The sequence below is a fragment of the Perognathus longimembris genome, chromosome 3 (genome assembly GCF_023159225.1).
Source record: "Perognathus longimembris pacificus isolate PPM17 chromosome 3, ASM2315922v1, whole genome shotgun sequence".
Taxonomy (NCBI): domain Eukaryota; kingdom Metazoa; phylum Chordata; class Mammalia; order Rodentia; family Heteromyidae; genus Perognathus; species Perognathus longimembris.
This window is the reverse complement of record NC_063163.1, coordinates 63,598,880-63,743,058: the sequence shown is the minus strand read 5'-3', so window position 1 is coordinate 63,743,058 and position 144,179 is coordinate 63,598,880. Positions and strand designations below refer to the sequence as shown.

Genomic DNA, 144,179 nt, shown 5'->3' with positions numbered 1-144,179 from the left:
TCCGATATTCATTATAGTACTTGCTAACACAAAACACACACACACACACACACACACACACACACACACACACACACACATATATATACTTTTAGATCTGACGGGATCATTCAACTTATTTTTTTTATTTGTATACTTAGCCACCAACTTTTAAGATGCACCACTTTATTTATTGTCCTGACGTCATCTTATTGAATCCTCACGACAGTCAGGCAAGATAAATACTCCTATTAGGACGTTATAAAGGGAGTAGGCACAAATCAAACCAGATGTAAAAGTAACACAAGCACTAGAGGTGCTGCTACACTGGGTTCTTATAGCAGGCCTGTGAGGTCACTTCTACTGTAATCTCCACTTTGCAGATGGACACTGAGACAGAAGTTAGGTCACCTGACAGAGAGCAAGTCTCTGGGGCTGTCCAGCTTCAGGTGTGGTTGTTTTCCTTCTCTCCTGAGGCACATGGCTCTTCTGGGTAAGTGTGAGCTTGTACACATCTACTGGACCTTGCCCCTGTCATACCATGCAGGTGCACATAAGCCCTTAATGGGAAAGTCAATCTCTCTCACTATTTTTTTATTTTATTTTTTTGCCAGTCCTGGGGCTTGAACTCAAGGCCTGGGCACTGTCCCTGTGCCTCTTTGTGCTCAAGGCTAGCACTCTACCCACTTGAGCCATAGCACCTCTTCTGGATTTTTCTGAGTAGTTTATTGGAGATAAAAGTCTCACAACCTTTTCTGCCTGGGCTGGCTTTAAAACTTCATCCTCAGATCTCAGCCTCCTGAGTAGCTAGGATTATAGGCATGAGCCACCAGCACCATTGTCAATTTCTAATTTAAATGAGTGTTAAATACAGCATATTTTCTGGGTACCATGACATGAACTTGTAGCCCTAATTACTTCAGGGACTTAGGCTGTTTAAGAACAGTGGATGGAGGGCTGGGATGTAGCTCAGTGGCAAAGTACTTGCTTAGCAAGTGCAATGTCCTGGGTTCGATCCCCAGTACCAAAAAAGAAAAGACCAAAAAAAAATACAGTTTAAAAAAAACAACCCAACCCCCCAAAAAAGAACAGGGCAGGGGGGTGGGGGGGGTGACAGGCCCTGGTGGCTCACACCTGTAATCCTAGCTACTCAGGAGGCTGAGAGCTAAGGATCATGGTTCAAAACCACCCAGGCAGGAAAGTCTGTGAGACTCTTATCTCCAAAAACTACTTTTTAAAAGCCGGAAGTAGCGCTGTGGCTCAAGTGGTAGAGTGATAGCCTTGAGCCCAAAGAGGCCCAGGGACAGTGCCCAGGCCCTGAGCTCAAGCCCCAGGACTGACAAAAAATGAAGAAGAAAGAAGGAGGGGGAGGAGGAGGGGGAGGGGGAGGGGGAGGGGGAGGGGAGGAGGAGGAGGAGGAGGAGGAGGAGGAGGAGGAGGAGGAGGAGGAGGAGGAGGAGGAGGAGGAGGAGGAGGAGGAGGAGGAGGAGGAGGAGGAGGAGGAGGAGGAGGAGGAGGAGGAGGAGGAGGAAGAGAAGAAGATTATTGTGGGGGCCAAGCATCAGTGGCTTATGCCTGTAATCTGAGCTATTCAGGAAGCTGATATCTAAAGATCATGGTTCAAAACCAGCCAGAGCAAAAATATCTCCCTGAGACTCTTATCTCCAATTCACCACCCCAAAACTGGAAGTGGTGCTGTGGCTCAAGTGGTAGAATCTTGAGCACAAAGCAGCTCAGGGACAACATGCAGGTCCTGAGTTCAAGCCTCACAACTGACAAAACAAAACAAAACAAAACCCGCAAAACATGTGGGCTACCATAGAGACACTCAGTCTTAAAACAAATAAACAATATATTTGACAAATTTCAGACTGTTGGTTCTATGATCAAGTCATAATCTTAATAATGAGCTCTCAAATCCAGGAAGTGATTGTGTGTGTGTGTGTGCATGTGTGCAAGCACGCCCACCAGTACTGGGCATGGTGCTGGCTCCTTAGCTTCTTTTTACTCAAGGCTGATGCTCTATGACTTGAGTCACAGTTTCACACTTGGGGATGGACTTCTTTTTGGCTGAGTCTTTGGAAATACATGGTTCGACATGGCGAGACTTGGGGAGCATAAGAGACCTGGCCAGGTGGCTCTTACAGCAGACCTCTTATGAGGAAAGCTCCAGAATTCTTTGTTAAGCCACTAATCACATGAATGGATTAGCCAATCAATGAGAGCAGAACCCTAATCACTTCTGAGGAACTCATGTGGTTACAATCTCAAATAGGGATTTATTTCTCTCATTCTGTGTGTGTGTGTGTGTGTGTGTGTGTGTACACAAGGCTGGTGGTGCTCTACCACTTGAGCTACACCTCCACTTCCAGTTTTTTGGTAGTTCATTGGAGATAGGGTCTCAAGGACTTTTCTGCCTGGTCTGGCTTCAAACTGAAATCCTCAGATTTCAGCTTCCTTAATAGCTAGGATTAAAGACCTGAGCCCTCAGCATCAGCCTGGGGTTAATCTTGAACATGAGTTTTAGGGTAGGAGAGAGAGGATGGGCTATATTTAAGCCCCGTACCAACTAAGCCTACAAGAAAGGAAGGAGAAGGAAGGAGGGAGGGAGGAAGGGAGGGAAGAAGGGAAGTTGGCATTCTATCACTTGAGCTCTACCCACACTTCCAGTGTTTTACTGATTCATTGGAGACTAAAGTCTTACAAACTTTTCTGCCCAACCTGGCTTCTGTCCATGGTCCTCCGAACTCAGTGGCTTGTAGCTAGGATTATAGGCACGAGCAACCAGCGTCTGGAGAACTTCAGCTTTCATGGCCACATGAACACCAATGTCAAAAGGTCCCTCCTAGGGGCTGGGAACGTGGCTTAGCGGTAGAGTGCTTGCCTAGCATGCTTGAAGCCCTGGGTTCAATTCCTCAGCACCACATAAACAGAAAAGGCTGGAAGTGGTGCTGTGGTTCAAGTGGCAGAGTGCTAGCCTTGAGCAAAAAGAAGCCAGGGACAGTGCTCAGGCCCTGAGTTCAAGCCCCAGGACTGGCAAAAAAAAATTTTTTTTAATTCCCTCCAAAGAAGCTAGTAAGCACCCAAAAGAAGATCACACCTCAAAAATGAAGCCTAAAAATTACAGGAAAAAGCTGAGTGCTGGTGGCTCATACCTGTAATCCTAGCTAGCTACTCAGGAGGCTGAGATTGAGGATCATGGTTCAAAGCCAGCCTGAGCAGGAAAATCCATGAGACTGTTACCTCCAATTGATCACCAACAAACCAGAAGAGGCATTGTGGCTCAAGTGGTAGAGGGCTAGCCTTGAGCTGAAGATCTCAGGGACAGCGCCCAGAATTCAAGCCCAAGACTGACCAAAAAAAAAAAAAAATTAGAGGGAAAAAATAGAAATCTCCTCTGAAGGGTACTTGGCCTGTGTTGATTCTTGGTCTGAGTGGGAAGAGACTTTACTGCCCAGACATATACTCTGTGCTTCCAGAGATATGCAGTCTAAATTCATGTCACCAGTTGAACAAAATCCTTCCCTGCTAATAGTTGAGTGTAAGATACTTGCACACCTGGGAGCCTGCAAACCTTCTGGGGGCGTGGGACTGAATTTTATGCTTCATATTGAAGACACCTACAAAGGATTGTCCAATGAACAGCCTTTGGGGAAGCTGTGCTCTCTCTCCTTCCCTCCCTCCCTCCCCCTACTTTCAATAGCAAGAAAATTTCATTTTTAAAAATTTACTCTGGCTCAGGTCACAGATAAAACTCATTACACATGTAAACAAATGAGACCCGCAGGTAAGGATAAACAGAAACAAAACAGAGTAGAAGCAGACTTACAAAAACTTCAGATTTGATATCAGAGTCAGAATGTAAAATGCTTCGGGGCTGGGAATATGGCCTAGTGGCAAGAGTGCTTGCCTCATATACATGAGGCCCTGGGTTCGATTCCTCAGCACCACATATACAGAAAATGGCCAGAAGTGGCGCTGTGGCTCAAGTGGCAGAGTGCTAGCCTTAAGCAAAAAGAAGCCAGGGACAGTGCTCAGGCCCTGAGTTCACGGCCTAGGACTGGCCCCCCCCCCAAAAAAAGAATGTAAAATGCTTCTAAACATGAGGTAAAGTACTTAAAGACAAGATGACAAATATGTACTGAGAACATGAGATTTTAAATGATGGTTGAGGAGAAATTCTCGAAATTAATTTGCTAGATGCTGGAGGCTCATGCCTGTAATCCAGCTACTCTGAGGATCTCAGGTTGAAGCCAATCTGGGCAGGAAAGTTTGTAAAAATCTTATTGTCGATTAGCTAGCAAAGAGCCAGAAGTAAAAGTGTGGCAGAGCACCAGCCCTGAGTGTAAAAGAACATCCAGGCCCTTGGTTCAAGCCCCAGTACTCGCATAAAGAAAATTAAATAATTTAATAATACTTGAAATTTAAAATTCAATGAATGGATTTGACACACAGCTAAAGAAAGAATTACTAAACTAAAAAATTAAAGCAGAGTAAATTATCCAGAATGAAGTATGACATAAAGGAGGCTGAGGGACATGAAGAATAAGTAACAGGACATCTCATTTCTATTTATCCTTATGGTGGAAAGGAGAAGATGGGGAGGTGACAGTTGAGATATGAGAAAGCATTACAACTGAGATTTTCCAGGATTAATGAATTATCCTATCTATAAATCCAAAACTCAACAATCACACATCAAAACCAACCAGCTGGATGCTGGTGGCTATGCCTACAATCCTAACTATTCAGGAGGCTGAGATCTGAGGATCATGGTTCAAAGCCATCCCAATCAGGAAAGTCAGGGAAACTCCTATTTCCAAATATCTACCAAAAACTCAGACGGGCAGGGGATATGACCTAGTGGCAAGAATGCTTGACTCCTATACATGAAGCCCTGGGTTCGATTCCCCAGCACCACATATGTAGAAAATGGCCAGAAGTGGCGCTGTGGCTCAAGTGCTACAGTGCTAGCCTTGAGCAAAAAGAAGCCAGGGACAGTGCTCAGGCCCTGAGTCCAAGCCCCAGGACTGGCAAAAAAAAAATAAAATTCAGAAGTAGAAGTGTGGCTAGAGTTGTAGACTTTCAGCCTTGAGAGAAAAAGCTAAGGGGAAATGCCTTGGCCCAGAGTTCAAGCCTCAATATTATTTCACGCACACACACACACACACACACACACACACACACACACACACACCTCACACACCAGCAACAAGAAAAATACCACATCAAGTCAGGTGCCAGTGTCTCAGGCCTGTAATCCTAACTACTCAGGAGGCTGAGATCTGAGGATCACAGTTCAAATCCAGCACAGGCAGGAAAGTTCATTAGGCTCTTATCTCTAATAAACTATTCAGAAAAAGCCAGCAGTGGCACTGTGGCTCACGTGGTAGAGACTAGCCTTGAGCAAAAGGACTTCAAGGTCAGTGCCCAGACAGAGAGTTCAAACCCCAGCACTGGCAAAAAAAAAAAAAAAAAAACAGGGCTGGGAATGTGGCTTAGTTGGTAGAGTCCTTGCCTGGCATGCATGAAGCCCTGGGTTTGATTCCTCAGTACCACATAAACAGAAAAATCCAGAAGTGGTGCTATGGCTCAAGTGGTAGAGTGCTAGTCTTATTTTTAAAAAGAAGCCAGGGACAGTGCTCAGGCCCTGAGTTCAAGCCCTAGGACTGGCAAAAACAAAAACAAAAACAAAAACAAAAAAAAAAAAAAAACAGGGGCTGGGGATATGGCCTAGTGGCAAGAGTGCCTGCCTCATATACATGAGGCCCTGGGTTTGATTCCCCAGCACCACATATACAGAAAATGGCCAGAAGTGGCGCTGTGGCTCAAGTGCTACAGTGCTAGCCTTGAGCAAAAAGAAGCCAGGGACAGTGCTCAGGCCCTGAGTCCAAGCCCCAGGACTGGCAAAAAATAAAATAAAATTCAGAAGTAGAAGTGTGGCTAGAGTTGTAGACTTTCAGCCTTGAGAGAAAAAGCTAAGGGGAAATGCCTTGGCCCAGAGTTCAAGCCTCAATATTATTTCACGCACACACACACACACACACACACACACACACACACACACCTCACACACCAGCAACAAGAAAAATACCACATCAAGTCAGGTGCCAGTGTCTCAGGTCTGTAATCCTAACTACTCAGGAGGCTGAGATCTGAGGATCACAGTTCAAATCCAGCACAGGCAGGAAAGTTCATTAGGCTCTTATCTCTAATAAACTATTCAGAAAAAGCCAGCAGTGGCACTGTGGCTCACGTGGTAGAGACTAGCCTTGAGCAAAAGGACTTCAAGGTCAGTGCCCAGACAGAGAGTTCAAACCCCAGCACTGGCAAAAAAAAAAAAAAACAGGGCTGGGAATGTGGCTTAGTTGGTAGAGTCCTTGCCTGGCATGCATGAAGCCCTGGGTTTGATTCCTCAGTACCACATAAACAGAAAAATCCAGAAGTGGTGCTATGGCTCAAGTGGTAGAGTGCTAGTCTTATTTTAAAAAAGAAGCCAGGGACAGTGCTCAGGCCCTGAGTTCAAGCCCTAGGACTGGCAAAAACAAAAACAAAAACAAAAACAAAACAAAAAAAAAAAAAACAGGGGCTGGGGATATGGCCTAGTGGCAAGAGTGCCTGCCTCATATACATGAGGCCCTGGGTTTGATTCCCCAGCACCACATATACAGAAAATGGCCAGAAGTGGCGCTGTGGCTCAAGTGGCAGAGTGCTAGCCTTGAGCAAAAAGAAGCCAGGGACAGTGCTCAGGCCCTGAGTCCAAGCCCCATGACTGGCAAAAAAAAAAAAAACCCCACAAGATATATTGCAAGATATATTGTAGTAAAACTACAAATAGCAAAGCATGAAGAAAACTGTAAAAAGGATTTCTCTTATTACCCTTAGATAATTTCTAAGTACATGTTCATACAAAAATACAATCATTCTATATATTTATCCTGCTATCTTTTCATTGAAATTTCCTATGCAAATAATTTTTTTCAAAGTCATAATTCTATAGGCTTTATAAAACTATCATGTGAGGGCTGGGGATATGGCCTAGTGGCAAGAGTGCTTGCCTCCTATATATGAGGCCCTGGGTTCAATTCCCCAGCACCACATATACAGAAAATGGCCGGAGGGGGCGCTGTGGCTCAAGTGGCAGAGTGCTAGCCTTGAGCAAAAATAAGCCAGGGACAGTGCTCAGGCCCTGAGTCCAAGCCCCAGGACTGGCCAAAAAAAAAAAAAAAAACTATCATGTGAGTATTTAAGTTCTTTCCAATTGTGTGCTACTTTTGAGACAGGGTAGGTCAGGGAAAATGAGGCATGGGAATTCAGAGAAAAACACTGATTAGAAGCACACAAGCATGTTAAGCTTTATATAAGCCTTACATAAATCCTCATATGTTGCAGTATTAATAAAAAGAAAAGAAGAGCAATTCTCTCCCTCTGACCCTGCCTGCTTGCCCCAAATACTGTAATAGTGTGTTCTGAAACCTGAACAAGGGTAACTTAAAGAAAGACATTCATCCTGGGAAAACAAGCCCTTGAGAAAATGACTCCTCTTGACACAAAATATGTCTAAAAGATTTATTTCAGAAATACACAAATGTTATGATGGGAGTATGTAGCAAAATCCATTCTTTCTTTGAAGGAATGCCCGGATATCAAGCACCAAAGTTTAAGTTTAAAGTCTTAAATTTTCTCATCCCAATTGACAAAAATGTAACAACAAGAGTGACTACATGTACCTGGTGCGAGAACAAAGAAAAATACTTAAGATTAATTGGAGCCAAATCTCAACTTCTTTTTCACCAGAAATACCAGCTATGTGAAGGCCCTCGGCATGTCTGTTATCAGAGGTGTCCACACCCATGTCTTCCCATCTTTTCTTCCTTTTGCTTTACTAATAAACTTTCTTGAGGTTGGAGGTGTGGTTCAGTTGGTAGAGCACTAGCCAATGAGAGAAAGCCTCCGGCACTGAGTTCAAATCCCAGCCTTGAACCTGGAAAAAAAAAAAAACCAACTTTCTTGGTCTCCACGTTGCGGTGTTGTTAAAATTCTTTGCTGCAACAACATCAAGAACTCAGTCCCCAAGGGCCAGGCAAAGTCTCCTTCCCTTTAGAGACCTCCTCCCTGGGGTATCACCAGTCACTAATCTGGTTAGAATTCCAGTAATGGTGGTTATACATAAAACACTGGTAATCCTTTGGCACAGATTCCTGGACATGGGATTGCTGGAGTAAACATGACAAAGGCTAAGGCTCTGGATTGTGTGTATGTGTGAGTGTACACAGGGGCACACCAGTTATGGTACTTTAATTCAGAGCCTAGACACTGTCCCTTGGCTTTTTCGCTCAAGGCTAGCACTACCATTTGAGCCACAGCTCCATTTTTGGCTTTTGGGTAGTTCACTGGAGATGAGTCTTATGGACTTCCCTGCCCAAGCTGGCTTTAAACCACCCTTAGGTCATCTCAGCCTCCCAGATAGCTAGGATTACAAGTGTGAACCATTGACACCCAGTGTTTCTAGAGACACACTACCAAACTGATTTCCAAAATAGTCTGTTAAGTCCCTTCTTAGCATCCCACGAATGCACTCTCCCAGGTGAGTTCCAACAGGTTGGTGAACTTTCTCCCTGAATACTGATTGACTTTCATTCACCTATTCCAAAACAAAAAACCTTAACACTTACTAGCTAACCAGAGAGCCCTGTGACACCTCACCAAAACCCAACAGTAACCCAAGTCCCTCCGCAACATTAATATATGAAAATGTAGAAATCCTCTCAACAGCTTGTAAAGTTTGCTTCCCCTACTTTCCAACATGGCTGTGTTTCATTTGCTTGAACAAAACATTTTAAAATGCAGTTGTCATCTATTCTATGGCTTGGGGAGTTGGACAGTTTGTTTTATGATAAATGGTGGCCTTAGTTCAGATCACGTGATGGGAGAGATTCTACACCCAGGGATGGCCTCTAATCACAGTTCATAATCTCATTTTCACATCTCTCTCTGGTTATCCTGCTTGACCCTGCTGACCCATGCACTTTGATTGTGCTGGTTAAAAGGGTAAGGGATTGAGCTGCAAAAAAAAGCGATGTCTGCGAATTGTTTTCATGCCCCATCCAGCTCTACATGAATAGAAACCATCTGGAGTCTAGCCAAAGCCACTTGATGGAAAACTCTGACTTCCAAAAAATATTCCTGGTGTTTTTTAAAAAATGCATCTTTTTGGGTGACTTAAAAAAGTAGAAAAAGGGGCTGGGGATATGGCCTAGTGGCAAGAGTGCTTGCCCATATGTATACATGAGGCCCTGGGTTCAATTCCCCAGCACCACATATATAGAAAAGGGCCAGAAGTGGCAGAGTGCTAGCCTTGAGCAAAAAGAAGCCAGGGACAGTGCTCAGGCCCTGAGTTCAAGCCCCAGGACTGGCCAAAAAAAAAAAGTAGAGAAATATTTCTTGATTTTTCTGGGTCCTGTGAATTAACTAAAAAGTTTGTATCTGTGCCCTTTGATCAGAACTATTCTCTGCTGCAGTCATTTTATAATCACCTTGGGCTCCAAGAAAGAAATGATTCACCAATGAGTGTCATGTGTGGAAGGCAAACAGCCCCTCAAATGGGCAATGCCTTCTTCTTGGTGTGCCAGTGTTGTTCAAATGCCATACAGCAAGAAAACTGAGACAACAATTTGAGAAGTAGAATTTGGAGGCTTTATTGCAGTGCCGATGGTCTGCAGATGCACTCCTGTCACGAAGATCTGCAGCCCAGCAAACACACTTGACACTGTTAGAAAACTGAGCCACCAGAGAGAAAAGCAAGAGCAGAAATACAATACCAATAAACCACATCAACTCCAATGGCGAGCTGAAGTGGGAGGCCATATTGACCTGAGGGGAGCCAGGAGACACAGAGATATGAACACCAAGACAGGAGGCATGGTATCCCGGTGCCTGAGCTGTTCTGTGTGTAAATAGGGTCAGGTAAGGAGGCAGAGTTAAAGAGAGCTTGAGAGCTCATGACCCAAGATTGGAAGAACCAGTAGCCCATTGTCCAAGTCCCCACCCCTGTCCATCACTGGGAGGTGGGACATCCTTGCCTCTACCATGAAGACAGAATGGCACCAAGTTACACTCAATTCTCTATCCACCATGTGGCCAAGATGGCACCAACTAGACCCAGCGAGAAGGCTGCATTGGGCCCTTAGAGCCATGAACTTAACCCAGTTACTTTAACCAAAGTTTACAAGGGATGATCTCCTGACCTAGACCTGTTTCATTAGCATCACAACATAACCAGCCTTTTTCCAGGTCAGGCTGGATAAGAGTTACAAATCTATGCACCACAGAAAGAATGTCATGTAAAAGTCTTAGTTTCAGACTGATTACCACCCCTTCTGCTAGGTCACCTGAAAGTTTTACACAGAGACTACAGAGACGTAAGGAACCATTATTAACCTAAAGTGGGATATTCTCCTCGTTGCTTTTTCTGAATATGTGGGCTGTCAGACTGGGGCCCCACAGGTTTTTAAGACAGCTTTTTACTACAGAATTCCCTTTGATGCCTGGGACAATATACCAGGCAACAAATTGTTAACCATTTTGTTTTTCCAATAAGACAATGATTTCCTGTGCAGACATAGAAGGCTTGAGCCTATAAACATCTCTGACAAGTGCAGTCTCCACATTTGTACAGTTGTTACCACTGTTTTCCATGACTTTGATCTTAAGGGGAACTGATGGGTGAAGATTCATCTTCTGTAACTTCTTCAAACTGACTCAGGGGTGTTGACCCTACCTTATTAGGGACATAAAACCTTTGTTTTTTACCCAGGGGGTTGCCAGGATTATACAACACTTAACTATTAACAACTGCACAGATTTGGGAGGGGGGTGTGCTACAGTGTAGCCTTTTTAGCACTTTGGCTTGCAAAAGCATTTTCCTAACTTCCTGGGGAACCTGATTTCTGGCGACCCTAACGATGCCTACGTTATCTGTGCAGGTGTTCAGACAACTATTAATCAGGACACGATCTCAGGTGCATGCTCTATTGGGTACAGACCTCTTTTCCTGAACAGATGAACTTATGTGGCGAGTGCCAGCCCAAAATTCACTGAGCAGCTACTGGGGGCTGGGATTTTAAACTATCTCCAAAAAAAAATTTGACAACCCTAGCTTTTTGCTACCCACAGATGATTGACAGGCAAAGGTATAAGTTCCTGCCCAGTTACAAAGCAGACAGACATGGGCATTAGATAGGCATGCTTATAAAGTATTTTTTATGTTCTCCCAGCTCTGATTAATTCTTTTTGCCAGTCATGTGGCTTGAACTCAGGGCCTGGACATTCTCCCTGAGCTTCTTTTTCCCAAGACTAGTGCTGTACCATGTAAACCACAATGCCACTTCCAGCCTTTTCTGTTTATGTGATACTAAGGAATTGAACCCAGGGCTTCATGCACGCTAGGCAAGCACTGTACCACTGAGCCACATCCCCAGCCTTCTGATTAATTTTGAAGGACCAAGCACAAGTAATTCCAGGATTTGACACTATCTCTGTCATTTGAGAAGTGTGTTTTAACTGTCTGTAGATGCCCATCACTGCTAAGACCAGCAGGTGGGTCTTTTCCATACTGAGATAATACCCCATCGGCATTCCCGTTGGTCTGTTGCTAGACTTGAACTCAGGGCCTGAGCACTATCCTTGTGCTCTCTTGCTCAGGCTAGCACTCTACTGCTTTGAACCACAGCACAACTCCACTTGGAGCATTCTGCTGATTAACCAGAGATAAGAGTCTCACAGGGACCCTTCTACCTGGGCTGGCTTCGAATATCAGTCCTCAGATCAATTGAGTCTGTACCAACAGCCCCTTTTCTCCAACTAAAGCAACAAGGAGATCAAATAGAGGTAATTTTTAAAGTATGATTTACCTGGAACTTACTAAGAGCTAATGTTACATCTGACAAACTTATAAGAGTCTTCTGTCCTTCTGTGGGCCTGCCTGTAATTGCTACAGAAGACCTGTAAAAGCAAGAACTTAAAAAGCAATTAAACAATTATTTGCTAAAGTTTTAACTGAATATAGCACTAATTGAAACCATTGTTACCAAGCCAAACCTTTCTGATTACAATGAAGAATGTGGGAAAAAGGCTCCGCATCCAACATAGCTCACATCGTTGGGAAACAAACATTCTATAGCAAGAATATTTTAACATAAACAAATACTAAAGTGAACTTTGGTAGTTCCAATTTTCCTTTTGTTCCCCGCTTTGAAACAGCGTTTAGGACAATTGTTTTGTTTTTTGCCAGTCCTGGGGACTGAACTCAGGGCCTGAGCACTGTCCCTGACTTCTTTTTGCTCAAGGCTAGTAGTGCTCCGCCACTTAGGCCACAGCACCACTTCTGGCTTTTTCTGTATATGTGGTGCTGAGGAATCGAACCCAAGGCTTCGTGTATACAAGGCGAGCACTTTACCACTAGGCCATATTCCCAGCGACTTTACGACAATTCTTGACTTCCCAAATTCTCTTCATCCAGGGGAAGCCATTTTTAATCCTCTTTTCAAAACCACTACCCACTAACTTTCCAAATTCTTTTTACACAGGGGACACCATTTTTAACCCTGTTTCTCTCCTAACTTCTACTTTTTGCTTTGCACTTAAAAGAATCCTTAGAAAACCTTTTAACTACACTTCCTCTTTTTGTTTTTTGTTTTTTGTGGGTTTTTTTTTTGGCCAGTCCTGGGCCTTGGACTCAGGGCCTGAGCACCATCACTGGCTTCTTCCTGCTCAAGGCTAGCACTCTGCCACCTGAGCCACAGCGCCCCTTCTGGCCGTTTTCCATATATGTGGTGCTGGGGAATCGAACCAAGAGCCTCACTCTTGCCACTAGGCCATATTCCCAGCCCCTACACTTCCTCTTTTTTATTTTTTATTTTTTGCCAGTCCTGGGGCTTGAACTCAGGGCCTAAGCAATGTCCCTGGCTTCTTTTTGCTCAAAGCTAGCACTTTACCACTTGAGCCACAGTGCCACTTCTGGCCTTTTCTATATATGTGGTGCTGAGGAATCAAACCCAGTGCTTCATGTATATGAGGCAAGCACTCTTGCCACTAGGCCATATTTCCAGCCCTACACTTCCTTTTTAAAACAATGTAATAATCCTGTGAGACATTTAGTGATACCCAAACCTGATGACCTTCTTTGGAGTTTAAGCTTAAACTTACCTGTTTACCTTCTTCTCACAGCATGCTGCCAGTTTTGAAGTTTGAGTTAACTCTTAGAAAACTTTTGAACACAAAATGACAGTTTTTTTTTTGTTTTGTTGTTGTTGTTGCTCATTTGTTTGGGTTTTTTTGCATGTAAGAAACACATACAAGTTGGCCCTTTACCAAGAATCCAGATTTAACAAACAAGGAATCTCAGGGGGCTGGGAATGTGCCTTAGTGGTAGAGTGCTTGCCTCAAATACGTGAAGCCCTGGGTTCAATTCCTCATCACCACATATATAGAAAAGGCCAGAGGGGGCACTGTGGCTCAAGTGGTAGAGCGCTAGCTTTGAGCAAAACAAGTTCATGGACAGTGCCCAAGCCCTGAATTCAAGCCTCAGGATTGACAAAGAAAGAGAAAGAAAAAAAGCATTGAAACCAATTATATCACAGATGAACCTTTTTTTCTTTTTCACCCTCCTTTTTAAAGCTTGCTCAAATTTGAAACATCTCAAGGGGCAGTTTTTAGGAATACTAGTTACATTACCCATTTTACCATTAGCTTTCCGGCGTCGATCTGCAAGGAAAAGAGAGAGCAAAGATGGCTGATCCTATAGAAAGGGCATATCCTCATCCAATGCCTTACGGTTGGATGAAGCACCTTTGGGCCAGCTGGCCACCCTCACCATGAGGGGCCCCTCACTGGAGCCTGTCCCACCACACATGAGCTGGTTGAGCTGCACCTTTGCCAGATCAACCCTCACCCCTGGAAGATAACCTCAAAGGCCCATCCTAAGTTTCTCCTTGTCCTTTTCTCTTGATTCCTGACTGAGAGAGAAACCAAAGCAGTTCCAAATAGAATAGACAATGTCTTTAACAATGATAAACAAATCTGTATAATCAAATTTATAGTACTTAGTCCCCAATTTTTAACAGTGGAGGGAAATAAATCCTAAGTCCTCAAAAGATTTATTCTTGCTAAGCCAGATAACTTGATTGCAGTGTAAAAGGCTTTATGCATCAAAACATCAGATTTTCTTGAACGTTTACACACACACATGCTGCACATGCACACACATACATTTGTACACAAATATCTTTTTTTTGTTTTTTTTTTTGGCCAGTCCTGGGGCTTGGACTCAGGGCCTGAGCACTGTCCCTGGCTTCTTTTTGCTCAAGGCTAGCACTCTGCCACTTGAGCCACAGCGCCACTTCTGGCCGTTTTCTGTATATGTGGTGCTGGGGAATCAAACCCAGGGCCTCATGTATACGAGGCAAGCACTCTTGCCACTAGGCCATATCTCCAGCCCCACAAATATCTTTAAGCACACAAAAATGAATATCAGCCATACACTTTCCAGAATTTTAGTGGCAAAAAAATATTTTTGCCAACAAAGAAGCAGAAGTTCTTACTCTTACAGATGACCAAGATTTAAGACAATTTTTTTTTTTTTTTTTTTTTTTTTTGCCAGTCCTGGGCCTTGGACTCAGGGCCTGAGCACTGTCCCTGGCTTCTTCCCGCTCAAGGCTAGCACTCTGCCACTTGAGCCACAGCGCCGCTTCTGGCCGTTTTCTGTATATGTGGTGCTGGGGAATCGAACCTAGGGCCTCGTGTATCCGAGGCAGGCACTCTTGCCACTAGGCTATATCCCCAGCCCTAAGACAAAAATTTTTAACAAAGCACTTTAGCTGGGCCTCATTTCTCCAGGGCCTACTAGTGTTAGCAAGGTACCTTAGCATGCCAATGGACCTTTGAATACCTTCAGATGGGGGACGGCTGGGGGGTGGGGGTTACCTGAAGCTAAACTGGCCTGTCTTTTATTCAATTTTACACAAGAGCATTTTACACTTTTCATACTGCCAAGATTAGTTAGCTGTCCCAACCAGGCCTGTGGCTACCTGACTGCCCCCTCTCCCCCTAACTGCCACTGCTCAGAGGGGACGCAGCCTGAGGCTTGTGACTATAGCCAGATGCTAGGACTTTGACTCCCATACCCACTAAAGATGTCTAAGGAATGGAGAACAACCACACAGAAACAAGAAGCCACATTATAAACTGCTACCAATTCTTACACAAGACCAAACAGAACAAGGAAGTCAAGACCAAGGCAAACACACAAATCACAGCCAATTGGGACCTCTCCCACCATGCATGGGCCCCTCAACACAACCATAAGCAAAACTCTGAGAGTTTGCAGAGTAGGCCTCCCACTCAGCTAACCAGAACTTTCTACTGTCCTGAGAACAACTCTTTACAGTATGAGTGGGCCTTTCCCACTTAGCAGACCAGAACTCCCTCCCTACATCAGTGTAGGGGAGAGACGGGCAGGTTTCAACATATCTGTTCCCCTTACTGCTTCTATTTCCACGTGGATTGATCCCCAGAACACAGAAAAATAGGTAGAAAACAGAGACAAACAAAAACTTACTCTGGTGTTCTCCTGGCTCCAAAAAGAATGACTCCAAAAATACTTAATGGCGTATCAGGCAACCACAAGCTGGCTGTCAAAGCAGTGGAAAGGCCACAGGGCCCTGGAACATCTCAGTGGGTAACTCCTCTGTGGGGGTGTCTGTACCTTGGCCAGGCTGCTGAGGCTGTTCGCCAGTGGCTTCAAGGAACCCAAGTGGCCCCCTTGTTACTGAGATCTCACTAAGGCCTCCAAATGTTGTACAGCAAGAAAACTGAGAAAACATTTTGAGAGGTGTAATCAGGAGCCTTTATGGGAGTGCTGGTAGTCTGCAGATGGATTCCTGTTACAAAGATCTGTAGCCCAGCAAATACATTTAACACTATTAGAAGACTGAGCCATGAGAGCCAGACAGGAAAGCAAGAGCAGAAATACAATACCAACAAATCAGATCAACTTCAATGGCGAACTGAAGGAGGAGGCCATATTGACCCGAGGGGAGCCAGGAGACACAGAGACATGAACAACAAGACAGGAGGCATGGCATCCTGGTGCCTGAGCTGTGCTGCGTGTGAATAGAGTCAGGTGAGGAGGCAGAGTCACAGGGAGCTTGAGAGTTCATGACTTAAGATTGGATGGTTCTGGGCTGGAGATATGGCCTAGTGGCAAGAGTGCTTCCCTCATATACATTAAGCCCTGGGTTCAATTCCTCAGCACCACATATATAGAAAAAGCCAGAAGTGGCACTGTGGCTCAAGTGGTAGAGTGCTATCCTTGAGCAAAAAGAAGCCAGGGACAGTGCTCAGGCCTTGAGTTCAAGCCCCAGGACTGGAAAAAATAAAAAAGGATTGGCAGGCCCAGTAACCTATTGTCCAAGTCTGTCCCTGCCTTTAGGAATTCAAGCACACCCATCACCTGGGAGGTAGGACTTCCTTGCTTCCACCATGAAGACAAGATGGCGCTGGCTAGATCCAGCATCCTACTTTACTAGTACTGGGGCTTAAAGTCAGGGACTATGTGCTATATCTTAGCTTTTTTTTTTTCCTCAAAGTTTGTGCTCTACCACTTGAGCCACAGCTCCACTTCCAGCCTTTTGGTGGTTAATTGAAGAGAAGAGTCTCATGGATTTTCCTGCCCAGGCTGGGTTTGATTGCTGAGTAGCTAGGATTAAAGGTGTGAGCCAGCAGCACCCAAATACTTTCTGAGCATTTTAAAGAAAACAACCAGGAAGTGGTGAGACCACCTGCCAATCCAGGGGTAAAGTGGTTAACAACAGAATTCAAGAGACCAAGACTGAGCTAATGGTCAGCCATGCCACACTGTGACCTAGGACTGGGGAAGAAGGTGGTCAGATCTGGCCAGCACCACCTTGGTGCGTATGAGTTGTAGGGTCTAGCGCCTTGTCTTCATGAGTGTGCTTGAATTCCTAGAGGAAGGGAAGTCCCACTCCTAGGTGATGGGTGTGCCTAAATTCCTGGAGACAGGGGTGAGTACTTGGCCTATAGGTTACTGAATCTGTCAGTCCAGTGCCTGGGACTGGGAGCTTCCTGTGTCCCTGCCCCCTGAACTGACCCTATTTAGGGCCAGACCAGCTCAGGCACCAGGACACCAAGCCACATGTCTCTCTGTTCTCAACCTGTGTCTCCTGGCTCGTCTCCCGTCACCATGGCATCCCACGTTAGCTCTCCATTGGAGCTGAATTGGTTTGTTGGTATTGTTTTTGTTCTTTCCCCTCTGGCCTGTTTCCTAACAGTGTTGTGTGTTTGCATGCTGCAGGCCTTTGTAACAACTGGCTGCCTGCAGACTGCTAATGCTCTAATAAAGACTCCAAGATTCAATCCTTCAAAATGTGGCTTCTCTGATAATTTACCTTACAACACTGGTTTAGCTATGCATACCTTTCTCATCTCTTTCCCCAATTCTTCCTATTTAACCTGAAGGCAATGCCCATTCTAAAGATGGCCGAAGATGTACGGAAGTGCTGTCTTCCCAGGGCTGCCATGTAATACATCCCTTCTCTCTGCTCTTTACTGTGTCTCTTTACTTGGTAATATAAGGACAAGTGGCCCCTTGGGACTACTGAACTTTGGGCCTGGGGTTTAAAAATACAGTTTCACTTTGATCTGTTATATGAAAACAAATCTTTGCTAAAACTTCAAATAAATAAACACAATTGGACCAGGTTGAAAGAGAAAGAGCTGACCATTCCTAATATGCATAGCTGGAGACACCACAAGGCTCCCAGGCTTCCATAGCCTTTCTTATGCAGGGCTGGATCTGAGGGTCACAATTTGAAGCTAGAATAGGCAAAAATAAATAAATAAATAAATAAATAAATAGTCTATGAGAGCTGGGCACCAGTGGCTCACACCTGTAATCCTAGCTACTCACAAGACTGAGGATTATAGTTCAAAGCCTGCCCAAGCATGAATGTCTGTGAGACTCTTCTCTCCAATAAACCACTTAGAAAACCAGAAGTAGCACTGTGGCTCAACTGGTAGAGCACTAGCTTTGAGCTGAAGACCTCAGGGACAGTGTCAAGGCCCAGAGTTCAAGCCCCACGACCAACCAAAAAAAAAGTCTATGAGACTTTCATCTCCATTAGGCAGCAAAATGCCAGAAGTGGAGCTATGTCCAAGTGGTAGAGCACCATCCTTGAGCAAAAATGCTCAGGGACAGCACCCAGGTCCTGAGTTCAAGTCCCAGGACTGGTACACACACACACACACACACACACACACACACACAAACACACACAACAAATTACTCCTAATAATAACAAAGATTAAAAACAGAAATGGTACCAATTTCCTTATGCTTAGAAAAGAATAAAGGAAGCCAGGTGCTAGTGGCTCACATCTGTAATCCTAGCTACTTAGGCAGCTGAGATCTGAGGACTATGATTTAAAGCCAGCCTGGGCAGGAAAGTCTGTAAGACTCTTATCTCTAAACTACCAAAATACCAGAAAGTTCTGCGGTGGCTCAAGTGGTAGAGTGCTAGCCTTGAGCAAAAAAACTCAAGCATAACACCAGGACTGTCATTTTTAAAAAGTCATAGAAATTGCAGAATATCTCATTAAAATTTCTCAGAGAAACTGTCAAAATACTGATATACAGATGAAAGGTAGAATACAAAAATGCCTGTATTAGCCATGCACTCCTGGCTCACAACTATAATCGAATTCAGCTACTCAGGATGACTATGATTCAAAACCAGCCTGGGCAGGAAAGTCCATGAGACTCCTATCTCCAATTAACCACCATAAAGCCAAACATGGAGCTGTGGCTCAAGTGATAGAATGTTTGTCTTAAGCAAAAAAGCTCAGGGACAGGGCTGTGAATACGGCTTAGTGGTACAGTGCTTGCCTTGCATGCATGAAGCTCTGAGTTCAATTCCTCAGCACTACATAAACCAAAAAAGCCAGAAGTGGTGCTGTGGCTCAAGTGGTGGGGTGCTAGCCTTGAGCAAAAAAGAAGCCAGGGACAGTGCTCAGGCCCTGAGTTCAAGTCCCAGGACTGGCAAAAATAAAAAATAAAAAAAGCTCAGGGACAACACTGAAGCTCTAGTTCAAGTACCACCACCATGCCTCTGTGGGTTGCTGGGGGGGGGGGGTATAATGTGCGCATATGCCCACGTGCACGGGTCCTGAGGCTTGAACTCAGGACCTAGGCATTGTCTCTGAGCTTCTTTGCTCAAGGCTAGTGCTCTACTACTTGCACCAAAGCTCCACTCCTAGCTTTTTGGTGTTTAATTGGGGATAAAGAGTCTCATAGACTTTCCTACCCTGGCTGATTTCCAACTGCAATCCTCAGATCTTAGCCTCCAGAGAAGCTAGAAGCATAGGTGTAAGCCACCAGCACTCACCAGACACATTTTTATATAAATAGTATTAAGATATGAAGATCAGATGGGGGAAGTGTTGGTGAAGGACACAATTTTTATTTAATTTTTATTATTATTAAAGTGATGTACAAAGGGGTTACAGTTACATGAGTCAGGTAAAGAGTACATTTCTTTTGGAAAATGTCACCCCTTCCCTCACTTTCTCCCAGTTTTGATGAGGGACAACATTTTAGATATATTTTCTGTATTAAAATGTATCTCCTCTATGGTTATAATTGTATCTTCTTTACTGCTTTAACAAAACAATGGCTCAAATAAAAATACAAAATCGAAAGCAGAATATTTTACTGATAAGAATGAGAATTGTCCAGAAAGCTATAAATGTTTGCTGTCTCCACACAGATCTTTTTTTGTGTCCCTTTTGCTCCCCTGTTATGACCTGCCCTCCACCAGAATGTCCCCATCAGCCTTTCCTGACACGGTGGCTGCATCGCTTTGTTCTGTTTGACTGAAAGCTTGAGCACATGACAGTCTCAGACATTCCATTCACTAGGACAGAGAAGCTTCTGGGTTGCATCATCAGACTCCAGGGAGAGGAGAAGCAAGAAGAATGAGGATTTCAACAGTTACATCTGATCTCAGAAGGTTTGATTCTCCATAGAAATATCAATGTGTAAAAATTCTTTCCAATTTTTAGGGCGACTAGAATGTGCCACAGAGCTGAGCTTTCAGTTGCTAAATAAAACACTCCTCTCTTGGTGAACACACCTCCCTGACACTAGCTGACATCACTCAAACAAAGAAATGCATTACACATGGCCAGAGAGAACTCGTTTCCTCCCTTCACTCTGGGAGGAATCATTGTAAACAGCCAGATGCCAGCGGCTCATGCCTGAAATTCTAGCTACTCAGGAGGCTGAGATCTGAGAATTGCTCTTTGAACTCAAAACCACCAGAAAGCCAGAAGTGGAGCTGTGGCTCAGGTGGTAGCACACCAGCCTCGAACAAAAAAGCAAAGGGACAATGTCCAGGCCTTCAGTTTAAGCCCAAGTACTGGCACGTGCATGTGCACACACACACACAGTTTTAAACAATGCCTAGGTGCACAACAACCATCCATGTGCATTCTGTAGAGCTTTCAGCGTGAGTGGCAAGTGGGAAGGGAAGAAATGCTCCTAAATGCCCTCAAGGAAGAAGAGAAGATGCCCAAGGCAAACTGTGTGGCTCCCTGAATGGGGTGTGTTAGAGCAGACTACCTTAGCACCACAAGGGAGGTCAGCCTTCCCTTCCTACACTCCTCTTCTACCAGGTCTAGATCAGCAGAAATAAAAATTGAGTAAATGTTCAAACATGTATTTTCATTTTGTTTTTTTATGTTTGTCACTACTGGGGCTTGAACTCAGGACCTGGGTGCTATCCCTTAGCTTTTTCACTCAGCGCTGGTGTGCTACTATTTGAGCCATACCTTCACTTCTGGTGTTTTGCTTGTTTAATTGAAGATCAAACATGTCTACTCAGTAAGTCACAGAATGCCAGGTTGAAAACTGTTCTTTAATGCATATGGGTTGTTGGGGTTTTTTTTTCTGGTATAAACAATGCTTGAAATAAAGAAAGCAAGGTAGTGGATATTTAATAGATAAGACAAAGTTAGAGAGGATAGATACCTTTGGCATGGCAAATAATAAATTTTCCAAAATATCTTTCTCAAACCAATGCTTAATTTATCCACAGGCATGAATTAATGTTCTTGCAATGAACTATGAGACCCTTATATTCTTTGTGCTAGTACAGGGGCTTGAGCTCAGGGTCTAGGCTGTGTCCTCTAGCTTTTTTGCACAAGGCTCTGGCACCTGTTAAGTTTACTAATTTTAAGTATACAGTTGAGTTAAATACAATCACATTGCTGTGCAACCATCACTATTATCCATCACTAGAACTTTTTTTTCAAATGGAACTGAAGCCAGGCACTGGTGGCTCACACCTGTAATCTGACCTATTCAGAGGCATGAGATCTAAGGACCAAGGTTTGAATCCAGCCTGGGCAGAAAAGTCTGTGACTCTTATCTCCAACTAACAAAGAGCTGGAAGTAGAATTGTGGCTCAAATGGTAGAACACAAGCTTTGAGCAAAAAAGCTAAGGGACAGGAGCCCAGGCAACAAATTCAAGCCCCGGTACACACACACACATACACACACACACACACACACACACACACACACACATGCACACACACACTGAACTTGAATATCTGTGCCCATTAAACACACTCCTGGCTCCCCTCTTCCAGTCTTGAAACTACTAATCTACTTTATGCCTCTGAATCTTCATTCCCTAGATGCTTCATGCAAGTGAAACTATGATATTTGTTCTTTCCTGTCTGGCCTTCCTTTATAAGGCTGAATAGGGTTCCATTATACAGATATGCCACATTTTGTGTCCATTTTTTATAGACATTAAGTTGTTTCCATCTTTTGACTACTATGAATAAATTCTTTAAAGTAATATATTTAGTGCCCAGCAATATATTTAGTCCCCATACACAAAAAAGTAATATATTTCCAGGTGCTGGTGGCTCACACCTGTAATCCTAGCTACTCAGGAGGCTGAGACCTGAGGACTGTGATTCACAGACAGCCCAGACAAGGAAGTCCATGAGGCTCTTATCTCTGATTAACCACCAGAAGACCAGAAATGGAGCTGTGGCTCAAAGTGGTAGAGCGCTGGCCTTAAGCAAGAGCTCAGGGACAGCACCCAGGCCCTGAGTTCAAGCCCCATGACTAACAGAAAAGAAGAAAAAAACAAGTAATATATTTAAACAATTCAAACATAAAGCAGTACTAAAAAGCACACAATAAAAACTAGCAGCCAGGGCTGGGAATATGGCCTAGAGGCAAGAGTGCTTGCCTTCTACACATGAAGCTCTTGGTTCGATTCCCCAGCACCACATATATGGAAAATGGCCAGAAGGGGCGCTGTGGCTCAGGTGGCAGAGTGCTAGCTTTGAGCAGGAAGAAGCCAGGGATGGTGCTCAGGCCCTGAGTCCAGGGCCCAGGACTGGCCAAAAACAAAACACAAAAACCTAGCAGCCAGACACTGGTGGCTTACACCTATTATGCTAGAGATTTTTTTTTTCTCAAGGCTAGTGCTCTACCACTTAAGTTCCATTTCTGGATTTGGGGTGATTAATAAGAGAAAAAGAGTCTCAGAGACTTTTCTGCCTCGGCTGGTTTCAAACCATGATCCTCAGATCTCAGCCTCCAGAGTAGCTAGGATTACAGTTGTGAGCCTCTGGTACCCAGCAAGGGTTTTTCATTTTGTTCTACAGTCTACTGGCTTCTTCCTACAGAAGACCTGACTGTCTACACAGTGCACATATCTACACACTGATCTCCCTCTGTCATGGTCCTGATGCAACTATGTCATGCACTGGGATACAATAATATTTCCATGCTTATAATATCTATCCATCAGGGCCCAGGCAAGAAACCAAAGCAACACACTGATGTATACAAAGAAAGATGAATATAAAGTCTTATTCACTAACAGAAAATTGTTCATTTGTTTGTTTGGTTATTGTTTTGTTTTCTTGGTGCCCAAACAGGGACTTGAAACTAACAGGAAATTGTGAAAAGGGAAAAGAACTCTAAAGAGGGCAGGTAGCAGGTATATACAGCTATGGCTACCTCTAGGGTTCCACGAAGACAGCAAGGCAGAGAGACTGTGGCTGTTACTCACAGACTGAGGCTGGAGTATGAGTGAAAGAGGCCACTGAGCTGCCAGTACAATTCACTGGGAAGCTGCCCCTTAGACTCCCTTTGGCAGCCTCATCATGAAAACAAAGCCTGAGGTCCACTCTAAACCCCTTCTTTTTTTTTTTTCTTTCTTTCTTCTTTAGATCCGAGATCAGGACTCAAACTCTATATCTGACACTGGCTCACTGGCTAGTGCTCTACCAACAGAGCCATACTTCCAACCCATTCTTTTTCTCACAAATGCTCTCTGCAGACAAAGTGTGACATTGTGATCTTCAGTGAAGATCCATATCACAGAGCAGGGCATAGGGGTGGATTTAGGGCAGAGAGATAATAAGATGATCAGAATGTGGTGATTCTAACACTCAGATCTCCTGGAACTTCCTTAACCACCTTCAAAGTCTCTTAGCTTTTATTTTCTGGATTCCTATCTCCTCATCTTCTCACTGGTGGAAAAGAGTTGCTTTATTTGTTTGTTTGTTTGTTTATTGATTGATTGATTTCTGTCTGTCTGTCATACAGCTTGAACGTAGGGCCTGGGTGTTGTCCTTGACCTTTTCTGCTCAAGACTACACTCTACCACTTTGAACCACAGCTCCACTTGTGGTTTTTTTCATGGTGAATTGGAGATAAGAGTCTGACTTTTCTGCCCTGGCTGGCTTCAAGCCACACTCTTCACATCTCAGGCTCCTGAGTAGCTAACAGGCAGGCATGAGCCACCAGCACCCTGTTTAGAGTAACTTTTTAATAAAAGTATTCAGGAGGTAACTTTCTTTCTTCCTTTTTTTTTTTTTTTTTTTTTTCCAGTCCTGGGCCTTTGACTCAGGGCCTGAGCACCACTGTCCCTGGCTTCTTTTTGCTCAAGGCTAGCACTCTACCACTTGAGCCACAGCGCCACTTGTGGCCGTTTTCTATATATGTGGTGCTGGGGAATTGAACCCAGGGCTTCATGTATACGAGGCAAGTGCTCTTGCCACTAGGCCATATCCCCAACCCCAGGAGGTAACTTTCTAAAAATGTGAATACTTGGTTGGTGCAGGTGGTTAATGCTTATAATCCTTGCTACTCGGGAGGCTGAGATCTGAAGATCAAGGTTCAATGCCTGTCCAGAAAGGAAAGTCTGATACTCTTATCTCCACTTAATCAGCAAAAACCCAGAAGTGGAAGTGTGCCTCAAGTGGCAGAGCACACAGCCTTGAGCAAAAAAGCTAAGGGAGAGTTTAAGGTCCTAAGTTCAAATCCTGGTATTGGCTCAAAAACAAGAAAAAAATCTCAATCACTACTCAGTTTCTAATCTTTTGGCATATGATTTGGGTTTTTGGATTTTTTTTCTTCTGTGGAACTCTTGTATCTTCATAGTCAGAATTTTATCAATCTAGGGCTTTAATTCAGAACCTTGTACTCTTGATTAGCTTTTTTGATTAAGATTGGCACTCTACCACTTGAGCCACACTTCCCCTTCCAGCGTTTTTGCTGGTTAGTTGAAGATAAGAGTTTCTCAGATGTGTTTGCCCTGGCTGGCTTTGAATCTTGATTCTCAGATGACTCTCCTGAGTCACTGGGATTACATACATGTGCTACTAACATCAGGCCTCACTTTAAACCTTTAAAAAGTGCCCTACCTGTGGGCTGTGAATGTGGCTTAGGGACAAAGTGCTTGCCTTGCATGCATGAAGCCCTGGATTCAATTCCTCAGTACCACATGAACAGAAAAAGCTGGAAGTGGTGCTGTGGCTCTAGTGGAAGAGCACTCGCCTTGAGCACAAAGAGGCTCAGGGACAGCACCCAGGCCCTGAGTTCAAGCCCCAGGACAGGCCAAAAAAGAGTGTTCCTACATGTGACTCTTCTGCTTTTCTCTTACTTTGTTTGGATCCTCATCTCTCATGCTAAAAACGTCCCCCAAATGTCTATTCTTACTCAAGTGTGAGAAAACCCCTGAAGGAGGCAAAGTAGACCTGAAGACCTCCTCTGCTGTCAGCAATTGGAGGTATCACTGTCTTTTTTTTTTTTTTTTTTTTGGCCAGTCCTGGGCCTTGGACTCAGGGCCTGAGCACTGTCCCTGGCTTCTTCCTGCTCAAGGCTAGCACTCTGCCACTTGAGCCACAGCGCCGCTTCTGGCCATTTTCTGTATATGTGGTGCTGGGGAATCGAACCTAGGGCCTCATGTATCCGAGGCAGGTACTCTTGCCACTAGGCTATATCCCCAGCCCGGTATCACTGTCTTTGTTTTAGGATGGCCTATGTTCCCTTACAGAAACTGTCTTACCTTCTGTGGGATGATCTGCCTGGGTTGCCTGGGTTGGGGGAGGGATCTTCACTTTTAGCTTTTGTCTCTGTATCTTGGGCCTCTGTTGTCCTCTCTCCAGGGACCAAATAAAACTTGATTTCTTTAGAGGAAGGGGAAAAAAAAATCTTCCTAGGCTGGGGAGGGAATCTTGGAAAGGGCTAAATGGCTTCTCTGTTAAGTATTTGTTTTGGCCAGTCCTGGGGCTTGAACTCAGGGCCTGGGCACTGTCCCTGAGCTTCTTTGACTCAAGGCTAGCACTCTACCACTTGAGCCACAGCACCACTTTTGCCTTTTTCTGTTTATATGGTACTGAGGAATTGAACCCAGGACTGCATGCATGCTAGGCAAGCACTCTAACACTAAGCCACATTCCCAGCCCTAACCTTTTATTTTTATGAGATGGGATTTCCTTAAAATGCCCAAGCTACACTGTGATTCTTGTCCCAGCAAACTCACCTGTGAGAGCACTGTGTATCAGTGAGACGACGACAATGCTAAAAGAACCCAGTGTCCATCAATGTTAGTAAGCTGCCATTGTAACATTTCTAACACATGGAAAGAAATGGTCTTGAGAATTAGAAACTTTAAAATGAAATCTCTCATCTGACAGACTTTCTTCCCCAAATGAAAAACTCAAAAAGAGCCTCTCACTGAAGCAAATAAAAGAGGTTTACCAATGAGTTTTTGGTTGCAAGAAAAAAAGTATTGAGAGAAAATAATCTTGTTTAAAGCACTAGCCTTTAAGAAGAGTTAAAGTCATTAAAAAAAAAAAAAACATAAAACAGCCAGGTGCCAGTGACTCATATCTGTAATCTCAGGAGGCTGAGGTTTGAGGATTGTAGTTTGAAGCCAATCCAAGCAGAAAAAAATACTCAGGACTCTATTTCCAATTAACCACCAAAAAGCCATTAGTGGAACTAGCCTTGAACACAAATCTCAGGGGCAGCACCCATGCCCTAGTCTAAGCCCCAGTATCAACACACACACACACACACACACACACACACACACACACACACGACTAAATGTGTTAGAGTACCAGCAAAGGCCAAAGGCCCTAAATTCAAGCTCTGACACCAGCACATAAAAGAAAAACAGAACAAAACAAAAACATGAGAAATGTTTTTCAAGTGATTTTTACCTTGTTTTTTCTTTTCTTTTTCTTTAGAGATAAGATGTCCTTATGTATACCAGATGAATGCCAATCTTGCCTCAGCCTCCTGAGTGCTAGAATTATAGGGATTCATCACTACGCCCACTGTTTCTTCACTCTATAAGTGATGCTTAGTTGTTTAAAGATACAGTGACAAGTTTGAAGTGACTGAATAATTAATTAGTTATACACACACACACACACACACACACACACACACACACACACACACTTTCTTGTAGTACTAGGGATTGAATCCAAGGTCTCAGACATGCTAAATGAACTCTCAATATCAGAGCTACCCAAGTTCAAAGAATGAGCTTCTATAAGTAGATCTCCAAGTTAGCTATAGCAAGAATATTTTAAAGTAAATAGGAAAAACACTAAGTCAATAAAATCTGAAAGTATAGAAAAAAAAAAGTCTCAGGGCTGGGAATATGGCCTAGTGGTAGAGTGCTTGCCTCATATACATGAAGCCCTAGGTTCAATTCCTCAGAACCATATATATAGAAAAAGCCAGAAGTGGTGCTGTGGCTCAAGTGGTAGAGTGCTAGCCTTGAGCAAAAAGAAGCCAGGGACAGTGCTCAGGCCCTGAGTTCAAGCCTCAGGACTGGCAAAAAAATAAAATAAAATAAAATAAAAAATAAATTTAAAAAGGTATCCAGTGAAATACCTGATCTATCACACTGCTGAGCCAGCAGTCAAGAGCATCAAGGATAATCTTCACTCTTCCCAGGAACTAAATCACCAATACTTCCATGAATTTTTAAAAATGATTTTACTTAATTTTTTTTTTACCAGTACTGGGATTTGAACTCAAGGCCTCACACTCTTGCTTGATTTTTTTCACTCAAGGCTGGCGTTTTACCACTTGACCAAACTTCTGGCTTTTTTATGATTAATTGGAGCTTAGTCTCATGATTTTCTGCCAAGGCTGGCTTCAAACTGTGATCCTCAGATCTCAGCCCTGTGGATAGCTAGAATTACAGGCGTGCCCAGATCAGCTCCATGAATTTTTGTCAGAAAAGGAAAGGCGAATAACACTACTGGCCCTTCCACGTGCAGCTTAGCAGTGCTAAAGATTTATTGTGACATTTTACACTTAGGGCTAAGCAGAAATTCTCCATGTGAGAAAACTCATATTCAACCACTATTATCGAACAATAAATAGCTTTAGAAGTTAGTTTTTGTGAATGGCTTGGTGATTATGTTGATGCAAACTTACTGAATTAAACCTAAAATGACAAGACAATCAGTACTTGGATGCAGAACTCACTACAAGCCAGTGCTAGCAGCTCACACCTGTCATCTCAGCTACTCAGGAGGCTGAGATCTCAGGATCACAATTCAAAGCCAGCCCGGACAGGAAAGTTCATGAGCCTCTTCTCTTCAATTAAACTGCAAAAAGAGCTGGAGATAGAGCTGTAGTTCAAGTAGCAGTGCCAGCCTTAAGTAAAAAAGCTATGGGAGTCAACTAGTGACCACCCCCCTCTCCCCAGAGGAGGGAGTCTTGGGTCTTGCTATAACCCAGGCCAGCCTTCCTATATGCCACCACCCAGGGAACACTCAGGCTTATTTCATACAAACAAATCACCATCTGACAAACTGCTAAAAGGAAAGAGGAAAAGGTGGATGGGACAATCCGAAACAGAGAGTACATAACCACACAACAACCAGCTTCAAGTCCCACTGCTCACTCTCCTGAGTGGCCTTCACTTTCTATGGACAACTGTGGAGGGAAAAAAAGTGAAGGGAAATGTCCTGACTCTGAGTTCAAGCCCCAGTACTGCTACACAAAAAAAAAAAAAAAGAAGGAAGGAAGGAAGGAAGGAAGGAAGGAAGGGAGGGAGGGAGGGAGGGAGGGAGGGAGGGAAATCAAGAAAGGAAGCAAGGAGAGAGAGAAAGGAAAGGAAAGAAGGAAGAAAGAAAGAGGAAAGCAAGCAAACAAGAAAGAGAGGAGGGGGAGAGAGAGGAGGAAGAGAGGAAGGAGGGGAGGCAGGCTGTAATAACTTCCAACGACTAGTGTTGAGTCAGTCACAATTAACATCAAGCTACTTAAATATTTTCTCAAACTGTTGAAAGTTAAAAAGCAGGGAGGGCAATACCATTTCTGTACATGCTGACCATGTATTTCCCAATCTCAAACTACATTTCCAACCGTCTGTGTATTTTTGAGCATAGTGAAGGTGTAAAAGATATTCCCATTTTTTCAAAACCCAAAAAGGTTCTATGCATCTTCCAACTGGAATCAAATGAATAATCTGCAATGTAGTGATAAGCCAGAGGGCCAACACCGTGCAAAGGGGAGAATCTAACTGAGTTCCAGAAATGCCTTTCAAGACATGGATGTGCTTGATAAAATAATTTGTTCATGGTTTACTATCAGTACTCAGCAGTTTGAAACATTTTCTTTCATTCTTGTGTGTGTGTGTGTGTGTGTGTGTGTGTGTGTGCGCGCGCGCATGCATGCTGGTACTGAAGACTGAACTAAGGGCCATAGTGCCATCCTCTAACTTGCACTCAAGGCTGCCACCTGAGCCACAGCTCCACTCCCAGCTCTTTCCTTGTTAATTGGAGATAAGAGTCTCATGAACTTTTCCTGTTCAGACCTGCTTCAAACCAAGATCCTCAGATCTCAGCCTTCTGAGATCTCAGCTAGGACTACAGGTATGAGCCACTGGCGCATGACTGAAATGACATTCTCGAAGACAAAATACATAAAACCTACACCTAACCTAGCAAAATATCTGCTAGCTTTGAACACTGGTGAAACAAAATGAATACATATATATGTATATATATATATATATGGGTATATAATGAATATATAAATATATATTAAATTGTTTCTATATTTTGGAATTTGTCTGTAAAAACATGTATTTCTTCTAAGTCTGTATACAATATCTTCACAATGTTGCCTCTTGGTCTCAAAACCTAAAAATCCTGATTCTGGCTCTCCAAAGTTTCCAGAGCCCTAAGCTAAGGGTAGCATTGGCTTTGTGAAGGAAGCAAAACACACTCAGGTCCCCTCAGTACTGGCAGCTGTGGAGGCATGAGGGGAGGGGCAGGCAGGGCAGGGGCTCCAGGTATCACTATTACTGGCGCTGCTAAGGCCATCCCACCTGTCCATCTGCTTTCAAGCTTCCAAGATTTCACTGTATGTTTAGCTACATTTTTTTAAACTAGGTACTTTTTGAATTTTAATTAATTTATTGTTTTGCCAGTCCTGGGCCTTGAACTCAGGGCCTGAGCACTGTCCCTGGCTTCCTTTTTGCTCAAGGCTAGCACTCTGACACTTGAGCCACAGCACCACTTCTGGCCATTTTCTATTTATGTGGTGCTGAGGAAGCAAACCTAGGACTTCATGTATACGAGGTAAGCACTCTTCCCACTCGGTCATATTCCCAGCCCCAGCTACATTTCTCTTAGCATAGACTTACTAAACATCTGTTCTATCTATGAGAAAATGGTCACTGGTGACTAGAGGAGCCTGGATTTCCAACTGCACTTCTGGCCCAATGGGAGTTAAAGAACACACCTAGGCTTTCAGACACAAAGACCTAAATGTATATCATACTCTTCCATTTACTACTTGCACTACTTGTGTGAGCTCCAGGTATTTACTAGATCACTAAATTTGAATAATATCAACAATACCTCATAGGCTGACATACAGATACCATTCGAAAACATATTGCTTTTATTCCCTAGCAGTGCTGGCTCTCTCACATGCCCACACTCATATCCTTCCCTGTCATCTCCTGAGCTTTTTCCACAGCTCCCGCTTCTGGCTTTTTGCTAGTTAATTCAACGTAAGAGTTTTACAGACTTATCTGCCCAGGCTGGCTTCTAACCTTAACCTTTATAGTGGCTAAGATTACAGACATAATGCCACCAGCATCTAGCTCCATATTAACCCTTGTAGTGGGGTGTGTATGTTTGTGTGTGCACATGCACACACATGTTTTATTTAGGGTAAATACTCAAATGAGTTTTTCTAGTATTGCACATTAATTTTGTTATAAGCATTTAATGATAATGGCACAGTAAGAAGCATGTATCTCTATGGTTCTTAAGTATCTGGAGCAAGATGTAGATTGAGGTATCTAAAAACAATACTGGAGGCATAAATCAACACCATATTTTTCCCTTGTAGTGTCTCTTAGAACGTTTCCTAGGGAAGGACCTTAAGAAAAGGGGGAGGGGGGGAGGGGGAAAGGAGGCTGGGAATGTGGCTTAGTGGTACAGTGCTTGCCTAGCACGTATGAAGCCCTGGGTTCAATTCCTCAGTACCACACAAACAGAAAATGTCAGAAGTGGCACTGTGGCTCAAGTGGTAAGAGTGCTAGCTAGCCTTGAGCCAAAGCAGCTCAGGGATAGTGCCCAGGCCTTGAGTTCAAGCCCCAAGACTGGCAAAAAAAAAAAAAGGAACTTAAAAAAAAAAACCTCAAAAATGTATTTGCCAATTAATGCACTTGAGCATAAAACAAGCCTCATTAAGAAAATATCTTTATAGGGGCTGGGGATATGGCCTAGTGGCAAGAGTGCTTGCCTCGTATACATGAGGCCCTGGGTTCAATTCCCCAGCACCACATATACAGAAAATGGCCAGAAGGGGCGCTGTGGCTCAAGTGGAAGAGTGCTAGCCTTGAGCAAGGAGAAGCCAGGGACAGTGCTCAGGCCCTGAGTCCAAGCCCAGGACTGGCAAAAAAAAAGAAAATATCTTTATAATACTTTAAGTCATGCTACTTTATTTTTTGTCAGTCCTGGGGCTTGAACTCAGGGCTTGAGCACTATCCCTGGCTTCTTTTTGCTCAAAGCTAGCACTCTATCTCTTGAGTCACAGGCTTTTCCTATTAATGTGGGTACTGAAGAATCGAACCCAGGGCTTCATGCATGGTAAACAAGCACTCTACCACTAAGCCACATTCTGAGCCCACTACTTTTTTTCCCTACAGTATTAGTGGTTTGATTGTTGGACTCTATAAGTGAGTTTTTAACCAATGTTGAAAATGCAACCCTCTGGGAGCCATCCAGATCTACTGATTCAATTTCTAAGAAGTAGATTCTTTTAAAAATATTTTACAGGCTGGGAATATGGCCTAGTGGCAAGAGTGCTTGCCTTATAAAAATCTTTTCTTTTTGCCAGTCCTGGGCCTTGAACTCAGGGCCTGAGCACTGTCCCTGGCTTCTTTTTGCTCAAGGCTAGCACTCTACCACTTGGGCCACAGTGCCACTTCTTGCCATTTTCTATTTATGTGGTGCTGAGGAATCGAACCTAGGGCTTCATGTATATGAGGCAAGCACTCTTACCACTAGGCCATATTCCCAGCTCCTTGTGAAAACTTAAAACAAATTTCACAAGTACTTGGTGTTTCAATCTTAAGTTGCTCCAAACTATCACAGCCTTACATATTATCACAAGCCCCCCGGTTTTTACATATTAGAATGAGGAACTCAAGTGGTACCAGTACACAGAACAAGTGCGTAAAACCAGCGTAAGTGCGAAAGCACCAAAAAAAAAAAAAAAAAAAAAAAAAAGGTAAGGGGGCCTTCTTCATGCACCACAGATCTTATTCCAAATGGCTCCTTTATTTTCAAAGTTCTTAAGCTAGAAGGTAATTTTAAAGCCAGGCATCGGTGGCTCTTATCTGTAATCCTAGCTTCTCAGGAGGAACTGAAAATCAGTGCAAAGCCAGCCCGAGCAAGAAACTCCATTGAGACTTTATCTCAAAAAACAAAACAAAAACTGATTTAAAAGTTTTTAGAATTTAGCTGGATTTTAAGGCATAGTTTATTCCAGTTTTATGTCTGGTTTATAGCTGAAGAAATAAAAATTGAGTATGAGGTGTGGCACTAGACTCCTGGACAGGTTTATATAATCAACAACATAGTTCACCTCCCAAAAGAATATTATAAATTTCAAAACTGCCAAGGATTTCAGCCAAGGATGCTTTTAGGATACACAGAATTCAAACTTTCTGAAGAGAACTACTGCCATCTGCTGACATGCATTCAGAACTACATATATATTCAATGCAGGAAGGTCTCATCTTGCATCCATGGTCTACTTACTTATAAAAGCAATTACCAAGTCTTTAGTAAAGTTTCAAAACATAGTGGTAACATTGGATTTTGTGTTCTACCAATTTTACATAATCCAAAAGTTGGATTATTTGTCTTGATTTGATGTAGTTGAATATCTTACAGTATTATTGCTAATGCATAGTTAGGGAATCTAGCAACACCTTTGATATTATCCAGAGATAAGCCAGCACACCAGTATCATTAAAATAATCAGAATCACTTCCGTTGACCACTTCTGGCAAACCAGGAGCCAGCAACAGCAGTTAGAACAATCTGAGTTTTACATACAGGTAGCAATGACCAATGTTTGCAATCCCTACTCTAGACAATGGTAGCCTTGTTTTGTTTTGGTGCCTGTCCTGGGGCTTGAATCCAGGACCTAGGCACTATAACTGAGCACCTCCATTTATGGCTTTTGGTGGTTATTCAGAGAGAAGTCTCACAGACTTTCCTGCCTGGGCTGGTTTCAAAGTTTGATCCTCAGATCTGTCTTCTAAGTACCTTGAATTATAGGTGTGAACCACCAATGCCTGTTCATAGGAGCCTTTTGAAGTACTGATGGGTGTTCACAATCTTCTATTGTAAATTCTAATGACTATATTTCCTCTGTTCCCTGAGAGTTAAATGTGTATTATTTGTCAACCCAACTCCCCACAAGATGTAAACTTTGAGTTCAGCACATGTAGCCCACACCTGTAATCCTAACTATTCAGGAGGCTGAGATCTGAGGGCTGTGGTTCAAACCCAGACTGGGCATAAAAGTTCTTCTTACCTCCAAAAAGCTGGAAATGGAGCTGTGATTCAAGTGGTAGAGTGCTAGCAGTCAGCAATAAAGTGAAGCAAGAAAGCCCAGGTCATGAGTTCAAGTTCCACTAACAGAAACTGCACTCGTGCATACACATACATAGAGTAAATTTGGGAACATTCTCTTAATCTTCTTTCTCTTCCCTCTCTAACTACCAGTAGAGCAGTTCTGCTACTAATATCAGTTCCCTGACACAAAGGAAAGAGATAGCAAATACTAAGCTATGTGTGGATGCATATGGTTTGTGGACTGAATTTAATTCTGAGTTACCTGAGAAGGGCTTAAAGAAAATTGGGTTAAAACATCTACTTCATAGAGTGCTCTGTAACCTTCCTTTATTCAGAATTCCTAGACCAAAGGAGCTTCAGATTTTGGAACATTTGCATAGACTTTACTGGTTGAGCATTCCTAGCACAAAAATTCAGTGTCCTGTTGGCACTTGGAGTGTTTTAGATGTTAGGGCATTTGTTTTTCAGATTTTCAAATTAGGCACATTCAACTCATATTTTAGTTGCCAGTTAAATGTTAGCTTCTCTTCTGTTTACTTTTTCAAAGGCCTAAATCCACGAACTTGTTTGAGCTCCGTTACTTAACAGACATCATCTGCCTGGGACAATGTACTCCTAGTTCATTACAAAATGGGGCTATCACCACTTAGTGCATGTACCTCATAATATCTAACTTCCAAGTTAAGGAGAGGGGGTACAAATTCAGATACCCCATAGGTGTTTTTCTATTTTCTGCCCCAGATTGATATAGCTAACCTGCCCTGGAGTTCTGGACATCAGCTTTTAAGTTGTTTAAGACCCTGTTGGAAAGATATACCCACACTACAACCCAAAAGCATCTGAATACTAGAAGACAGCCCTAAAGTTGGTCTAATCCTAAAAACAAAGAACATAGTAACAAATTCAGAATGCTCTTTAAATGTAAGTAACAGACTTATTAAGGGGGAAAATTCAAAAGTACTGTAATTTAGTTAAAGAAATTTATTCTTTTAAAATACTTTCATGTACACTTTCATGACTATTTTGAGGGGAACAAGATTCTCCTACAATCAATGTTATCTTAGAACAAAAAATGACATATGTATAACAATACATTTTGGAAGTAACTGGCAAAATAAAAATGTAAATGTCTATAGTGATTTAAGACTGCAACATATTTGCAGATTAACTGGACCCACATTAAAGAGTATGCAGTGAAAACCCAAACTTTCAATTTTTTGGCTTCTCCATTACTGTATCTCTTAATACTATGCATAAATTGCATCCATTTGCAAATCACAACTGGCCAGGACAAGGGGAAATTCCATCAGAAAAACAATGATAAATATGAATGCATAGTACAATATGCACCTTCCTCCTAGTTCAGTAAGGTTAACACACTGGTAACAACTCCACTTAATAAGATAAAAAACAAATTACTACTGAAGCAAAAATATTTTCATGGAAAAAAAGCTGAGCTGCCTAGAAATAATCATTATATATTGTGTTACCTAATACAGTAAAAAGCCTTTAAAAATGATTAATGACTAATTTTTGCATGGGAAATGCACTTTCTTCAATATGGCTGATCATCTTTTTTCACTGAATGATTTTAAATGACAAAATCATTCTTCAGGACAGAAAAATATAGCATCTTCAATAGATATCTCAAGACAATAAACTGTATTTACAAGATGCTGTATGTACAGGATGCTATCTATAGTTAGAAATCACAAGAAAAAATAAATTTCTACCATTTCACTTCCTTTTTCTCAGCACTCAACTATGACCACACACACATAGGAGAGCCAAGATTAAGTAAAACCTGTTCTAGATGAAGTATCCCAAAACAAGTAGTTCTCATAAAATATTTTTTTTCTTTTCACCCTGAGAATCAATTTAACCTATCACTGGATTACAATCAAGACAAAGACAGGAGCTCTAAATCCTCTATTCATGTCAAAATCAAACTGATGTAGGCTTCGCCTAAAAAAGCTAAGATATACAAATGAATAAAATGTAAATAGTAGGACATGGTGCTTACTAGTAGTACCATGGCAGAAATTTATAATATTTGGTGAAATATACAAGAAGTGACATTTGGGAAAATGTTTATTGCTGTTTTGATGGAACATAGCACCAGGTTGAAGAACAAAAAGATGGTTAGGATTAACCACCTTTTACTCAATAATATGCATTTATAGGAAAAGTGCATAAAGAACTTGCTCTGGAAAAAAGGTAAGTTGGAGGAAATTTTTGTATCATGTTTTAAATGCTACCAGCTTTTCTTCATGAAATAGCAATCTAAGGTAACTTGTATCAGATTTGTTGTATGATTTATCACTGAACAGATACAAAATTAAGGAACAGAAAAGTTATTTAAACTTATAAAACAAGTTACAATACTGCAAATTTTTTAGGACAAAAATTTGTCAGGTAATTAATTATTGTTTGAAAATAGTGATTATACCTGTGAATTTTTCCAAATCATGATGGGGCCAAGTTTGTTGGTGTGCTAACACTTATACTAACGAGAGAAATATCTAAGGGATTTATAGATATTGACTACCTTCTTCTCTGAACAGGCCAATTTCCCCTTGAACAATTCTAAAAAGGCAAAGTCACCATGGTGACTTGGAATTTAGAAACAAGGAAATAACATGATTGTATACATTGCTAGACAAAGTTGGCTAAATAAGTTAGTCTTTAGAAAGTAGAATTATAAGTAAACTTCCTTATTCTAAAAGAAAATGTTTGAATAAACTGCTATGCAGAAGCACAAAGTAGGTTTTTTTAACGCATTCTTCTATAAGAAGTAATTAAAATTTAAAAGCCAATCTAACATCAAATATGATTTTTTCTGAGTCAGATTTTCTCCATCAGTTTTTCTATCTTCTTCAATTATTTGAAATAAAATCATTACACTGGTAGTCTATAAACTAAAATGTGATACTATCTTAAAGTAACATAACTTTCTGTAACAACTATATCAAGAGTAACATTACTAAAAAATGATTTTACCTAATGTATCAATCATATTTGAAAGCAGGCACAAGAATTCCAATAAAAGTGGTTTCGACCACTACATAAGTAACATTGCAGCATGATCTTTATCCATAAAGGGGGTGGAGGGAGAGGGAAGAGGACAAATAAAAATCAATCTTCTACCAATAAAGGGGACCTTTAGGTATGTAGGCTGACAGAGAAGTTATATTTTCATCAGACATTCTTACAAAGAAAAATGTCTTAATGATCCTGTTTTCAGCTTATCATCATTCTTTACATACATATATAATTAATTATTGGTTGGGGTGATGCAGAAAGCCACAAATGAGAAAAGGACACTAAGTTTTAATAAGGGGAACAAAAAGTTGTTTTCACCAGCATAGATTCACATTACAGCACACCAATATCAACAGCATTCTCGTGTCTATTTTTGGTACAGAAGATGGTATCTCTCTACATAACCTTGTAAGGCTTCAAACTAAAACATAAAACAAAAACAAAACCCAAACAAAACAAACAAAAAAACCCAACCTATTAGTTTACAGTTTATTTTAAAAATTGTGAAAGACACTGCAAGTTCTAAACTTTTAGTAGTGCTACCCATACACAACCATCTGGTCAAGAACTCAGTAAAAGCATCCACTCTTTTGAAGAAGCTTTGCAACAGTAGAGTTGTGCAATATGAATGTTTCTTACTACAAGAAAAAAATTATACATGGCACATTCTCATTCATATCTTGTAATGTAAAAAGTTATAAACATACCTAATCAAATAAATAATAAAAAAGAATCTGAATGTATTTGTTAAGTATTCTAAAACCACTACATAGAATAATGGCAACTTTCACTCACAGATTATTTACATGGTAATACCCAGTGTGGGTACACTGCTACAAAACTCAAAACAGGAAGAGTAAACTTGAAATGTTTTCCATAGTAAAGATCTAGCAGCATGAGTATCTAATGCTGTTTTATCCCGATTGCTTCTGAAACATTCCGTTTTAGTCTGTGTCTTCATCCAGTTCATAATTATCTTTATCATAAATATCTTTAACTAGAAGAACCCGTACAAGCATATTTTCCAAGGTGTTTCGGTCCAGTGAAGTAGATGTATACCAGACAGGGCTATCCGTAGAACTAGAGCATTCTGGTTGCAAATAAAAAACATCCATTCTCTGATTAAGATTCTGTGGACTTTGGAGGAAAGGAGAAAAAGGTCAGTTCCACAAAATATACAAAAATTTCCCATCCCTATCCTTTCAAGTGTAATCAGACCCCAGTTATCACATTACATAGCTAGATTCTGCCTTGCTGCCTATAATAAATATTCCGTCACTAAATAACAATAGACTAAAAATTCATTTTTGTGATAAAAAGATTATCTCCCTACTATATTTTAAGAATTCTAGAACATTCGCGAGTATATTTTCCAAAGCTTCTGGAAGTTACATTTCAAGAATTCTAGACACCATTGTGTGTGTGTGTGTGTGTGTGTGTGTGTGTGTGTGTGTCTCTGTGTGTGTGCCTGTGTGTGTCTGTGCATACACACACACCAACCCTGGGTCTTGAATTCAGGGTCTGGACACTATCTCTGAGCTTTTGTGCTTCAAGCTAGCACTTTATCACTTTAGCCACAGCTCCACTTCTGGCTTTTTGATAGTTAATAGAAGATAAATCTGCTTGAGATGGCTTTGATCCCTAATCCTCAGATCTCAGCCTCCTGACTAACTAGGATTATAGGAGTGAATCACTGTGGCTCAAGTGGTAGAGTACTAGTCTTGAGCAAAATAAGCCAGGGACAGTGTTCAGGCCCTGAGTCCAAGCTCCAGGACTGGCAAAAAAAAAAAAAAACAAAAAAAACAATTGCTGGTGCCAGTGGCTCACATCTATAATCCTGCTGCTCAGAAAGCTGAGACCTGATCCACTCAGATTCATGTTCTATGTGTTAGAAGAACAACAGAACAGCTGGCTTCTGGTGGCTCATGCCTGTAGTCCCAATTACTCAACAAGTTGAGATCTGAGATTCAAGATGTGAAGCCAGCCCCGGTAGGAAAGTCCAAAAAAGCCAAAAAGCCAGAAGTGGGTCTGTAGATCAAGTGGTAAGAGTGCTAACCTTGGACCAAAAAGCTCAGGAAAAGTACCCAGGCCCAGAGTTCAATTCCCCAATGCACACACACATACCAAGGATCAGTTAAAAATGTCACCTCTTAGTAGTGTTAAATTCAATCAACTTACAGTATCATCTTATATGGCCAAGTTCCATCAGTGCTCACCTTTTGGATAAATAGCATTCAAACATTTTCACAGGACATCTTGAAGGATTGGCTGTGTTTTCAATTTGTTCAAATAATGGCTCATCATCTTCATGTTTTCTTTTTCCAGTAGAAATTTTATCTTAAAAAAATAAAAATTAAACACTCTAAAACTAATCTTGAAGAATGACAGTACTACTCTATCTTGACGTCTACACTGTAGTTTTGGGCAAGGTACAATTCACTTATCCAAAAGAACCGAGACAATGAAAAACCACATCGTTTGTCTTGTTTTGTGAAAATTCCTCAGGTTCTTATCAAGATGGGTTTCACCAAGGCAAGGTTTGAATATTCCCCCTATAGACAATCTCAAAAGATCTGTTACCTTACCTTCAGTATCTGTTCCACATAAGGAAGACACTTGGTATCGAAGACATGCTTTGTTTTCCATTGTTAAAGGGTTTTTTTTCCAATGCCTAAACACAGTGCCAAAGGAAAGTCTTAAGTGTTGTTCCACTGTTTTCAGGCCAAAATACTTAGTGTTAAAGTAGAACAAGGTATTCAAAAGAGCTACTGGAGAGTGTGATCCTAGTTGTTTTATCCTCCAGAGATAGTCTTCTTCAACTCGAGAGAATATCGACCCTTAAATAGAGAGAACCACTTTAAAACAATTATCATAAATAAGTTTTTATTTCACCATCTAGAAACAAAGTAAACGTACATAAATCTAACCCAAACCTCCATAAATAACAGGCCAACTGGAATAAACTTTAAAAATTGCCTCTTTAATAACACAGAGACTATGAAACTATCACGTATCAAATAAGGAAGTGGGGCTGGGAAGCAGTGGCAAAGCATAGGGAAGCGAGTACAGTGCTTTGGGTTTGATCCATAGTACCAAAAGCAGGGAGGGGAGCATGCAACAAAAACTGGATGTTTCCTTCTGCTTTTCAATAGCATAGTAAGACAATGGTCAGAAAATAACCTTAATCTGTAGAATTCCTAAAAGCAATAGGTGATTTCCATACACACACATTTTCTTCAAACATCTGAAATTGTGGTTTAGGAGAAATTTACATCAGAATCTCCAGTACAGGGCATAAGACATACACATCCAGTTTTGTACTCCAGAGAGAGTTCATCACATTTCTTCCAAAGCTCTTATAAACACTACTTACTGAACAGATAAGCTCATGAATACTCTAAATAACTATGCTATCTTAATTATACACAGTTTCTGTAAACATAACAATTCCAGTATCATTAGCATCACTTTTATTTAAATAGCATTACCATCTGGAAGTATGCTGGGTTGCCAACTTCGGAGTATTTTATTCAATTCTTGTTCAAACATCTGGTATCCAGCATCAATAAATATGTTGTCCTTTCGATTACTTCCACACAAGTACTATTAAAAAAAAAAAAAACAGAAATAAAAGTTAACTGTAAACAATGAATTTATCACACTTTGTATTCCCTCTCACTCTTTTTACTGTGGCTTGATCTTGGGACTTCACACTCTCGCTCAGCTTGCTTACTCATCATCTACACTGCATTATTCTTTCCCTTTTCTTTTTTTCTTTTCTTTTTTTTGGTGGGGGGGGGGGCAGTCCTGGAACTTGAACTCAGGGCCTGGGCACTATCCCTAATATCTTTTGCTCAAGGCTACCATTCTACCACTTAAGCCACAGCGCCACTTCTGGCTTTTCCACTTTATGTGATACTGAGGAATTGAACCCAGGACTTCATATATACTAGGCAAGCACTCTACCACTAAGCCACATTACCAGCCCACTCTATTACTCTTGAGCAACACTTCCTGCCCTCCTTTTTGCAGTTATTTTGGAGATGGAGTCTGGCACCTTTCTTTTCTGCTGGGGGTGGTTTCAAACCAAACCAGATCCTCCAGATCTTAGCCCCCTGAGATCTAGGAAAAGGCATGGGCCACTGGTGCCCAACTTTTTTTTGGCCAGTTTTGAGGCTTGAACTCTGGGCCTGAGCACTGTCCCTGAGCTTCTTTCACTCAAGGCAAGTGCTCTACCACTGGAGCCACAGAGCCACTTCTGGCTTTTTTTTTTTAGTTTATCAGAGTTAAGAGTCTCACAGACTTTCCTGCCCAGGCTGGCTTTGAAGCACAATTCTTAGATCCCAGCTTTCTGAGTAGCTAGGATTACAAGCAAAATAGGATTACAAAAAAAATAATTTGAGTGATACTGTTGTTTAAACTCAAGACTTAGCACTTGCTAAGACATTCTATTATCTGATGCTTCCCAGCCAACACTAAAGAATGTACTAAAAACTAAAGTTTGCAAAATACACTTAGTGGGATTCACAGAAAAAAATTAAAAATGTATGATAACACCGCAACAAAAAGTGAGAGGGAGAAATTGGTAATAGACTATTAGATTATAAAACAGCCAGTAAAACAACAGATTTTAACTGAATGACAGCAGTAATTCTTACATCAATTTATATTTATACTTAATGTATATACTTTTATAATGCCTAAAAGCAAGGTCAACATTATCTGACCCATTGCCCATTTTTATAGTTTTATTGGAACAGAAAAATCACCTATTGCTCATGTGGCTTTCTTACTACAATGGCACCTTTCAACGATTGTGGGCATAGCAATGCTATATTAGGTCTACCTGCCTTTTACTTTAAGGGGAAAAGAAAAAAGATTCATTGTGTTTATGAGTTGCTTTGTTGAATGCAACTTCTTTGTATAACTAAAGATAATTTTAATTTTTTGGCCAGTCCTAGGGCTTGAACTCAAGGCCTGGGCACATTCTCTGAGCTTCTTTTGTTTGAGGTTAGCATGTTGAGCCATAGTGCCACTTCCAGCTATTTCTATTTAGGTGGTACTGAGCAATCAAACCCAGGGCTTCATGCATGCTAGGCAAGCACTCTACCACTAAGCCACATTCCTAGCCCCTAACAAAATTTAAGTATGTCATCTCTGTTCTCTTAATTACAAGTGTATAATTAAAAAGATACTGCCAAATTGGATTTTTTAAAAATAAAGCAAGGCCTAATAAATAATTAGCTACAGCTACATACAAAAGAATCAAACTTTTAAATAAAAATGTAGGGGCTGAGGATGTGGCTTAGTGGTAGAGTGCTTGCCTAGCATGCATGAAGCCCTGGGTTCTATCCCTCAGTACCACATACACACAAAAAGCTGGAAGTGGGGCTGTGGCTCAAGTGGCAGAGCACTGGCCTTGAGCTGAAGAGCTCAGGGAGAGTGGGCAGGCCCCTGAGTTCAAGTCCCAGGACTGGCAAAACAATCAATAAATCAATAAATCAAAAGTTATAAGTAAAAATGAAAGGAAAAAAGGCATACTCATAATTAAAACTGAAACTCCAGTGTCATCATCTGATGTTAACCCAGGGCTACAGGTACACGAGGCAAGCTCTCTTGCCACTAGGCCATATTCCCAGCCCATCTGCTTCCATTTTAAATCCCAGCTATGCCAAGCAGTTCCTACAAATCTGCAGCCTTCTATTTATAATATCCAAGCTACGAAATCAGCCTAGGTGAACAACAACTAATATACGGATAAAGAAAATGTTGTGTAGGGCTGGGGATATGGCCTAGTGGCAAGAGTGCTTGCCTCGTATACATGAGGCCCTGGGTTCAATTCCCCAGCACCACATATACAGAAAATGGCCAGAAGTGGCACTGTGGCTCAAGTGGCAGAGTGCTAGCCTTGAGCAAAAAGAAGCCAGAGACAGTGGTGCTCAGGCCCTGAGTCCAAGCCCCAGGACTGGCAAAAAGAAAAAGAAAATGTTGTGTATATGCACAATGGAGTATTTTTTTTTAAATCATGTTATTTGCAGAAAAATAAACTGGAATTCAGATTAAGATAAGCCAAGCTGAGAAAGACAAATTGTTTTTGCTCTCTTATAGAATCTAGAGGGGGGAAAAATAATTACATATTTAAGATACAGACTCTTGGGGGAAAACCAGCAGGAAGGGGGGAAAAGAAGTTAATAAGGGATAAATATGATTAAAGCAAGGAAACAAGCGTGCGTGTGCACACACGCACACATACATACATACACACACTTAAAAATAATATGATGGGGGCTGGGAATGTGGCTTAGCGGTAGAGTGCTTGCCTAGCATGCATGAAGCCCTGGGTTCAATTCCTCAGCACCACATAAACAGAAAAGGCCAGAAGTGGTGCTGTGGCTTGAGTGGTAGAATGCTAGCCTTGAGCAAAAAGAAGCCAGGGACAGTGCTCAGGTCCTGAGTTCAAGCCCCAGGACTGGGAGAGAGGGAGAGAAGGAGAGAGGAGGAGAGGGAGGAAGCATGAGACTTAAGTGCATTTAAATTTATCAAAGGGAAATTAAGAAAAAGTAAGCTGTATTATTTCTACTAGGTTGCTACTACACAATATATGACAGCCCCCTGATACACATTACTGTATTATACTACACTTACCCATCATTACTTTTATCATCTTAGGCAAATTTCTATCCCAAAGATAATATAAAATTATGAATTAGTTTCTACAATAACTTACTTCAGTTAAATTATATATCTGTTAGCAGCATAACAAGTAATACTGAATGTATCCCACAGGTATCCCACATAATCTGCCACATTTCAAACTATGTAAGATATGAAGAAAGAGACTGTGACTGTGGGTTAAATCTGAGAAATTTTTTCTGACCTAGAGGCTAAAGTCAATCTTCACATTTACTGTGGAAACAGACTTACTCAGATTCATAAAAATATAGATGAAACACCCAAAATTTCTAAGAAAATGACCTCTTTCATGAGATGATCCCAAAGATCAAGAAGTCATATTACCAAAGTTAAAAATACATTAGAAGCCGGATACCACTGGCTCAGACCTGTAATCCTAGCTACTCAGGAGGCTGAGATCCTACGATTAGTTTGAGTCTAGCCCAGGAAAGTCCATGAGACTCTTATCTCCAATTAAGTAGGAAAAGGGCCAGAGTGGGTCAACTGGTAAAGCATGAGGTTTGAGGGAAAAAAATAGCTCATGGAAAACACCCAGGCCCAGAGTTAAAGCCCTAGGACCAGCAATTTTAAAAAAAAGATAGGTAGAGTGCTTGCCTAGCATACATGAAGCCCTTGATATGATTCCTCAGTACCACATAAACAGAAAAGGCCAGAAATGGCACAGTAGCTCAAGTGGTAGAGTGCTAGCCTTGAGCTACTTTGCTCAAGGCCAGTATCCAAGTTCAAGCCCCAGGACTGGCAAAAAAAAAAAAAAAAAAGAATACATGCGCTAGGATATATATGTACCTGGGAAAATCTTTTAAAATATTGAAACATTAACAAGTAGTTAACCATTTCTTCTCTTTCTTGGTAAGCCAATAAGTTTCAGAAAACTATTCTTAATCTTCTATAGGTACATTTTTCTCTCCTCATACGACCACAATAACTTTTCTTACTCAAATTATCCTTGAAAGCAACCATCAAAATACCAACCTCCTGTATTCCAAGACAAAGATAATAGATACTGTCAGGTGCATAATTCTCTCCATTTGGTCTTCGGATCTCATTGACAAAATGGGCTAACCCATAGTTAAGCTCAGCTGTGGTATGAGAGAGTAAATCTTCTTTTAAATTTACTGATTTAGCTAAAAGGAAATAAAATAATCATTACTATTATGTCTTACCTAAGGTATTCTTTTAAAATAGGGCTTAGCAATCAAAACACTTACAAGATTTTAGCTCATCTAATACCAGAAGATCTTCATCAAGTTGCCTAGTTTTGACCCAGTGTTTCCATGCATTTACACCATATGAATATTTGAAAGGAAAGCTGCACTCTGAGTTGTCAGAACTATCATCATGAGACTGGTATCCTGATACAGCTTTTCTCTTGGCTCCCTATTTTAAAAAAGTTATTGTAAATTTTTGTTTAACACAACAGTATTTCATAACTTTCTATAAACCATGAATCAACAAAGGCATATTAAAAAGAAATATATTTATTTGCTTTAGAACTAGCTGGTATTGTACCCAGGATATGCAATCAACCCAGATGTCCCTCAGCAGACAAATGGATCAAGAAAATGTGGTATATATACACAGTGGAATTCTATGTCTCCATCAGAAAGAATGATACCATACCATTCATAAGGAAATGGAAAGACTTGGAGAAAATTATATTAATGAAGTAAGCCAGACCCAAAGAAACGTAAGTTGCATGGTTTCCCTCATTTGTGGTAACCAGTATGTGCCTATAAATCTACAAAGTAAACACAGTGGATAGTAAAAGATTTTTTAAAAATGCATGTGGACATGATAAATTATACATGACTCTAGACATTCACACAGTGAGGCCCAAGGAGGATATTCTTAGGAAAAGATCACAAAGGCTCAGTAGCTATGTGCATATGAAATGTACATTTTATATGGCATGTATCCCCAGACAATGATGGCTTACACCTGTAACCCTAGCTACTAAGGAGGCTGAGATCTGAAAATCACAGCTCAAAGTTAGCCCAGGCAGGAAAGTCTATGTGACTTTTATCTCCAATTAAAAACAGGAAAACAGGGCTGGGAATATGGCCTAGAGGTAGAGTCCTTGCCTCACATAAATGAAGCCCTGGGTTCGATTCCTCAGCACCACATATACAAAAAAAGCCAGAAGTGGCACTGTGGCTCAAGTGGTAGAGTGCTAGCCTTGAGCAAAAAGAAGCCACGGACAGTGCTCAGGCCCTGAGTCCAAGCCCCAGGACTGGCAAAAAAAAAAAAAAAAAACAAAAAACAACAACAACAACAACAGGAGAACAGATGTAGAGCTGTGGTTCCAAGTGGTAGAGCACTAGGCCTGAGCAAAAAAGCTTAGGGAACAGTGCCTAGGGTCACAACCGATAAAAACTAAAAAATAATAAACAAATGATTACTGAAACGAACATTAAGAAATGGAAACAAGAGGCTTTTGGTTATTTTGCTCTTTTTGTTGTTGTTTTCTCCTTTGTTACTGTTTTTTTTATTTTTGTACCCTCTGTCTTACATTTAAGTTTATCTTTTGGGGGGAAGGTAAAGAGGAGCACAAACTGGTGGGACAAAGGGTGAACAAAAGCAACTCACTAGACACTATGTTGAAAAAGAACTATGCAACTTGTAGGGGACTAGGGTTGGGAGAAGAAAAACTGGGAGAAAATGAGTGAAGAGGTGATACTGTTCATAAAAAATTACTCATTACCTGACTTATGTAACTGCAACCCCTCTGAATATCACCTTTATAACAATAAAAAACAATAAAAATACTAGCTGGTATTAACGAATCTGACAATAGTTACTTAGAACATTTCTTGAAATGCAACTCTCAAACTGTCATGTTTCTACACAAAGTACTTTGTACATGAAAGCAATAATAGTGAATGTATTGAAGAGAAAATAATAAAAGATATTAGGCTAATTAACAGGAAATTTTGAATAACCATCTTATAAGGAATTTCTTTTCACTATTTTTTTCATTTTTTGTTTCGTTTTGGTGGTACTACATATAGCCATGCCAAAAAGTACTCTACAACTAAGCAAAATCTCTAGCCCCTGGCTATTTTTCAGTCTTGTTTTTGCACACAAGCTCTCACTATTTAGCTCAGGCTGACCCTGAACTCAATCAACAAACTCCTGTTAGATTAATGTTTGTGTTATCACACTTTTTTTTGGTGGCATTGTTTTGAACTTTGACATATTAATGATATATCATTCTTTCACTTTTCTTTTTTTTTTTAATTTTTATTTTTGGTTAGTATTAATTGTTGAATCCAGCCTGGATTCAATTGCTGAACTGTTTTGCTCAAGGCTAGTTCCCTACCACTTGAGACTCAGATCCACTTCGACTTTTTGTGGTTCACTGGAGATGAGTCTCAGACTTCTCCTGCTTGAGCTGGCTTTGAACTATGATCCTCAGATCTCAGCCTCCTACCTAGTGAGGATTACAGGTGTGAGCCACTGATGCTTGTCCATCCACCCATTATCTTTCCTTCCTTTTCTTCTTTATGTGTGGGTTTCTAGCTAAGCAAAGTATTCCTACCATAGAACCATGAAGACTTTTTCACAAAAGTTTATGTTTTTAGCTCTTACATTTAGGTCTGTGACCCATTTAATTAATTACTTTATATGGTGTCAAATAAGAGTTCACCTTCATCCTACTCCAAGTACTTCTTTTTCAGTTTTCTTTCTTTGGGGGTAAATTTATGAAAGCCATCTTTCTTTATGGTGCCTTATGTTGGAAATCAAAAACAGAAAGTTGTTGATAGAATAATAAAACAATTACACCTATTAATACATTTAGATTTAATCTAATAAGTGCTCTAGATGTTTTATGTCGCCATGCTTAAAAGAGACCAGGTATCATTAAACTGTGTAACCTTTTTTCCTTGTTGACTAATCTCTCATTAAAAATAACACCTGTAATCCTAGCTATCCAGGAGGCTGAGATCTGAGGATCATAGTTTGAAGCCAGCCAGGACAGAAAAGTCTATGAGTCTCTTAACTCCAATTAAGCACCAAAAAATAAACAAACAACAACCAAAAAGGCCAAAGAAGAGCTGTAGCCCAGGGGCTACAGGGTTAACCTTGAGTATAAAAGCTCAGGGATAGCATCTAGGCACTGAGTAACAAGCTGCAGGACGCACAAAGAAACTAACAAAAATCAGTGAAAACTAAAATCACTCCCCTAGTCTCTGTCTCTCTCTTCTTGCTCTATTGACTCAAGGTGTCAAGAGTCCTAACTGGTCCTGAACTTTCCAACTCTCCTGACTAAGATTCCCCAGTAATGAGATTACAGGCATATACCATGCCTAGATCAGAAAACAGTCTCAATTTTTGTCAGACTAATTTACACTTTTTAGCAACTACTCTCTATTTTGAGGTTATATCAAGATAAATTTTAAAAGAAAAACTCAATGCCATGGTGTAAAAGCACAGTTCAAGACTTAAGTATTTTCCAGTATAAAAACAAAATCTTCTCATACATATTCTTAAGTACAACAAATCCTTACTTTCAATTTCATCTTTGTTCTGTTGGGTTACTGCTCTACCTAGGCAGTAAGAATGAATTTTGTACCTTTTTTTTAGATCGAGGTCTGGGCTGTTCTTCATATTCTTCCCCAAATACAGGTGGTAATAAAAACTCATTTTCCATATCAAGCTCTTCTGCAGCTGGCAATTAAATCAGAAAAAAGTTTTATATCAAAGTTGACAGTACAGATATATCCAACAAAAACAAAGTCAATGAAGAACTAACCATAAAATATAAGCATTCATACCCGGGGATAATCTGACCTGGCTAGGGAGTTCAGGTCTTGCTGTATCTTCCAAAGTCTGTGAGTTCTAATAAACTCCATTCAGACTTCAAAAAAACCACATATATGTCAAATATCAATATAGAATTTTCAAGGAAATATGTAGAATAAGGAGAGTTATTACAATCTGAAATTCAATTATAAGATTTAGGTATAAATATGGTGGCTCACAAAAATATTTTCAGCTATTCTGAAAGAGATTGATTAGGAGGACTGAGGTGCAAAGACAGCGGGGGAGGGGAAGAGATGGGACACACGACCTTCTATGGAAAAAAATATATATATAGCACAAGTGGTAGAATAGCTGCCTATAAAGCACAAGGCCCTGAGCTCAACATCCAACTACTTCCTCTCAAACAAAACAAATCCAAATAATTGTAAAGATTTAAAGGGTTGCAGTACAAATCTACTGCAATTTACTAAGTCTTCCTGAAACAATGTCTTATATTTTCTTGTGCTCTATAGCCACTCGACAAAGTAACAAAAACTGGAACACATTTCTTCTACTAACAGCTGGCAATTTTCTTTTCTTTTCTTTTTTGGCCAGTCCTGGGGCTTGGGGACTTAGGACCTGAGTACTGTCCCCGCCTGGCTTCTTTTTGCTCAAGGCTAGCACTTTACCTCTTGAGCCACAGTGCCACTTCCAGTTTTTTCTGTTTATGTGGTGTTGAAGAATCAAACCCAGGGCTTCATGCATGAGTGGTAAGCACTCTACTGCTAGCCACATTCCCAGCCCCCAATAATAATTCAAATGAATGTCATCAATGCTTTTAAATTTAAAAAGAAATACATTATTCCTTTTTGTTTCAAAACTTTCTGTAAGGAATTTCTTACTATGGGCACACAATCATCTTAATATATGCCTCCCAAGTAGCTAGAATTACAGATATAAGCTACAGCTTATAAAAAGCTAAGGTTTTTGTGCTTTTTTTTTAACATATAAAGGAATATGTCTTATATTCCTACAATTCAATCCTATGCTTTATTATAGAAAACAACTTGTTTTATTTGAGCTGGAGCCCAGTGCTAAAGCACATCTCCAGTATCTGGGGGCTGAGAGTATGGCCTAGTGGTAAAAGTGCTCGCCTTGTATACATGAAGCCCTGGGTTCGATTCCTCAGCACCACATATATAGAAAAAGCCAGAAGTGGAGCTGTGACTCAAGTGGTAGAGTACTAGCCTTGAGCAAAAAGAAGCCAGGGACAGTGCTCAGGCCCTGAGTCCAAGCCCCAAGACTGGCAAAAAACAAAACAAATAAAAAAACCAGTATCTAATCTGTTCATATACATAATTAGATATATAGGTAGACTAATATGGATATATTTTCCACATACATTCTTTCTCATCCACATAAGAAAATGCAATTATGAATATAATAGGCAATGACATGAATATTAAATGGTGAATGATCTTATTAAGCATAGTTAGCACTCTGTAAGCAGATTCAAAAGACAGAATGTTTTGAGTACCTCTGGGAAAATCTATTTCAATATCCAAATCTGGTTCATATGGCACATCAGGCATGTTAGACTGTACTTCCTGGTCAGAATTCTTCATGAGATCTGAACCAATTACACCAGTTTCAATAATCACATCTGTAATTAATTCAAAATTTTATTAAAAAACAAAATATTCTTTTAAATCTACAAAAAGGAAATTATTTAGGAATACAATAAAATAATATTTTGTCACCAAAAAGATGCAGCTATCTTAATATGTAAATTACTATAAACGTCATAATTTTAACTAGATAATCTTTTAAGTACATAAATACTGTTAACCCTACATTAATTTTGACTGACTCTTCTAAAAGGTATAAGTGTATTGTGATAATAAAACAATTCATAGTCTTTTCTTTCTTGTTTTTGTTTGTCTATTTTTGGTGGGAGGGAGGGAAGATGGTAGGTACTGGGGTCTAAACTCCAAGGTCTTGCACACCTCTTAGGTAAGTCCTCTATGATGTGGGCCTCGCCCAAATTTAATTGTTCAGTTGTTTTTTATTTAAAATAAGAGTATTATATTTTCCCCCAGAGCCAGACTTACACTGATCCTCCAAGAGGGTCTGCTTCATAGCAGGAATTATATGTGTATAGCAACACACTTGGCCCAAAGACACAATCTTGTTAGAAATTAACTAATGAGGGTAAACAATTCTACTTTTAAAACACCTGAGTTTTGACTGAAGAGTCTCTAAAATCACTCAATATATACTTTGTATAATTAGTGTCTAAAAGTTACACCTTCTATGAAGGATATATATTTTCCTCCCTGTTCTATTTCTCTTTTGGAGGGAAATTGGGGAACTGAGACTAGGTCAATGGTACAGAGCTTGCCTATCACATGCAAGATGATGGAACCAATCCACACAGACACCATTTACTTTGATGGTTTTTGGTGGGTGTGCATGTGCAAGCATGCTGATCCTGGGGCTTGAACTCTGGGACTGGGCGCTGTCCCTGAGCTTTTGTGCTCAAGGATAGTGCTCTATCACTTGAGCCACAGCACCACTTCTGGCTTTTTGGTGGTTAATTGGAGAGAAGAATCTCACAGACTTTCCTGCGCAGGCTGACTTTGAAAGGAGATTCTCAGCTCTCAGCCTCCTAAGTAGTTAGGATTATAGGCATGAGTCACTTGTGCCTGGCCCTTTTTGTTTTGTTTTGTATTTTTTCTTTGAGATAAGAGTTCTTCTATGTAGCCTCAGGTTTGCTCCAAATTTAGTGTTCCTGCCTCAACCTCCAGCATGATGAGGTGACATATATGTGCTACCATGCCTAGCTTCCATTTCACATTTAAATTGTGTTTTAACGTTTACAACCCATCAAAGTATTTTCACAGCTTTTGATAAATACTTAAACACGAGTATAATTAAGAAATACATAGAGAATTATATGCACCAACCATCCTCTAGGATAAAGGAAATTAGGCAGCTCATGAACGAAACAGAATTCTGGAGCAAAAGACAGGAATAAATGAATGAATGAATGAATTTAGAAACATCTACAATGTGCTCATTTAGAATTATTGTATACCATGTAGCAAGCAATGTACCAACTGAGGTTATGATAAATTCTGGCACATATAATGCAAATTATTTTATTAATATACAAAAATACTACAAATTTGGAAATAACTTCTAAATTTAAATCATGTCTAAAGTCAATTTTATGTCTGTGTTAACAGGTATAACTCTGAGTTACTTTTGGGAATGAAATCCAATTACAACTAAAACAGAATGAGTAAGTCAGGTATGGTGGGTGGTATGTACGTGTAGTCCTCACATACTTAGAAGGCTGGACAGAAGGATCATTTAAGCACCGTTTCAGAACAAACACAAAAATAAGGAGGATATAAAATTATTGCTTTGGTTGTCGGGCTTGGCATTAGTGGTATATGTAGTGTGGACCTCATAAAATACATTTTCATTATAGTAATTTATACCAATATAAATATCACACTAATCACAGTATGCTTTTCATCTGTAAGAATCTCAATATTTGTTTTCAAATGCACATTCACATGAATGTACACAAATGCACATACAATGATATACTAATTGACAAAGTATAGCTCACTGTTGATGTTGGGTGACTCTGTTTTCCCCTCATCTTCAGTCATCATATCTGACATTGTAAGCAAATCTGTATCAAGAGGATCTGAAGGAACTTTGCTTTTTAGCTCAATTGCTGGAGGCATCTTCTCAGTGCTGGCCAATGGAGCAGGCAGAAAAACAGGAACGGGCACCTAATTAATCAAATTATTTAGTGTTAGGTTGCTACACAATAAAAGATACACTCCCAAGTCAATAATTCCTGACATATAGCTTACTTATATAACATGTTTTTAAAAAGCTTTGGAAATAACATATGTTAAACTAGGATGTGAAGTCTTAACAAAGAAAGTCTAGAACATATACAGGTTATTACTTTTTGAAATAAAACTTGAAGCCTGGCCAGGGAGTGGCTCATGCCTGTAATCCTAGCTACTAAGGAGGCTGAGATCTGAGAGCTACAGCTGAGAGCAAGCCTGGGCAAGAGAGTCTGTGAGACTTTTATCTCCAATTAACAACCAGAAAACTGGAAGTAATGCTATGGCTCTAAGTGTCAGAGCGCTAGCCTTAAGCAGAAGAGCCCAGAAACAGCTCTCAGGCCCTGAGTTCAAGCCCCATGACCAACAAAACAACAACAACAAGAAAAACAGTTGAGAGAAAAAAAATTTTGATGATGTTATTTTGTTTCTTTTTCTCTAGTCCTGGACTTGAGGAATGGGCCCTCACTCTCCCTGAGCTTTTGTGTTCATGGCTAGCCCTGTACTCTGGAGCTTTGGTTCCACTTCCAGGTTTTTTGGGTGGTTAACTGGAGGTAAGAGTCTCCTGGACCGGCACTGGTGACTCACACCTGTAATCCTAGTTACTCAGGAGGCTGAAATCTGAGGATCACAGTTCAAAGCCAGCCTGGGAAAGAAAATCCATGAGACTCATCTGCAATTAACCCTGAGAAAAGTGGTAGAGCACTAGCCTTGAATGATAAAGCTCAGGAACCGTGCCGGGGCCCTGAGTTCAAGCACCACAACTAACAACAACAACACAGAGTCTCCTGGACTCTCTGCCTGGGCTGGCATTGAGCCAAAATCCTCAGATCTCAGCCTTCTGAATAGCTAGGATTACTGGTGTGTGCCACTGGCAGCTGGCTGTAAATTATGATTTGAAGTATTTCTTTCCTGGAGGTGAATTTAACAGCTAAGATTGAACTGCTCTAAATATTGCAAGTAATTTGAGATAAAACTCGTGTGTGTGTGTGTGTGTGTGTGTGTGTGTGTGTGTGTGTGTGTGTGTTGCGCACAGATGGCCTGGGTACTATCACTGAACATTTTTGTGCTGAAGTCCAGTGTTCTACTACTTGAGCCACAACTCTATGTCTAGTTTTTTTTGGTGGTTAATTGGAAGTAAAAATCTCAGGAACTTTCCTGCATAGGCTGGCTTTGATCCAGGATCCTCATATCTCTGTGTGTGTGTGTGTGTGTGTGTGTGTGTGTGTGTGTGTGTGTGTGTGTGTGTGCGTGTGCGTGTGCGTGTGCGTGTGTGTGTGTTGCACACAGATGGCCTGGGTACTATCACTGAACATTTTTGTGCTCAAGTCCAGTGTTCTACTACTTGAGCCACAACTCTATGTCTAGTTTTTTTTGGTGGTTAATTGGAAGTAAAAGTCTCAGGGACTTTCCTGCATAGGCTGGCTTTGATCCAGGATCCTCAGATCTCAGTCTCCTAAGTAGCTAGGAAAACAAGTGTACATCTTCAGTGCATCCAACTAAAATTTAGTTGTTTTAAATGAAAGTTTAGTCTGTGTTTCTGTTTAAAAACTTGTAACTTACAAATATTTCCTGTGAAAATAAGCCCAAATATAAACCACAATATACACAGAGACGGTGTAGGTATCTGCTAAACTATCAAGGATGAATATTGAACTGATTAAACACAAAACATGGTTCAATGGAGATTTAACCAAATCCAATTGTGGAATATAACCAAGCATGGCCTCCCCACATGCACTTTACTAAACAAATGCAACCTGCCCTGTGCCTAAAGTAGTTTAAAAACGAAAGAGAATAAATTCCAACTTACAGGAACAGGAACTGTAGTAGGAACAGGAATATTTTGACTGTACATGTGCATGGGAACTGGGACATACACAGGCACAGGGATAGGCACTGGAACATATTCCGTTTTCCAATTTTCATCTAAAAACAAATATAAACATATAAGGAGCAGTATACATACTTCAATAGTTGTGGTGTTAAGAAATGTCAACAAAGAAAAATTTACCTAGGTACTCATTTAGTGAAATTTTCTAATTACTCTAAGATTTGATTACTTAAAAACAACAAGAACTGCTGTTTCCAAGAGAGAAGCTGCTGTTTCCTAGAGAGTAGAATTTAGGCTTTAAAAACATACTTTCCGGCTGAGGACTGGTGGCTCATGCCTGTAATCCTATCTACTGACAGGATCACAGTTTGAAGGTAGCCAGGACAGGAAAATCTGTGAGACTTAAATCCAATCAACCACCAAAAAACCAGAAATAGAGCTGTTGCCCAAAAGGAAGAGTACCAGCCTTGAGAGTACCAGCTTGCTTTTTTGCAGGTTGACTGTAGATAAATGTCTTTGGGATTTGACTGCCCAAACTGGCTTCAAATCATGATCCTCAGGCTGCTCAGTAACTGAGATTATAGACATGAGCCACCAGCATCAAGCTCAAGGAAATTTTTGATAGTTACTTGTTTTTTGTTTTGCATGTATGTGTGTGCCAGTCCTGGAGACTGTTGCTGAGCTTTTTTACTCAACCATTTAAGCCACAGCTCTGCTTCTGGCTTTTTGGTGGTTACTTAAGAGATAAAAGTCTCACAGATGCTGAGTCAGATTTTGGTGGCTCGTGCTTGTAATCCTAGCTACTCGGAGCCTGAGATCTGAGGACCATGGTTTAAAGCCAATGGTGCTATGGCTCAAGTGGTACAGTGCTAGCCTTGAGCAAAAGGAGCTCAGGGATAGCACATAGGCATAGAGTTCAAATCCTGCACCAGAAGAGAAAGTCTCCTGTCCCAGCTAACTTTAAACTTGGATTCACAGATCCTAGCCTCCAGAGTATCTAGGATCATAGGCATGAGCCACCAGTTAAATTTCATTTTTTCATTTGCTTACATTAGTTATGTATACAGGAAGGGATTTCACTGATACATTTCCACATATTTACTTTTCTGGCCTTTATCAGACTATCTTATCATAAATGATACCCAGTATTCAAGGTAACAAGCAAAGTTAGATAAGTGAAAATCAAAAGAAAATGACCCAACAAATCTATTCAGTAACCTGTCACACAATAAAAGTGTAAACTTTTAGTTAATGAAGTGCAAGGTATAGGGCAATATAAGGCAAAATTTCCTAAGTTACCTGTCTGGGAAGATTTAGACTGCATATGAGGTTTACAGTAAGTAGCTTTTGTCATTGTCAAAGGTTTGCAAAGAACTGCTTTGTTCTTCATCTCTTTGTTTGGTGTTGGGGAAGGGGGTGGTGCTGAACCCTACAAAGAAGCAAAAAGAAACATTTTTTGACAGTCCTACCATTACTTCTTGATGCTTATGAATACACAGTTTCTAAAGCTTAAGGAGGAAACACACACAAGGAAAAGTAATATCAAATTATGTCATTATTACTATGTGTACAACTATAGAAGATCAATGTGAATCTTAGCCATAGGCTGGTTAAGTACCAGGAATTATTTTTTCTAAAAATGTATGCCTCATTTGCAAAATACAGTAGGCAAGCAAGTTTTCAAAACATACAATTCTTTTACATACTAAATAAAGGTTAAAAAGATAAACCATGAAAATAATTTGGTTCTTTTGTTGCTGAAGAGTATTCTAAAGACAGAATTCCATTCTAATACCATCTTCCTTCATGTTGTCAAAGTCCTCTCCAGTCATTCACCATTTTTAACAGTTCTGTTTTCTATACATATTCAATGACTCTGAAAATTGTAAGTTAGGGAAACATTTTTCAACAGTTAAATGTTTGATGCTGTCTTAGACAGTCAAAAAAAAAAAAGTTGTGAGCTGGGAATATAGCATGGTAGTAGAGTGCTTGCTTGGCATGCATTAAGCCCTGGGTTTAATTCCTCAGTACTCCATAAACAAGAAAGGCCAGAAGTGGTGCTGTGGCTCCAATGGTAGAATACTAGTCTGGAGCATAAGACACTCAGGGACTGTGCCCCAGACCCTGTGTTCACGCCCCAGGACTGGCCAAAAAGAAAAAACGGGCGGGGGGGGGGGGGGGGGGGAGTTTGTGTAGAAAATTGACTTCCAATTGCACACTGAGATTTCCTTGTTAGAATCATGAGCCTTGAAAGTGATACATGTCATGTAGTGTGCCTTCAAAGGCTTTAGTATGCAGTGATGATGGCTAATTTTAATTGCCAACTTTATAAGATTAAGAAAGGTCTAAGAAACCAGGTGACAGTGGCTCATTCCTGTAATCCTAGCTACATGGTGGCTGAGTTCTTAAGGTGACCATTCGACGCCAACTCGGGCAGGAGAAAGTCCATGAGACTCTTATCTCCAATAAACTCCTGAGAAAAAGCTGGAAGTGGCACTGTGGTAGAGAGTAATAAGAGGCTCAGAAAGGGCTGGGAATGTGGCTTAGTGGTAGAGTACTTGAGTACTTGCCTAGCATGCATGAAGTTCTGGGCTTGATTCCTCAGTACCACATAAACAGAAAAGGCCAGAAGTAGCACTGTGGCTCAAGTGGTAAAGTGCTAGCCTTGACCACAGAGAGTCTCAGGGACAGAGCCCAGGTCCTGAGTTCAAAAGAAAAAGGGGGGGAGGGAGGGAGACTCAGGAGCAGTACCCAGGCCAAGCCCTGGGACCAGCCAAAAAAGAAAAAAAGAAAAGAAAGATCTAGGAGATTGGCAAAGCACATCTCTGCATATGTCATTCATGTCCTTTCCAAAGATGGTAAGGTCATAAGGGCTCAGAGTTAGTAAATGAATTAACCCCTTAATGGATTCATAATACTTATTGGAAGGTGATAAAAGACAGGGTGGGGGGGGCCTACCTGAAGGCAGTAGGTGACAGGAGATATGTCATGGTCCCTTTCTGTATTCCCCTGTTCTGCTGTCTACCATGAAGGTGAACAGCCTTCCAATCCAAACACTTCCAATGCTATGATGTTCTGCCTTACCATGGGCTCAGAATTAATAAGCCAAGCACTGTAGACTGAAATCTCTAAAGCAGTAAGCCAAAATAAGTCTTTTCTCCTTTAAGTTGTTGATGTCAGGCATTCTGTGACAGTGATGAGAAAAGTAACTAAGCTCGGGCATAGATAGAAGGGCTGAAAGACAGTGTTTGGGGATGAAGAACATGCCACATTGGGGTTTTTTCAGTTTTCTGTAGCAATGACTAATAACAATAATAATAAGCAATGAACAATAAAATTTTGGAAAGCAAAGTTTTCATCCTGGAGACAGTATTCAACTTCCAGCGTAAAGCAGTTATATAATCAGTGCCAGAATATTTCAAACATTTTCCATGCATTTTTATGTCATGCTGCCAATAGAAATTTCTTTTGCCCTACTTATAGGTTTTTTATCAAGTGTTCATGGATTTTGAGCACAGTGTATCATGTGGTATATTATTAGGGTTTATACTTAAGTTCACGGTATTAATGACAAAGTTAGACAAACTGTGAAGACCACTTACAGGTTTCGTAACATCCTTAATTTGTTTTTCTTTCTAAGCCAGGGGTCAGTAGCTCATGTCTATAGTCCTAGTTATTCAGGAGCCTGAAATCTGAGGATCTAGGTTAGAAGCCAACTCTATGAAACTCCTGTCTGGGATAAACCACCAAAAAAAGCCAAATGTCAACCTGTGGCTCAGGTGGTAGGTAGAGTCCTACTCTTGAGCAAAAAGGCTCAGGAAAGGCACGTAGGCCCCGAGTTCAAGCCCCAAGACCAGCAAGCATGCCATGTACACAATCTGATTAGCACTAAAAACTAGTTTTCATAATTCTTCTCATGTATAATGCTTAGCAGATATTCTCTAGTCATGTCCGCATCAACAGAACCCACCTCACCTTGGCAAGCACTAATTGAGGAAATAACATTTTCCTAATCCAGGATAACATGTTGTGCACCCAAAGTCTTGTGACAATGCTCTTCACTGCACTTTTGTAAATGGGGCATCCTCTGATAAGTCTATAAACAGAGGTACCATGGTACATAAGCTTTTGGGTTGGCCTTGTGCAATGATTCTTCCTTTCTTTGGTTGTTATTAATTCATTAATATTTAACTCACAGCCCTCTAACTCATGCCTGAATGATGTATGGCCTTTTTTGTATGCAAGGATGCCTGTTAACAACATTTCAGCACGACACTTGTGAGCCTTTGTAAACAGCAAAATCACCAACAAAAGCACAAAAGTGGAAAAAAATAAAGACAGCAAACAGAAACAAAACATTATACTAGTTCACAACATGAAAGATGAAACCAGAAGGAACAACACTGCCCTGATCTGCCTCAACTGGGAACACACATGTCAAGTGAATGTACAAGCGTACCAAAGTTCCACAGGTGCTGATCTAGGTAAGTACAGAAATTCACACAGACTCCAGAAGTAATGAAAACTAGTTGTACCAAAAGAAATATGTCTGAATTTTTTTCAGGGGGAAGGGGTAGGCAATGCTATGAAGAAAACAAGGCCTTCCACATGATTAACAATCACCAACTATAAGAATCAAGCCCTTTTGTTTTAAAAATCTGCAAAAGTGTGTACTAAAAAGCTATTTTTAAGTGAATAGCTCATTGACGTGTGTGTGTGTTATACATACATACATACACACACACACACACACACACACACTTATACCCACCCACATTCATACGGCCAATGAGGCCAGCAGAGAATTAGTTACTATATATTAAGCAGACAAGGAGTCTTGAACAAGAGCTAAGGAACTTAGTTCTAAGGCTATATAGACCGTGAACAAGTAAATAGCCAGTGCTACAATCTTCTAAACTGTATAATGGGGACAAAAACTTAGCAGACAGTTTTACTATGTGCCAGGCACTAGGCTTAAATTCTGTCAGAGAAAACTGATATCAATTAAGGAACAAGAAAATTCAGAAATTACAAATATTCTAGAATTACTTAATGCACCTGTGGTAATTCAGTAATTTTACATTATATCAAGTAACCATAGGAATTGCTTTAGTTGGGTCACAGAAGCTCAGGTCTTTAATCCTAGATGCTCAGGAGGCTGACATCTGGACGATTACTAGATTTTATCTCTCTTCAAAATAACCACCAAGGGCTGGGGATATAGCCTAGTGGCAAGAGTGCCTGCCTCGGATACACGAGGCCCTAGGTTCGAGTCCCCAGCACCACATATACAGAAAACGGCCAGAAGCGGCGCTGTGGCTCAAGTGGCAGAGTGCTAGCCTTGAGTGGGAAGAAGCCAGGGACAGTGCTCAGGCCCTGAGTCCAAGGCCCAGGACTGGCCAAAAAAAAAAAAAAACAAACAAACAAAATAACCACCAAAAAGCATTGCTGAAATTATATATTGACAGCCTGGCAAGCACCAAGGCTCTGCATTCAAAACCAGTACTGCCATACAAAAAAAAAAAAAAGACATTAAAGTTGGTGAAATGTGAAGAAGTTAAACCTGTAAAAATTGGTGCTCTAAAATCTGGCAAGGGTCACAGTGTTAGAATCTGAATAGATTCTTCCGAGTTAAACCTGTTATTAAACACACACACACACACACACACACACACGCTGGCTCTACATGATTGGGGGGAAACAGCTCACATGTGACAAAGCCTAAGTGATTCTATTCTGTCAATAAGTGATTCTATAAATAAGTAAAGTCAAAGAACGGTGAATTAAGTTGCACAAAGTACTAAAGCTAAGGGAGTTAAAAGATTACAAAGGAGAAATGGGCAACAGCCACAACGGCATTGTGACTGCCTTTCCCTCATCATTCTGTCTTATAATATGGCTTAGCGGGGAAAATAATACTTGTATTGCATGCAGAGAAAGAGGTTTTTAGTTTTTTCATATAAACTTTCAATGTATTTCAAAAGTATTCACTTTGTCAGACTTTTACCCTTACAAAAAACTTTTGACTTTTTTGTTTGTTTGTTTTTTGGTGCCAATGTTTAGGTTGAACTCAGGGCCTCTCACTCACCCTTGGCCTTTGGGGGTAAGAGCCTTACACACCCAGCCCTGGTAGCTCATGCCTGCCATCATAAGTACTCAGGAGGCTTGAGATCTGAGACTAGCAGTTCCAAGCCAGCCCAGACAGTAAAATCCATAAGACTCTTTTCTCCAATTAACCAGTGGATCTATGGCTTAAGTGATAGAACACCAGCCTTGGACAGGAAAAAAAAGCTAAGGGACAGACTCTTGACCTTGAGTTCAAGTTCCAGTAATGGGGGTGGGGGTGAGGGGGAATGGGACTGGACAGGGCTGGAAATGTGGCTTAGTGGTAGAGTGCTTGCCTACAACTTATGAATACTGAAAGAATAGATAGATAGATAGATAGATAGATAGATAGATAGATAGATAGATAGATAGATAGATAGATAGAATGCCAAAAAACACAAAGTTCTCACAGACTTTAGTGGCTTCAAACTGTGATCGATACTCAAGAGATCTCAGCCTCATGGATAGCATGAGCCACAGCACTTGGATAAGGGAGAATTTCTTGAAGGACCCTCCCCTCCCACTGGATCCAGGAACACCCAACTATGCAGAGGCTCAAATTCAAGAGCAATGCAGCTTCCTAAAAGCATATACACTTTAAATCATCTTTAGATGACTTGGAATAATAAAGTTATGTAAATTGTTCTTATTTAGAGACTTTGTAAAGACACTTGCCATTTACTAGCTTATGGACTCTATATGTTCAATAAAGACACAATCATCATAGACCTAACTACAAAGTTTAAGATATTAGGCAATTAATAAACAAAGATTGCTGGAGAGAGACTGAGTGTCTGTGAATGGTAAGAAGCTATCTATTATGGGGTATGCTGATATCACTTCATTTGTGTAAATTCAGCATAGTACTTTACCTATGACTATTTCAATTGTGGGGAGGGGGGCCAGTCCTGGGGCTTGAACTCAGGGGCCTACGTGCTGTCTCTGAACCTCTTTGTTTTTGTTTTTGTTTTTGGCCAGTCCTGGGCCTTGGACTCAGGGCCTGAGCACTGTCCCTGGCTTCTTCCCGCTCAAGGCTAGCACTCTGCCACTTGAGCCACAGCGCCACTTCTGGCCGTTTTCTAGCTATGTGGTGCTGGAGATTCGAACCTAGGGCTTCATGTATACAAGTCGAGCTCTCTTGCCACTAGTCCATATTCCCAGCCCCTCTGAACCTCTTTGTACTCAAAGCTGGCACTCTACCACTGGAGCCACAGTGCCAGAGTTTCGGATTATTGGAGTCTCACTGATTTTCCTGCCTGGGCTGGCTTCAAACCAAGATCCTCAAGTATCAACCTCCTGAGTAACTAGGATCACAGGCGTAAGCCACCAGTGCCTGGATCAAATTTTTATTTTTAGAACTTTCTGGAATTTTTTCCACCCTCCAGTATTTACAATCCTAGTTATTAGTTCAACCAGTTGGGAGAGTCAAGGAACAACTATGTAATTAAGTGATTTCATCTCTAGTTATATATTATAATGAGTTGAATTTCTGGGTTAGAACCAAAGAATTTAATTCTTGCTAGATCTAAAAGCTAAGAACTGATTTATCCTAAAAGAAAAGAAAAAGAAACAGAACTAAGCTGGAGGCTTATTGTAATGCAAATAAATGCCTAAAGCACTTCTTTCACTTGCTTACAGGTGACAGAAATTTCAGTAGAGTGAGTATATCCAAAGCAGGCAGCAGTATATCAAAAGCACTGGGTTGACTTTTTAGTAGTCATTACATTACATTTTAAGATCCCTTAAATGCTAGTACTTTCAAAGCATATTTGGTGCATTACCAAAAAAAAAAAAAAAGAAAAAGATTAAATAAAAGAGGACACATATACTGCTAAATCTTAAACATTCAACAGATTCTAGCTAGCAACAGAGATTTTTAGGCCTCTATTTGAGAAATAAATAATCTGTCATAGCTATCCTTCTACCCTCACTTACCATTATTCTACCAAACACTCCCTTTCAGGCATGACAGTTGTGTATAGTTCTGACAAATATGCATGTGGTTTTTTTTTATTCCTCCTACCCATGTAGATCTATCTAGCAACTACTCAACTCTTTATAGTTACCTTATTCACATTCTTTAATAAAGATAGCCCATCCTTTCAAACATACTATTACTACTAATTGATTATGGAAATTTCAACTCAAATAGCATATATATATGTATATGTATATATATATAGTTCCCTAATGAGGGTAGAAGATCTAATTAATTCATTTACATATTCCTAAGTACATATGGAAGTCTCTGGTACTAGTAATTCAGCTGAATGCTACTACTGTCTCAACGAAGTACAGTTTTATGGTAATAATCAGATTAAATTGGCCAAATCATTACAAAATTACAATTTAGCACTCTATTTAAGCAATACTTACTGTCATTTTGGTTCGTGATGTCTGACAGCCCTGATCTAGAAAACACAAATGAATTTCAATAAGACAAATAATACTCTGAGCTTTTGAAAATGTTATTAACCAAAAAAAATTTTAGACTGTTTTAAGAAAAAATTTCAAATGTGAATAGACTATATAGAAATGTACAGTTATAGAGAAAGAATTAACTCTTATCATACTCTGAATATATATACATTGTTTTGGATACATAGTATGTCCTTAAATTTATTTTTTGTTTAAATAAAATCAAAAGTTACCAGTTAGCAGGGCACTGGTGGCTCATGACTGTAATCCTAGCTACTCAGGAGGCTGAGAGTCAGTTTGAACACAGCCCAGGCAGGAAAATCCATGAGACTCTTATCTCCAATTAACCACCAAAAAACTGGAAGTCGGAAGTGTGGCTCAAGAGGTAAACTGAAAAGCTAAGAGACAGCACCCAGCCCATGGGATCAAGCCTGACAACTGGCACACCCATTTGCATGTGCGCATGTGTGTCCACACATGCACGCGCGCACACACACACACTTTGTTATAACTTACAACATAACCTTAGCACATAAGACACTATTTCCCAAAATGTTTTCACTTAAAATTAGCCAACATAATATGTAAGTAAAACAATTTATGTAAGTAAAACAATTACACATCACTTGACAGGCAAGTGATTATTCTTTCTAAACTTTTTGCCATAATTGTTCAGCTTCTCTCTTGCTTAAGCTTTATTTTTCCATACTAGTACTGAATCTTTAAAGGTGAATAAATAAAAGGCCAATATAGCTATAGACACATTACAGGAACTACTTTCACCTGGAGAAACATGGAATTTAAGTTGCTATTAAATTATCTCCAAAATAAACTATTATCAGTGCTAGGATTCAAAATTGAGAAGAAGTGACTCTTGACATAGAGGGTTTTCAAGTTGCCACCTGAATTTCTACATACCATAATGTAAGTTTTCAGGTCCTTTCTGGGTTGTCATATTGGGCTCATTTTGCTGACAGTAGAAACGTAATAAGCAGTGTTGATCACAAAAATGTTTCATTTCCCCACGCCACTGTACTCGCTCTTTTAGAGTTCCTTGAGATTTGCAACAGTCACACCTTGCAGCCTTTAATAAGAACAGGATTTCAGACACTTAAAATAACAAGAGTTAAAGTACCGTATATGTTAAGTATTCATGACTTCTTAAAGTTTATCATCAGTGATTACTTATTACAGCAACAAAAATATTATAACTTTATACATGAATAGATTTCACTATCCACAATGTATAAAACTGGAAGGACAAAGGCCTCTTTTGTGGTACTGGGATTTGAACTTACATTTTTATCTTTAAGCACAAAGGAGTTACCATGGAATGCGTCAATTTATGGTACAATGCATCTTGATCAATAACATCCATTTCACCATTCTCCCAATCCCCTCAAAGCCTCTTGCTCAGCTTTGCTTGATGAAAGGTGCTCTACCACTTGAGAGACACCTCCAACCCTGCTTTTTGCTGGTTACTTGAGATGGATCCTCAGAGCTTTTCTACAGTTCCCTCAATCTCAGCCTCCTTCAGTAGCTACCATAACAAGTATGAACCACTATTGCCAGGCCGACAAAGAACAATAGTAAAAATAAGTAAACAATGAACACTAGTAGATCAAACTGATACAACCTATTTCATTATTTTAAAACAATTTCCAAGCTGGGCTTAGTGTTACATGTCTGTAATCTCAGCACTTGGGAAACTGAGGCAGGAAACCTACAAGTCTGAAGTCATTCTAAGGTATTTGGTGAAACCATGCTTCAAGAACAAAACAAAACAAACACAAACAGTAAAATAAAAATAAAATAATTCGGAGCGGCATTATATTACTCAGGTAAAGGTCTCCTATAGTTATACCATTTGGAAACTTTTTGATGAGTAACTAGATTTACTAGTTGTATAAGTTAATTTTAAAACAAGCCAACATAAAATTCATAATATTAAATTATTTTAACTTTCTAATAGTTTAAAGCCTTTTGTTTCTTTTCTCTTTCCCCACCTCACGTCTTCTTATTTGCAATATAGACCAGACACAGGGCCTGGACTGAGGTGAATATGGGGTATGTTTTCTTTGCCTCCTCTTTCTGTGAAGTCAGACCTGGTTTAATAAACACATTTAAACACAGCCTATTTGAGAGGGGGAGGGGAGGGGAGGAGGGGAGGGGAGGGGAGGGGAGGGGAGGGGGAAGAGAGAGGGGGAGAGAAGAAATATTAAGCAAAAAGCCAGGAATGGTGTAATACTGAAAACTTGAAGATACCAAGAAGTTGGGATGAGTCTTCATTTTGTTTGCCAGTCCTGGAACTTGAACTCAGGGCTTGGGTGCTGTTCCTGAGCCTCTCTGTGCTTTGAGCCACAGAACCACTTGAGAATTTTTCTGAGTAGTTCATTAGAGATAAAGAGTCTCAAGGACTTTTCTGCCTGGGCTGGCTTCAAACTGTGACCCTCAGATCTCAGCTAGGGTTAGCTAGCTAGGAGCAGCTAGGATGGAAAGCATGAACCATCAGTGACTGGCTTGGGATGAGTTATTTTATTATAACTAGAAATAAGTCTGGTAATTGTTGTCCCAACTACACAGAAGATATGTATAAATAAGAGGGTTGTGTCTCAAACCCCAGTATTACCAAAAAGAAAGCAAAACCAAAAAAGAACAGGTATTTCATAACTACTCAAAACAACTACTGCTAATGTTCGACACTGATAATGGAATCATCAAAAAATATTTCTATGTAGTGAAATAAAGTCAAAGTCAAAACAAATTTTAGGTAAGTAATCTACTTTGTAAAAACAGCCATATTACTAAAAACAAGGATACAGCCTAATGGGCAAGAGGTTCAGAATTCCACTTCAAGTTATAAAAAACTGAACTGGCAAAGTAATTTTAATTAACTGTATGGTCAAACCCAGGCCTAATGTGTGTTTGTGTTAAAAAAATAAGTGAGTTACTGTATTTGATACAGTAATCACTACACAGATTTTGGAAAGATTTGACCAAGTAATAAAAGTCAAGTTACTTGCCTTATAGTACCAATCCTGAAATTTTTTACAGCAATCTTCACTACAAAAATCTCTCACAACACCATCAAGTTCTTTAGTCGCTCCTTTCTTACACAGTTGTGAGCAATAGTTGCATGTAACACATCTTAATCCTAAACGTCTTGCAAAATCCTGCTTGTACAGTAGTTTGCAGCCTGAAAAACAAGGTATAAATATTAAAACAAAAAACACATTAAAAAGTTTTTCTGAGCTGAGACAGACCTTACAAGCTTAATAATTTTTTTAAAAAATATCCAATGAATTTGCATGTAGTTGTATCTCTTCCCTGACCAAAACTCTAAGTTTACTATAATATCAACCTATAAAAACTGGAACAGAGGGGCTGGGGATATGGCCTAGTGGCAAGAGAGCTCGCCTTGTATACATGAAGCCCTGGGTTCAACTCCCCAGCACCACACATACAGAAAACAGCCAGAAGTGGTGCTGTGGCTCAAGTGGCAGAGTGCTAGCCTTGAGCAAAATGAAGCCAGGGACAGTGCTCAGGCCCTGAATCCAAGGCCCAGGACTGGCCAAAAAAAAAAACTGCAACAGACATATATATGAATAGATTATCTAATACATGGGGGGGGGGGGGGTCAAGTAATTACTGCTTTAAGGTTCCAATTATTAATATTTTTTTTTATTTTTTTGCCAGTCCTGGGTTTTGGGCTCAGGAACCAAGCACTGTCCCTAGCTTCTTTTTTGCTCAAGGCTAACAACACTCTACCACTTGAGCCACAGTGCCACTTCCAGTTTTTTGTGTTTATATGGTAATAAGGAATCCAATCCAGGGTTTCATGCATGCAAGGCAAGCACTCTACTACTAAGCCACATTCCCGGCCCATCCAATTAATTTTAAATGTTGATTCCTATATAACTCATGCTGGCTTTGAATTCTAGATCCTCTGCCTGAATGAAGTACTTAGTACTGACTAGGATTAAAAGTGTATGCTACCACACCTGATTATGCAATGGTTCTTTTATGTAATTCATTTAGCAATTATTTATCCACTATTATTTATTTCTATTATCTTAAACTTTATTTTCAAACATTTTTATAAGTTTGCCTTTATTAGCTTTACTTAACTAGATTTTACTTAACTAGATTTGTACTTAACTAGGTGTATATCTCTTTATTGCTGAAGGATTCCAAAGGAAGGGGGGGGGGGGGAATAATCCAATTTTTTTTTTTTTTTTTTTTGCCAGTCCTGGGGCTTGGACTGAGGGCCTGAGCGCTGTCCCTGGCTTCTTCTTGCTCAAGGCTAGCACTCTGCCACTTGAGCCACAGCGCCACTTCTGGCCATTTTCTGTATATGTGGTGCTGGGGAATTGAACCTAGGGCCTCATGTATACGAGGCAAGCACTCTTGCCACTAGGCCATATCCCCAGCCCCAATCATTCAATTTTTTAATGTACATCTTTTAAAATCTGTTATTATTCATCTAAATTTTTAAGGTCCTTCAAATGAAAACTGTATTTTTTCTGTGTCAATTATGTATATGCATGCTGTCAGACACTGGTGGCTCACGCCTATAATCCTAGCTACTCAAGAGGCTGAGATCAAACCCAGAAGTGGTGCTGTGGGTTCAAGTGGTAGAGTGCTAGCTTTGAGCTGGAGCTCAGGGACAGCGCCCAGGTTCAAGACCTATGACCAACAACAAAAAATAAACAGGTAATTAATTATGTATTTGCTGCTCTCTGATCATTTTAGTAAAACAGACATTGAGGGGCTGGGGATATGGCCTAGTGGCAAGAGTGCTTGCCTCGTATACATGAGGCCCCGGATTCGATTCCCCAGCACCACATATACAGAAAATGGCCAGAAGTGGCACTGTGGCTCAAGTGGTAGAGTGCTAGCCTTGAGCAAGAAGAAGCCAGGGAGAGTGCTCAGGCCCTGAGTCCAAGACCCAGGACTGGCCCCAAAAAAATCAGACATTGAAATGTAAATGCACTAAGATCACTAACACACTTGTAGTCAACATCAATAGGTTCATATTTATGACTTAACACTGCTATTAGATAAAAATCCAGATGCAAATAAGTAACTTTAATATTGCTTTAACATTTTAAGATTTTCACTTTTCGTTACAGCTTTACTCTTCAATAACGGGGAAACATGGTTCTTTGTGAAATGTACCAATTAAACCCAAATAGGAATGCTTATATTTTAAGAGGTACCATCTTACATACATAACAACATTACATATGAAAGTACTGATAAATCTTCTGATTTTGTTGCTAATGTCTATACTGCTTGCATTTAGCCTTTTAGCAGCAAAAACCCACGGAAAAGAAAAAATATATCATTAGAAAAACAGGTAAAAGGGGAGATCTGAGAGTTCAGTAACTCAGTCTCAAAGAATAGAAGATGAGAGCCAGTTTTGAGAAAATTGTGACATACTAATGATGACAAGAACTCTAAGCTCTGGGAAGTAGATTTAGAACTAGAGTTCATTTAAGCATCATGTTAGTGCTCAAAAAGTTTTGGACTTTAAGGAGGCATGTTCAACTTACAGACTAGAATCTTTATGTACTAAGCTGAGCAGGAAAAAAATGGAGCTAGTGGGAAAAAATTCCAACTCATTTGGAAAATCATCTTTTAGGCCACAATGTAGAAATTTAGAGATGGCAAGGCATAGCAATGCTTTATATTAAAACTTACTTGTGATGGAAAAAAAAGTGGATAGTATAATTCTAGCGGTAAAGTCTTGAGGCCCAAAAATCTATAATACATGTAAAATAACAAGTCAGTAGAAAAGTGAACATTTTGTTCAGTGGTATTAAAATTATGCAGCTACTTTGAATTCTGCTCAGAATATTTTGGCAAAAAGAAAATTAAATATGTTTCTAATAGTAACCCCTTTGTACTCAAAAGATAACAAAAATATAAGCAACAGAAAACATTAAATATCAATAAAAATATATCCATTACTGTATATACACTTGCCTTCACTACAGAAAGGTCTCTTAACTCCAGAGAAATTTACTGTTTCATGCAGAGTCTTCTCCTCTTGACAGTATTCGCAATACGTAACTATACAGTGCAACTTCTTATAGTCATCTGAACAAGTTTTGCTGCAGAATTGATGCACTTTGTTCTAAATGCAAAATGGGAACCTTGGTAAGTATATGACAACCACCTCAAGAATAAGTTTAAAAAATTAATAAAACATAAAATACACAAGCCACTTTTACAGAAATATAATTATGTGCCTATTCAATGTTATGATACTTGGAGATGTATTTTCTTCAAAGCACAGACACTTAAATGAACCAGTTCACAGCTAAATATAAACACAGAGCCAGCTGGGAGCTGACAGCTCACTACAATCCTAACTAGAGGCTGAGATCTGAGGATCACAGTTTTGAAGCCAGTCACCCCAAGCAGGAAGAAAAGTCCAAGAAAGTCCAAGAGATTCTCACCTCCAATGAACCACTAGAAAACTGGAAGTGGCGCCATAGCTCAAAGTAGAGCCCTAGCTTTGAGCAAAAGCAGTCACGTATAGCACTCAGGCCCTGAGTTCAAGTTCCACAACCGACAACAAAAAAGCTCCACAAAATTTAACACTATTAACCACTGTAAAATTATTCAGTTAAAAGATGAAAGCTATTATCATAAAAATACAATGGCAAGTCAGGCACTAGTGGCTCACTTCTGTAATCCTAGCTACTCAGGAAACCTTGGTAGGAAAGTCCATGAGACTCACCTCCAATTAACTACCAAAAGACCCCAAAGTAGCTGAAGTAGCTGGGCACTGATGGCTTACGTCTGTAATCCTAGCTACTCAGGAGGCTAAGATATGAAGAGGGCCAAAATAAGGAATCAGCCAGTGTTGGTGGCTCATGCCTGCTACTCAGCTACTCAGCTGAGGATCAGGTCTGAGGATCACCAAAGTCCATGAGACTTATCTCCAATTAGCCACTCAAAAACTGTAAGTGGATCAGTAGCTCAAAATGGCAGAGCAATTGCCTTGGGCAAAAGAGCTCAGGGGCAGTGCTTAGGCTCTGAATTCAAGCCCCACAAGCAAAAGAAATAAGGGAGTCTAGGTATGAATTCCACCCCCCAAATGCAAAAAAGAAACCACAACTGGCAATAATGCAGTAATAATCAAGAGGACTTTAAAGACTCAAGCTCCTGCAGGATACTTTCAACTCTTAATTCATCATAATAGTATCTCTTAACTGCTTCCAACATTTCATCTACATGTAAACAAAAGCAACACATAAAGAGTACAAAACTTAGGTGGCAATGATATGGAAATTGTGGAAAGAACCTGATTTTCAAAGAGAATTATGAAAAATCAGTTTTTGTAGGATCTTTTTTTATTTTTATTTATTTATTTAATTTGTCGGTCATGGGGCTTGGACTCAGGGCCTAAGCACTGCCCCTGGCTTCTTTTTGCTCAAGGCTAGTACTCTGCCACTTGAGCCACAGCACCACTTCTGGCTGTTTTCTGTATATGTGGTGCTGGGGAATTGAACCCAGGGCCTCATGTATAGGAGGCAAGCACTCTTGCCACTAGGCCATATCCCCAGCCCCTTTTTGTAGGATCTTGATTTCCATATTAAGAAATACTGTTCCTGTATGGATTCTTTCCTCAATCCTGTCTTTTGTTGGTAGTGTAACTTACAGTGGGTATTAGACACTAAAATCACCACCAGATGCCAAAATCACCACCAGATGCCAAGAATAGTCTCAAAACAATGATTGGTTTAAACGCTTTGAAGAGAACTACAAACAAAACAATAAACAATTTTCTAGGTACTAAAATAAGAAAATGAGAGAAATACTTCACAAATCATGTACTTCACTTCTAGTCTAAGATACAAATATTGAGTAACTAGTCAAGTATCACTAAATAAATTATGGCTCACAAGCAGTTTGCAGTTAGTATGTACCACATATACAGAAAAAGCTGGAAGTTCCACTGTGGCTCAAGTGGTAGAGAGCTAGCCTTGAGCAAAAGGAGCTAAAGGACAGTGCCAGGGCCCTGAGTTCAAACCCCAGGAATGAGGGGGAAAAACAAAGAACAGCCAAAAGTAAGAACTCTTTAAGATCATAGTGGGCAGTGAGGGCCACACAGTCCATCCATTATTGTCCCCTTTATAGAAACAAAAATCAATACTCAAAATTGCTAGTGGCAAAACAACATGGCAAAGTAGTGCTGGCTTTGACAGCACATACACTAAAACTGGAACAATGCAGAGATTAGCAGGGCCCTGCACAAGGATGACACATAAATTTGTGAAGCATTCCATTTAAAACAAACACAGTAAAGCAAATAGGAAAAATAGTGAAGATGAGCCCAATAAACATTTTAAAATTCAAAGGTCTCTGTTCTTTTATTTGTACACAGTTATGCAAAGTTAAGATAGCCCAGCTCTAGTGGGTCACATCAGTAATCCCAGCTACTCAGGAGACTGAGATATGAGGATCACAATTCTAAGCCAGCTTAGGGATTCACAGCCAGTCTGTCTCTTATCTCCAATTAACCACCAGAAAAGCAGAAGTGGTGCTGTGTGGCTTAAAGTAGTAAAGCACTGGGCTGGGAATATGGCCTAGTGGCAAAGTGCTCACCTCATATACATGAATCCCTAGGTTCGATTCCTCAGCACCACATAAAAAAAAAAAAAAAGCCAGAAGCCAGAAGCGGCGCTAGCCTTGAGCAAAAAGAATCTAGGGACAGTGCTCAGGCTCTGAGTTCAAGCCCCAGGACAGGCAAAAAAAAAAAGTAGTAGAGCGCCAACCTTGAGCAAAAAGAGCTCAGGGGTAGTGCCCAGGTCCTGAGTTCAAGCCATATGACCGACAAAAAATGAAAATACATAATTTTTTTAAGTAGTGATAATGTGGTATCCAACTAATTTCCACAAGTACTGTGTGACACAAGGTATTATAGTTCACAGAAAATACTTGTAAGGGGGCTGGGGATATAGCCTAGTGGCAAGAGTGCCTGCCTCGGATACACGAGGCCCTAGGTTCGATTCCCCAGCACCACATATACAGAAAACCGCCAGAAGTGGCGCTGTGGCTCAAGTGGCAGAGTGCTAGCCTTGAGCGGGAAGAAGCCAGGGACAGTGCTCAGGCCCTGAGTCCAAGGCCCAGGACTGGCCAAAAAAAAAAAAAAAAAAAAAGAAAATACTTGTAAGAACCTGAGTGAAATGAGGGAAATAATGTATAAATGGGGTAAATAACCTATAAATACATATATATGTGTGTATGGATGGATGGATATGTATACACACATACATATACTTATATATATTAACACATACAAATATATATTATATTATATAGATATGTGCATATGTATATTAATATATATAAATAATTCTGGCCTGAAAAGAAATATAACCTCTTGATTCTACTCCCATAAGTAAGCCAATTAGCACTACAGTTTAAGAAAGTTTACCATTATTAACAAAAGCAGATTTCCAGACAGAAATGCCATCATTATTTTATTTACTAGACTTTCATTTTAGCACTAGATAATACATGTAAGAAAATATGACTTACCTCCCATTCTAGAATTTCTGGTTTTGAACAAAAAGAATTTTTGCAGTAGTTGCATTTCAGTTGAATATCACTTGGGGCTACAAATTGGCCATTTGAAGATGACTGCATGCTTAGAGCCTAAAATAAAGAACAAAACACACTGAGCCTGGCGGGCATTTTAAAATTTCTACTTGTGACAACTACCAGATATCTACTATGTGCAAAGAAAAAGAAGTTCCCTGTTAAATATTTACTTTTAATATATAAATTACAATGTTGAACTGTCCTTAAAATATAGTTTTGTAAAACTGAAATTTATTTTTACATAAGTATTACTGTTTACCTAAAATAAGAAAATCTGAAAAAAAAAAAAGCAATAATTGTAGTCTTTTTACTTGAAGGAGATTAGTTCTGAACTAGCCAAGTTAACAAAAATTAACTATTCAAGATACAATGAAGAGAAAAGGAAATCTAGCATACACTGCATATGTTTTGCACAAAATAAACCACATAGATTTAAGACATATCCTATGAGGTGAATCAAATTTTTAAATTGAAAGTATCCAAATATTGAACCTCATTTAAAGCTAACTATTTCTCCAAAACAAAGTACGTTACAGTTTGTGGACACCAAAATTCCTATGCTGAAATATAAACCCTCCAAGCTGATAATAGTATTAAAAGGTATACCTTTGGGCCAACTTCCTGATCTAATTAGTGTTCTAATTTAAGAGAGTATGGAAGTCTGAAGAACACTGTTCATGTCTTTTCTCATGTCTTTTCAGGTCACAAACTGTGACAAAAAGGCCTTTACTAGACATACATGCACCAGAGCCCCAGTGAACTTTCTGGCCTCTGGAACTCTAAAGTAGAAACTTCTACTACCCATTGTAAAGTATTTTGTTCTACCAGCCTGAACAAACTAAAAACACTATCCTATCATGTAACTTTTAAAATAAAGTTATCTAGTTGGGCACCAATGGCTTGAGCCTATAATCCCAGATATTCAGGAGAAAAGTCCTTGAGTCTCTATCTCCAAAATAACAAGCAAAAGTCAGGCTGGAAGTGTGGCTCAAATAGTGTAGTGTTAGTCAAGCAGGTAAGCAAATGCAAGGTCCTGAGGTTCAAGACCCAGTACTAGCAAAAATAAGTAAATACAGGTAATAAACTAATAAAGATATATAAAGTTCAAAAAAATAGCTGGAGGCCAGGGGCCAGTGGTTCATGCCTATAATCCTACTTACAGAGGAGGCTGAGATATGAACATCATGGTTTGAGGCTAGTATAGGCATTTAAGTTCTTAAGACTTTTATTTTCAATAAATTACTCAGAAAAAGCCATGAGTGGATCTGTGGCTCATGTGATACAGCACTAGCCTTGAGTACAAAGAGGCTCAGGGACAGAGCCTAGGCCCTGAGTTCAAACCTCAGAATCAATCAAAAAAATAATAATAATACATATATATATGAATGTATGTAATGCATATACAATGTAAAAGATTCTCATCAAATTATACATACGTTTCAGTTAAATGAAAAAAGTAGTTAAGATATTTTCTATTATCAACTCAGTAACCCAACACCATTAAAAAGAGGATTAAGAACATTTAAGATTCGATAAGCAGCATGTCAAACACCATCTTGATTTCAATTACTTAATCATTAAGGTATAATGATACTTTGATTTCTAGTGTAAAAAAGAAAAAATCAGAAACAAACTTTATCACTAATATATATGGTCTAGGGACATGATCTCAACTTCTAAAACAGAAGTTTAATAGTGAATGAAATATCACATAAACATAAAGAGGACATAAGTTAGCAAAGACTGCATTCATTTGACTGAATTCAAAACAGCTCAATTTAAATGCTAGCAAAACTACTATAGAAACATTTAAAAACTATTTTCAGTTCAAATAAACATAGAACACAGTACCTGGAATAAAGTAGAATTGTTGGATGAATTAACTCATGAAGCATGGCTTTATGCACTGGTTTGAACCTTTCTTTGGGCAATACCCTGAAATTTTCACATACAAAAGGTAAACCTACTAGTACTACCTAACTAATTCTTGAATCCTCTTCTAAACTATTCCTTTCAAGTGGTCAATCAGGGTAAGTCTGAATACTTTCAGTAACCTATCTTCTGAGATTATTATACATACTCCATCTTTGAAGAAGTTTGTCAGAAACCTCATAAGTTACTAAACATAAAATAGCTGAGAAATTGATTCCGACAGATGCTGGTGGCTCCTGGGTCATGTCTGTAATCCTACCTACTTAGGGGGCTGAGATCTGAGGATCATTTCAAAGCCAGCCGAGATAGGAAAGTCTGTAATACTATTATCTCCAACTAACCACCAGGAAACTGGAAGTGGAGCTGGGGATCCAAAGTGGTAGAGTGCTAGTCTTGAGCAAAAGAACTCAAAGACAGCATCTAGACCCTGAATTCAAGTCCCATGGGGGTGGAGGAAGGGGGCGCACACGGGGGAGGGACAGAGGGGCCCACCATAAAAATTTAATGGCTATAGCTCATCTCTTAATATGGAAAGCAGGAATGCTCAATGTTTCTAAGACAAATCTACGTACATACTACATTTATTACAGAACAGTTTCCCCTTCAGATTCAGAGTATATTCAAACCATTTAATATGAAAGCATTATACATCAAGACCTAAGTCTGACTACATTAAAATTTATTTCCATCAAAATCTACATCACAATAACAAGTTTGAAGTCAATCTTATTTGTGCTAACAGCCAGGTCTTTGGTGACTCACTCCATTTCCACCCTCTGATTTGACCCTCAACAAACTACAAAATAATAGATAAAGATAAAGCATATTACAATGATTATTTCCTATATGCATTTTATGAGGGGTTAGGAAAATAAATAACAAACCTGAAATTTAGCCACACAACTGGAATTGCAAAAGTTATACAATTTTCCATCAGGCATTGTGGCTTGGTATTGAGGTAAGGAGGTTCGTTTACAAAAATGACAAATAATTCCCAAATCTATGAAAGAAAAAGACACAAATCTAACATTGTTACAAAGTAACGGAAGTATTTATCTAAATAGTAACTGACATGAGTGCTTCAAATGGAACTCCTATGAACAATTCTTATTACTTATATATTCAAGATTATTTCATATTAAACATTCAATATTACTTCATACCAGGGCTGGGGATATAGCCTAGTGGCAAGAGTGCCTGCCTCGGATACACGAGGCCCTAGGTTCGATTCCCCAGCACCACATATACAGAAAACGGCCAGAAGCGGCGCTGTGGCTCAAGTGGCAGAGTGCTAGCCTTGAGCAGGAAGAAGCCAGGGACAGTGCTCAGTCCCTGAGTCCAAGGCCCAGAACTGGCCAAAAAAAAAAACAACAATATTACTTCATACCATAAAAAAATTTCAAGATTATTTCATACCTTAAAAAATACTGGCACAGGAGCTGGGAATATGACCCAGTAGCAAGAGTGCTTGCCTCGTATACATGAAGCCCTAGGTTCAATTCCTCAGCATCACATACATAGAAAATAGAAAAAGCCAGAAGTGGCGCTGTGGCTCAAGTGGCAGAGTGCTAGCCTTGAGCAAAAAGAAGCCAGGGACAGTGCTCAGGCTCTGAGTTCAAGCCCCAGGACTTGCAAAATATATATGTATGTATGTATATATATGTATGTATGTATGTATGTATGTATGTATGTATGTATGTATGTATATACTGACAGAGGGAAGAGGTGACACTGTCTGAAAGAAATGTACTAATTATTTGACTTACCACCATTATAACAATACAAAAGACACCGGGGTCTCACACCTGTAACCCTAGCTACTCAGAAGGCTGAGAGATGAGGCTTGTGGTTCCAAGCCAGCCCAGGCAGGAAAGTCCATGAGGCTCTTTTCTCCAATTAACCACCAGAAAGTGGAACTGCAGCTCAAAGTGGAAGAGTGTTAGCCTTGAGCAAAAGAAGCTCAGGGACAGTGCCCAGGCCCAGAGCCAAGCCCCAGGACCAGCAAAATAAGTAACAAAATAAATAAATAAATTTTTAAAGAGACTGACACTGGGGTTGGGAATATGACCTAGTAGTAAAGTGCTTGCCTCACATACATGATGCTCTGGGTTCGATTCCGCAGGACCACATATATAGAAAACGGCCAGAAGTGGCGCTGTGGCTCAAGTGGTAAAGTGCTAGCCTTGAGCAAAAAGAAGCCAGGGACAATGCTCAAGGCCCTGAGTCCTAGGCCCCAGCACTGGCAAAAAAAAAAAAAAGAAGAAGAAGAAAGAAACATACTCATTACCTGACTTATAAAACAGTAACCACTCTGTACATCACCTATATCCTAACAATTGGGGGTTGGTGTGGGAGAGCCCCCCCCCCCCCCGTCCTGGGGCTTGAACTCAGGGCCTGAGTGCTATCCCTGAACCTCTTTGGGCTCAAAGTTAGCACTCTACCACTTGAGTCACAGCTCCACTTCCGGTGTTTTTGAGTAGCTTTTTAGAGATTAGAATTTCAGAGGACTTTTCTGCCTAGGCCGGCTTCAAACTGTGATCCTTAGATCTCAGCCTCTTGAGTAGCTAGGATTACAGGCATAAGCCATCGGTTCCTGGCTATAATTTTTCTTTCTTTTTTTTTTTTTTTTGGGGGGGGGCAGTCCTGGGGCTTCAATTCAGGGCCTAAGCACTGTCCCTGGCTTCTTTTTACTCAAAGCTAGCGCTCTACCTCTTGAGCCACAGCGCCACTTCCAGCCTTTTCTGTTTATGTGGTGCTGAGGAATAGAACTCAGGGCTTTGTGCATGCTAGGCAAGCACTCTACAGTTAAACCACATTCCCAGCCCCTATAATGACATTATTTTTAATTAAAATTCTTTTCAAAAGACTGGGATGTCTCTAAAACAAACATGGATACATTCAAAATCTGCTTTAGTGTTGAACTAACAATTGAGGTAAATGCGTAACTACAAAGAGAACATCAGTATATTTAAAAAGTAAAAATTCAGAAGGATCAAATTTATTGTAACAACTTGCAAAGAAGGAACTTAGTACAAGCAAAATAAATAAAAGAAAAAAATTAGTAATTATACTACAAGTTTTTACTTTCCAAATACCTGAAAGACTTACTTTGGGATTTTGCATATTTTGTCTTGTGACTGTTCATGCAAGCAGTTGAACAATATGGCTCCATATATCCATTTGGACCTATACACTGAGTCATATCAAAAAACCTGCACTGTGTCCGGCAACCAGTACAAGTTGTCAATTTTCCATATTTCTAAAATGTAAAACATAAAACTAATTTTAAAATTTGACTAGAAAAAAAATATATATTCTTCATCTCCCCATATTTTTCCCTTGAGACATGGTCTTGGTATGTATCCCAGGCTAGCCTCAAACTCCTGATCCTTGTGCCTCAGTCTCCTAAGCACTAGAATTACAAGCACAAATCTTCATTACACATTTGGTGCTACAAGAATAATCATTTAACATCTATTCAGTTTCAGAGTCACAAGTCTTTACCTACCTAGGTAACCTATCAGTTTTATGACTACTAAACTAGGTTCAAATATTTCAATTATCATCAGCTACTTCTCTGTAATTTAGGTTAAGAGTTATCTCTACATGTAAATAAAAGTTTAAAGAGACAGCTATTCGGAGGCTGAGATCTGAGGATTATGGTTAGGAGCCAACTCTCAGCAGGAAAATCTGTGAGTCCTATTCCAATTAACCACCAAAAAAAAACCCTGGAAATAGAGCTGTGTTGTCACTCAAGTGGTAGAGTACTAGCCTTGAGCAGAAAAGCTCAGGGGAGGAATGCCCAAGCACCAGAGTTAAAGACCCATGATTGGCATAAAAAGGAAAAAGGGAGGGGGGGAGAGGAGAGGAAGGGAAAGGGGGAGGAGGAGGGGGGAGATGCAAAGGGGGCAGGGGAGGGGTCTTAAATTATACCTATGCTCTGTTGTGTTTTTTTTTTCTTAAGGTATTATATTGTGGTTTCAAACCTGGGCCTTGTACTAGGCAGATGGCTAGCTACTTGAATTATGCTCCCAGCCCTTTTTTGCTTTATTTTTAGATAATACCTCATGGTTTTTGCCTGGGGTGTCCTCAGACTGCCATCTTTCTGTCTACTACCAACACTTGCCAAGTAACTAGGATTACAGCTTGTAAACCACCTAGCCACGTATGACCTTTTTAATTTGTTATGTCTCATCTTTAAACCCCTTTCTTCCATCTTCCTTACTTCCTCCCACTCTGGGGGTCCTCCTCCTCCTCTCTTTTTGGCAAGGCCTGGGTGATATCCCTGAGCTTTTGTACTCAAGGCCAGTGCTCTAGCACTTGAGCAACTGCACTTCTGGCTTTTTTGGTAGTTAATTGGAGATAAAAGTCTCAGATTTCCTGCTTGAGCTGGCTATCTCAGAACCTAGAATCCTAGCTGCTCTGACTAGGCATGAACAACTGGTACCCAGCACAATTATCTATCACATACATCTGTTACTTTGATAGTTTTCAAAATTTCTAATGGATAATAGATACTAAAAATGATGGATTCATAACAATATCATGGCAAATACTTGTAAGACCAATACTAGGGAAGCTGAGGCAGGAAAATCTAGAGTTGGAGGCCAGCCTGGGCTATACAGGCTAAACATGTCTCAATGCATAAATACATACACACACAAAGAAAAGTGGGTTTAAAGTTTGTTGAACGAGGTATTTACAGTTCCAAATACACTCCCCAGCTCCCCCCAAAATTTTAACCATAGATGTAGGGAACAGTAGCAAAATTACTTAGGAGAAATTGGTTAAATAGCCCCTTAAACAAACAAAGCAAGTTACATATAGTAATGTGAGAGACATTAGGCATCATGTGTCTCCTGATAAATATGGACCTAATGACACATTATCACAAGATAAACGTTTCAAATATATTATCTTCATGAATTCTGAGAAAGTACTGGACAAACACAAACTGACAGGCATTCTACAAAATGACCTATAGTACTATTCAAAACTATCAAGACCATGAAAGATTAAAAACTGAAGAGCTGTTTAAATAATTCCCAATTGTGGGCGAAACAAACTAGTCTTAATTTTACATCTCTAACACCTAGAAAACTAGGCAAATGAGATGAAATAACTGTTCTTACTATACAATTCTCTAAGAAAAGGGAAACAAATGAAGTCAGCCCTACAGATACCAAAGCATGTAGACTAAAGGCAGTTAGGTGATGGAGGTACAAATCAAAACCAAGTAATCTCACTGGGTTGAAAAACAGATGAAGCTCTCAACCAGAATCTGGGAGTAGGGGCTGGGGATATGGCCTAGTGGCAAGAGTGCTCGCCTCGTACACATGAAGCCCTCGGTTCGATTCCCCAGCACCACATGGCTAGAAGTGGCGTTGCGGCTCAAGTGGCAGAGTGCTAGCCTTGAGCAAAAAGAAGCCAGGGACAGTGCTCAGGCCCTGAGTCCAAGGCCCAGGACTGGCAAAAAAAAAAAAGGGGGGGACAGAATCTGGGAGTAATGAAAACAAGAGAACTACATAAAAAAGAATTGTGACCATCTAAAGAAGAGGTCCTCTTAAAAGAAGCATATGAGACAGACTTTTGTTAGTTCTTATCAATTCTCATTTATAATAATTTTACTTCCATCTCACAGTTCAAAAAAAGTATATAATGTTCTTGCTAGCAGATTTGTAATCTATGTTCTATAAATGCACTCTTGCCTTTTTTTAGTTATATGCAAAGCAGAAGACATTAAGCATTCCTGTGATATTTTACATAGAATTGTTTTGTTTTTTGCCAGTCTTGGGGCTTGAACTCAGGGCCTGACCAATGGCCCTGGCTTCTTTTTGCTCAAGGCTAGTACTCTACCACTTGAGCCACAGCACCACTTCCAGCTTTTTCTATATATGTGATGTGAGGAATCGAACCCAGGGCTTCTTGTATACGAGGCAAGCACTTTACCACTAGGCCATATTCCCAGCCCCTGGAGTAGTTTTATGCATCAAACATGTTATTAGAACTTTATCATAACATTAAATTATTTTAAGGTCGAACCTTGTACAAGTATTTATAAATACTTGTTAATAGTGCCCCTTCCCAAACAATAAAAGAACTATGCAGTCTTCAACAAGCATTTCTCCATCTCTTATAAATATAAATCTCAATATTGTCTGTCATAAATCCTTTCCTATATTTGCTGATTTCAGGGTATTATATAATCTACTTCATACAAATTTTAGTAGAGTAAAATTTCAGAAGCTACTTCTTGATATATAGAAAATAAAGCTAAACTGTAAAAATAAATAAATGAGGTGAGAGAAATTACTTTGCATATATGTGGGAACATAACAATTGAGGGCAAACTAAGAGCCATAGAACCACATTGAAAGAAGCCAGCTAGAGTGGTCAATGCCTGTAACCCAACCACTTAAGAGACTGAGGTAAGGAGGATCTTGATTTCAAACCACATCCAGGTTACACAGTGAAACTATAAATAAAAATTTCCAAAATAGCCAGGTGCCAGTGGCTACTCAGGAGGCTGGGATCAGAGGCTCATGGTTCTAAGCCAGCTTGGGCAGGAAAATCCATGAGACTCTTACCTCCAATTAACCTGCATAAAGGTAGAAGTGGAATTATGTCTAACTCAAGTGGTAGACCATTAGCCTTGAGCAAAAGGGCTTGTCAATAGCACCCCAAGCCCTGAGTTCAAGCCTCAGGACCAGAAAAAGTCAAAAATAGCTATCAAAAGTTCATCAGATGACACAGCCTCACAGTTTTAAGATGGCAAATAAGCCAAATAATTGTTTTCTTTAACTAAAAACAAAACAAGAACGATCAAGAAAAAAAAAACCCTACAAAATGCAGCAGGTAGAGGAAAAGTGGGAGAAAAGGAAAGGAGGGGGGAAGCAATTATGAGTAAGTTTTACCATACTTAAAAGATTTATATAACTTTTCCACATACACACGGTAATTAATGGTGCTTGAAAATATACTTAGTACATGTCTTAAATCCCCTCTCCTTTCCTGCTTACCTCAGGCTGCATTAAGAAAGAGTCCTGCATATGTTCACGAACTTCCTTCAGGAAGCTTGGGTGGCTACCTACCTAAAAAAGATTTTAAAAGACTTTATAAACACACAATGGAAGGCTGCCAGATTCAAGGTAAGTAAGTATTCCACAAAAGCTCCTTTCACAAGGATAGGGGGATAAAGGAACCCTACTGCACTGTTGATGGGAATGTACGTCACATCACAAGAATACCATCAAGAAGACACTTGCACATCCATATTCATACTTTTCACAATAGCCAAGTTGTGCAAACAGCCCAGAAGCCTTACAATAAATGAGTAGATAAAAAAAAGAAAGGTGGTACCTATACACAGTGGAATTTTACACAGCCATTAGATATTGTGTCATTTGCAGGGAAATGGATGGACCTAGAACAAATTATGTTAAGTGAGGTAAGCCAAGCTCAGACAAATGGCACGTGTTTCCTCTCATATGCAGAAGCAAGATCTAAAATACACCAGGACATGATTAATTATACAGGCCTCTAGGCATTCACAGTGAGACCAACGGAGGATACTTTTAGATTAACAGAAAGCCACAATGCCTATATGCACCTGATCATACAGAATAATATTTATCAAAATGAACTCTAGGAGATAGAGACAAGAGGCTTTTTTTTTCCTTTTTTGCTTTTTTTTTTTTTTTTTTTTTTTGGTCCTGTTTGTTTATGTCTTTGGGAGTGTAAGAGAAAGCAAAGATGGGGCTGGGAATATGGCCTAGTGGCAAGAGTGCTTGCCTCTAATACATGAAGCCCTGGGTTCGATTTCCCAGCACCACATATACAGAAAATGGCCACAAGTGGCGCTGTGGCTCAAGTGGCAGAGTGCTAGCCTTGAACAAAAAGAAACCAGGAACAGTGCTCAGGCCTTGAGTCCAAGCCCCAGGACTGGCAGGAGAGAGAGAGAGAGAGAGAGAGAGAGAGAGAGAGAGAGAGAGAACAAAGAAATAAAGGGGAAGAAAGGTGAATATGCAGAAAAGTTACTCATTGAACACTACAATGAAAATGAACATACAACTTGTGGGGGTAGGATGGGAGGGAAAAACTGGGTGAGGGAAGGGGTGACACTGTCCAAAAAGAAATGTACTTTTTACCTGACTTATGTAACTGTAACCCCTCTGTACATCACCTTTATAGTAACAATAAAAAAAATTTAAGTTCCTTTTAATGATTTATTAAGACTCATAAATTCATTTCAACTTTTAAAAATATCTAACTAGAAGAGAGCAAAGGAAGGGTGACACGGTCCAAAAGTAAAGGTACTCATTATCTGATTTATGAAACTGTAACCCCTCTGTACAAAATCTGTATTATAACAATTTTCAAAAAAAATTATTGCCTATCTAAGCCAGGCAAATGTGACTCGCGCCTGTAATATTAGCTACTCAGAAGGTACCATAATAAAAATGATGATAATACAAAGAACACAAGACATTCTATATCTATTAGATTAGAATCACTTGGTGTCAGTAGATGTCATACAGTAATAGTGAGAATTTCTTAGTCCTTTCAGTCAGGGTGGTATCAGCTATGGAATCAGAACTCCATAACATTTTACAATAACAATGGAGGCCAAGCAGAGAGGCTGGAATTCTACCTGGCAATAATGAGGCTTATGGCATTCTATCCCCTGCCAGAACACTGTCAAATGAAGACAGCTAAAATAGAAGGTTTAAAGATCCAGAGCTAACCCAAATTTTATTCAAAAATCATTACAAGAAAACTACAATTCAAATTTAAGACCATCCTCAACACCACAAAAGCAAACAAAACCTTAAAATTCAATAAATTTAAAGACAACAAATGCCAATATCAAAACTGCAAAAGATGCTAGCTAGACCTATCTGGCAGATAATAAAAGTGATCTTAAGAACACTTCAATTAGTTGGGAATGGTAGCACACACCACACCTATAATGTGCTACAGCTACATAGTGAAACTACTTCCAACAAAACAACCTCAAGAAGCAAAAAAACACAAATGAAAATTTTAACATTCAGGTCACTGAAGTCCTAAAAAGACAGGAAAAGAGAAGACCTGGCCAGAAAAATTCTCAAAGAAAATACTGTTTCAAAAATGTCTCAACTGGGGCTGGGAATATGGCCTAGAGGCAAGGGTGCCCGCCTCACATACATGAAGCCCTGGGTTCAATTCCTCAGCACCACATATATAGAAAAGGCCAGGAGTGGCACTGTGGCTCAAGTGGTAGAGTGCTAGCCTTGAGCAAAAGGAAACCAGGGACAGTGCTCAGGCCTTGAGTCCCAGCCCCAGGACTCGCAAAAAAAAAATGTCTCAACTGGACTGGGAAGGTCGCTTGGTGGTGGAGTGCTTGCCTAACACACATGAAGCCCTTGGTTTGATTCCTGAGTACCACATAAATAGAAAAGGCCAGAAGTGGCACAGTGGCTCAAGTGGTACAATGCTAGCCTTAAGCAAAAGAAGCTCAGGAACAGTATCCTTTGTTCAAGCACCGAGACTAGCATAAAAAGAAGTCTCAACTTAGGCAAAAGATGTAATTATAGGTAGAAGCTGAGCAAACCACAGAAACACAAAGACAAATTACAACTTGCTAACAATGAAAGACAAAGCATAAAATCTTAAAACTAGGGAAAAAATGTAAAGGGGGTGGCACACATAACTTATTGGAAAAATACAATGAACATGAAGCTTAGAGCCAGGTGGCTGGTGGCTCATGCCTATAGCCCTAATGAAGATCTCAATATGAAGCCAACATTCTTTCTCCAGGCTGCATGCGTGTTGTATGCGCACGTGCACACACACACACGCTCTTTCCCCTCACAGCCAGTGTTCTACTACTTAAAACCATGCCTCCAATTTTGACATTTTGCTGGTTACCTGGAGATGGAGCCTCTTGAACTTTTCTGCCCAGGCTGACTTCCAAGGATGCTCAAATTTTGGCCTCCTGGGCAGACAGGATTGCAGGCATGAGCCACCAGTGCCTGGCTAAGGAACAAAACTTTGACTATAGTGGCTATACTCAAGCAAACACCACTGATTCTAGCCCCATTCACATAAGAAAAGGCCAAGAGAACCTAGACTGCCATCAAGAACTGACTATAACAAGATCCCTCACCCAAGAAACCCCACCCCCCAAAAAAAAAAGAAGAAAAAGAAATGGTACAAAGATTTAATAGGACAATAGTACGTGTGTAAAGGGAGAGTCTAACCATTTTCAAGTCAAAACTCAAGTATGAAACCCAAACTTCTACTCTACAGTAATAAGATATGTTCCACTACCAGTCTCTCCTATCCCAACCCCAGCAAGAAATTGTACTGAGGTAGTCTGACCCAACATAAAGTCAAAACATTCATTACCAGTAACAAGGCAAAAATAAGATTACACAGTCTGAGGATAACAACGAAGAAAACAAGCAGAAACAAAGAAATGTAAACAAAGCCTAAGTGGCCTATGGACTAAGATAAGGTAGATCATGTCAGTTGTGGTGGCTCCCCAAAATTGGGAGAGACTAAAGCGGGAGGACAAAGAATTCAAGTTAGAGCTACATAGGAAGAGCTTGTCTCATAAACAACAACAACCAAAAAAAAAACAGACCAACATGTACATCATTAGACTTCCAGAAGGAAAGCAACTGAAAATGGACATACAATAAGAGTTCTCAGTCATTTGTAACATAATGCAAATTAAAACAACACTGAAGATACAATTTTCATCAATTAATGTTCTATTGGTAAGGGGACCAAAAAAAAAACAAAACACAGGCACCTCGCTATATTATTGAAAAGAATGTAAAAGGGTACAACTCCAGAAGAGTTAAACAATATCCAACAGACATTGCTAGCATAGCTAGATAATCATGTTCCTCAAAATCTACTCTAAAGGGCTGGGGATATGGCCTAGTGGCAAGAGTGCTTGCATTGTATACATGAAGCCCTGGGTTCAATTCCCCAGCACCACATATATAGAAAATGGCCAGAAGGGGCGCTGTGGCTCAAGTGGCAGAGTGCTAGTCTTGAGCAAAAAGAAGCCAGGGACAGTGCTCAGGCCCTGAGTCCAAGGCCCAGGACTGCCCCCCCCCCCAAAAAAAAACCTACTCTAAAAGTGTATCTTTCCAAATATAGCATAAAATAGTTAACAGGTATTCATCATCTATTATTCTGTAATGGTAAGACTCAACATTACCAATCAACAACAGTAAATTGATCAAGTAAATTAGTGCACAGCTCAAGATTGTCATATACTGGGAGTCACAGGTAAGACCATGACGCTTTGGAAATATTTCCACTATGGCTAAGTTAGGTTACCAATACTAAGCTGATGAAGAAATAAATGAGAAACACACATAAAAAGCATGTATTTATACATACATAATTCCCACTACACAAATGTAATAATACCACAACAATGAACATTATTAAAATGTAATATAAGCCAGGAAGGGTAGTGCAGGCCAATAATCTCAGCACTGGGACGTTGAGGCTTAGGGATCACAAGTTGGAGGCTACCCTGGACTATCTAGAGACCCTAGTCTCAAAAAAAGGAAAGTAACAAGTGATGTATTTGTACTATCTCCATTTTTATATAATATTAAGTATTAAACTATATCTTCCTCCTACCCTCCTAAATGAAATTCCTGCCTTAAAACTCCAATCTTCAGCAAGGGGCCGGCCAGGGGCTCACAACTATAATCCTAGCTACTCAAAAATCAGAAATCTGAGAATGATGGTTCAAAGCCAGCCTGAAGCAAGAAGATCTGTGAGACTCGTATCTCCCCCTAACCAACAAAAAGACCAAAGCAGAGTTGTGGCTCAAGTGGTAGAGCAGTAGCCTTGAGCGAAACAAAACAAAACAAAAAAACCAGGGATAGTGCCTAGGCTCTGAGTTCAAGCCAGAGGACTGACATAACAAAAAAGATTGAAATTAGCCTTAAAATTTAAATAAGAGAACTAGCTTTTAATATTCTAAATAATTGTAGATCCTCTAAAAGTGGTAAAAATGAAAAGTGATGGGGATTAGCATGAAATCTCACTTACCATTACATGTAAGATCATAAGTTTATTTCCAATGATCTATATAATGTATTCATTTCAGAAAGGTAATATTCATGACATGAAGACAATAATGGAACTGAATGAGGATCTTAAGATAAATCTGATTAATAAATGCTATTAGCAATAAAACTATCACAGTATATCCAAAACAATGTCCAATTTTAATAATACATAAATTACCTGTTTGTACTCACTGACACAACTTTGACAACAAAATCTTTTCTGTTGACCATCAATCACCAGAACGTTATTTCCAGCACCTTTACTAGGTAAATATTCTCCACACTGTTCACAGCAATTCATTATAAGACCATTGGCCATTCTATACCTATTAAAGCAGTGGTCACTACACAGCTTATGAGTCATATTTTTAAAACTAACTTCATGGCGGATCTAAAAGAAAAAAATAAATATTTTTTTAAAAAACAGACCTATGTTTAAGTAAATAACAAAAACGGACCAACAAAAATAAAATAGCCCCAATAAAACTTGTTTGGGAAAAATAAATAGCAAAATACATTTCATAATTCTTTGAATGTTTTCTTTCATACACACAAAAACAGATATATGACATTGAAGGAACAAAAGAGAAAAACACACAGCAACATCATCATGAGGTTCTTTAGAGATTAAAATGATAGGAAATAGTCTGGTACAAATGGCTCACACTTGCAATCCTAGCTACTCTCAGGAAGCTGAGATGTGGAGATTGAAGTTCAATGCCAGCTCAAGCAGAAAAGTCCATGTGATTCTTATCTTCAACTAACAACCAAAAGGCCAGAAAGAAGTAGAGGTACGGCTCAAGTGGTAGAGTGCTAGCCTTGAGCAAAAAGAAGCCAGGAACAATGCTCAGGACCTGAGTCCCAAGCCCCAAGACTGGCAAAAAAAAAAAAAAAAAACCAGAAAAAGGCCAAATTTAGGTATATTGATAAATAAATAGGTCTCCTGGAAATCTTTATAAAACTCCTAAAAGGAATTACAATAAAATGTTTATTTTAAAAAGGGGAGGAAGCAATTTACAAACAATTCAAATGAGGTATGTATAAACATGTTCCTTTTTCTTAGTATCATAATAATATGAATTTTAATATTTTCCCTCATGGTAACAACAGGCTGAGATCTAAGGATGGCGCTGCAAAGCAAGTCTAGGCAAGAAGAGTTCATAAGACTTTTATCCACAATTAGTCTCCAGAAAACCATACGTGGCACTGTGGCTCAATGTGGTAAAGCACTAGAGCCTTGAGCTAAAGAGCTCAGGAACAGCACCCAGACTGAGTTCAAGCCCCACAACCAAACAAACAAAAACAAAAAAGGCATGGGTAGTGCCAGGCCAGTGCCAAAAAGTTTAAAAACAAGAAGGAGGGGGGGGGGAGGGGGGAGAGAGGGGGAAGGGGGGAAGTAAATAAATTCCCTCCACTCCTAATTCCCACTAAGAGCACTCATCTGTCTTATGCAAAGTATTTAAAAAGTAACACATTACTAGAAAAATTTAAAAACCATCTGTAACATGATTTTTGCCTCTTGACTGCTTTGAAATCAAGAAAAAATATTTAACATAATTTTCCCAAGTCAACTCTCTATGGAAAAATGGAGTAACATGATGGGATATTCTTAAAGAGTTTATATATCCTTACTTTTAAAGAAACATGTATTGTTAAGGAGTACATAATAGCTATTAAAAATGTAAATCCTAGTTAGATCTAAATGATAAAGTATAAAAATACAAACCTCTGTTAGTTTACCACAGATTGTACATCTTGATTTATTTAGAGCTGCTTTAGTGGGATTCTGCTTGTCTTCATAGAGAGACAAACAAGATGTACTACAGAATTCCTGGAAGGACTCACTTGAATCCACTTGAGCAACAATAGTTCCTTTCATTGTAGTTATATCTCTGAAAAATACGAGGTACAACTTGAAGTAAAATTTCATTTTAAAAGAAACCAAATATAAGACTCCAACTGACATTTTTTTCATTTCTACAAATTGAATCATGGGAATAAAACACTATTTTTAGGCCTAGGAAACCACCTTTACTATAAAATATAGTTTCTGGGCAATAAAAACTTAGAAGTGAAGCTACTTAATAGTTGGGCATTCTGGTGGCCCACACCTATAATACTAGGGACTCAGGCTGAGATCTGAGTATTGTGGTTTGAAGCCAGTTAAGGCAGGAAAGTCCATGAGGCTTTTAACCACCAAAAAGCTGAAAATGGAGCTATGGCTCACAGTGGTAAAGCACTGGCCCTGAGCTCCTACCAAAGCTCAAGAAGTACAGACAGGCCCCTAGTGCAAGGATAAGCAACAAAATAAATCAACAAAGGAAAGAAAAAACATATATAAATTAAAAATATAAATAAAAAAGAAAAGCAAGCAAGTGAAACTATACTATTAAAACCTTAAATTCAGCAAATTGAAGGACTTAAAGCAGTTAGTAATTAATTACAAGGAGCCAATGTCAAGAACTAATTCATTTAAGGTTTACATTTATACAGCTCCCATTTAATTTCTCTCTCCATAGAAAGAGAACATATATTAAGAGGTAGAAACTCAAATCTTTTTTCCCCTTAAAGGAATTTACTCCAACTCCAGAACACTTTACTAACCATTTGACAGAGATATCCACCTCTAGAAATGTTAACACTTGATGACTTTTGAAGTTCAAATTCTGAATTTCAAATTATTGTTGTAATTAAGTCTATTTGTCAAGAAACCTAACCTCAAAACAACTGTTTCCCTATCATTTCCCTATACAATTCTTTAGTGCCAAAAAATCTAAAAGTAGCTTCTTGGATTGCTTCCAGAAATAATACAGAAAATCCACACAGCTATAACACTCTCATCTCCAATTAAACACCAAAAAACCAGAAGTGGAGCTGTGGCTCAAGTGGTAGACCACTAGACTTGATCCCAAAAGCTCAGGGAGAAAGCACCCAAACCCGTGAGTTCAGGCCCCAAGAAACACATACAGTTTAAAAAAAGGGAAAAAAAAGAACTATACAACTCGTGGAGATGGGAGGAGGGAATGAAAGAATGAGGGAACAGATAACACTGTACAAAAGTATATGTACTCAATACCTGAGCCAGGTATATATAAATGTATAACCCTTCTGTACATCACCTCTATAATAACAATAAAATAAATTTTAAATAAAGTCTACATGGTTTCACCTTTCACGTATTTCATCATAGTCTAATTATTTTTAATCAGTGAAGCCATGTCTAAAAATGACCAGGAAGAAGACCACATCTTATCTTTCAAGGCTAGCAAAAAAACTGGTTGGGGCTGGGAATATGGCCTAGTGGCAAGAGTGTTTGCCTCGTTTACATGAAGCCCTGGGTTCAATTCCCCAGCACAACATATATAGAGAACAGCCAGAAGTAGTGCTGTGGCTCAAGTGGCAGAGTGCTAACCTTGAGCAAAAAGAAGCCAGGGACAGTGCTCAGACCCTGAGTCCAAGCCCCAGGACTGGCCAAAAAAAAATTAATAAATTAAATTAAAAAAACAAAAACTGCTTGGTGCCAAGCTGGGTGCTGGTGGTTCATACTTATAATTCTAACTACTCAGGAAGCTGAGATCTGAGGATCAAGATTCAAAGCCAGGAAAGTCCATAAGATTCTTATCTCCAATTACCAGCAAAAAGCGAGAAGTAGAGCTATGGCTCAGGTGGTACAGCAGTAACCTTGAACATAAAAGCTTAGGGACTGTGCCCAGGCTGAGTTTACATCCCAGAGCCAGCACAAAATAGGGGGTGGTTGGTGGGGGGGGGGGGGGGGGGGAGAGCACAGGGTAACAGAAGAAAAATCGGGTACCTGAATCATAAAGCTATTAATTTCCAGTGAAACAATTAGATGAGAAACCAAAGATTTACTGACTTAAAATAATCTCACTCTGAAGACAGTGTAAAATCTGACCAATTTTAATTACAAAATATAGAAACTGTTTAACATTAGGCTAAATTCTTAAAGTAATATACTCAATATTGAGAATCATAGAATGTGTCTCTGATAAAGATGTACTGCACACATAAATGGGCCTTCTAAATTAAGCCTCCTTTTACAAGTATCAGAATAACAAAAACATGTACAATGTTAATAGTAGTAGTAATAATGATTAGCAGTAAAGCTCTTGTCTACCCAGTATGAATCCACTGGGTTTGACCTGAGCATCAAAAAACAAACAAAAATAATAATGTAAAGAATCATGTATTCCAGCAAATTCAAGGATTCCAATGGCGATTACAGTAAAAACTAATTACAACTCAGTGGCTCACACTTTAATCCTAGCTACTCAAGAAGCTGAGATATTGAAGATCATGAAAAAACAGCCCAGGTAAAAAAGAAGTGGAACTAGTGCACAGTGCCCACACCCTGAATTGAAGCCTCAGGACAATGTGCGTGCATACACACACCCACACAACTAATTACAAGAGACTATATATATAAATTAATCCCAACCCCTACCAAATAGGCAGACTTATCAAAAAACTACCTCAACTTGGAACACTTTCAAAGCCATGACACACTTGGGTGTGATTCAAGAATTTAAAGTACCTAAACCAATTTTTTTTTTTTTTTTGGCCAGTCCTGGGCCTTGGACTCAGGGCCTGAGCACTGTCCTTGGCTTCCTTTTTGCTCAAGGCTAGCACTCTGCCACTTGAGCTACAGCGCCACTTCTGGCCGTTTTCTGTATATGTGGTGCTGGGGAATCGAACCCAGGGCCTCATGTATACGAGGCAAGCTCTTTTGCCACTAGGCCATATCCCCAGCCCCCTTAACCAATTCTTGAAACATGGTAATTACCTCCAAGATTTTTATTCAAAATTTTCTTACAAATTTTACACCAATATTCAACAACATGGAATTATGCTGAAAGGTAAACCTTACTTTTTACACATAACACAGAGTTTCTTTGGAGCAGGCTTATGGGAGAAGGAAGAAAGGCAGGCAGTTGAACAAAAGAGGTGAGCTGATCCTTTTCGTTGATAAGCTGTCTGTCCCTTCTGTAAAGGTTTTTTGCAGTTTGCACACGTGACTTTAACTGGTTTAGTTGGTTGTTGTTGGGCTGAAGGCTGGAAAATTTGTTTAGGAAGCGAGGCCACTGGTGATAAAGAATCCACTCCTGGTTGTTTTTGATTTCGGGGAAATGATGCTGACTGGGAGATCCAAGAATCTTAAAAAAACACACAAGGAAAACAATGAAAAGAGTGTTTAAAACACACTGAAATTTAAACTAGAGATTAATTTTTTAACTTCCCCCTTTGGAAAAGTTTAAGATGTTAAAGCAGAACAAAAATTAACAAATAAGTATTTGAGTTTTGGATAGAAACTTCTAGCTCTCATTAACCATCTAAGAACACAGTTTGTATGTCAGTACTAGGGCTTGAACTCTGGGTCTTGTATTCTGGCTTAGCCTTTTCCTTCACATCTGGTACTCCATCACTTGAGCCATGCCTCTACTCTCCTATTGCAGCTTTTTGATGGTTATTGGATTAGAGTTCCCTAGATTTGTCTGCCAGGCTTGGCTTTGAACCGAGATACTCAGATCTTAGCAACCTGAGTAGCTAAAATTATGGGCATGAGCCACTAGCACCCCAAGAAAGAACATAGGTTTTAAGTGTCTCAAAACAAAAATAAGTAGATGAGGCAATACATGTCAATTAGCTCAATTTAGCTATTCCACAATTTATACATATTTCCAAATATACTTCATACATGATAAAAATAGTATTTGTGTCATAAAAATAAAAAAGGCACCGGTGGCTCATACCTGTAATCCTAGCTATTCAGGAAGCTGAGACCTAAGGATCGCAGTTCAAAGTCAGCCAGGGCAGGAAAAGTCCATGATACTCCAATTACCACCAGAAGACGGAAGTAGTGCTGTAGTTCAAAGTGGTAGAAAGCTAGCCTTGAGCAAAAAGAGCATTCAAGCTCCATGACCAACAAAAATGAATTTATGAATGAATGAATGAATAAATGAATGATAGCTGGGCTCCAGTGACTCACACCTGGATTCCTAGTTTTGCAGGAGGTTGAGATCTAAGGATCTAGGTTTTCACTTAACCTGGGCAGGAAAGCCCATGAGATTCTTATCACCCATTAACTACCAAAAATGCCAGAAATGGAACTGTGACTCAAGTCAAAATACTAGACTTGAACCAAAAAAAAAAAAAGCTCAAGAGACAATGACAGGTCCTGAGTTCAAGCCTCAGGCCTGTACACATGCAAAAAAAAACAAAAAAAAACAAAAAAGGGATTCATAAGCTACAGCTACCATTTGTAAGACTATGATGCTAATTAAACTAAGTGCTTCACTTCTGTCTAAACTGGAAATTTGTATCCAACTCATAGGAGTGGTAAACATTAAATGATATAATGTATATAATAAAGCATAGTGAGTAATATTTAGGAAACATTCAAAATATTGTTTACTAGTTTCTAGTTAGGAATTACCCAGGTATTTTACAGAATACTTCATTGAGCAAGGAACACATATATCAACACAAAAGTACAATAAAATCTTTACTTAATAGAATTGACAACTGTAACAAGTTTGGGGGCTGGGAATATGGCCTAGTGGCAAGAATGCTTGCCTCCTATACATGAAGCCCTGGGTTAGATCTCTCAGCACCACATATATACAAAAAGGCCAGAAGTGGCATGGGGGGGAGGGGGGAGGAGGAAGAGGGGGGAGGGAGAGGGGGGAGGGAGAGGAGGAGGAGGGGGGGAGGAGGGAGAGGAGGGGAGGAGGAGGAGGGGGGAGGGGGGGGAGGAGGGGAGGAGGGGGGGGGGGAGGGGGGGAGGAGGGGGAGGAGGGGAGGAGGAGAAAGGGGGAGGGGGAGGAGGGGGAGGAGGGGGAGGAGGAGGAGGAGGAGGAGGAGGAGGAGGAGGAGGAGGAGGAGGAGGAGGAGGAGGAGGAGGAGGAGGAGGAGGAGGAGGAGGAGGAGGAGGAGGGAGGCAGCAGAAGAAGCAGAAGCAGCAGAAGCAGCAGAAGCAACAGCAGCCAGGGAGCAGCCAGGGACAGTGCTCAGGCCCTGAGATCAAGCCCCAGGACTGGCAAAAAAAAAAAATAGTAACAAGTCTGAAACTAAATAAATAAAATTATTTCAAAACAACCTTTTATTTTGTCGATTCTGGGGCTTGAACTCAGGGCCTGGATGCTGCCCATGAGTTCTTTTGCTCAAAAGTCTACTTTGAGCCACAGGTCCACTTCTGGTTTTTAGGTAGTTTTAGATGGAGGTAAGAGTGTTACAGACTTTCCTGGCCAGGTTGCCTTTGATCTTCAAATCTCAGCCTCCAGAGTAGCTTGGGTTACAGGAGTAACCTAAACACCAATAGCTTTCCAGGGCTGGGAATGTGGCTTAGTGGTACAATGCTTTTTCAGCATGCATAAACCCCTGATTCCATTCCTCAGCGCCACACACGCAGAAAAGGCCAGAAGTGGCTCTCTGGCTTAAGTAGTAGAGTGCTAGCCTTGAGCAAAAGAAACTCAGGGACAGTGCCCAGGCCCTGAATTAACCCCCAAGACAGGCAAAAAATAATAAATGAATGGATGAACAAAGGAATGAATGCTGAAAATGTGGTTTAGTGGTAGAGTGTTTGCCTAGCATGCATGAAGCCCTGGGTTCAATTCCTCAGAAAAAGCCATAAGTGGCACTGTGGCTCAAGTGGCAGAGTGCTGGCCTTGAGCAAAAGAAGCTCACGGACAGTGCTCAGGCCCAGAGTTTAAGCCCCAGGAATGGCAAATAAATAAATAAAACCATGTACCAGTGGTTCCTAGATATAATCCTAGCTTTAAGAGTCTGAGACCTGGGGCTGGGAATATGGCCTAGTGGAAAGAGTGCTTGCTTCGTACACAAGCCCTAGGTTTGATTCCTTAGCACCACATATATAGAAAATGGCCAGAAGTGGCGCTGTGGCTCAAGTGACAGAGTGCTAGCCTTGAGCAAAAAAAAAAAAAAAAAAAGAAGAAGCCAGGGACAGTGCTCAAGCCCTGAGTTCAAAGCCCAGGACTGGCCAAAAAAAAAAAAAAAAAGGGTCTGAGACCTGAGGATCAAAGTTTGAAGCTAACCAGGACAGAAAAGTTCACAAGATTCCATTTCCAATTAAGTAGCAAAATGCTAGGGTGGATATAATGGCTCAAGTGGTAGTGTCATGAGCAAGAAGCCAAGCAAAAGCATGAATTAAAGCTCATGTTTTTAAAACACACACACACACACACACACACACACACACACACACACACACAGAGTAAATAGCAAACAAGACTTACAAAAAAAAAAAAAAAAAAAGAAGAGACTCATATACGTAAAATCAGGGACTCCACCGGAAAAATTACAAGTATAAACGATATTCAAACAATCATAAGGAACTATTTCCAGAACCTCTACTCACTGAAAAACAATAATTTTACAGAAATGGATCAATTCTTAGAGAAGTATAAACTGCCCAAACTGAACCAAGAAGAAATAAATCAACTAAATAAACCAATACCTTACACAGCGAGATACAGGGGGTAATCAAGAACCTTCCAACAAAGAAAAGCCCAGGCCCAGATGGATTCACCAATGAATTCTATGAAACCTTTAGTGAGGAGCTAATACCAATACTCCTCAAACTCTTCCGCGAAATAGAAACAGAGGGAGAAATCCCAAACTCATTCTATGAAGCTAATATCATACTCATTCCCAAACCAGGCAAACACCCAACAAAAAAAGAGAACTACAGACCAATATCACTAATGAACACAGATGCAAAGCTCCTCAATAAAATATTAGCTAACAGGATCCAGAAACTGATCAAGAAAATTATACATCGGGGCTGGGAATATGGCCTAGTGGCAAGAGTGCTTGCCTCGTCGTATACATGAGGCCCTGGGTTCAATTCCCCAGCACCACATATACAGAAAACGGCCAGAAGCGGCGCTGTGGCTCAAGTGGCAGAGTGCTAGCCTTGAGCAAAAAGAAGCCAGGGACAGTGCTCAGGCCCTGAGTCCAAGCCCCAGGACTGGCAAAAAAAAAAAAAAATTATACAACATGACCAAGTAGGCTTCATCCCACAGTCACAAGGATGGTTCAACATCCGTAAATCAATCAATGTAATTCACCACATCAACAGAACTAAAATCAAGAATCACATTGTTATCTCAGTCGATGCCCAAAAAGCCTTTGACAAAATACAACATCCATACTTATTAAAAGCTCTGGAGAGGGGCTGGGGATATAGCCTAGTGGCAAGAGTGCCTGCCTCGGTATACCCGAGGCCCTAGGTTCGATTCCCCAGCACCACATATACAGAAAACGGCCAGAAGCGGCGCTGTGGCTCAAGTGGAAGAGTGCTAGCCTTGAGTGGGAAGAAGCCAGGGACGCAAGTGCTTAGGCCCAGAGTCCAAGGCCCAGGACTGGCCAAAAATAAATAAATAAATAAATAAATAAAAAATAAAAGCTCTGGAGAGAACAGGAATAGATGGAACATTCCTCAAAACAATAAAAGCCATATACAACAGACCAACTGCTAACATCATATTAAATGGAGAGAAACTTAAATCATTCCCCCTAAACTCAGGAACAAGACAAGGATGCCCACTCTCCCCACTTCTTTTCAACATAGTGCTAGAATCCCTAGCCATAGCAATAAGGCAAGAGGAGGACATCAAAGGGATCCACATCAGCAAGGAAGAAATAAAGCTATCCCTATTTGCAGATGACATGATCTTATAACTGAAGGACCCAAAAAACTCAGTCCCCAAACTCCTACACCTAATAAACCATTTTGGCAAAGTAGCAGGACACAAACAAAATCAACTCACAAAAGTCAGCAGCTTTTCTGTACACCAGAAATGTACAAGCAGAAAAGGAAATTATGGAAACAATTCCATTTACAGTAGCCAAAAAAAGAATAAAGTACCTAGGGATCGACCTAACCAAGGACATGACTGACCTATTTAATGAGAACTATAAAAATCTAATAAGGGAAATCAAAGAAGACACAAGGAGATGGAAAGACCTACCATGCTCATGGGTAGGCAGAACCAATATAGTGAAAATGGCCATATTGCCCAAATTGTTATACAAATTCAATGCAATACCTATCAAAATGCCAGTTACTTTCCTCACTGAAATAGAGAAAGCAATTCATAAATTCATATGGAACAGCAAAAGACCTAGAATAGCCAAAGCAATTCTAGGCAAAAAAAGCAGTGCAGGAGGTATCACAATACCAGACTTCAAGCTCTACTACAGGGCCATCATAACAAAAACAGCCTGGTATTGGTATAAAAACAGACCGGAAGACCAATGGATTAGAATTGAAGATCCAAAAATAAAACCGCACTCTTACGGTCAGCTGATATTCGACAAAGGAGCTAAAGAGATACAATGGAATAAACATGGCCTCTTCAACTACTGGTGCTGGGAAAACTGGGCAGCCTTATGCAGAAAACTCAAAGTAGACCCAAGTCTATCACCATGCACCAAGATCAACTCAAAATGGATCAAGGACCTCAACATCAGACCTGAATCCTTGAAACTACTGAAGGACAGAGTAGGAAAGACGCTAGAACTTATAGGCACAGGAAGGAACTTCCTGAATAGAGTCCCAGGGGCACAACAAATAGGGGAGAGACTCGACAAATGGGACTACTACAAATTAAAAAGTTTCTGCACAGCTAAGAACATAGCTACCAAAACAGAAAGACAGCGAACCATATGGGAAAGGATCTTTACCAGCACAGCAACAGACAAAGGCCTGATATCTGTCATCTACAGAGAACTCAAAAAACTAAGCCCCTCCAAGCCCAGTAAACCAATTAGAAAATGGGCAAAGGAGCTAAAGAGAGACTTCACAAGAGAAGAGATAAAAAGGGCAAAGAAACATATAAGAAAATGTTCAACATCCCTGGCAGTAAAGGAAATGCAAATAAAAACAACCCTGAGATACCACCTCACTCCAGTTAGAATGGTCTATACTCTGAACTCAGGCAACAACAAATGCTGGAGGGGATGCGGGGAAAGAGGAACTCTTCTTCTCCATTGTTGGTGGGAGTGCAAATTAGTACAACCACTTTGGAGAACAGTATGGAGGTTTCTCAAAAAGCTCAATATAGACCAACCCTATGACCCAGCCATACCACTCCTAGGCATCTATCCTGAACAGCAAGTCCCAAGATATCAAAAAGACATTTGTACTTCCATGTTTATCGCGCACAATTCACAATAGCCAACATATGGAAACAACCCAGATGCCCCTCCACAGATGAATGGATCCAAAAAATATGGTACCTATACACAATGGAATACTACATAGCGATTAGGAATGGTGAAATATTGTTATTCGCAGGGAAATGGTCAGAACTTGAACAAATAATGTTGAGCGAGACGAGCCTAGAACACAGAAAACAAAGGGTCATGATCTCCCTGATATATGACTGTTAAGAAGGGGTGACAGGGGGCTGGGAATATGGCCTAGTGGCAAGAGTGCTTGCCTCGTATACATGAAGCCCTGGGTTCAATTCCCCAGCACCACATATATGGAAAACGGCCAGAAGGGGCGCTGTGGCTCAGGTGGCAGAGTGCTAGCCTTGATTGGGAAGAAGCCAGGGACAGTGCTCAGGCCCTGAGTCCAAGGCCCAGGACTGGCCAAAAAAAAAAAAGAAGGGGTGACGGAGAGACAGTAGAAACCAGGTCTGTGAAACCAAAAACTGCTTGTCAAATGGTATTTCCCACAGGACTGGATCAGCGACCCAACATTATGTAACTAAAACCAAACAACTACTCAACATATAAAGGTCAAAAATTGACCTCTCAGTGGAATACAATAGCTCAAATGCTATGTATGTACATTCATATAAGACTACTATCGACATATTGTCTAATATAGACATTACATTTAAAGCCCTAGGTAAATTTTCTTGGGCGTAGGCCACGTGGCTACTGTATAGGTTCTTGGTACATTGTGTATTGTATATATGTCTACCTGACCCAGGGAAGGGAAAGAAAAACAGGGTGTAAGATACCACAAGAAATGTACACACTGCCCTACTATGTAACTGTACCCTTTTTGCACAACACCTTATCAAAAAATTTGTGTTTAATTAATAAATAAATTACAAAAAAAAAAAAAAGGTATATAGGGAACAACTTGGATGATAAAATGTTCCCTTTGGCTCAGCAACACTCTTAAAGAAAACCTATCTCCTTAGGGGAGGAACCCAAAGGTGTAATGCCTCTGTGTCTCTGATCAAACTAGGAAAATGTTTTAAAAAGGAAAAAAGCTATGTGTTTCCCTTTCTTCAAAAAAAGATCAGGGAGCTGGGTGCTAGTGGCTCACGCCTGCATTCATAGCTACTCAGGAGGCTGAGATCCAAACATGGTGGTTCAAAGCCAGCCCAGGCAGTAAGGTCCATTAGACTCTTATCTCCAATTAACCACTAGAAAATCAGAAGTGGCACTGTGGCTCAAGTGGTAGAGTGCTAACCTTGAGCTGAAGAACTGAGTGACAGCGCCCAGGCCCAGAGTTCAAGCCCCATGACCACGCAAAAACAAAACACACACACACACACACACACACACACACACACACACACACAGAGAGCTGGGAAATTCTCTTTTAAGAGAACTAAGTCTCTCTTTTAGACTTTCTTTAAAAAAAGTTGATTCCTGCCAGGTGCTGGTGTTTCACACCTGTAATCCTAGCTACTCAGAGGAGGCTGAGATCTGAGGATTTTGGTTCAAAGCTTGCTCAAGCAAGAAAAAGTTCATGACACTCATCTCCAATTAACAACCAGAAAACCAGAAGTGGCACTGTGGCTCAAAGTAGTAGAGGGCTAAGCCTTGAGCAAAATAGCTCAGAGACAACCTAGGCCATAAGACAACTAACTCCAGGACTAATTAAAAAAAAAATCCTACATGAGGAATAAGGACTGTTTCTCATTTTCTATTTCTCCCTACTTATACTAAAATAAATCCTTGCTAAAGTTTTCAAAAAAAGAAATAGGAACATTATAAACACAAAGGGAAAATAGAAGTAAATCTAAATGCTATTATACAACTGTAAAGTGCTATTAATCTTTATATCTTCTAATTTAAGAAGTGAAGTACTAAAAACATATTAGCAAAAAGTAATAGAAGACTAACGTATGAAACTAACCTCTCTGTACATCAGTTTGACAATAAAAATTTTTTAAAAAGTAATAGATGACAAATAAAATGCCATAGACGCAGAGTATTTCTGACCCTCATAAATTACTTTGTGACTTATTAATCCATGGGAAAATATGCTGTTTACCAACTCCTATTAGTTAAAATTTCAAACTTAAAAGTCAATGGAATTAACATGCTTTATATGAATAAACTGAACAGTATAGCATCGATTACTACAATAAAAACAGAATCATCTGTAAGTTTAAATTAATTGAGAGAATATCATTACTGCTTACCAGGATTATGATGAGATGCAGATTCTCCATTCTGAAATACATCTCCTGTCACATTCATTCTACCAGGATTAAAAGGTCCAACTCCAGTCTTGGTCTGGGATGTTAAAGATGGGGTGTATGTTTGTATATTAACACCAAAATTATTTGACTGCAGTCCGTTAGAGACATCTCCCAAGTTAGTATTCTGCAGTGATGTTACATGTGTAATCATTAAGTTCATATCTCTCCCGTCGGTATTTTCTAATTGACCATCATTCACAGAGCTTACACCTGTTTCTAAGGTTGTTACATTAGCAATCTGAATTTCAGAGTCTGGTTCTGTGGTAATGCCACTATTACCCATTCCTGCATTTATCTTACTTCTTGAAAAACTGGAAGTAGAGAAATCCACATCATGGTTTCTGTTTTTAGGATCAGAAGGTCTCCTTTCGATAAAATTGGAGGAATTTTTCTCTTGACCTTGATTTGTTTCCATGTCCTCTTCATCATCAATGACAATTGTTTCACTTACACTTCCTTTCTGAGAAGTCAACTCTTTTGAAGGAACAATTTTAGGGTCATTTCCGTGTAGTTCTTCATTTTTTGATGGTGCAAATGTTATGGTTCTTTGATCAGCAACCACTGGAGTAGAAGGTGGAGGAGGTTGCACAGGTTCAATGAAAACAACATCATCATCATCTTCCACTGATGAGTTCTGAAACTTAGTAGATCTAGACACTAAAGGATTAGATGGGCCACTAAATGAATTTCCTACATTAGTGAGACTAGTTGCCATGGTCGTACTTCCTAATAAAACAGGAGATTGATCAGTCAATTCTATTGTTCCTACTGAACTTGTGTCCATGCCAAAGAACCTGACAGAGAAACGGAAAGAGTAAAAATATCAGCATGTGATTTTATGTGTTAATCTAAAGTTTCATTTTCTTTCTCTTTCAAATAAGAGTAGTATGATATCCTTGTGATTTTCAAATCAATCATTTTACATTGTTTACAAGTTAATTTCTACAGGATAACAAGGAAAACAAATATCCAATTTTCAGTAATTATGTGCAATACAATCCCACCACCATATTCTTTTAAAAGGGTACACTGATTCTAAAATAAACACTGAAAACAAATAAATCCAACACATTTTCAACAGGAAAGTAACTAAAACCAAAATAATCCTTTAATAATATACACGCATCCCATATAGCCACTGAATTAAATAAAATATCACCTAATTTCACCTAATTTTTTATTAAACTCCTTTATCTTGTATTGTCTAGGTTCCTTATAACTTCCTGATTAATTCTTCCACAAAATATAAAACTTTGTTGACCCTACCCAGTAAAGTTAAATTCTTTCTCCAGAAACCATGCTCTATGATGTGGCGATCTCACTATGTATTCCAGGTGGGGCTTGAATCTATTTCAGCCTGATATTTTAAGTGTGCCCTACCACACCCAGCTTGCTGAATGCTTTACATCCATTCATAGAGAAGGCTAAAACATGGCCTCAATCACTGGAACTTTCAAATAAATTATGATATGGGAAAAAATATTGGCAGTGCTGCCAGTGGCTCATGCCTGCAATCCTAGCTACTCACATGGCAAAAAGAGCTCGGGAACAGCACCCAGAGTTCAAGCCCCACAATAGCAAGAAAAAAATTTACAATAAAATTATGTGAGTGAACCCTAAACCTAGTCAGCCACAGATATCCTTATAAGAGAGCTAGAAAAAGATTACAGGGTACAATGGAGACAGTAATGTGATTGAAGAAGCATTAAGATTGCAGTGACATATATGCCCGGGCTCTTCTCAGACCTGTGGGGAGCCAGGGCCAGTGATGCGGACTGGCCCAAGTCTGGATGGGCAGTGTAGGGCAGAGGCCTGAAGAACCAAGGCCTGTTGAGAGCAGAGGCCCAAGGAGAGCCACAAGGCCTGCAGAGAGTGGAGGCCCACAGAGAGCCACAAGGCCCATGGAGAACAGCGGCCCGCAGAGAGCCATGAGGCCCATGGCAAGCCACGAGGCCCCTGGAGAGCCACAAGGCCTGCAGAGAACCACTAGGCCCGTGGACAGCGGAAGCCTGTGGACAGCAGAGGCCCACAGAGAGCTACGAGGCCTGCAGAGAGCCACGAGGCCTACAGAGAGCAACAAGGCCCACGGAGAGTGGAGGCCCACAGACAGCCACAAGGCCTGCAGAGAACATAGGCCAGTGGAGAGCCACAAGGCCCATGGAGAGCAGCAGCTCCAGGAGAGCCACAAGGCCTGTGGAGAGAGGAGGCCTCAGGAGAGCCACAAGGCTCCTGGAAAGCCACGAGGCCTGTGGAGAGCCACGAGGCCTGCAGAGAGTAGAGGCCCACAGAGAACATACATAGGCCAACCAACAGAGAGCCACGAGGCCTGCAGAGAACATAGGCCAACAAAGAGCCACGAGGCCCATTGAGAACATAGGCTAATGGAGAGCCACGAGGTCCAAGGAGTGTGGAGGCCCATGGAGAGCAGAGGCCCCAGAGGAGCCACGAGGCCCATGGAGAACATAGGCCAACAGAGAGCCACGAGGCCCACGGAAAACATACACCAACGGAGAGCCACAAGGCCCGCTGAGTGGAGGCCCATGGAGAGTGGAGGCTCTTGGAGACCAAAGGCCCAAAGAGAGCCACAAGGCCCATGGAGAGTAGAGGCCTATAGAGAGCCACAAGGCCTATGGAGAGCCCCGAGGCCTGTAGAAAGTGGAGGCTCATTGAGAATGGAGGCCTACAGAGAACATAGGCCTGCTGAGAGCCCAGGGGCCTGTGGTGAACAAGAGGACTACAGAAAGGAGAAGCTTGTGAAAAAGAAGAAAGGAAAAAAAAACCTGCCAGCTTAGAAGCTGCAACTGCCTCTAGTTCTGGGGTAGCCCCGGCGGAGCAAGACAGTTGCAAACCAACTAAAACTCATTTTTCACCTTTAAAAAAGATTGCTGTGACATAACCAAGGAATGAAGCAATCACCAGAATGAAGCACAAGTAACAGAGATTCTTCCCCGAGAGACTCCAGAAGAAGGGTGGTAGACTTGACATCTTGATTTGATTACAATGGAACTGAATTCAGACCTCTAGCCTCCAAAATTGAGTGAATAAATTTCTATATTTTTCAGCCACCAAGATTCTAGTTGGTTGTTGCAGGAAGCTCAAACAACCTATTTCGTAGTTAAATCTCCAAATAAACCTTACTATTAAGTTTTGTTTCCCATGTAAATGATTAAGAACTTGTAGTTTAATCTAGACCATGTAGGATCACATCTGTAATCCTAGCTACTCAGGAGACTGTAACCCAGAGGATCAAAGTTGAAAGAAAGCCCAGGAAAGAGCTCATGAGATTCCATCTCCAACATCTCCATCAAAAAGCCAGACTGGGGGGCTGGGAATATGGCCTAGTGGCAAGAGTGCTTGCCTCCTACACATGAAGCTCTCCGTTCAATTCCCCAGCACCACATATGGAAAACGGCCAGAAGGGGCGCTGTGGCTCAGGTGGCAGAGTGCTAGCCTTGAGCGGGAAGAAGCCAGGGACAGTGCTCAGGCCCTGAGTCCAAGGCCCAGGACTGGCCCAAAAAAAAAAAAAGCCAGACTGGGGTGAACAAATGAGGCAGTGATACTCACTAGACACTCTGTTGAAAATGAACTATACAACTTGTGGGTAGGGACAGGAGGGGAAAACTGGGAGAGTGAGGGAAAGAGTGATGCTGTACAAAAAGAAATATATTCATTTCCCAATTTATGTAATTGTAACTCTTCTGTATAATACCTTTATCATAACATTAAAAGGCCAGGCTGGTAATGTGGCTTAGCGGTAGAGTACTAGCCTAGTATACATGAAGCTCTCGGTTCGATTCTTCAGTATCACATACACAGAAAAAGCCGGAAGTGGCGCTGTGGCTCAAGAGGTAGAGTGCTAGCCTTGAGCAAAAAGAAGCCAGGGATAGTGCTCAGGCCCTGAGTTCAAGCCCCAGGATTGGCAAAAAAAAAAAAAAAAAAAAAAAAAAGCCAGACTGGTAGCATGACTCATGTTAGTAGAGCAACAACTAAAAGAGGAAGCAAGCCAGGCAAGCTAGAAGCCCTGAGCTCAAAACCCAGTACCAGACTCAAAATAAAATACTTAGGCAAAGAAATGCTAGATAACTACCCAAGTTACCACCATTAGGATAAGTATCCAGATTTCCAAACATCCAATCTCTTCATCATTCCTCTATATTCAACTAATATTTTCTGAACATCTACTATATACTACTATGCAGAAGAAGCTAGAGGGGCAGAGTAAAAATAATTTCTAAGTCAGGCTTAGTGTCACATGTATAGAACCCCAGTCTGAGACAGAACAGTAAATTAGAGGCTAGCCTAGGATGGACCTATTTCAAAACAACAAAAAGTAAAAAAGAAAATAATTTCTAGTGCAATGTTTTTTGTTGCTGTTATTATGCCAGTACTAGAACTTAAACTCAGGGCCTTAGCTATGAACTTGGCTTTTTTCCTCTAGCCCACAATTGAACCACAATTCTACTTCCAGTGTTTAGTATTTCATTAGAGACAAGAGTCTTAGGAATTTTTCTGCTTGGGTTGGCTTCAAAAAGAGATCCTCCTGAGTAGCTAGGTTTATAAGCATGAGCTACCAGCTCCTAGTAGAAACAAAGTTCTTGAGCAAATAGAGAAAATGAGGTCATATAAGTAAGGAGGTTAGCAAAAAAAAAAAAAAAATCACTAGCCCTGAACAGTAATCACTTTGATCTCATAGACAGAAAAAGGAACCAATTAGAAAGAAAAAAAATTTACTATATAGGTTGGCCTGAAGATGATAGGTGGGGAGGTAAAACACAATAGCCTCACTTTTCACAGAATAAGATTCCTGGGTCTGAAATAGACAGTGGTTATTAAAGTCAAGTTTTAGAACAATATAAAGGGTAAGTGATAAAGAGTATGGGATTGTTTGGGATACTTTGTATACATTAATGGAAATTTCACAATAAAATTCCCCTTGTATACTAACTTTAAAATTCACACACAAAATAGCCTCTGGACCAATGGAACAGAACTGAACACCCAGAAATGAACCTGCAGACCTATGGCCACCTAATCTTTGATAAGGGAGCCAAAAAAACAGGATGAAAGAAAGCCTCTTTAACAAATGGTGCTGGCAGAACTGGCTATGCACATGTAGAAAACTGAAGCTAGATCCTCATATATCCCCCTGCACCAGAATCAAATCCAAATGAACCAAAGACCTGGAGGTAAAAGCAGATACCCTGAAAATACTACAGTAAGGAACAGCGGAAGCACTAAGGCTCCTTGGCACAGGTAAAAACTTTTTTAATAAAGACTCAGAAGCAACAAATCCAAGAAAGGCTGGATACATGGGATTGCATTAAACTGCAAAGCTTCTACATGGCAAAGGACACAGCTAGCAAGATAAATAGAAAGCCCACAGACTGGGAGATCTTCACTGGCCATAAGAGACAAGGGCCTTATATCTAAAATATACTTAGAACTCAAAAAAATCCCCCAAGACCAAATCCCCAAAGAACCACCTCATTAACAGGTGGGCTAAAGACTTAACGAGAGACTTCTCTGAAGAGGAAATAAAAATGGGCAATAGACACAGGAAGAAATGTTCAATGTTTCTGGCCATAAAAGAAATGCAAATCAAAACAATGATATTCCACCTTGCCCCAATTAGATTGGCCATTATCAAGAAATCTAATGACAACAAATGCTGGCAGGGATGTGGCCTAAAGGGAATGCTACTATACTGTTGGTGGGAGTGTAAACTTGTTCAGCCACTCTGGAAAGCAGTATGGAGGTTCCTCAAAAGACTAATCATATAGCTCCCCTATGACCCAATAATCCCACTCCTGGGCATTTACCCAAATGACCAAAAACAAGGCCATACTAAAGCTACCAGCACAACCATGTTTATTGCAGTGTTATTTACCATAGCTAAGATATGGAACCAACCCAGATGTCCCTCAGTAGATGAATGGATCAAGATGTGTTATATATACACAATGGAGTTCTATGCTTCCATCAGAAATGACACTGCACCATTCATAAGGAAATGGAAAAACCTGGAAAAATATTACATTAAGCAAAGCAAGCCAGGCCCAAAGAAAAGTAGGCTGTATGATGTAATAAGGAGAATATGTCTATGATATTCTTCACAGGAAATCACAATAGATCAATCACTAAGTACATAGGACCATATATAATGAAACATATCCAAATGATCTCCAAGAATTGGAAACAAGAGGTTGTTATTATGTCCTGTATGCAGTTAGTTCTGATGTTTTTTTCTGTTTTTATTTTCTGTACCCTTGTCTTGTATACAGGTTTATCTGATCCATGGAAGGGAAAGGGAATCACAGAAACAGCAAGACAAGGATGAACTAATACAACAATGATACACACTAGACATTGTTGGAAACGGACTATACAACTTGGAGAGAAGAGTAGAATAAGCGAGAGAAAATGAGGGAACAGTATTTAAAAAGAAATGTATAGGGCTGGGAACATGGCCTAGTGGTAGAGTGCTTGCCTTGTATATATGAAGCACTGGGTTTGATTCCTCAGCACCACATATATAGAAAAAGCCAGAGGTGGCACTGTGGCTCAAGTGGTAGAGTGCTAGCCTTGAGCAAAAAGAAGACAGGGACAGTGCTCAGGCCCTGAGTTCAAGCCCCAGGACTGCCCAAAAAAAAAAAAAGAGAAGAAGAAGAAAAGAAAAAGAAATGTGTAATCATTACTTTACTTTTCTAAGTGTAACCCCCCCTGTTCATTACCTTTACAATAAAGATTAAAAAAATAATAAAGAGCCTCTGAAAAATAAAGGGAAGACCAATATAAATAATCATAACAGTAATGGGGTTATTTAGTATTGTGGGATTAATTATACCTTGCTGCATTTTCTTAATTTCTGGACAAGATTTATCATATTTTAACCTAAATTTAAACCATTAAAAAGCAAATGGTCACTTACTGTATGACTAACTAGTCTGTTGATCAGAGAACAATTATTTGAGGAAATGACACACTAAAATCTGAAATGACAAGACAGACCCAAATGTAAGAAAATTGGGAAGACAAAGAAAACCTAGAAGGAAAGGGAATGCGATTGACCAAGAGAATTTCAGTAACTTAGGTAATTAAAATCCCTCAGGGTACCTGTGGAAGGTTTCCTTCTCCTCTACAGTGAGGTACAGGAACCTTTAGGACAAAGGGCCCAGTAGGAGGAAGTTAAGTCATATGATGCTTCCTGAGAAAAGCCCTTCTCCCTATTTACTTGTTGAGTGTTTCCTCCACCCCAATTCCAAATCATGATGTACTGCCTTATCTCACACTGAAAGGCAATAGGTCACCCAAAATGGATTGAAGTTTCCAAAACATGAGGCAAAAATAAACATCCTTTATTCTTTTTTCTTCTTTTTTTTGTGTATGTGTGCTGGTAATAGGGCTTGAACTCAAGACTGAGTGTTATCCTTGAGCCTTTTATACCCACTTCTGGCTTTTGTAGTGATTAATCAGGGTTAAAAGTCCCCTAGATTTTTCTGCCTAGGCTGGATCTGAAATCCAGTCCTCAAATCTTAACCTCCAAGTAGCTAGGATTAAAAGGCATGAACCACCAGCACCTGGCTACTTTACCTCTTCATTTACTTCATGTATTTTTTACTGTTAAAGGCTAAAAAAAAAAAAACAATAAAAACAATCTGGCTGAAACAGAGGACACGAAAGGAAGACAATATAACCCAGGGCTTCATGTATACGAGGTGAGCACTTTACCACTAGGCCATATTCCCAGCCCCCTAATGCAACTCTACAACAACAACAACAAAAACAACAACCAGCCATTCAATACAATAAGCAAATCAAGCCAAGGACCGTTGGCTAGTACCTGTAATCCTAGGGACTCAGGAGACTGAGATCCTGTACCTGCACTATCTCTGTATCTTATCTGAGTACATTGGAAACCATGTATACTGGTATTAGAACTAGGAAACTGAAAGGGAATACCAAAATCGAGAGACACAGGGTAACAAGACAAACGATTACAAAAGCAATACTTGCAAAACTGTTTGGTATAAATCAACTGAACAATTCATAGGGGGAAAGGGAAAAGGGGAGGAGGGAAGGGGGAATAAGAGTGGAGGTAACAAACAGTACAAGAAATGTATCCAATGCCTAACATATGAAACTGTAACCTCTCTGTACATCAGTTTGACAATAAAAATCTAAAAAAAAAAAAAAAAGAAGACTGAGATCCAGAGGAACCTGATTCAAACCCAGCCTGGGCAGAAAAGTCTGCTAGATTCCATCTTGAAAACAAGTAGTGGGGAAAAAAAAAACCATGGTTGGAGATATGGCTCAAGTAGAGCCAACAAGCAAGTCAAGCAAGCTGTAAGGCCAAGTTCAAATCCCTATACCACAAAATAATAATAATTTTCAAATAAAAGACAAAATACAAAAGATTTAAAGAAGTATCAAGCATAAATACACTCAAGTGTTAGGGCTTGAACTAGGGCCTGGGCACTGTACCTAAGACTTTTTGATCAAAGCTAGCACTCTAACCACTTAACCCACAGTTCTACTTCCAGCTTTTTGGCTATTAATTGGAGATAAGTGTCCTATCCAACTAGCTTTGAACAGCTACCATCAGATCTCAACCTCCTGAGTAGCTAACAGGTGTGAGACACTGGTGCCAAGCTCAAAGGAGATTTTCTTTAAAAATACAGCATACTTGGTCATATAAGTCTATAGTCCTAGCACTTGTAATGCTGAGGAGGATGGAGGAGTCAGAGCCATCCTGGGCTTTAAAGCAAGAAGTATATTAACAATAACAACAATGATTCAGTGGGAAGACCACTTGCCTAATATGCAGAAGGCCCTGAGTCTGAACTCCATCCAGCATGAGAGTGGCTCCAATTAACTTCCAAAAATCTGGAAATGGAGCTGTGGGCTCAAATGGTAGAGTTTTGAGCAAAGAAAAACTTTAAAAAAAAAAAAAAAAAAAAAAAAGCACTGACACATAAGAAGCTGAAATACTAGTTAATATTGACTTGCTGTAAACAACAACTTGCTGATCAACATAACCATTTTCAGAAAAATGAGGCTACAGTTTGGCTTAAATCTACTGATGTTATAAAATGTATAGACTTTTGGGGCTGTGGATATGGCCTAGTGGCAAGAGTGCTTGCCTCATATACATGAAGCCCTGGGTTCAATTCCCCAGCACCACATATACAGAAAACAGCCAAAAGTGGTGCTGTAGGTCAAGTGGTAGAGCACTAGCCTTGAGCAAAAAGATGCCAGGGATAGTGCTCAGGCCCTGAGTCCAAAGCCCCAGAACTGGCAAAAAAAAAAAAAAAAAGGCTTCTCTGTATCTCACAATAGAATTCCTATATAACAATGTTTTTAAATCTTAAATTATAACACTGAGAATGATTCAACCACAAAATACTTAGTCCCACAAGACAATCTAAAAATTAATTAGGTATTCATTACTCAAAAATCTACTTCACTTAAATTAAGCAAGGGGGAGGATGTTTGCTGAGATCAAACCTCCAACCTGACCCATGTTAGCAAACACTGTATGGAATTCCCAGATCTTAGTTACTTTTGTAACTCATCAATTCTAACAACCTACTTAACAGTATACCTTTCTTTTTTTTTTGTTTTTGTTTTTGTTTTTTTGGCCAGTCCTGGGGCTTGGACTCAGGGCCTGAGCACTCTCCCTGGCTTCTTTTTGCTCAAGGCTAGCACTTGAGCCACAGCGCCACTTCTGGCCATTTTCTGTATATGTGGTGCTGGGGAATCGAACCCAGGGCCTCATGTATATGAGGCAGGCACTCTTGCCACTAGGCCATATCCCCAGCAACAGTATACCTTTCTAAACTTAACTTTCCTTACAGTGTATAAAAAAATGCTTTCCAGGGACATGAAAGGATGAAAGGGTGAACAAAAGCAGCCATTATAGCCAATGTACCTTTATATAAAAACTGAGCTATAGAACCTGAGAAAAGGGATGGGAAGGGAAAAATGGGAGAGAAAAAGGGGTGAATCTGATCCAGAAAATTGTATTCATAACCTGATTTGTGGAACTGTAACTTCTTTTTAGGACTATTTCATCATAAAGAAAAAAATTAAAAACAAGCTAAATTATAAAAAGTAAAGCCTCTAAAAAGGTATTTTGTGCAACTGACAATAATTTTTTTTCTGTTTATGTGGTGCAGATGAATTGAACCCAGGGTTTCATGCATGCAAGGCAAGCACTCTATTGCTAAGCCATATTCCCAGCCCAATCATTTCTTTTTTGTTGTGGGTATTTGTTGTTTTTGTGTCCACTGTGGGGCTTGAACTCAGCCCTGAGCCTCTTTCTGCTCAAGGCTAGTGCTCTACCACTAGAGCCACAGTGCCACTTCTGGTTTTTGAATGGTTTATTGGGATAAGTGTCTCACGGGGACATTTTTGCCCAGGCTGGCTTCCAACTGCTATCTTCAGATCCTCCTTAGTAGCTAGGATTACAAGTGTGAACCACCAGTGTCATGCTGAAAATAAATTTTAAAGTGGGGAAAAAAAAATGTTTCCCATGCCAGGCACCGGTGGTTCGGCCCTGTAATCTTAGCTACTCAGAAGGCTGAGATGAGAGAATTGAAGTCTGAAGCAAGCCCAGGCAGGAAAAGTCTGTTAAGACTCTGATGACCAATTAACTAGTAAAAAGTCAGAAGTAGTCAGGCACCAGTGGCTAAGGCCTGTAATTCTAGCTACTCAGATTCAGATCTGAGGATAACAGCTCGAAACCAGCCCAGGCAAAAAAGTCCATGAGACACCTCTTATCTCAAAATAACTACCAAAAAAGCCAGGAGTAGAGCTGTAACTCAAATGGCAGAGTGCTAGTCTTTTAAAAAGCACAGGGATAATGCCTGAGTGTTTGTTCAAGCCCCACCCCAATACCTATACAAAAATAAATAAATTTATTTTAAAAATTTCAAGACCAAACTTATTAAATTTAGTGGCTATATTAAAAGCTTTATCATAAAATGAATATATAAAAGCTTAAGAACAGACACTGCAAATATAAAAATTTTGTCTGGCTCCAGTTGCTCACACACATTAATCCTAGTTAATTCAGGGAGCTGACTGAAGGCAACCTGGGCAGAAAAGAGACTCCATCTCCAAAAACAGCCAGTAAGCAAGTATCTTACAGAAATTAGTCAACTGGCTCACACTAGTACTCACACTAGTAATCCTAGCTACTAAGGAGAATGAGATCTGAGGATCATGGTTCGAAGTCAGCCTGGACAGAAAAGCCTCAAAAAGCACTGGTGGCATCTTGAATATGCTTAATGAATTAAAGGAAAATAGACAAAATACTAATGAAAACCAGAAACTATAGACAAAATGAAAAGTTTAGTAGAAATGATAAAAAGTAACCAAAAAATTCTGAAATAAGATCCTACTCTCCAGGGGCTGGGGATATGGCCTAGTGGCAAGAGTGCCTGCCTCGGATACACGAGGCCCTGGGTTCGATTCCCCAGCACCACATATACAGAAAACGGCCAGAAGCGGCGCTGTGGCTCAAGTGGCAGAGTGCTAGCCTTGAGCGGGAAGAAGCCAGGGACAGTGCTCAGGCCCTGAGTCCAAGGCCCAGGACTGGCCAAAAAAAAAAAAAAAAAAGATCCTACTCTGTAAAAATAGTGTAAGCTAACAATTAATGGGTTGGTTAACTAAAATTCTGGAGAACAAAAATAAAAATGTCCCCACAGGGGCTGGGGATATAGCCTAGTGGCAAGAGTGCCTGCCTCGGATACACGAGGCCCTAGGTTCGATTCCCCAGCACCACATATACAGAAAACGGCCAGAAGCGGCGCTGTGGCTCAAGTGGCAGAGTGCTAGCCTTGAGCGGGAAGAAGCCAGGGACAGTGCTCAGGCCCTGAGTCCAAGGCCCAGGACTGGCAAAAAAAAAAAAAAAATGTCCCCACAGAAGTTAAATAGTAGATTGGAGCAAGCAGAACAATCTGTAAATCTAAGAACGGGAAAATTGAAATTAATTAATCTGAATAACAGAAAGCTTGGATAAAACCAAAACCACTTGCAGGTTGTTAAAGATTCAACCATATATACCAAAATACACAAAATAGAAAAATGGCACACCTCTCAAGTCCCAGCACTAGAAAGGATGAAGTAGGGTCTCCAACTCAAGAATTTGAAACTAACCTGGGAGACAAGAAAGACAACATCTAAAATTTTGGTATGGAAAAAATTTGCCTCAGGCAGAAAAGTCTGTGAAACTCTTTATCTCCAATTAGTTAATGGGCAAAAAGCAGACAACAGAGGTGTGACTTAAGTGGTTTAACTGCCAGCTTTGAACAGGAAAGAAAACAAAAACACTTAGTCCTACAAAGACAACCTAAAAATTGGTCAGGGAGGTATCCATTATCAAATAAAAATCTACTTCATATCAAACACCGGTGGCTCAGGCCTAGCTACTCAGGAGGCTGAGATCTAAGGATCATTATTCAAAACCAGCCAGGGCAGGAACGTCTATGAGACTCTATCTCCAACAAACTACTCTGGAAAAGTGGTGCTGTGGGTAAAGTGGTAGAGCACTAGCCTTGAGCACGAAGAGGCTCAGGGACAGAAACAGCACAGCACCCAAGCCCTGAGTTCAAGGCCTAGGTCCAGAAGAAAAAAAAAATTTAACTTATTTTAAAGGAAAGGAGGGGGCTGGGAATATGGCCTAGTGGCAAGAGTGCTTGTCTCGTATACATGAAGCCCTGGGTTCAATTTCTCAGCACCACATATATAGAAAACGGACAGAAGTGGTGCTGTGGCTCAAGTGGCAGAGTGCTAGCCTTGAGCAAAAAGAAGCCAGGGACAGTGCTCAGGCCCTGAGTCCAAGCCCCAGGACCGGCAATCAATCAATCAACCAATCAATAGAGGTTGGGGAAAGGGGGGATGTTGCTGAGATTAACTGCTCCCCCTCAAACTAGCCCATGTTAAGCAAATACTCTAAACCTAGACTTTAATTACTTTTGCAAAACTAACAACCTAGTAACTTTCCCTAGAATGTATGGTGTAAAAAAATATTTCCAGGGCTGGGAATATATATGGCTTAGTGGTAGAGTGCTTGCCTAGCATGCATGAAGCCCTGGGTTTGATTCCTCAGCACCACATACACAGTAAAAGCCGGAAGTGGCACTGTGGCTCAAGTAGTAGAGTGCTAGCCTTGAGCAAAAAGAACCCAGGGACAGTGCTCAGGCCCTGAGTCCCAAGTCCCAGGACTGGCAAAAAGTAAAATTATATTATATTATATAATATATACATATACATATCTATCCCTCCCATAAAGGACACCAGTAGTTCAGCCCTGTAATCTCAACTACTCAGGAGGCTGAGACATGAGGATCTAGGTCTGAAGCCAGAAAAGTCTTTAAGACTCTTATTTCCAATTACCACTAAAAAGCTAGTAAAGCTGTAGCTCAAGGGGCAGAGTGCTAACCTTGAGCAACAAAACTAAAAGACAGCATCTAGACTTTGAGTTCAAGCCCCAATAGTAGCACAAAAAAATAATTAAAAATTAAGAAATAAAACATTTTAAAAATAAAAGTTCCTAATGAAAGACTATTTATGAACATATATAAAACATTAAACCTGAGACCCAGAGGGACACAGTTGGAAGCAAGCCTGGGCAGAAGAGTCTAAGTGACTTCACCTCCAATTAACTAGCTTAAAAAGGCAGAACTGAAGGTGTGGCTCAAGGGGTAGAGCACCAGCTAGGATGGGTGGGACAGGAAGAAAAGAATGAGAGGCCCAGAGTTCAAGCCCCAATATCAGAAGAGAAAAAAAAACAAAACCTATTACGTATGCATATAAACACAGAAAAAGGTTTAGAGTAATATATACTAAGTTGTTATTTTCAGCTTGTAGAAAAGGAATAGAAGGACGAAAACAGACACAATAGCCTCATGTTGTTTACAATCCAACTAAAAAGTTTTAACCCCAAAGATAAGGAAACAGAGGACCTCTTACTTTGTCTTTTCATTTTTTGATAACTCTATTCTTTACCTCATATATGGTGTATACACGTGCACATCTGAGGGAAGATGATGGTTCAGCACAGAATGAGTGGAAAGCAGGTGAAAAAACTCAGCAGTGTGACCCATCAGCTGCAATGGACATTGATGAAAGTAAACTAAGCAACTTAAGGGTGGTGATGGGCGGGAGGGAATGAGAAAGAGGAACAACTAAGAAATAGTTTTGTTGTTAATGTTTGTAGAGTTCATAAGCTTTGTAGATTAGGATGATGGTACTTATCATTATGAAGGTTAAAATGTTGTTTGTGACTTTAAGTATAACTATGCCACAGTACTGTGAAATTTGTGCAGTTACTTAATCTCAATAAAGAAATCTTTGGGGGGGGGGGGCTGGGAATATGGCCTAGTGGCAAGAGTGCTTGCCTCCTACACATGAAGCTCTTGGTTCGATTCCCCAGCACCACATATATGGAAAACGGCCAGAAGGGGCACTGTGGCTCAGGTGGCAGAGTGCTAGCCTTGAGCGGGAAGAAGCCAGGGACGGTGCTCAGGCCCTGAGTCCAAGGCCCAGGACTGGCCAAAAAAAAAAAGAAATCTTTGGGAAAAAATTTTAACATAGCTTTATGGATCTAAAGCAATGTTACTCTGACTTTAGAAGATGATAACAATTATTTAATTCATATACTTATAGCTACTAAAAGTAGAAAGATTATGATAGTCTAAACAAAGATCTTTACCAGCTAATAAATAAAGCAACTGATATATTTAGGAATTGTAGGGTATAGGCTTTCAGAGAGAAAGGTATAATCTGTTCTGAACAGGACAAAAATTTAACTTTCAAGCAATTTTAAATTTCTTTGGAGAGCTCAACCACTCCCTTAATTCTAAATACTATCTTAAATACCCTGTTCCCACATTTATCACAACCAAGAAGTTAAAAAACTTCAAACTTCCTGTTTCCTTTAAAAGACCTCCCCCCAGCAAGGCTAGTTCTCTACCACTTCAGCCACAACTTTATCTGGTTGTTCTGGTTCCTTCTTTAACTTGCTTTTCCCTTCTCTACTTGCTCTGCATACTCCCTCCCACTTCTGCCTTCGGAGGACATTATGAATTAAAGAGTATGGACATGGTAAATTTTCTTTCCTCCTTTTACCTACAGCATACTAAAGTCCAATCCTACCTTCAAAATACATCTTAAACCACCTTCCTAGGGACAGCGGAGTAATCTCAGCACTCAGGATTGCTGGTCAGGGTGGGATGATCTAGAATTTTAGGCCAATGTTGCTAAAGAGTGAACCTGACTTAAAAAAAAAAAAAAAAAAGATTGAAGAGATGGTGGGGAAAAAAACAACAAGACCACATTAAATTTAAAGTCATGTCTCAACATCAGACCTAAAACTTTGAAACTACTGCAAGAAATAGGAGAGACATTAGAACTAAGGTACATGCAGAAATTTCCTGAACAGAGTCCCAGGGGCACAACAGATATGGGAGAGACTCCACAAATGGAACTATATTAAAATACAGTTTCTGCACAGCTAAGGATATAGTTACTAAACTAAAAAGACAGCCAAACAATTGGGAAAGGATCTTTACTAGGAGTACATCCAACAAAGGACTAATATCCAATACATACAAGGAGCTCAAGAAACTAACCCCTCCCCAAAGTTAATACACCAATTAACAAATGGGCAAGGGAGCTAGGCAGGGACTTCTCAGAAGAGGTAAAAATGGCAAAGAAACACATGAGGAAATGCTCATCATCCCTGGCCATAAAGGAAATGCAAATCAAAACAACTCTGTGATACCATCTTACCCCAGTCAGATTGGCCAACATTTTGAATTCTAACAACAAATGCTGGCAGGGATATGGGGGGGGGGGGGGGGGGGAGAACGCAACTGCACTGCTGATGGGAATGTAAACTAGTACAACCATCCTGGAAAACAGTCTGTAGGTTCCTCAAAAAAAAAAAAAAAAAAAAAAAAAAAAACCTAAACATAAACCTTCGCCCTTGGGGCTAGGAATATGACCTAGTGGCAAGAGTGCTTGCCTCATATACATGAAGCCCTGGGTTCAATTCCCCAGCACCACATATATAGAAAACAGCCAGAAGAGGCACTATGGCTCAAGTGGCAAAGTGCTAGCCTTGAGCAAAAAGAAGCCAGAGACAGTGTTCAGGCCCTGAGTTCAAGGCCCAACTGGCAAAAAAAAAAAAAAAAAAAAAACTTTGCCCTGGCCCATCCATAACACTCCTTTGCATATACCCTGAGCATCATGAGCCAGGATATAAGAACACCTGCACATTCATGTACACCGCCACACTAGTCATAATAGTCAAGAAATGGAAACAACCCAGATGCCCCACAATAGATGAGTGGATCCAAAAGATGTGGTACCTGTACACAACTGAATTTTACACAGCCATTAGAAAGAATGTCATTTGCAGGGAAATGGATAGACCTAGAACAAATCATGTTAAGTGACATAAGCCAAGATCAGAGAGACAAATGGAACTGTTCTCCCTGATATGGGGAAGTAAGATCTAAAACGCAGTGAGATATTAGAAATTACAAAGAATTCTAGATATTCACATACAGTGAGACCAAAAGAGGATAATCTTAGGAGAAAATCACTAAGGTACGTAATACCCAAGAGCCTCTTCATGTGTATATAAAATAACATATATATATACTAAAACAAACACAGACATATGGAAACAAAGGACTTTTTTCTTAATTTGTGTTTTTCTTCTTCTGATGACTATATTCTTTACCTGTACTCACATGCACATCTATCTGTAGGAGGGTGGGGGATGACACAGAATCAGAGGAAAAAGGGTAAAAAAATGCAGTGGTTGCCCTGGACATTGATGAAAGTGAACTATACAACTCATGGGTGGAGATGGGAGGGAGGGAATAGGCGAGAATGAGGGAACAGATGACACTGTACAAAAGTTAATAGTTATTACCTGACCTATGTAAAGGTAACCCCTCTATATCACCTCTAAAACAACAATAAAGTAAATGAGAAAACATAAAAATAAAAATCCAAGAAAACTGGGCAAATTAGGTCTCTAGTGACATGAAAAGAGTAGATTCAGTATAATGTTTGAAAGTACAAGTCAGAAGAATGATTTCTTTCAAAAACTAAAGGGAGGCCGGCCCAGAGCCCATAGCTCACATCTGTCTGTACTCTTAACTACAAAGCCAGTCCCAGCAGGAAAGTCTGTGACACTCTTATCTCCAACTAACCACCTAAAAGCCAGAAGTGAAGCTGTGACTCAAGTAGTAGGGGTCATAGCCTTGGGCAAAAAGCTCAGGGATAGTGCCCAGGCCTAGAGTTCAAGTACCAGAAGCAGCACAGCATGCACTTGCACGCATAGGCAGCCATGCACAGAAAACATGTGTGGAGAATTTGACCTAGCCTCTGACCCCTTGGCTCAACCAACTGAGCCCTATCTCAATCCTAGCTTTTGGCTGGTTATTTGAGACACAACACATTTGAGTCTCACATTTTTTTGCTGAAACTGGCTTCAAACCATGATCCTCTAAATCTCACCCTCCTGAGAGGTGAGGATTACAAGTAGGAGCCCTTGGCACCCAGCAAGAAAAAGAAATATGTAATAGTCACAAATACATGTCAGTGATAGATGAGAGCTCTTCCCAAAATTGTAGGCTGATAAAAGATCAACAGGAGCTAGCAACTACCAGAAGAGCACACAATGAATTGATGATACTCAGTCCATACAGAAAGGTACACAGTTGGATTCACCAATTATGCACCTATAATGGCCAGTATAGACCTATCTATACTTTCTCCCCCACTGAAGTGCTGGTGATAGAAGTACAACCTCTTGCATGCTAGGTAACTGCTCTACCACTGAGCTACATTAAATGCTCTATATAAATTTTAATCCTTACCTTACTTTAGCAATCTAAGAAAGCAAGCATTAACTACTGTACTCATTTGTCAAGGAGTACAGTAAATTTTAGGGGTTAAGTGATTTGCATAAGATCAAAACTAACAGATTTGCTGAGGCAAAATTCAAAATTTTAATAAAATTTAATGAATATGTAATTTGTACAACCAAAACCACAACCCAGTTTTAGAACATCCAAACTTTCCTTCCTGGGCAAGGCAGGCTTCAATCCTAAATCTGTTTCCAAATTCAAGTCATGCTCCAAGTAATTACACAACATTCAGGTGATCAAAAACAACAAAACAACAAAATTAAGAACAACAAAATTAAATGTATGCTGAATTAAAATTACCCTTCTAATCTTTTTAGTCCTCACTAGATACCTTCCCACAGACCCCAACATGGCTCTAAAACCCCATCCACATCCCAAAATCTCTCCAAAGTCAACATTTTATTAAGTGTGCAACTGTGCCTCCTTAGAGGATAATTAGATTTAGGATACAAGGCACTATTACAAATACCTGTATTCTTTTTTAAAATGTAGAAGATGGCCCTGGTAACTCATGGGCTAAAGGTTGCAAGCTGGGCTTCAGGACACGGACGGACAGACAGACAGACAGACAGACACACACACACACACACACACACACACACACACACTCATAAGGTACAATATAAAGCTAAAATTAGCTAAATTTGTTTTGCTTTTGTTTGCTTGCTTCTAAAGATAGTCTACAGTGTGGAAGCTGGCCTTAAGCTTTTAATCCTCCTGCCTCCACTTTCCCAGAGGGTGGGTTTACATTTATGTGCCACCAAGCCCAAACGTCTAATTAATAAAATAAGGGATTGAACACCAGTGTCTCACCTCTGTTATCCTAGCTATTCAGGAAGCTGGAATCTGAGGATCAGAGTTGAAAGCCAGCTTGGGCAGGAAAAGTCTATGAAATTCCTATCTCCAATTAAATACCAAAAGCCAGAAGTGGAGCCTGAGGCTCAAGTGGTAAAGCACTATCCTTGAGCAAAAAAGCTCTCAGTAGCCTGAGACTGGTGGCTAGTGCTCTACCACTTGAGCCATAGCACCACTCCAGCTTTTTCTGAGTAGTTTATTGGAGATAAGAGTCTCACAGACATTGCTGCCATTGGCTGGCTTCTAACCGCAATCCTCAGATCTCAGCCTCCAGAGTAGCTAGGACTACAGGCATAAGCCAAAGGGCTACCAGCTTGCAACCTTTAACCTATGAGTCATAACTTTACTTAACATTCACTACAGAAGTATTTTATTTTTACTATCTAATCTCAATGTATAATTACATATATTTAGAAAGAAAATGTCTACTGTAACAGTTTTTGTTCAGCTTTTATCATGTGAAACTGCAACAATTAATTCTACTCCAAGTAAATTTACCTTAAAAGATAACTTAACATCAACTTTTATAATCAGAAACATACTTAAACATTCAATAATTCAGGGATTTTTTTTTTTTTTGGCCAGTTCTGGGGCTTGAACTCAGGGCCTGAGCCCTGTCGCTGGCTTCATTTTGCTCAAAGCTAGGACTCTACCACTTGAGCCACAGAGCCACTTCTGGCTTTTTCTGTATATGTGGTGCTGAGGGATCAAACCCAGGGCTTCATGCATGCGAGGCAAGCACTTTACCACTAGGCCATATTCCCAGCCTCAAGAATATTTTTAATTAATCCTTTAGACTAATTTATTCACAAAAACAAATTTTGTTCGCAAGGAACATTTGAGAAAGAAAAAACATTTCTTACAATTTAAAAAGAAACCTGACACACAGTAAACCACTGACATTAAACAGAGAACTATAAGTCCTCTGCCAATAATTTGATACTATTTCAAGAATAAACAAGGGCTGGGAATATGGCCTAGTGGCAAGAGTGCTTGCCTCCTACACATGAAGCTCTCAGTTCGATTCCCCAGCACCACATATATGGAAAACGGCCAGAAGGGGCGCTGTGGCTCAGGTGGCAGGGTGCTAGCCTTGAGCGGGAAGAAGCCAGGGAAGGTGCTCAGACCCTGAGTCCAAGGCCCAGGACTGGCCAAAAAAAAAAAAAAAAGAATAAACAAAAACAAAATAATGTATTACTGGAACAATTGCATTCGTTTAAAAACAATAGACCTACTAGTTATCTCTTCTAATATCCAGTTAGTCTTTCTGTTGTTTTCTTTTGTTCCATTTCATTTTGAGACAGGGTCTTAATATAGAAGGCTAGGTTGACCTTGAACTCATGATAGTCCTGCCTCAGCCTCCTTCAGTGCTAAAATTACAGGAGTGGCCCACCAATTCCAGCCTCAAAGTTAATGTTTTTTGTTGTTGTTGAAGGAGGGGGGGGTTAAAATTCAGGGCTTCTACCACTGAGTCACCTCCAGCCCGTTTTTTTTCCCACTGGTGATATTCTTGGGTTTGGGGGAGGAGGGTATGAACAGGGATTTGAACTTAAGGTTTTATATTCTTGAGTTATCCTTCAGTTCTGGCTTTTTGCTGGTTAATTGGAGGTAAGAGTTCCTTTTCTTAATGGGTTGGCTTCAAACCTCAGCCCTCGAATCTCAACTCCTAAGTAGCTAAGATTATAAGTATAAGACTCTGGTGACCAATTAAGATTCTCAACTTTTCACCTTGAGCTCATTCTTCCTATGTTATGCTTCCTGCCTTAGCTGATGACAGGCCACAACTCCAGCCCTTTTTTTTTTTTTTTTTTTTTTTTGGCCAATCACAAGGCTTGAACTCTGGACCTGGGCACTGTGCCTGAGTTTTTTTGTGCTCAAGACTGGAGCTTACCACTTGAGTCACAGATCTACGTGTGCACTATTTAGTAGTTTAGGCTTCAAACCACAATCTTCAGATCGCAGCCTCCTGAGTGGCTAGGATTACAGGTGTGAGCCACCAATGTCTGGCTTCCAACCCTCTCTTGCCCTAGTTATTTTGAGATAATTTCTCAATTTTTGCCAAACCCCTATCTGAACTTCAATCCTATTTTATACTTCCTGCTGTAGCTGAGATAACCAGCATGTGTCACTGTGCCCAACTTCTTCTGTTGAGATGGATTCTAACCAGGCTGGTTTACCTCCTACCAGCTTCCCATGTAGCAGGAAATGACAGGCACACCAGCAAGCTTAGCTACTAGTTAAGATAGGGTCTCACATTTTTTGCCTAGGCTTGACCTCAAACTTTTATTCTGATCACTATGTGGTATAGACTACAGGCATGAGACACTTGATCAGTTACCAAAGTTTACTCTTAAATCAATTCTTGAAATTGCAAACATGCTCCACAGAACACTGATTAAATCAGTAAAAACAAGTCATACATTTCCTTCGAATTAAACACCATAATTCTAGTAGTCAATAGATTATGAAAAGGAAACAAAGGCAGTTATGTGACTCTCACAGATAGTCATGTGATTAATTTATCAAGCTAACTAATCTATTTTTTCTAAAATAGGTTTTTCTTAAGCCAGGCACTGGTGACTCACACCTGTTATCTAGCTACACTGGAGGCTGAGATCTGAAGAACACGGTAAAAAGCCAGCCCCCCCAAGAAAGGCCATGAATCTCAAATCCTCAATGAACCACCAAAAAGCTGGAAATACAGCTGTGGTCCAAGTACTAGAGTGCTAGCCTTGAGCACAAAAGCTCAGAACAGCACTCAGGCCCTGAGTTCAAGCCCAAGGACTGGCACAAAAAGTGTTTTAATGATTAACAAAATTTACTCTGCAGGGCTGGGGATATAGCCTAGTGGCAAGAGTGCCTGCCTCGGATACACGAGGCCCTAGGTTCGATTCCCCAGCACCACATATACAGAAAACGGCCAGAAGCGGCGCTGTGGCTCAAGAGGCAGAGTGCTAGCCTTGAGCGGGAAGAAGCCAGGGACAGTGCTCAGGCCCTGAGTCCTGGCCAAAAAAAAAAAAAAAAAAATTTACTCTGCAATTTCACAGAAGTGAGCCATGAATTTAAGTATATCTTAAAGCCAATACATTAATATATTTTAGAACAGGTAAGTTCAAATGAGATTTTATACAATTTTAACATGCTAAAATGATCAAGTATTTGGTGCAGGACTTCATGAAGATTCACTTCCTATATCAATTTTAATACAAGAAATCTAAAAGTACAGTTGCTCAAAAACAAGTTACACATACAAAAACTTGCAACTCTAACCAGGCACTGGAGGATCATGTCTAGTCCTAGCTACTCAGGAGGCTGGGGTCTTGGCAGAAAAGTCTGTGAGACTCTCATCTCCAACTAACTAAAAGCTAGGATTGGAGGTGTGGCTCAGAATGGTAGAGCACTAGCTTGTATAGAAAAAGCTTAAGAGCACAAGGCCCTGAGTTAAAAGTCCCGGGGGGAGGGGGGGGGGCGTGAGCTAGTCTGGGCTACATAGCCAAGAGTTGCAGACAAGCCTGAAGACCTTGTCACAAAAATTCACACATTAAAAAAAAATACACACATTTATGGGCTGGGAATATAGCCTAGTGGCAAGAGTGCTTGACTCGTATACATGTAGCCCTGGGTTCGATTCCCCAGCACCACATATATAGAAAATGGCCAGAAGTGGCGCTGTGGCTTAAGTGGCAGAGTGCTATCCTTGAGCAAAGAGAAGCCAGGGACAGTACTCAGGCCCTGAGTCCAAGACCCAGGACTGGCAAAAAAAAAATACACACATTTAAAAAAAATGACAATGCCAGACTGGGAATGTGGCTTAGTGGTAGAATGCCTAGTATATATAAATCCCTGGGTTCAATTCCTCAGTACCACATAAACTCAAAAGATCAGAAGTGGCACTATGGCTCAAGTGGTAATGTAGCAGCCTTGAGCAAAAGAAGCTCAGGGATAGTGCCCAAGCCCTCATAATCTCAAGCCCCAGTAATGCGCCCCCCGCCAAAAAAAAATCACATGGGGAGCTGGATACATGGCTTAGCAGTAGAGTGCCTACTTGGCAAATGCAGAGCCCAGAATTCAAAACCCCGGTATTACTAAAACAAAAAACCACATGGCAGTTGAATATGGCTAAGTTTTCTTTTTTTGCCAGTCCTGGGGCTTGGACTCCGGGCCTGAGCACTGTCCCTGGCTTCTTTTTGCTCAAGGCTAGCACTCTACCACTTGAGTCACAGAGCCACTTTCCACCTTTTCTGTTTATGTGATGCTGAGGAATGAAACCCAGGGCTTCGTGCATGCTAGGCAAACAACTCTACTGCTAAGCCACATCCCCAGCCCCCTATAAGTATTCTTATAATACCATTCAACACAGACATAAAAGGGAAAGTCAAATTATTCCTATTTGTAGATAAAATAATCCTATATCTAGAGACTCCATCCACAAACTTCTAGAACTAATCGATATTTGCCAGGCTAGATTCACCTCCCCTCGGTCTGGGGATGCTAAGAGTACTCTCTCTTTAAGTGTATTCCCCTTTTCACCCTCTCCCCTGGGCGCCTGACCTGCGGGTGCACAGGGTGGAGTGACGGGACACGGGTAAGCCTCAGTGCACTTGGCCGAACGAGACTCCTCATGCCCTTCTAAGAAAAGACACGGACACGAGTGGAAGTCCCAGAGAAAGCCTCAGGGGCATTCTGATTTATTCAAATGAGGAGCCAACAGATATACCCCCAAAGGCGGGCACAGGAGAGGGACTGCTGGTTGGCCACAAGGGCTGTCCCTCAAATGATGTCAGGGGACTTCCTCTATGGGCAGAGACCCAGCCCCCCAAGGACTGGGTTCTGGGGTCCCCAGCCATCAGACACATGCTCGTGTCCAGGGAGGAGGGCTTCTCTTCCTGTTAAAGGCAGAAGGGGAGGGGACGGGCTAAAGCCAGCTGTGGCCTCTTAAAGGCACAGCTGTCCCCAACAAATATTGGCAAAGTAACAACATACGTAACCCACAAAAATAAGTAGCTTTTCTGTATTCTAACAATGTGCAAACAGAGAGAAAACAATTCTATTTACAATAGCCTCAAAAAAATATTTAGGAATAAACCTAACCAAGTCGAGGATCTCCACAGCAAAAACTATAAAACTCTGAAGTGAGAGGGCTGGGAATATGGCCTAGTGGCAAGAGAGCTTGCCTCATATACATGAAGCCCTGGGCTCGATTCTCCAGCACCACATATCTAGAAACAGCCAGAAGTGGCGCTGTGGCTCAAGTGGCAGAGTGCTAGCCTTGAGCAAAAAGGAAGCCAGGGACAGTGCTCAGGCCCTGAGTCCAAGCCCCAGGACTGGCCAAAAAAAAAAAAAAAAACTCTGAAGTGAGAAATCAAAGACAAAGGAAGTAAAAAGATATCCCATGTTCATGGACCAGCAGAATATGAAAATAACCATTGTGCCAAAGGTGAGCTACAAATTCAATGCAATACCTATCAAAAGCATAATGTCACTGAGAAAGAAAAAAAATCCAAAAATTCATAAGGGCTGGGAATATGGCCTAGTGGCAAGAGTGCTTGCCTCGTATACATGAAGCCCTGGGTTCGATTCTCCAGCACCACATATATGGAAAACGGCCAGAAGGGGCGCTGTGGCTCAAGTGGCAGAGTGCTAGCCTTGAGCGGGAAGAAGCCGGGGACAGTGCTCAGGCCCTGAGTCCAAGGCCCAGGACTGGCCAAAATAAATAAATAAATAAATTCATATGAAATCACAAAATACCTCCCAAATAGCCAAAGCAATGCAAGGAAGTATCACAATTCCAGACCTCAAACTGTACTACAGAGCTATAGTAACAAAAACAAGCTTGGTACTGGTATACAGGCCTGAAGGCCAACAGAATAGACTGGAAGACTCAGAAATAAACCCCTATACCTATAGTCTGATAGTTTACATGGGAGCCAAATATATGTTTGAAAAAAAGACAACCTCTTCAACAAACGGTGTTGGGAAAATTGAACATCCCCATGTAGAAAGCTAAAGTTAGATCCCTGTCAGTCATCTTGCACTTCGATCAATTCAAAATAAAGACCTCAATTTCAGACCTGAAACCTTGAAACTACAGTCACACTCACTATATCATGGTTCACTTATTACATCTTCACTGTATCACAGGTTTAAAAAAAAAAAAAAAAAAAAACCACAGTGATCCCTTACCTACCGCAGAAATTATGTTCCAGACACCCCTGCAACAGGTGAAAATCCACAAAGTAGCATTAGATAGTCCATCCCTCGGTTCACTCATTTATGGATTTTCACCTATCGCCAGGGTCTCTGGAACATAACTCCCATGATAGGTGAGGGATCACTGTACTACAAGAAAAAGTAGGAGAAACATTACAACTTATTGGCATAGTCAGGAACATCCTGAGTAGAGTTCCAGGACACAATAAACTGGAGAGAATTAACAAATGGGATTGCATTAAGCTAAAAAGTTTTCCACTGGGTTTCAGTGGCTCAAGCCTGTAATCCTACCTACTCAGGAGGCTGAGATCAGAGGATCCTGGTTCAAAGCCAGCCTGGGCAGGAAAGTCTGTGAGACTCTTATCTAGAATTAACCCCCAGAAAACCGGAAGTGGCATGGCACTATGGCTCAAAGTTGGTTGAGCCCTAGCCTTGAGCTGAAGAGATCAAGGACAATGCTCAGGCCCAGAGTTCAAGCCCCATGAAAAACCAAAAAAAAAAAAAAAAAAGTTTTTCACAGTTACTAAGCTAAAAAAACAGAAAGAATGGCAGAATATATTTTACCAGCTATATCTGACAAGGGCCTCATAATACCTAGAACATACAAGACATTCAAGAACTAAACCCCAGAAAAATTAGTAACTCAATAAATAGGCATAAAAACTAAATTTTCAGAAGAATGGCCAATAAACACATGAGGAAATGGTCAACATCTCTCACCATAAAGGAAATGCAACCCAAAAAATTTGAGATTCCATCTCACCCTAGTATGATTGGCCATCACTGAGAACCTGAACAATAACAACTGCAGGCGAGGATGTAGGGGAAAAGGAAGCCAATTACACTGTTGGTAGGAATGTAAACAGTGCAAACTTTTTGAAAGGTTTCAAGATTCCTCAAAAAATTAAACACAGGGGCTGGGGATATGGCCTAGTGGCAAGAGTGCCTGCCTCATATACATGAGGCCCTGGGTTCGATTCCCCAGAACCACATATACAGAAAATGGCCAGAAGTGGCGCTATGGCTCAAGTGGCAGAGTGCTAGCCTTGAGCAAAAAGAAGCCAGGGACAGTGCTCAGGCCCAGAGTCCAAGCCCCAGGACTGGCAAAAAAAAAAAAAAAAAAATTAAACACAGAACTAACTTCCCATGATCCAGCAGAATATTACAAGTCAGCACATAGTAAAAACACTTGAACATCCATGTTCACTGCTGCACTATTCATAATAGTCAAGTTATAGAAATAGCACAGATGCCCTACAACGGATCAATGGACCAAGAAAATGGAGTGCATACATACTATGGAATTTTACTCATCAACTAGAATATTATGCCAACCACCAAGGGCTCATGCCTATAATCCTAATTATTCAGAAGGCTGAGAACTAGGAATCACTGTTGGAAGTCAGCACAGGCAGGAGTGTCCTTGAGATTCTTATCTACAAGTAAGCACCTAAAAAGCTGGAAGCGGAGCTGTGACAAGTAACAGAGTATAAGCTTTGAGCAAAAAACTCAGGGACAGTGCCTAGGCCCTGAGTTCAAATCCCAGGACTGCCACAAAAAAAAAAGATTATGTCACTTACGGAGAAATGAATGTACAGTCAGACTCAGAGAGACTAGCAACATGTTTTCTCTTACATATAGAAGCTAGATCTAAAATACAAACATACACAGTAACATAAACAGGGTATTATATATAGAGACACAAACTGACTAAAGGAGCAAAGTCCAAAAATGTAACTCTTCTGAACTACTAGTGCACTGTGCAACAAAATGAATACTAGGGCTGGGACTATGGCCTAGTGGCAAGAGTGCTTGCCTTGCATACATGAAGCCCTGGGTTCAGTTCCCCAGTACCACATATACAGAAAATGGCCAGAAGGGGCACTGTGGCTCAAGTGGCTAGCCTTGAGCAAAAAGAAGCCAGGGACAGTGCTCAGGTGGAGTCCAAGGCCCAGGACTGGCCAAAATAAAAAGAATACTAGTAATCAAAAACATGTTTGGGGAACAGGGCCAGGCTACAAATGGAGAGAGGAAGGGTGAGTAAATGCAGTCATTATATTCAGTGTACTTTATGCTGAAATTACCTATGTAACTTGAAGGTAGGGATGGCAGAGAACAATTTAAGGGGTGACATTAAGACACATTGTACTTACAACCTGATTTATGGAATCGTAGGCTCTTTGTACAACTACTTATTTTTTAAAGTATCATTCAACATAATAAAGCATATTCTTTTTTTCCTGGAACTTGAACACACTGTCCCTGAGCTCCTTTTGCTCAAGGCTAGCACTCTACCACTTGAGTCACAGCACCACTTGCAGCTTTTTCTGTTTATGTGGTGCTGAGGAATAGAACCTAGGGCTTCAAGCATTGTAGGTACTCTACCACTGTAACACATTCCCAGGGGCTGGGAATATGGCCTAGTGGCAAGAGTGCTTCCCTCGTATACATGAAGCCCTGGGTTCAATTCCTCAGCACCACATATATAGAAAACAGCCAGAAGTGGCACTGTGGCTCAAGTGGCAGGGTGCTATCCTTGAGCAAAAAGAAGCTAGGGACAGTGCTCAGGCCCTGAGTCCAAGGCCCTGGACTGGCAAAAGAAAAACACATTCCCAGCCCCAAGCATATTTTTTTAATATTAAATGGACTGAGGACAGATATCAATACCTAGAGAGATAGGAAATGTACACTTTTAATTATACCTCATTTTAAAAACAAATATTACACATATATACTTTACATCACAGTAAGAGCAGAGCATTTGATTAAAGACAATGAGGTCCTTTGTCTCAACAGCCTTATGTTTTGTACCTTAAATGAGCATAAAACAATCTTACAAATCTATTATGAATACTACTGCACAAAGACTAGCTCCCTATCCAAGTCTGAAATATTCATATGTCAGCTCTTGTGGAATATCTAAATAATTTATTCTGGGCTGTCTCACCAAGTAAGATACAAAAATTCAGACCAGAAGGTTAAAATAAACAGAAAATGGCTGAACACCAGTAGCTCATGCCTTTAATCCTAGCTACTCAGGAGGCTGGGATCTGATGATCAGTTCAAAGCCAGTCCAGGCAGAAAAGTCCCTGAGACTCTTATCTCCAATTAACCATCAGAAAGCCAGAAGTGGAACTGTGGCTCTAAGTGGTAGAATGCTAGCCTTGAGCAAAAGAGCTCAGGGACCTGGAGTTTAAGCCACATGACCAATGAAAATAAAAAATATTATTTTACATAATCTAATTTTGATTGGGAGCCAATGGCTCATGTCAGTAATCCTATATGCTCAGAAGGTTGAAATCGAAGAACCACAGTTCAAAGCCATCCCTGGCAGACCTACCAGTAAGACTCTTATCTCCAGTAAACCAGCAAAAAAGCCAAAAGTGGAGGTATAATGGTTCAAGTGTTAGAGCACCAGCCGTAAGCAAAAAGCCAAGCCAAAGTAGGAGGGACTGAGTTCAAGTGTCAATACTGGCACCAAAAATACATAAATAGATAAAATAAAATCTAAGCCAGGCACTGGTGGCTCAAGCCTGTAACTCTAGTTACTCAAGAGGCTGAGATCTGAGGACTGAGGTTCAAGAACAGACCAAGCAGAAAATTCCAAGAGACTCTTATCTCTAATGAACCAGAGAAGGCAGAAGTGGAGGTGTGGCTGAAGTGGCAAAGCACTAGCCTTGAACAAAAGAGCTAAGAGCTCAAGCCCCAGTAATGGCAAAAAAGGAAAGGGGAGGGGAGAGAAGAGGAAGGGAGGGGAAGGGAAAAGAGGCAGCCAGGTACTCATCCCTGTAATCCCAGCTACTCTGGAGGCTGAGATCTGAGGATCAGGGTTCAAACCCAGCCCAGGCAGGAAAGTCCATAACAATCTTATCTCCAATTAACCTCCAGAAAAGTCAAAGTGGTGCTGTGGCTCAAAGTGGTAGAATGCTAGCCTTGAGCAAAAAGAGCTCAGAGATAGTGCTTAGACCTGGTGTTCAGGCTCCACAACCAACAAAAAATTAAGTTAAAGAAGGAAACATATTAAAATGCAAGGTACCTAGAATAGTGTGTTACCTTCAGTAAACTACTTGTGCATCGGTGTGTTTGTGTGAGTACTAGAGCTGAAACTCAAGGCCTCCCACTCTTCCTCTGCCTTTTTCACTCAAGGTTGGTGCTCTACCACTTGGGCCACTCCTGGCTTTTTGCTGGTCAAGTTGGAGTTAAGTCTCATGGATTTGTCAAAGACTGGATTCAAACCAGGATCTAGATCTCAGCCTCCTGAATAGCCAAGATTACAGGCATGAAACATAGGCACAGGGCTCAATCAACTATTTTCTAACCCATCTGGCGTATGGAGGGTTTTTGTACAGGATCTGGGGCTTGAACTCAGGGACTACTACTCAAGTCTTTGAGTACACGGCTGTCTATAGCCTGTCTCAAACTTCTACTTCCATTTTTTCCCCTTTCTGGTTAGTTAGAGATCTCTACTCCCCTACACACCCACATAGGCTTCCAACAGAGATTCCTACACTTATGACTCACCTGACAATAAGTTACAATAATTGTCAAGGGGCTCAAGAAATACAGTATATCCAAGATCTTGAGTTTAAACCCTTCATATAAACAAATAAAGAGATGTATCCACAGTGCTGACTTAACTGATATTTTGGGACTAGTTAAAATTTAACTCAAGGGCTGGGGATATGGCCTAGTGGCAAGAGTGCCTGCCTCATATACATGAGGCCCTGGGTTCGATTCCCCAGAACCACATATACAGAAAATGGCCAGAAGTGGCGCTGTGGCTCAAGTGGCAGAGTGCTGGCCTTGAGCAAAAAGAAGCCAGCGACAGTGCTCAGGCCCAGAGTCCAAACCCCAGGACTGGCCAAAAAAAAAAAAAAAAAAATTTAACTCAAGGAAAACCTTATTTATCTTTTTTTCACTGTCTAGCCCATTACAAGATTACCTAAAAGCACCAAATTATAGGTGTTAAATAATTCTCAGGTTACTCATTGGGGGCTACTCTTAAGTGAAGACTAACACTGAAAATGGTAGACTAAGAAACTAGAATTCTACTTAGTGAAGTTAAGGTAGTAAACACTCAACGTGTTGTGGGTACCATGCCCTTTCCTAAGCAAAGCCATGAAAAAAGATATAGCTACTCACAAACTGTAATAGTCAAAATTTGTCTTTCAGATCACACTTAAACCAAAAGTTAAATGGTTCTCTCTGGCTTCTCAATGCGTTAAATCAATTTGCCATTGTGACGGAAGAAAAATGTTAAAAAAAAAAAAATGGTTGCACGCATACCATTTAAAACAAAATAATATTAATTCCCACTTTGGAACTCTAGAGGGCACCAGAAATATGCCCTCCTTCGCACCACCCCTCCTCCCCAGTAACGTGAGCAGCTGCAGAAGCCCGTCGTCTGGTTGCTGAGGTTGGTATTGCAGCAGCAGAAGCGATGTCTGCAGCGGTGCAAACAGCAGCGCCCACTCCCAGCTGCCTCACCAGCCATTACCCGGGCTTCGCCCCGAGGGCAGCTGCCACCCAAGAGAAGGCCCCTCCCCCTCAAAACAACGGGAGGGCCAAGTCCTCATGGCTGAAACCCTCCAACCTGACATAGTCCTCTATACAGACCCAGTAAATTAGGAGCAATGGACTCACAATGGGGGTGCTTTCCTTCTCACTTTCGGCCAAAGATGCACCAGACAGGGTTGAAAGTGATCCCCAGCCCTAAAATAAGAGGAAAAAAAAATGGAAGGGAAAAAAATATCGGGGGGGAAGAATCAATAACACCCAACCTGGTGGGAGCACCAAGCCTATTCCACCAGAAGGAGGCAGAGAAAGGAATATGAGGTCAAGGAGGCTCAGCCCTTCTATTATTAAACGCACCCCACGCACAACAGCCCCCTCCTACGTAAGTGGAGCAAAATAACACAAAATATGCATTTGATGGCCAAAACTCATGTGAGAAGCAAAATCCAGAAGGGAAGGGGCCCGAGAACATCAAGCCTGCTGCTGGGAAAGAAGGGGGGGGGAGGGCAAATGTTGCCCCGACGCCAGCAAGGGATTTGTATTCCCTCCTAATTTTGCCCACCAAGCGTCATCCCCAACACTCTCCACGCCGATCTGGAGTTTCAAGGTGGCTCACGTCACTGCTGGACCCACGTAGCCAATAAATGCCCCCAGCAATTGCCCTGGGCCCGAGGTTTACCCCCCCCCCCTGCAGTCGGCGACCGGCAGCGCTGCCTCCCCGTCCGCCATTAGAGACCCAGCCAAACAATACGTGAGGATCAAGAGCCGCGCAGCGCAGCGCCGGGGAGAAGAGCGGAGAAGGGGACCCGGCGGGACACAAGCAAACACCCTCGCCACGCAAAACTTGGGGACCCTGGCTCGGGCCGATAGGGTGCGAAAGGAACCCTGAGAGCAGAAAGGCCCGCACTGGCCGTACTCCGCCCCCCCCCCCAGGAAGAAAGGAAAATACCCCCGCGACCTCCCCGCGGCCCCCCGGCCCCGCTCGGCGGCCCCAGCGACCCCCGCCTCCGAAGTCCGCCTCACCCGGCCCACCCGGCCGCGCCCGCACACTCGCAGCCCTCGGGCCGCACGCGAAGACGCCGGTGACATATAAGCGTGGCCCCGAGCAGACCCCGAGGCCCCGACGCGGCTGCGGCCACGACGGCCGCGCCGCGGGGTGTTAAGCCCGGGTCGGTGGGAGGCTCGGGAGGCTGCCCTCACCCATCTCCGCCTCCCCAGTCGCCTCCGCCTCCGCCTCCTCCTCCCGAGGCTGCGCTGCTCCCAACCACCCCCACTCTCCGCGGCCCAACGCTGGAAAGACAGCGGGGATAAGCCTCACCCGGTTCTGGCTGCGGCTCCGCGGAACGAACCTCCCCTCCCCCGGCCCACCCCCCTCCGGCGACACGCACAACTCCGCTCAGTCCAGTCCCGGCTTTAGCGCTGGTGAGAGGAGGTGGTGGAGGAGGTGGTGGAGGCGGCTGTGCGGCCGAGCCTGGGCAAAACCCCGCCCTTCGCATGCTCATTGGCTCGAGGCAGAGGCGGACCTCGACGCCTCAGGCACACCCATTGGCTAGGCCAACCTTCCTTCAGGAACCCCCTCCTCCGAGGGATCATCCACACGCCTGTCCGTCACATGCGGGCCACACCCCCGGCCTTCCCGTTCCACTCCCCCCCTCCGCGGGCTCCGGCCTCAGCCGCGTCCCCTCCCCTCCGTGCCCCCGCCCCACCCTACCCCCACCCACCGTCCACCAGGGCCAGAACCCTGAGTTGCGTAGCCGGCCTCACGGGTCACGCTCAGGCCCGGGGTTGGGGTCTCCTCGGGCCAGGGCCGGCTGAGTGGCTGAGGTGGGGTTTCGGGGCTTTGCCCGAGCCTAGGCACCCGAATCTGGGCGCCCGGCTCGGCCGCTCCCAACGACTCTGCTCGAGGAGAGACGAGGCCTCGATGTCCCAACGTCCTCCCTGTCCATTCCCTGGCAGCGCCCCGCGAGGGCCCAAGCCCGGCGGGCCCGGGCTGCAGCGAGGCCGAGGGGGCGGTCGGGGCCGCGGCCACAATGGGCTCGCGGGCGCTCTGCGGGCCGCCGAGGCGCTCCGCCCTCGCCTCGCCTCGCCCCGTGGGGCACTCGCTGTCCCCACCTCCCGCCAAGGCTGCAACTGGAGGAGACGACGTCCTCCATTTTGTCGGGACTGCCGCTGGAACTCGAGACCCGTTCCGAATCCAGTCCTGGGGGGCCGGAAGCTCGCCCCGGGGCAGCCTCTCCCGGGCTCCGCAAGCTGACCCAGAGGACGGCCCCCCGCTTCCGGCGTGCGGGGCGCGGGGCCGTGGGGGGTGGGAGGGCGGACAGCGCGACGGCGGAGTGGGGGGGGGGGAACCGACGCCTGCTCCCCTCCGACAACGAGCAAGATGGAGGAGCCGCGGGCTCCTGGGCGCGGGGTTCGCGTCCCGGACAGGCTGGGGCACCCCGGGCGCCGCCTCGCCGCCCTGACGCCGGCCCCGGGCAGCCTCGTGGGCGGCCACGTCCGGATCGTCGGCGGCTGGTGGAGGCCGCGCTCCGCCGCTCGCCCCCTCGCAGCGCATCGCCCGCCCTCGGAGGCCCCGAGGCCCGCCTCTACGCGGGAGCGCCCAGCCCGCTGCCCGAGGCGCCGAGGCCCCGGGTCCTCGTCCACGAGGGTCTTCTCTTTTGTTCCTCGTCTACACCTACGTCTGAGGGCGGACGTCCTGCGGCTGATTTCCGAGGCCTCGGGAAGATGAAAGCGCGGCCTCGGTGTCTCGCCCTGGCGGTGCTGGCTGGGATTGCAGCTGGTGGGTTTGGTTGCCCTTCCCACCCAAATGGATGAATGAGAGCGCTCAACTTCACTGCCCCATTAATAAATAGATATATAAACCTCTGCGGGATGGTGATGATTGGTGCCCAGGAACATCTTATTCATCAGAGGCTCTCCATAAAGACTTTTGTAAACTCTACCAGTAGACTCCATTCACAGAGGACAATGCAGTAGAAGTTGAAATTAACTCACAAAAGTTACATCAAAAAAAGTTACATCAGGTTAAGTATGCTATGAGCACACTTTCTTTGCTGAAAAAAAGACCTACAGTATGAATTTGAATCCGTTTTTCAAAAAACTATCTTTTCAGGAACAGACACATTTTCTGTCTTCAATACCCTAAAATGTCTGTGATATGTTGCATTAGAGTACTGTTTCACACGGACATACTGATGACAATTACCTTTGTATTAGAAACATCTTACTAGATACAGACTATATGATAATTTAGTGGGGAAAGAAACGCATTTTCTATTCTCACATCCTTGAATGTCCTAACAACCCCTAAATTTATAGTTAGATGCATTAAGTAGAGATACTTCAAATAAACTCACAGATTTTAATGGCACATTAGGTTGTCGTAGATATTCAATTGAAGGACATTCTATACTACTAATTCCCTGGCATTATTGTTGTTTTATAATTAATTAGCAACATTAATTTCAGTAATATTTACTTACTTTTTTATTCATTCATATTTTGCATAAAACAAAACTGCTTCCTACTTCCATGTGACCAGTGAGGAGCTTACTTGAGCTTAGACAAAAAATTACACTTTTTGCGGGTTGTTTTTGTTTGGTGTGTGTGGGCGCTGGCGAGCCCCTGTGTCTTGGGACTTCAGCTCATAGGCTTGGAGCTGTCTTTGAGCTTTATTGCTCAAGTCTAGGGTTCTACCACTTGAGCCACATCTCCACTTACCGCTTTTCGGGTGCTTACTTGGAGATAAGAGTATCACAGACTTTCCCCCTCAGGTTGGCTTTGAACTTCATACTCAGTTCTCAACCTCCCAAGTCGCTAGGATTACAGGCTTGAGCCACTAGCACCCAGCAAGAGTACTTTTTTTTTTTTTTTTTTTTTTTTTTGGCCAGTCCTGGGCCTTGGACTCAGGGGCTGAGCACTGTCCCTGGCTTCCTTTTGCTCAAGGCTAGCACTCTGCCACTTGAGCCACAGCGCCACTTTTGGCCATTTTCTGTATATGTGGTGCTGGGGAATTGAACCCAGGGCTTCATGTATACAAGGTGAGCACTCTTGCCACTAGGCCATATCCCCAGCCCGCAAGAGTACTTTTTAAAGTAAATATTTGAAGACTAGAAATGTAGCTCAATTAGTAACTCACCTAACATGTATGAGGTCCTAAGTTCAATTCCCATTGCCGCCAAAAAGAAAAAAAAGGAGGAATTAGAAATGTTTAACTGTTCTTATAATTTCCAGAAGCCAGAAAAAATAAAATGTACACCAAGTGATAAATGGGTAAAAAATTGTGGTATATCCATACAGTGGAATATTATTTACCCATAAAAAGCAATGAGGTTCTGAAAATTCTACAAAATTGAAAAAAAATTTTGAAAGAAAAAGAGAAGCAAAGGAATCAAGGCCATGAGTTCAAGCCTCAGTATGGGGAAAAAAATCAAATCTATTCCCTTAGTTATTCTCAAAACTACAGTACACAGTTATTAACTACAGCCGCCATATTGCAAAAAAAAAAAAAAAAAAAAACCTCAATTTACTCTTCATGTAACTGAAATTTTGTAGTCTTTGACCAACCTCTTCCCCCCAACCACCACCTCAACTCGATAATCAATATTCTACTCTCAAATCAATGAGTTCAACTTTTTTAGAATCCACCTGTAAGATTATGGTTTTTGTTGTTGTTGTTTTGTTTGGGTTTTGGTTTTTGTGCAAATACTGGGTCTTGAACTGAGGACCTAGACTCTGCCCCTGAGTATTTTTGCTCAAAGCTAGTGCTGTACCACTTGAGCCACCACTACACTTCCAGCTTTTTGTGGTTAAATGGAGATAAGAATCTCATGGAGTTTCCTGCCTTGGCTGGCTTTGAACCATTATATGTAGATCTCTCCTAAATAACTAGGATTTACAGATGTGAGCCACGGGTACCTGGCATCATGGAGTATTTATCATTATGTGCTAGGCTTATTTCACCTAACAATGTTCTTCAGGTGTATTTTATGTTTTCATAAGTGACAGGATTTCTTTCTGTTTAAGGCAGAGTAGAGTTTTCATTGCATGTGTATCACCTTTTGTTATTTTAGCTATTCATGGCTACTTAGGATGACTCTATCTTCACTATTGTGCAGAGTGCTGCAGTGAATATAGGTGCCCAGATCCATTTCAACATATTGACTTCACTTCCTTTGGATAGACATCCAGCAGTGGATCATATGGTAGTCCATTTTTAGCTTTTGCATGAACCTCCATACTGTTTCCCAAGTGCTGTATTAATTTACATTCTCAACAAGAGTGTGCAGGTTTTTTTCACATCCTTGCCAGCACTTTTTATATTTTGTCTTTTTGGTAATAGGTATTCTAACAGGTACACTCTAATATCTCACTGTGGTTTTGGTTTAGATTTTGTTGATAAAATGTTGAGTATTATTGAGATGATGAGTATTATTTCATATACTATTTGGCACTTACCTATTTTGGAGAAATATCTTCACTCCTCTGCTCATATTTATCTTTACTTATTGTTTAATGGTACTGGAATTTTATCTCCAGACTTCACACTTGCTAAACAAGTGCTTTACCACTTGAGATACAGTCCCAACCTTTTCTGTTCTTTTTAAAATTTTTTCTTGGGGGCTGAGGATATGGCCTAGTGGCAAGAGTGCTTGCCTCATATACATGAGGCCCTGGGTTCGATTCCCCAGCACCACATATACAGAAAATGGCCAGAAGTGGCGCTGTGGCTCAAGTGGCAGAGTGCTAGCCTTGAGCAAAAAGAAGCCAAGGACAGTGCTCAGGCCCTGAGTCCAAGGCCCAGGACTGGCAAAAGAAAAATTTTTCTTGTATGTGTATCTGTATCTGTGTGTATGTTTCTCTTTCTTGCGCGAGCACGCCAGTCCTGGGTTTTGAACTCCAGGCTTGGGCAATGCCCCTGTGCTTTTTGCTCAAGGCTAGTGCTCTACCATTTAAAACACAGCTCTACCTAGGCTCTTCTCTGATTAATTGGAGATAAGTCTCTGATTTGTCTGTCCTGAATGGCTTTTGAAACAAGATTCTCAGATATCAGCTTCCACAGTAGCTAGGATTACAGGCTTGAGCCACTGATGCCCAGCTAATTTCATTTTTCTTGAGCTGGTACTGAGGCTTGAATTCAAAGTCAGGATGCTGTCCCTTAGCTTTTTTGCTGAAGACTGTCATTCTGTCACTTGAGTCACAGCTCCACTTCGAATTTTTTGTTGGTTAATTTGAGATGTTTCTGATTTGTCTGTCTTGGCTGGCTTTGAGCCAAGATTCTCAGATCTCAGCTTCCTCAGTAACTAGGATAATAAGGGAGACCCAGCTCCTCATTATACCCAGCTGCTCATTATAAATAGGTTATTTTCTTGCTACTGAATTATTTGAATTCCTATATTAATCCTTTATCAGATATATCATTTACAAATATTTTCTCCCACTGGGCACAGGTGGCTCACACCTGTAATCCTAGCTACTCAGGAGGCTGAGATCTGAGGATCCAGGCTGAAAGCCAGACCTGGCAGAAAAGTCTGTGAGACTCTTACCTCCAATTAACCACTTTGAAAAACAGAAGTGGCACAGTGGCTCATAGTAGTAGAGCTCAGGAACAGCACCCAGGCCCTGAGTTTAAGCCTCATGACCAATACCAAAAAATAAAATAATTTTCCTGTTCTGTAAATTATCTCTTCATTCCATAGATTGTCACCTTTGCTGTTCAGAAGATTTCTAGTTTGATGCAATTCCATTTGCCTATCTTCCCTTTGTCTTCCTGAACTTTCATGTTCCTAATTTTATCCCCCAGGGAGCAGAACTTACAACTCAAAGGTCACTGAACCTTTAGATGTATTCACTGGAGAATAGAAGCAACTTTTAAAAGAGGAGTACTTATTGGGTAATTTCAGAGGTCCTTTCTAACAATAAAAAAAAGCTGAAGATAGGCTGGGAATGTGGCTTAGTGGTAGAGCACTTGCCTTGTATACACAAAGCCCTTGGTTTGATTCCTCAGTACGACATAAACAGAAAATGCTGGAAGTGGCTCTGTGGCTCAAGTAGTAGAGAGCCAGCCTTGAGCAAAAAGAAGCTCATGGACAATGCCTAAGCCTGAGTTCAAGTCCCAAGACTGGCAAAAAAAGAAAAAACCCTACCCAACTGAGATTAATTAGTTCAAGGCTAAACTTTTTGCCACTGAGTCAGCTTTCTGTCTCTGTGACAAAATACCTGAGATAAATCAACTTATAGAGAGGAAAGATTGGGCTGGGCATATGGCCTAGTGGCAAGAGTGCTTGCCTCATATACATGAAGCCCTGGGTTCGATTCCCCAGCACCACATATATACAAAATGGCCAGAAGTGGCCTGTGACTCAAGGGGCAGAGTGCTAGCCTTAAGCAAAAAGAAGCCAGGGACAGTGCTCAGGCCCTGAGTCCAAGCCCAGGACTGGCCAAAAAATAAAAAAATTAAAAAACACATAGGAAAGATTTATTTTGGCTCATGATTTCAGACCTTTCTGTCTCTGGGCATCTGCCTCTGTTGACTTTGGGCCTGTGTCAAGGACAGCAGGGCAGGGAGCAAGAAGTAGTAAAGTTACTCGATCTCATGACTGTTGGAAGGAAAGGAGAAAGGGGACAAGATTTCAGTACCTCTCCAATAACCTAACTTAAAGGATCTACCATCTTCCAATATTGCCACAGGTTGGCAGCCAAATATTGAACATATAATTTTGGCCTTCGAGAGACATTGAAGATATAAACTATAACACACACGCAAAAATATTCCTACTTCTAAAGTTATACATATGAACCTAGGGGGGCTTTGTTGTTTTGTTTGTTACTTTATTATTTATGCCAGTCCTGAGCTTGAACCCTGGGCCTGGGCACTTCCCTAAGCTTTGTGTGCTCAAGGCTAGCATTCTATCACTTGAGTCACAGCTCTACTTTTTGGTGGTTAAGTAGGAATAAGTCTCATCAAGGGCTGGGAATATGGCCTAGTGGCAAGAGTGCTTGCCTCCTACACATGAAGCTCTCGGTTCGATTCCTCAGCACCACATATATGGAAAATGGCCAGAAGGGGCGCTGTGGCTCAGGTGGCAGAGTGCTAGCCTTGAGTGGGAAGAAGCCAGGGATGGTGCTCAAGCCCTGAGTCCAAAGGCCCAGGACTGGCCAAAAAAAAAAAGTCTCATCAAGTTTCTTGCCCTGGCAGACTTTAAAACAGGATTATCAGATCTCAGCTTCCTTAGTAACTTAGATTACAGGAGTGAGTCAGCAGTGCCTGGCAACACAGTGATTTCTAACACCAAACAGTAACTATATGACAAATTATGTGCTGCTGGCCATTTCTTGGCCTATTTGGGGGGAGAACCTGATATGTATACAGGAAAAACATGAAAAATAATGCTTATGTCTAAAGATGAACATTGTTACCACTTTAGAACAATTGTAGGTTCTCAGCAAGCTGAAGAGGAAAGCAAAGACAGTTTAAATTGATTGGGATTGTGTTGTTTGTTTTGTTGGAGCCACATTAGGCTCTATCTTGAGATCTTCCTTCCTCTTCCACTGAGTGCTAGGCTCAGGTGTGAACTATTTCACCAGGCTTTCTGAGTTGATTAAAGCTTTCTTCCTATGTTTTTTACTTAATTTTCAACAAAGTTGGGGAAACAACTGAATATATACCAATAGAAGTTGATGATAACTAGTTTTAAAATGTTCCAGATCATATATTTTTATTTTAATTACATACCTATAACACCAAAATAGTCCTTTTCCCCAACCTTCACCCAGGATAGCCTATGTAGCAGGCTGGCCTCCAACTCTCAAACTTCCTATAGCAGCCTCTGTGTAGCTGGAATTACAGGCATTTACCACCATACCATGTCATAGTAGCTCTTTATAACACTAGTTAATAGCCCTAGAGGTGACTTTTTCTATAAATTGTGCCTTGTTTTGTTTATTCAAAATAAGCACATGGAAGAAAAAGGAAAGGCAATTTTCTTGAAGAAAATCATATTTCCCAAATACTACAGCCTTTCTTTCAGTCAGCTTCTCCAGAGTTCAGAGCATTACCAGTTCCTTCTATTGTCTCCAGAAGCACTCACATATAGTTTGTGGGGACTTGGAATGTGGCTTAGTGGTAGAATGCTTGCCTAGCATGCATAAAGCCCCAGGTTTGATTCCTCAGTACCACAGAAACAGATAAAGCCAGAAGTGGCACTGTGGCTCAAATGGTAGAATGCTAGTCTTGAGCAAAAGCAGCTTAGAGACAGTGTCCAGGCTCTGAGTTCAGGCCCCAGGACTGGCAAAAAAAAAAAAAAAAAGAAGTATAGACTGCTTTGCTAAAACTTAATTTTTTTCCATTTACTAATCAATGTGAAGCCAGTGCAGGTGTAATCCTAGCTGCACAGGAGGCTGAGATCTGAGGCTCACAGTTCAAAGCCAGACTGGGCAGAAAAGTCTTCAAACTCTTATCTCCAATTAACCACCCAAGTGTTAGAGTGCTTAGCTAGCCTTGAGGGCAAAAGCCAAGCTAGAAGGCAAAGCCCTGAATTGAAGCTCCTGCAGCAAAATCTGTATAAAGGTCAACATAATAAGCATACTTCATTCTTTTCTGAGGCTCTATAATATCCAATAATGATAATTCAGTTAATGCTGAATTATCAGACTGAAATGACCATCAGGATTTCATTGACAAGTCCATAGTTCATAATCCTAACAATAGACGATAGAGGGATGAAAAGCTTTGACACTTTTCCTCACTCATCACAAGATTTGAGTGGCAAAGAAAACCAAAAAGATTTGAGTGTCTGACACTCCTAATTGTAAAAAAAAAAAAAAAAAAAAATTAGGTCAGCAAAGGCAAGGCATAACAAATTTGATTAACCAAAATTATAGCTAAGTTCCAATAGCTCACACTTGTAATCCTAGCCACTCTGGAGCTTGAGATTTTAGGATTCTACTTTGAAGCTACCCAGGCAGGAAAATCCATGAGACTTTTCTCTCCAATTAACTACCAAAAAGAGCCAGCTGCATAACTGTGGCTCAAGTGGTAGAGTGCTAGCCTTGAGTAAAAAAGCTCAAGGATAATCCTTACCCTGATTAATGAAACAGTAACCTTTCTGTACAATACCTAAAAACAATAATATTATTATCGTCAATCAATCAAACCTCGATCCTCAGATTTCAGCCTCCTAAGTAGCGAGGATTACAGGTGTGAGTCACCAGCACCCAGCTATTATTTTTTTAAGGGTAAATGACAGTGCCCAGGACCTGAGTTCAAGCCCTCGGACTAGCACCAAAAAAAAAAAAAAGTTATATATGAGCAGGTCTCCACTGACGCAGGTATGTAATCCTAGCTAATTAAAAAGCTGAAGCTGTGTTCTGAGGATTAGAGTTGGAAACCAGCCCTCACTGAAAAGTCAGTGCAACTTTTACCCCAATTAAGCAACAAAATGCTAGAAGTGGAGGTGTAACTCATATGGTAGAATGCCACCCTTGAGTAAAAAAGCTAAAGGACAGCTCTCCCATTCCCTGAATTCAAGCTCCAATATTGGCAGAAAACTAGACAAATAAACAAATATTGGAAGCCATCAGAATGAAAGAACCAAGAACCTAGGGGAAGGAGAAACTATATTTTTTCTACTTAAGTTTCAGGAGGAATAGAAGCTGCATATAACTGTAATTGCACAAAAGGATATGAATAATGGTATAAGACTCACAGACTGAGGTGGGACTCTAACAAGGCCTATTCAGAATAAGCCTTGCTTCCCAGTACAGCATCCTTTCCTCCCACTTCATCTGAGTAAGATTCTTGCACACATCAACAGAGTAGACCAAAGAACTTCAATAAGACCAATCCTATTTATTTGTTTATTGTGTGAGGATGCTGGGCCTTGAACTCAGAACCTGAACACTGTCTCTTAGCTTTTTCTTTTTTCTTTTTTTTTTCTTTTTTGTCAGTCATGGGCACCAACTCTGGGCCTGAGCACGCTATCACTGAGCTCTTCAGCTCAAGGCTAGCACTCTACCACTTGAGCCATAGCACCATATCTAGGTTTCTGGTGGTTAATTGGAAAATAGAGTCTCACAGACTTTCCTGCCCAGGCTGGCTTTGAACCACAATCCTCAGATCTCAGCCTCCTGAGTAGCTAGGATTATAGCCATGAAATCACTGGCACCCAGTGTCTCTTAGCTTTTTCTACTAAAGGCTAGCTCTACCACTTGAACAACATCTCCACTTCCAGCATTTTGCTGCTTAATTAGAGAAAAGTTAAAGGCTTTCCTTCCAAGGTTGGCGTTGAACCACAATCCTCAGACTTCGGTCTCTTATGTAGCTATGAGCCATAGGCCTCAGCCCCCTACCTATTTTTATGGCCCCAAATATTTCACAATTCAGCCTGTTAGGTCTGTCCAGGAGAACAGCCTCTCTCCCTTCCTCTTCACCTGCCTGAAACCTGTCAATCACCTGACTGTGAGTAAGCAAAGGACCTCAGACTCTGAGGTCACTTCCTCATCCACTGAGGTCACATCCTGGACTGCCCTGGTCCCGCCTCTCTCAGACAGTGAGAAGTTTCTCAGGCTCTGAGTTCACTTCCACATCTCCTGTGTTCTTCCTCCTGCCTTTCCCAATATAAATGGGCTCAACACAAGTCTCCTCCTCTTTTTTTCTTTTTCCTTCCCCTCTATGTCTGCACACCTCTACCTCAGGTCAGCACTCTGCAGACCGCCAGTGTTCTAATAGAGACCCCCGTTCCACCTCTCAAAATGTGGCTTCTCTGTTTTCTCGCTGTACAACACAGGGACCCTAAAATAATTTTGGCCGAATAGATATGGTCCTAGAGGTTTCATGTTGTGTGTGTGTGTGTGCACATGTGTGCACCCACGCACATACGCACACCAAACATGTTGAAAGCCTAATGCCCAGTAATGTAGAACATGCTCTTTGACATTATGATTTTGCTGGTGGTGGTGGTGGTGGTGCGTGCGTGTGTGCGTGTGTGTGTGCGTGCATGTGTGTGTGTGTGAGAGAGAGAGAGAAAAGAGATACCTAGTAATTTAGAATATGCTCTTTGCCATTATGATTTTGATGTTGTGAATCTTTCCCTTTGTAACTTGAATAACAGAAGCAAGCTGCCACACCCATGTTTTCCTGCTGAGATGGGATTTTTTTGTGCCTTGCCTGATTTCCTGACTAAAGCCTGCCATGTAGTTAGAATGATAGGTAAACACCACCACACCCAGTTACTAGTTGAGATGGGGGTATTGGTAATGTTTTGGCCTTGGTTAGACTATAACCAAAATTATCTCAATCTCAGCCTCCTAAATAGGTGTGAGGCACTAAGCCTGACTGGAAATAAAGTCTTTGAAGATGTAATACATTTTTTAAAGTCATTTTTAAAGAAGTCATTAGGAAAGATGACATGTCTCTGTAGAGAGGAAAAAATTGCACACAGAGGAAGAAATACAAGCCTGCTGCTAGTTTTACACTTGTAATCCTAGCTACTCTGGACGCTGGTTCTGAGAATCATGGTTCAAAGCCAGCCCAAACAGGAAAGCCTGTGACACTCCGATCTCTAATTAACTAACAAAAAGCCCAGGAGTGGAGCTGTGGCTCAAATTGTAGAGGACTAGCCTTGAACACAAAAGTTCAAGGACAGTGCACAGACCCAGGATAACCACCATAAATAAATAAATAAATAAATAAATAAATAAATAAATGGAACTGAAGCTATGCTTAAGTGGTAGAGCACTAGCCTTGAACTAAAAGAAGCTCAGGGACAGCACTCAGGCCCATTTCATTACATGACTTATGTAACTGTAACACCTCTGTACATCACTTTTTTTTTTCTTTTTTCCAGTCCTGGGGCTTGAACTCAGGGCCTGAGCACTGTCCCTGGCTTCTTTTTGCTCAAGGCTAGCACTCTGCCACTTGAGCCACAGCACCACTTCTGGCTATTTTCTATATATGTGGTGCTGGGGAATTGAACCCAGGGCTTCATGTATACGAGGCAAACACTCTTGCCACTAGGCCATATCCCCAGTCCCTGTACATCACTTTTACAATAAAGTTTAAATTTAAAAAGGGGAAACTGGACTGGGAATGTGGCTTAGTGGTAAAGTGCTTACCTCAGTACCACATAAACAGAAAAAGCCACAAGTGGCACTGTGGCTCAAGTGGTAGAGTGCTAGCCTTGAGCAAAAGAAGCTCAGGGACACTGCCTGGGCCCTGAGTTCAAGCCCCAGGACTGGCAAAACAAAAAGACTTCAGCAATTGGGACTTGAAAAAAAAAAAGAATGTGACCCAGCCAACAGCTTGAGTTCAAACTTCTTTTTTTTTTTTTTTTTTTTTGCCAGTCCCGGGCCTTGAATTCAGGGCCTGAGCACTGTCCCTGGCTTCTTTTTGCTCAAGGCTAGCACTCTGCCACTTGAGTCACAACGCCACTTCTGGCCATTTTCTATATATGTGGTGCTGGGGAATTGAACCCAGGGCTTCAAGTATACGAGGCAAGCGCTTCTGCCAGTAGGCCATATCCTCAGCCCGAGTTCAGACTTCTAACCGAAAAAAACCTGTAAAAACACAAACTGGTATTTCAAATTACTCTGTTTGAAATACTTAATTATGGCAGCTCTGGGAAACTAGTCCAAGTTTTCTCATTCTACCACTTGAGCCATACCTCCACTCTCAGGTTTTTGCCTGAATGGTCATTAAACCTCTCCCTCAGATCTCAGCCTCCTGAGTACCTAGGATTATAGACTTGAGCCACGAGCACCCAGCTGAACACCTGGCTCCATTAGAACAAAGCTCCTATTTTCACGTAATTATTTACATTGCCTAGTCTGCTTATCTGCTTTTCTTTAAAATTGAATGATGGGGAAATAGAATGTGTTCCTCTCTATTTAAAAATAACATCCACAGACAAGTAATGGTGGCTCATGTCTTTCATCCTAAGCTACTCAGGTGGCTGAGACCTGAAGATCAAGGTTGCAAGGCAGTCCTAGCAGGAAAGTCCAGAAGACTATCTCAAATTAACTACCAAATAAAAAATAAATGTAAGCACCCGAAGTAGAGCAGTGGTTCAAGTGGTACAGCACTAGCCTTGAGTAAAAAAGCTCAAGGTCCAGGCCCAGAAGTTCAAGCCCCAGAACTAAATAAATAGCAGTCACCCAAAAAACTCATGAGCTAATTCCTGGTGGTTCATACTGGCAATCCCAGCCTCTGGAGGCAGAGATCAAAGATACAGGCCAGCTTGAGCTGCATAGAGATACCAGTCCTCAAAGAAATTTATGAGTTATTTATTTTCTGCCAGTACTG

General features: G+C 41.0%; 1 protein-coding gene, 1 non-coding gene and 1 pseudogene across 3 annotated transcripts; 1 reads left to right on the top strand and 2 right to left on the bottom strand.

Annotated features, from left to right (window-relative positions):
* Positions 1–36,824: 36,824 nt before the first annotated feature.
* Positions 36,825–131,131, bottom strand: LOC125348460 (zinc finger MYM-type protein 2). Of its 2 annotated transcripts, XM_048341685.1 has the most exons (27): positions 130,904–131,131; positions 130,010–130,078; positions 126,876–126,901; positions 118,203–118,235; positions 99,291–100,144; positions 90,743–91,028; positions 87,584–87,749; positions 86,036–86,248; positions 80,791–80,862; positions 76,880–77,030; positions 74,656–74,771; positions 71,777–71,893; positions 68,210–68,360; positions 65,245–65,417; positions 63,140–63,305; positions 62,180–62,214; positions 54,998–55,127; positions 53,678–53,793; positions 51,633–51,801; positions 49,530–49,655; positions 47,823–47,917; positions 44,458–44,626; positions 44,222–44,373; positions 40,045–40,159; positions 39,142–39,393; positions 38,773–38,893; positions 36,825–37,693 (listed from the first exon to the last, which is right to left on the bottom strand). In XM_048341685.1, the coding sequence occupies exons 1-27, from the start codon at positions 130,967–130,969 to the stop codon at positions 37,501–37,503; spliced, it is 4,332 nt and encodes a 1,443-aa protein (XP_048197642.1). In that variant the 5' UTR covers positions 130,970–131,131; the 3' UTR covers positions 36,825–37,500. The 2 variants fall into 2 exon arrangements, with proteins under 2 accessions (XP_048197642.1, XP_048197643.1); XM_048341686.1 differs by lacking the exons at positions 118,203–118,235; positions 126,876–126,901; positions 130,904–131,131.
* On the bottom strand, positions 64,229–64,375 carry LOC125349785 (annotated as a pseudogene).
* LOC125349759 lies at positions 70,425–70,527 on the top strand. The gene has a single exon (XR_007210575.1). It is a non-coding gene; the product is annotated as a U6 spliceosomal RNA (small nuclear RNA).
* Positions 131,132–144,179: the final 13,048 nt, after the last annotated feature.

Excerpts from the sequence above, each read along its gene's own strand:
- LOC125348460 (XM_048341685.1), bottom strand. The coding sequence starts at position 130,969 with ATGTCACCGGCGTCTTCGCGTGCGGCCCGAGGGCTGCGAGTGTGCGGG. Across the intron at positions 86,249-87,583 it reads TCTGTGGTAAACTAACAGAG|ATCCGCCATGAAGTTAGTTT; the intron begins GTTTGTATTTTT and ends TTTTTCTTTTAG. Across the intron at positions 39,394-40,044 it reads ACCCAGCATACTTCCAGATG|GGTCGATATTCTCTCGAGTT; the intron begins GTAATGCTATTT and ends TCTCTATTTAAG.